This window comes from Cryptomeria japonica, chromosome 6, assembly GCF_030272615.1.
Source record: "Cryptomeria japonica chromosome 6, Sugi_1.0, whole genome shotgun sequence".
Classification (NCBI taxonomy): Eukaryota; Viridiplantae; Streptophyta; class Pinopsida; order Cupressales; family Cupressaceae; genus Cryptomeria; species Cryptomeria japonica.
This window is the reverse complement of record NC_081410.1, coordinates 321,027,020-321,171,198: the sequence shown is the minus strand read 5'-3', so window position 1 is coordinate 321,171,198 and position 144,179 is coordinate 321,027,020.

Below are 144,179 nucleotides of genomic sequence, written 5' to 3'. Positions count from 1 at the left end.
TTGAACCAAACTGGTTAGGTCCTTTTGTAATAGTAGTAGCATATAGCTCAGGAGCATACAAGTTATCTACACCTAAAGGTGATTGGTTTGATGAGTCCATCAATTCTATCCATCTCAAGAAGTTCTATGCTTGATGTATAAAGTCCTAAAAAAAGAAAAAAAAAATCAGAAAAAAAAAGAGCATATGAAGTTGTAAAGAAATCAATAAAAATAAAAAAAGAATAAAATCCCTAAAAATCACAAAACAACGAAAACAGGAATAAAAAAATCAAATATGGAAAAATGCAATAAATTTAGATTGTGAAAACCTGGTAAACATGCGATATCTAAAAGTGAGTTCTTCCATCTATGAGATCCCTTTGCGCACCTATCCTTTTCATCCTATTTGCATATATCGCTTCCATCTATCCTAGCTTATCCATTTCATCTTTCATATTCATTGCTTTGAACCATTTAGCAAGAAATATGCAGCTTACCAACAGTTATCAATCTTTGATATACTTAGTGTAGTCACTATCTTGGATTTTATCAATCATGTCTGCATTATATCCCGCCATGGTTTGGATTTTGATCATTTTTCATACATTCATAATAAAATTTGTTTCTACTAGGGGAAAAATCCTAAAATCCTTTTGCTAAAGTGATCTTTTAAAGCTTTGAAAATCCAAAACATTTGGAAAACTTAGAAACACCTAGGGTTTTGAAACAGATAACGAGCAACAAGGCAATGAAGATCAAGGCATTTGTAACAAACTAAATTGTGAAACTCAGAATACGAGGAACCAACCAGCAAGTAATGAAGGATTATCAATGATTATTCATCAAGTTGATTATATCAGTTAATGACCATGAGATCATGTGTATGACATAAAAAATTCAGTGTTTATATCTTGATTTTTTGCTAATCATGTAGCCAATGTGACTCAAGGATGTCCATGACTAGAGTAGCTATGATGGGGCATGATTATTTTCTTTATTTTCTATTTGTGGTTTATCTCATATTAAGGTATGTACTTGTCTAAGGATATGATCGAAAAAATATCAAGGAGGACGTTCTGAGTCATGCATGATTAAAAGGGGTAATCCTTGTCTGTTCTATAAGAAATACTCAGGTTAGCTTGATTCATCATATGAAGTTGCTTGTATTAACTTGCTATATTAAAATCCATGTAAGAAATACTCAGGTCAACTTGAATTATTATGTTATGTTGTTTGTATTTTCTTACATCATTTAAAAATCTCATAGATGAAATCAAACACTGTTATAAGACAACATATGAAGAATGTAAGTATCATTTTAGTTAGATCATTTTAGATTAGCTCATTATTCATCTCCATTATAAGCATTCATTGTTAGTTGAATTATAAGAATTTCATTCCATTTAGAGATCAACGGTCATAAATTAAGATTGAGTATTCTTGGACAAACAAAAACAATTTGCATTTGATCATTGTAGGCTCATTTATCTTTAGAATCGTTTAAATTATTATCATTCATTTCATTTAGTTGCATTCAATTATTTGCATTAGTTTTCATTTTATTAAGTGCATTTCATTGATCATGTGTAGTATATCATTTTTATTTGCATTAGGTTCATTATCATTTTAGTTCATTTTTATCCATTAAGGTCATTTAATTGCATCTTTGTAGTTAGATTCATTTATCATATCACTTTAAGCATTTCACAATATCATCTCATTTATATAAGCATATGCATCATCATATAGGCATTCATCACATGAGTTTAATCAAGAACATAATATAAGTAAAGCATTATAGAATCATTTTCATTATGCATCCATGATCATTAAAATCAAAAATTAAATTCATCATCATTGCATCATATAGAACATCATCATCATGAAAATAAAGAAATAGTAGATCATCATAACATAATCCATCTAATCAAGCATATATATTTTATGTAATCTATGCATATATATCATCATCATCAAAGTAGCATGCATAATAAATCATATAGCCTATATCATATAGAGTCCACATTTGAATATAGATCACCATAAAACAATAAAAAGTCCAAGTATACAATGATATCAAATCAAATAATAAAATACACTGCCCCATCAATATAAATCAAGTATACAAATAAAGGTTGTCTTGTACCACTACTAGATGACTCTATCCATCTTTGTGGTTGTGGGTGAGATGATCCACCAGATGGCCCTGCTCCTCGATCTCTATCTCTATGAGGAGGTCCCATGACCCCATCACTGTTGGTAGCCATCCTTATTGTAGTCGCATAACTACATGTTCTCTGGTTCTCTGAGACTAAATCATCATATCATCGTCACTAGTGTGTTGTCTCCTTCCCATCCCAAACTAATGCTCTGACAGTATTGGCTGAGAGAGTGCCAAATCCAACCTATTGAACATGATCAAGTAGGGCCTGAGTATCCTGATGTCTCCTAACAGCCCTATCTCACTCAGTCATGAGTGTTTGTATATGTAGCCTAAGTTGATCTATCTATGCTTTGAGATCATCTAAGATCTCCTCCTGTGGAAAATCCTACTAAGGAACATTTTGTATGCCCTCAACCCCACCTGTCTCTCTATCTATTGGAGTCTTAAATCAAGTAGCTCTCCTAATCTATTGTCTAATGAGAGGTATATGATCCTTTGGGTCCCCCTCTCCCTCATCCTGACCACCCTAAGCTATGGTAACCCCTGGATCTAGATGAATCTGACCAAAATCAATGCCTCTACCTTGGCCCTTATCCAATCCTGTGCTCCTACCTAGTCCTAGAGAGGGTAATCCTCTTGCTGCCCTCATCCCTCCTCTGCCAATATCTCGACCAATATTCCCTACATCCCTTCCTGCTGGAGGTAGTACTGCTCCTACCCTCCCAACCCTTCCTACATCTCTCCCTGCCATGGGAAGTGGTCTCCCAATCCTGCCAACTAGTCCAAAAGGTCCTCCTCAGACTCTCAATTGACCTCCCCTCCGCCCAAGTCTCCTACCACCTCCATCTCCTCCCTCATCCCCCTCATCCCCTCCAACCTCTTTAGAAGCTCTAAGATCTTGCCTCTATCTCTATCTCCTAACAACAGGATCATCCTCCTTATCTCTTGTGCTAGGAGGAGGGTCTGTTGGATCAGTGATGCAAGGAAAAGGATGTTCGAGCATGTACTGAGCATAATCTTTCGTAATCCCAACATCCAAAATATGTGGTCTCAAATAATAAACAACTCTCGGGACAACCAAAAACTCTGCACGTGCTATCTCAAAAGATAAGGTAGGGCCCCAATCTCACCTATCCTTGTATCATCGTGCATACATGGAAATACCAAAATGCATGTGTTATATGATCTCGAACTATCTCAAAATGCAGCGAAATAATTGTCACTCAATAATATATTGGGTGCGACCAATCAAGTAAAGACTCTGCAAAATCAGTGGTAAAATATGTGTGTCCTCCATCCAAAGCTCACACTCAATGTATGGTCTCCAAATGATGATATCCATCAAATCTAGAACCCATCACCAATACTCCATCTTACCTAGCTTTGGCTGAGTAAGGATACCTAAGTATATATATACAAAAGGTTGTCCATCACCGTGAACTCTATGACGAATAGGCTGGGTAGCAACAATGTGCTCACAACACCAGACCTATAATAATATGCATCTAGTGGACAGACTAACGATGCCATCATAAACAACCTGATGAAGATCATGATATAAATGGGAGAGAATACAAACACCCCAAACATAAAGAGTCTGATGTTGCATCATGCTCTATAGGATCCCACCCCAACCAACAGTAAAACCACGCAATCTCTTATCTAGACAGATAAATCTACAAATCAACCCTACAAGAATCACTGGGAGAGTCTCGTAATACCTAATCATATCCTCCCATAGAATTTATCCTCTAGCAATTCTCTCATCACCAAACATGACTCTGCAAGCCTCTGTCCCTCCAAGATCTTGATAGTCATAATGGACTAGCTTATTAGTAACAGGGATGTGCAAGATCCTGTAGACATTCTTGAGCATCACAATTATCTCACTAGTGGGAAGGTGAAAAGTGTTGTGCTCGCTATTCCATCTCTTAGCTAATGAAATCAAGAGAGCCTTGTTATGCGTGATATCAAGCACATACAGGAGATGGTGTAATCCACATGCATCTATGTTTCTAATCTCACCCTGTGCCAACTCTAGAACTAGATGGCGCATGGTCGGCAATTTCTCCCGACATAGGAGAGCATCAAGTTTCTCCTATTTAACAAGATAATTTGATCTCTATAAATCATCTATCTATCAAACCTAAGAGATAATCTATCAATCAATCAATCAAGCGATCAATCTTTTCTACCAAGCAAATCAGGCTATCAAAACAAACCTAAAACCATCAATCATGGTTTACTATCAATCAATGAGTTCAATCAACTCTATCATGCTCTTCATCAGAGACTGAATAAACCTCCTAGAGCTCTCAAATCAATCCATCAATATATCAATCAATCAATTATCCTATCGATCAAATTTATCAAATTCTCTATCAATCAAATATCAAATGAATACCTATCTATCAAATTTACACATCAAAATGTCTAAACTAAATCATCTGACTGAATTTTAACATAGTCAAAATCAAACAAGTTCATCTTAACCAAATGCGCTATTCACCAAAGCAGAAGCGCTATTCTATTAAGCACAGGCACTAAAATACACAAATGCGTGAGCCCACATAATGAAAGTACTAACAAATGAAGCAAAAGCATGAAAATAGTCATTTGCGCTAACATACATCACAAATGTGAGAACTTAAGGAGCATATGCATGAAAACAGTAATATGCACAAACATACTAAATAAAGGTGAGAACCAAAAAAACACATGCGCTAAACTTTTAAAAGTGAGAACATTCCTAACATAAGCGCTAACCTACAATGCATATGCACTAAACCAAAGAGCCAAAAATCAAAAATTATGCAAACTAGCCCTAACACGTGTCGAAAATCATGAAAATTCATACGAAAAGTTACATACAAGATCGAGATAAGTTACTCATTGGTGGGCCATACTCACAAGGCCTCTAAAAATGTCAAACGCGCTCCAAATGATGATTCTCGAATGGGATAACCATTTTTCCATCTCAGCACATCAATTTCTTTTCACTCCAAAAGCTAACAAGAATGCAAATGAGGATACAATTAACTTAGGTTAATTTTATATTTACCTTTTGAAGTTGGTAATTAATGTTTTTAAGTGGGGAAATTTTTTTTTTTTTTTTTCAAAAAATGAATTTAATTGAGGGATCTTTTCAATCACTTATCATGAGATTAATCGCTCATCCAAAATTTTCAATAATTTCACGATCAATCTCTCAAGGAGGCACATAATCAGGATTTTTATCTTCATCGAGCGCATTATCGACACTTGATTTAATCTTTGAAACAATGTTGTCTCAACATCATTTCAAAGAGGGGAAAAATGTATACATATAAAAATGGCTATGAGCAATTAAATAAATATTTTATATTTATTTAATAATTATTCTTCTATTAAATAGTTAATTTGAAAAGATAATTTATTTAATTCATTTCATGTCCTTCTATTAATAAATTCATTGAATCCTTTTCTTCTAATAAATTAATTAAATATCTAAATATTTAATTATTCCTCTATCTACTATCCTATAGTCTTATTAATTAAATAGTTTCTTAATTATTTAATCCCTTTTCCAACTCATCTATCATGTGGCTAAATTAATTCAACAAAATAAAATAATTTATTAGCCACTTATCTCCAACTTCCAAAATAAATGAAATATTGTGTACATACACATATTTCCTAACCTTCTTCTATATTCTCTCCAACATCACTATATCTTAGGAGGACTTGAGTCCACTTTTCCTCTCATTCCTACATCTTCTACAACTATTCTATATCCTCTCAAGTCTTCAACTCAGTCAAGGTGAGATGAGTGACACTTGTCTTCTCCTTACCCCTTTCTCTCAACCTTCAACCTCTTGCTCATAGCCATCCAATTTGCAAGATTCAATCATGACCGTTGATTTATGCCACCTAAGCTCATGCACTAAAAATCTATTAAAAAAGGTCTCCTAAGACATTTTGAAACTAATAGCTAATCTTATAGTCATTCTAGGAGTTTTTATCTTGCATCTATGAGTTTGAGTTTGAAGAAATTGGCAATTTTAAAATAGCTTAATATCATGTTAGATTAAATCATTTGCATATTACTCTCATAGTATCAGTTAACTATGAGTCCATTCTTCATATGTCATCTTGGAAGCTACTAGTGCTTGTTTGAGAGCAAATCATCTGCAACTATGAACAATGGAGTTAGGACACAATGAGACATAAATCATGAATAGTTTTATTTCATGTCGTTTCATTGGTTGGAGCTAAATATTTCCTGTAGGTTTCTTTCATATTATATGATAGATTAACAAGTTTCAAGACATTTCTTTGGAGTTCAACTTTAGCCTCAACAAATAGAAATGTTCTTTATTCTAGAATGCAGTACAGGGTTCTTAGAAATATTTATTGCACTTGTATTATCACACGTGATCTCAATCAGTTCATAAAACATCTTGCCAATATCCTTCAATGTTTTTTTCATCCAAAGTACCTGAATGCAACATGGTGTAGCTGCAATATACTCAACTTATGTGGTTGATAAAGATACAAAATCTTGGTTCTTACTTAACCATGTAACTAACTAGAAGCCAAGGAAAAATGCTCCATCACTAGTACTCTTTCTATCATCAACACTTCCAGCCCAGTCTACATTAGTATAATCTTGTAGAGTAAAGTTTGATCCTTTGAGATACCACAATCTGAAATCTTCTATTCCTTTCAAATATATGAATATCCTCTTTACTACAACAACATGAGATTATTTTATTTCTTACTAAAGTTTGGCTACAAGACAAACTACATACATGATATTTGGTCTAGTAGTAGCCTGGTATAACAATCATCCAATCATAGATTTGTACTTGCTTGCATCAACTTTAGGAGATTTATCATCATTAGTCAATTTTCATCTAGTAGTCATAGGATTACATACTAATTTGGAATTCTCCAATCCAAACTTCTTCAATAGCTCTCTAACATACTTTGACTGAGAAATGAAAATACCTTTACTATTTTGATTCACTTGAAATCCAAGAAAGAAATTTAACTCATCAATCATAGACATTTCAAATTCCTTTTGCATTTCACTAGAAAACTTCTTGCACATGTCATCATCACCTCCAAAGATTATATCATCCACATACACAACAACAATTAGGATCTTAATGGATTCAAATCTAAAGTTCAACTTGTTGTCAACAAACCCTTTTTGAAAACATTGAATCAGTAAATACTTGTCCAACTTTCCATACCAAGCTCTAGGAGCTTGCTTCAACCCATATAACACCTTCTTCAATCTACAAAGAACATCCAGATCATCTGACAACTTGAATCCTTATGGTTGTTCAATGTAAACTTCTTCTTTTAACTCTCCATTCAGAAATATTGACTTTGAAGAACACAAGTGAACACTGAGAGGGGGGTGAATCAATGTATTTTAAAAAAATTCTAGATTAAGTGTGAAAGTATTAAAAATGCACTACAAATGAGAATACACACACAAGAATCAATCCACAACACAAAAATTATGAGGAAAACCCCCAGTGGAAAAAACCTCTGTGATAAATGTTGTTGGAGTCTACTGCTCCAATCCAACCTCACAATAAAATCATTGATTATAATATATTTAGGGCACCAACCCAAGGAGAACCAACTCAAGGAACACCAACCCCTTAAAAATTTAGAGCACCTACTCAAGGAGCACCTACCCCTTCTTTGAGCACCCACTCAGAGATTTACAAGAAATAAAGGTTTACAAAATTAGTAATAGCCTTGTTACAAATGAGTTTTGTAACACTTACTAATTCTCACACCTTGAGAATGAATTACATTGTCTGGTGATGTTCTTCTTCTTATGTTTTATCTTCTTCTCTGTGCCTCTGCTTCACCTTGCTGAAGTTTGTTTTTTCTTTATGTGTTTACCAACCTTCCGCTTATGTAGCTTCCCCTTCTTACTCTTGGCGAAAGCTCACTATTTCTTAGCACTACAACATAGTGGTCTTGTTGAGACATTTCTATTTCCACCTCTATCTCTCTCTCAATAACCACACCTACCATTTTTAAATCTCATCAAATATACTTCTTGATTCAATCATCTTTATACACCTAAGATTTTTCCCTCCAAAATAAAATTTCACATATTTTATTCAATTTTGTTGTCTTGTAGATTTCTACTATAGGAGATTTTGTTCTCTATCCTTAATACATTTCTAGATTGGATGCATGTATTAAATGCATCCTTTCTATCTTTAGATCATTTTCTATACTTATATTACTAAGTTTAGTAATCTTCCTTTGCCTGAAGAGATCTGGTATTCTTCCTCGAGCAACACAAACAACTTGCAATGCAGACGCCATTAATGCATTCTCTATCCTCCTATTTTGGTTGATTCGATCACAACTACCTCCATTAATGAAATCTTTAGTTGGTAGTCGACAACAAACTCTGGCAATAGATGGATCAAATTCTCATTCTCGTGTGTGCACTCAACGAGCACCATGTCATCAAAATGATGTTCAAAACAATCTATCAAACCCTTGTAAACTACCACATTTATTATCTTCTTTAACAACATGCAAATTGGCACCAACTCATTTGGGGTCATTTTCCGATGAACTATCATCGTAATTCTAACATATTATTGTCGTAGATCCAACAAAACGATGAAAAGTTTTTCATCACTAAAATTTTGTTGGGTTATTTGACGGACAAATGTTTGACGGAATTATGATGCCTTCTTTGTTGGAAGTTGATACATAATGTGGTTTTCTAATTCATTGGAATTCTGACGAAGTAGACAATCTTCTGACGAACCATGCACTAGGTTTTTCATTGGAATTTCAACAAAAGGGGCATTATGCTCCAACGATGATGGTGCTCCTGCAACGAAATTTTTTGTCATAGGTACAACATTCCCGTCGAAGCATAGTGCCCTTTTTTGTCAGAATTTTGACAACAAATTCAAGGAAACTCTGATGGGAATGCTGCACCTGCAACAAATATTTTCATCATAGGTACAACAATCCTGTTGAAACATAGTGTCCTTTTTTGTCGAAATTCCAACAACAAATGCAAGGAATCTCCAACATCTACAATGAAATATTTCATCATAGATACAACACTCTCATTGAAGCCTATGTTGGGCATGTCCGTTGGAATTTGACGAACAAGCTATATTTAAAAAAATACAATGGCCATCAGGGAATATAAAGCATTGCAAATATGGAATATGATTTGATAAGCTTTCTCAAAAATTGAACTACCCCTATATAACTCCTTACCTAAATTACTAACTAACTATGGAAAACTATATATTTTAACAATATACAAAATCAACAATCCCATATATTCTAACAATATACAAACACAACCAAGAGGAACTATCTAGGTAATGAAGACCTTGATAAAGCATGGATATGAGAGTGAGGAAAATGATAGAAGTAACATGCAAATCTCTGATGAATATAGGTAGTCATTATGTATTCTACTACAGTACAATGACTATTTATAGCTCAGAGACAATGTACAAGGTCATGTAGGGTTAAAGGATGCAGAGATTACAATCATAGCAACACACTAAGATTATAAAGATCTCAAACCACAAAGTGACCTCCCAAAGTCCATAAGCAAAGATGTTTATATACAAGGATGGGATCAAAAAAATTGTAGCAAGTTAATGACTGAGAGTAGAAGCAGTTAACAACTTTACCCAAGTAAGGATTTGATCCAAAGGGCCAAAAGGGCCAAAGGTAGTTACAATGATTTAGGGTTAAAGGGGTATAAGGTTTAGATGAATGAGAACATGATAGTATCATAGCGGCAATATGAATACATCTTTGATAGTTCCAAACTTTGATAGATATATAATACACAGTCAAAATAGTAACATCATTTAAACAAAAGGACAATTCATAGTTATATAGACTATCAAGAGTATCGGTCACAACAAGATGCAGCCATTATCACAAAATGTCAAAGATCAAGCTACATTGATAGTTCAAAGCCTCAACATAGAACCAAGACAATTATGATAAATCTGAAGTCTTGATTAAGGTGCATGATGGTTTCACTTATCCCACCATTGGTTCCTTCACCCTCAAGTTAAAGTTGAATTTAAAATCTTAGATATTCCTTTTACCATTATTTCTACCTTAGACCAATTTCATGTGAAGTCAACTCATTTTTTAAGGGGGTGCCCTATGTAGTCCATTAAAATGTTGAATTTCTCAGTTCAAGGACAAGTGTAAACTATATTTCATAGTGGGTTCTAGCCGTTGTTTAGACAACTATTTGGTGTATTTGGTGACTCCTAATTGCTAATATTTGATCTCAGACTTAGACAACTATTTGGTGTATTTAGTGATTGCCCTTTTAAAAACTTAAATGAATATTTGCCTATGTAATCAGCAATATAAATATAAATAGAAAAATCTATTTTTTGTAATCAGAAATATGAATATAAACAGAAAAATCTTAATCAAGGACCTTACCTTTGATGGTCTCCACTAAGTAACTTCTTGTGTTGTTGTTTGTGTTAGCTCTGTTGGACCCTACAATTAAGATTCAATAAGATTAACAGTGGAGCATAATGAAACATTGAAAAGTGTGTTACCTTATTGAGCTTCTCTTTGTTTCAAGAATTGTTTAATATTCTCTACTTAATAGGGCCAACCACGTGAATGTGGAAGCTCATTTGGCCCTACAACCCCCCCCCCCCTGCCTCCCCTAACATCACTCTAAATTCCCCATTAACATATAACATTCATTCATTCTTTCATTGATTAATAAAATATAACATTCATTCATTATCACATAACATTCATTAACACTCATTAACACATAACATTCATCAACATTCATTAACACATAAAATTCATTCATTAACAAATAATACGATTACAATCATCTATTTTTTTTAAAAAATTTGAAGCTAAGTAAACACTAAGTGGAGCATTGTTTTCTTCATCATTTTTCCCCTCTTCAGTTGTTGTGCTTTCTGCTCATGATCTTAATGTATGCCTAGGCCTATACTCATGATGAGGATGCCTAGGAAAAGGGGGCTCCACTGCAATAACAAAGAAATGGGTTAAATTCATAAGATTTTTTATTATTGTTACAAGGATTTCATTAATTAAAAGAACATTATAGGGGTTCTCTTTACCTAATGGGGCCACATCATCTTCCTGATCATTTTGTCTAGCCTCATCCTCAACATGTTGAACACCCTCTAAATCCTATGGAGCTTAAACACACACGGAAGGTTACATTAATCAATACACCAATTGCAATTAAATTTGTTTAAAGGAATAAAAGTGGTTCTCTTTACCTGATGGGGGCACATCACATTCCTAATGTTGTCTACCCTGATCATGCTCCACTTGTTCACCACACTCTACATTCTCTAAAATAAAAACAAAAAAGGTTACATTAATTAATACACCAATTTTAATTAAAGATTTTTAATTGTATTAATATACATAAAAAAATTGTATAGCACATGAATACCTCCAGTACCAGGATGCACACCACAACCTTCATCATGTGTAGGTTGTGTTCCACCCTTAGCAGGTTGCATTCCAATGCCATGTGCATTGTTATCATTGCTTTCTTATTTAAAACAAATATAGTCACTTTATGTTGGAAATTAACATCAAATAGATTATTGCTAAAGTATTAAATTTAAATAATTTTAATTTATCTTATTTACCTATGTGATGGATGCATCAAAATCTTGTGTTTTCCCACTCAATTCTCTTAGGCGTTCAACCACGGCTCCATAGCCTTGCTGGAAGGAAATTTTTATGTCATCTTCTGTGGGTGCTCTATTGAATTCAAAGCCTTGCAGTTTTGCTAAATATCATGAATTTTGCTTCTATTGTTTGATTAAAAAAATTTATTTGCAATTTATAATTTCAAGGCGATATTTCATTTATTGATACTTGCAATTCATGTGACAACTTTCATATAACTATTAGAGACAAGTTTGTGTTGCTCGTGCTTTTTAGTCTTGCCTTAGTTGTCTTTGATGTGCTGGGTAGCCTATGAAAAGTTTGAAATATGTTAGATTATGTAAATATAAAGAGTAATTAGTACATAATTACATTGTTAATAGTATCACATACCTTCCTTCACCCAGTGGTGTATGTCCTTTTCTCTTTTTAACTTTCTCCTTTCCATCTAAAACCAAGTCCTTCCACTCCCTCTCTGGAATCATGGGGGACGCTCATACTTTTTGTTCTTCTCTAAATGTGTCCTATATTGGTCCCTCACATACTTTAGATATGTGTCAGCTTTCTAAAGGACCTTGGTTTTGTTGAATGTGTCATTTCTGAACAACACAGCCAAACAGTTTATGAGTTCATCTTTTAATACTTGATTTTGGACATTCCACCATGTACGTATGGTGGGCCCGAAGATCTCCAATATAATATCATTTATATGTTTATAAAAAACATCATTGCTTGCAAAAAAACCATGGGTTCATCAGTCCAAAATGAGTGATCAATAAGTAAATTACAATTTGACTATATATAATAATTATTTTAAAGTACTTCAAACCTTCTCTATCTTTATGGGAACAAGATCATTCATCACCACAAATGTGACCGGTAACATTCTCATACTAGTAATACGGGAAGGTCTAGGAAATGCTACTAAATATCACCACTAGTAGCCTCTACATCCCCAAGTGCATGTCTTATTGCATAGGTTGGTGCAGTACTCGATGACTACATGTTGAATGTTGTCGACATTGCAGTTGGCAATATAGGTGTCGATGATGAGGTTGGATGAGGTTGTGAATGCACAGGAACATGGACAACACCTAAATATTAATACATTAAATATACAATACAATAAATATAAGAGAAATAACACATTAATACAAGGACAGGAACATGTAAAAATATGAGATGTTGTATGCACAGAACATGGTCATCAACTGAACTACCTAGAGTACCCTGATCATGGCCACCAGCTTCATGAGGACACAAAATTTCTTGTAAAAGCAACACATACATATTTTAGTTCATGACATAAAAAATTATATAATATAAACCATGAATGAACTTATGTTATAATTAAAGATTTCATAACTACTTACTCGCAAGTTTTATGCTCTCTCTATCAATTGTTTCACCCTCTCTTGTATCTCATAAGTTTGAGGGACTATGAATAACAATTTAAGAATTTCTTTATTAATTTTTTTTTGTGTCTTTTTTATCATTTCAGCAGGATTTGTGGAATATGTGATGTCATCATCACATAATAGTGAGTCCACCTCTATATCGATGGTCTCAGCTACTATAGGTGTCTTTCCCCGAGCATCCATCTATGAGAAGAATATTAGTAACAATATCAAAATTAATCCAAAACCCTAAAGAAAAGAACATAATAATATAACATTTTGCTTGTATATAATTTGTACAATTATAATGAGGTTTACCTACTTGCTAGAAGTGCCCAGAGCTACATCATGGTCTGTGCTATGTGTTGGATCAATGTCACACTGTGACAAAAATTAAATATAAAAAAACATTACCGAAATGAAACCAATAGACTTACCAAAAAAACTTAATAATAATATGGTATATTGGAGTCATTAATTGGAGGTTGGTTTAAATGGTATATATAAGTATGCACCACCCCCATGATAGTAACTTTGTTTGTATATATGTGATTCAAATTGTAATCGATTAGAAGCTCTTCCCATGCACTTATTGATTTTATCACGCATACAAATACACGGTTTCCCTCACGCACCTCGAATATGCAATTGGGTTGCCTATAAGTTGACACAGGTCGTGCACTGTATATAAAACCTGAAATATTCCCTATTTCTTTTGGCCTTCCATCAATGTACATAGCCACTCTTTTACTTTGATCATTATCTTTTAGCTGTATATAATTTGTTGATAGTGCATACCTACGCATACTTCATGTATATCGAACCAACTGTATCCAATTTTTGTAATTGTAATAGGGTCCAACATACTCCATCAATTCAACAACTTTGTTATAATAGACCTTTATGGCGTCCATGGAAAATAGGCCCAAACCATGTAATGACGATGGTGCTATGGGATATATCCTCCTGTTAACACAAACATCAGCGTTTATTAGAGGAAGTTCCTTGGGTACCCATTGTTTCTATAGATGTTTGTACCTCAAGGGCACCTCAAAGTCACCTATGCTTGAGTCATCATAAGAACATGACCCCTCTTGAGAAAGAAACAATTCCATGCATTTATGGAATTTTATTATAATTTTTTGACCTCTAGTTGATCTCCCTCTTTTAGCCCTACTACATGTCTTGCTTTCCTCTTCTCTTCCTCAATTTCCCTCACTCCAGGAAGACACATCTGACAAATACCTATTTGGTGGTACCTGCACTCCATAAAATGAGAGAGATAGTTCGCAGAGGGTCGATTGTTATTGTGAGAGGAAAAGTCGATGATGGGGTTGTTGATCAAGGTGAAGTAAGCGATGAGTTGGCTATGCCAATTCATACTTTGGATTGGACCCGTTTGCCACATGGAAGGTCAATTTCAGATTGACCAATGATGACCATGTGATTCGCCAAGATGGATAGGATCTACGATGGAGTTTTAAATAATTTTTATAAGGGTGATGTAAAGGCATGGTTCTTATCTATGCGGGAAAGTTAGAATGGACAGAGTGAAAGCTTCTCAACTTGGAGAAAATAGCGACAAGGTAGGATGATTGGATGTCGAATCATTTTAGAAGGCCAATTTTTTGAAGGTTTATATTGAGTCGAAATTGATTTGACAAGCAAGGACAACAATTTCAGAAGCATAAGAGAATTTAGATAACCTCTGAGTTGGAAATGAAAGATCACAGATTTTTTGGTAAAATTAGAGGTTGCTTGTTGTCAGGGATTCTCACAGAGGGATAAAGTCAAAAAAGCCTTCATGTCCCCTCTAACAATCCTTCAAAATTTCACAACCCTTCAAACTTTGAGAAGATCTAAAAGAGGATAATCTAATGTTTTAAAATAATTCTAAAGAAAAGTTGCGTAGTCCCAGGATGAGAAGATAAAAAAAAAATCATCCATATAAGGTGACTCTTGATAGAAAAGTAGTGGATTGATTTTCCTTGTGAAAAAGATAGAATTTGACAGTGTCCTGGGTCTGACATGCATGATCCCTCTAGTTCACATCTAGCATCATGACTAGATAAAAGCAAACATTTAGGAAGATTTTTTTTACATGAACAGACACCACCAAGTGAAGTGATTTTGATTATAAATACAATAAGGTGGTAGTTCAGTTGGTAGAAGAGAAAATAAACCTCTTTTCTTTCTGAAGGGTGGTTTTTCATCACTGAAGAAGATGATGTTTGAGTAGTATCGTGCATGGAGTTTTTGTGTGGTTGTTTATACCAGATGGATGTTCTTTCTCTTGTGTGAGTTTTCTTATTGTCAGAGGGGTTGTGAAAGTTCAAACGATTGTCAGAGTGGGCATGAAAGCCATTTCTTATCAAAAAAATCCATTCATGATACATCCTCTGCTTGCACTTTGCCACTATCTGGCAAGGGGTTTGAGGAAGGAGCCCATAGGGGAATGAAAGAAGGATTTGTTTGAGTGGGGAGTGGCATCTAGATGTCTCTATGGTGGAATGGAAGCTGCAACCCCTCCCCAACATATTATATTTCCCTATAAGCTTCTCCTTCCACTTTCTTTGATCTTGGGCATAAAGGTTGGAAATCTTCCTCTAGTTTGGGGGCGATTTTACTTCTTGCCAGGATCTAGTTTCCCATCTCGGAAGGTAAATTTTGTGTAGGATAGAATGAAGCATCTCATAGTCCGATTGAAGACATCAAGATGATAATGGCATGGCTCAATTACTTTTGTTTCTACCAATGTTCAATTACAAATTGTGATTTTGTTTTATCACGGGTGCCAGCGTATGGGTAGTTTTAAAGAATATTTTGTAACAAAAATGTGTATATTGTGTATGGCTTTCTTGTCTTGTTCATTCTAGATGACATGGGTCTCTTGGCCTCAAGATATTTTCTCCCTTATTATATGTAAAAGGGAAATCAAGGTCATTAGAAAGGGTTCCAAAATATCTGAATAGGGTCACTTGTGTAGGTCCAGTCTGCAGGATTAGGTTCCAGTTTTGAGAAGTCATGAGTAAATAGTAGAGAATTGTAATGTCATTTTGCAAAGAAAAATAGAAGATAGTCATCAGTTTCAAATTTCAAATGGGTTCTTCTATAAATGAAATGTATTTGGTTATTTAATATAAGATAGCTTTTGAAGTTAATACAGATATAATTTCAAAATCCTTACTCTCCTGTGTATAATTTTATCTTCTTTTGAGTTAATTGAATCAAGAGTTTCATTTGCTTGTTACATTGTTATGGTATATGTAATTTTTTATTTCATGCTTTAATCCAAGGGGTTAATTAAAATGATTGAATGAGATTACAAAGGGATAAAGCTTGTATTAGGATTTGATAAGTAGTTCTGGTAAGAAATTGTAAATAAAATGCTACTATAAGGTGGCATTGTTTAAGATTTAATCAGCTATTAGATACATTTCTGTCAAAATTTAGTGATATTTCAGAAACTCAGAGCCCAATGGAGTAAGCCAATGGTATATGCTAGCAGATGTCATTAGGTTATCTATTTCTTGTATGTTTCACTTATGGTTTGCCATAAATCATTAAAATCAAAACATATTTCCATTTTTTTATGTATGTTTGAGGTGTCCTACTATCTCATGCTCTAGATAAGGTCAAGGATCACTAAAGAATTCACCATTCTTGAGCATTCTCCCTGTTGTTGAGCCTATATATGAGATTATTTGGAATGAGCTATACCATGTGGATGTCAAGGTGGTTTAGGTGAGAAAAAAAATCAAAGTTTTGACAAAATATAGTTGCTAAAACTTGGCATATTATTAAACCACTCCAAGATGGGTGTAAAGAGAAAGCAAACAAATAATAAATGGTTTCTATAGGGTGTATTGACTTATACCTACTGATCCATGAGAAGACTCATCTCCTTGCCTTTATGTAGATTGTGTAGGATCCTAGTCAAAGGGGTTCAGGTTCCTGCATATGTAATTCATTTATCTTATACTAGCTTACATCTTATATGAAGGTCAATCAAATGGTTCACTACCTTGCATAGACAAGGCATCAAACTGTTTGAAAAAATGTCTCAAAGAAATGTGTTCTCATGGTGATGGAATGCCATGACAATCCATAGTAATTTGATACTCATGGCATTCCATCTCCATCATTGCATTCCATCACCATCATAGCAACTAATGGAGTCTATATTGGCTTTGTTTGTTTCAACACCTAACCCTTTCTTTGTAGTAATCTTATAGGCCTGTATACACTTTTTCCTAGCATCATCTATAGCTACTATATTGCTAGAGGACTCAGACAATGTGTAGAGAAGGGTTTGAACTCTATACTAATAGAAGGTGATGCATAGATACTTATCAACACTATTAATAATGGTGCCATACCAAACTGTAAAATATAGAGGATTCTGAGGCACATTATGGATACTCTAATAAAGTTCCTGACTATGAGGTCAGACATGTTTTCAAGGAGGCAAACATGGGAATATATTTAAGGACAAAGGATGACCAATTTTTTGAGGCAATCTCGAGTGAGGATTTGGAACAGATTCTAGTGGATGACTATGAAGCCTCGTGGAGGCATAAAAAAGAAGGCATTGCATAGGTATGACTAAGGGAGGGTACTAATCTGGATTCCAAACCATAAATTTGGATCCGGAGTGATAGAGGTGATCATGATAGACGAAGATAAGGCTCTAATTACTGTGAATTATGGGACATTGGGAGAAGGTGGCAAGAGATTAGGAGACTTCAAATCCAAAGATGGATTTGGTTTTCATGAGATATCATATTTATTTCTCTTTTAGATAGAGCCCGTTGTTTGATAAGGACAGGAAATCATAAGGTTGTGGTTAAATAGGAAGGCAGATCGAGCAATGAATGTAGGAGGAGAATTAAGGGAAAATGGTTTGTCACTTTGGGTTGAGCTACCTATGTGTAGAGGAGACATTTTAGCAGCAATGTAGGAGACTTTTTGACTATGATGAGCTCACTTGGGATGCACTGTGGTGTCTGGCCAGGGCTATTTTGGGTGGGGATAGGCACTAGTGTGATGGTTTTGTCTATGAGGCAATTATGTGCCCAATGGTTGACATACTTGATTCCAAGGAAGCATGCATATAGATGATCCCAACATTCAAAGAACATCCTTCAAAGCCTTCATAAAGCATACAAACCCTTGAAATACCAGGAACATGTCCCTGAAAAACCCTAGAAGATCATTGAAAAGGGAAGCAAATAATTCTAATTATGTTTGAAATACATATAAGATGAAGCTAAGTGATTCCTCACCTATAAACTAATTTCCTCCGCCTACAAATCTCCTCTCATGCACGTGAATGAACTATTCATTCACCACCGTCTGCAAATCTGATCCTCTCCTACTTGGCGAGAATGAAGTTTTTTGAAGTCTTTTCTTTGCAGAGTAATTTGAAATTCAAATTGACCTATGGGATATTATAATTATATGTAAAAATTAAAATTGATCACCTAAGTGTCGACCCCAAGTCCCTCGGTCGCACGAGATAATATTTACAAAGAAAGTGCCCCTTGTCCCTTATCCATTGGGTGTTTCAATGTGATTTTCAACCTCACAGGATAAGGAAATGATAGTTTCCAAAGAGTGCATCTTATCCCGTGACACATTTGTATCAATGATCTGGCACTGCGGGATAAGAAGAATGATAGAATTACAAAGGAATCCGTATCTCGCAAAAACTACAAGGTGAGAAAAGAAGCAATGCGAGATAAGGAGTGGCTAAAAGAAACAAATAGTAAAGACCTATCTCGCAATGATCCAAGAGCACTGTGAGAGGCCCACGAGATAAAGGTTGTCTTAGGCACAAAGGGGAAATCTTATCATGCAGGGTGTCCAACTTACCATAATAGCATTATAGGGCAACGCGGGACAAGTCAACAAAGAAGGATGCTATGCTTTTCTTATCTCGCACGTTCCCGTGGGGATAAGAAAAGAGTCATGAGATAAGAAAATAACTAAGAAAAGGGTAAAAGGGCTTATCCCATGGGGAGAAGAGATCCACAACAAACATGAATGAAAGATCAACGGGTAAGCCTCAAAGGCGCACCGCTAGATAAGAGTGTTAAAGGAAAGAAGAGGAATTCTTATCCTATGATGTGTTCCTCTTGTTTAGAGATGGTCGTGGGATAAGAGTTATAAGATGGAAATAAGGGAAAGCTTATCTTGCATGTTCCTGCAGGGATAAAAGGAGTATTGTGGGATAAAACAAAGCTAGTTCAAAGGCTTTTCTCGTAGATGGTAGGAACATAAAGGAAAAGGGTTTGCAGGTGGAAGGCTAGGAGCAACACGAGATAAGGCTTTCAAGGTAAAATACATAAAATCTTATCCCACAAGTATAAAAGAAGGGGTCAATGACATCTTGGGATAAATAAAACAAGGTAAATCTACAATAGAGGATTATCCCATGGAAATAGCTAAGATGGCTGAAGGAGCTTTAGAGAATATGAATTTCTAAAGTGGCAAAGGGGACTTAAGTATTGCTAAAAAACCCCAGGGCTTAGGTTCTTTATTTCCTAGGAAGGCCCCGCGCACGACCACTTAACCCATGAAGTTTTCCATGTGTTCTAAATGATCACTTAAGTGTTGACCCCAAGTAACTCGGTCGCATGGGATAAGACTTCAAAAGTAAGTGCCCCCTATTCCTTATCCTGCAAGTGGTTTCAATGTGAATTTAAACCCCCCAGGATAAGAAGAAAGAAATAATTACAAAGGAGTCCTTATCTGGCGACAACTACAAAGCGAGAAAGGAGCAACGTGGGATAAGGAGCAGTTGAAGAAAATAAGCAATAAAAGCTTATCCCATAATGAACCAAGAACACTATGAAATGGCCACGGGATAAGGGCTAACTTAAATATAAAGGGAGTCTTATCCCGCAGGATTTCCATGCCACTAAAATAGCATTACAAGGCAACGCGGGTGATAGGGAGTTTGCTAGAAAGTGCTTAACAAGGATGTTTATGTCTAATGGTTCAATTTGTTTCCAAAAGAATTGTTTGTGACAGTTGTATATGTTTGCAAAATCATTCTTGAATTTTTAATGCTAAGAAACTCATGCATCACTTCCCTAACAAACTCCCCTTTTGAGCGAGCTCATACCCTTACTCATCCATTATTCACTATATTCAACCACTACATTATTTCTCACACATACCTCTAATCTTTGAGCTTCTCACTGACTATACTTTGACATTTTTAATTCCTCCAAGAGGTTTAGGAAGCTAGGTAAAGATTTGTTTTAGAACTTGCTTCTTATGGTCTTCTTGGCTACCTTGTTTAATTTGCTCAAACCCCACCTACTAGGTCTCAAACCCAAAATGGCTCCAAAAAGTTGTCACAGATGTTTTTAAAGAGGTTTCTTCACCATCTGAATTGCCTTCAAAGATTCCACAAGCCCCAACTTGCTCAACAAAATCAGGTTCATGTTTTGTGTGTAGAAGCCTAGAAAAAGCTACTAGGTCGAGTAGGCCTAAATTGGGGTATTTTGCTTGTGTTGATCAATGATGGCCAATTCCACCTTGGGAGTTGATTTACATGGTTATCACAATGATAGAACTCAATTATTTTTTAAGTCTTAGGTTTTGTGAGGTGGGTTTTGAGACTCCTCAATTTTAGGCTTAAATGTAGGGTTTGGTGAGGGTTTTAGTTCTTACATCATAGTATCTCACTCCTAAGATTAGTTCAAGCCTCCACACTACTAATAATCCTCTACCACAACATACCAATGCCTTCCCTACCACTAACAACCAAGCATTTTGCCAAACACTTGGCAAACAAACTGAAAAAGAACAAAAACACTATCAAAATCATTGTTTTTCTGAGTTTTCACTATCTGGGCTGCATTACATTGGGTTAGAACTTCAAAAATTCCTACACCATAGTGTCAAAAATCCTCCAAACAACACATTAACTCTGCATTTAATAATTTTGGCTAAGTTACCATGCATGGAAAGCTTCAAAACAACTTAGACACCAAAATCACTTAATTCACCAAAAACAGGGAACCCGCTGTCTTAGCAAATTGCTCCAAATTTCAAAGGGTAGAAAGTCTCTCTTAGAGCTCCACCTTGCTTCAAAACCTTCATAGGAAAGGTGCAGACCATTCTTCAATGTTGGGAACTCAAATGGACTTTGAGAACAACATTTTGCTCATGATTTCCATCTACTAGACAAATTGTTCACTTAACTTGTCTAGTATGATCTCATACAAACTTTTTGTGCATAACCCTAGCCAAAGAAGAACATATTTACATTGTACAATCCCTCATCAACTTGACCAAGTCCCTCCATGGGAGCCCAATGAGGTTTTTCAGTCAAGTTGAATCCATTATGGAGTACAAACCCTTGACAGGGCAGTGAGCACACAAAATGAAAGAATTTATATTTCACCAACTTGCAAAAAGGAAAAATAGTGCAATGATCACTTGAATAGAATTTGGAAACCAATTTGAACACTTCCCAAAAGGTACAGTATGGACCAGATGGGCTGCAGTACGGACTGCTGCTCTAAAAGAGAGAAAAACACATTTAAAAGCGAGAATTTTGCACTTCTTTTATTGAGAATGACTTTGTTTCTACATTTTCCAACCCTATACAAGGAAGAGGGTGGTCTATTTAAAGGTTTTGTGAGTTAGTTAAGATGTCCTGTATAGACATATTGGTGTAACATTGTTTTTTCACATTTTTTACTTCAAAAATGATAACTTTTCAACAAGGTGAGCAACTTTTGTTCCACAAAATGACATTTTTGACAACCAAACCTCATCAACTCATCTAAAAACCTAAGACATTCTTAAAAACACTTATTAAACATGTTTCAATTCTTTGGAAATCATTTGGAGACCTTTTAGGCAATTTTACACATTTTTGCCAAAATTGTCAACTCAAGTCCTGAAAGCCAAAACTTGACCTCTTGAGCACAAAATGAGATCAAAACCACTAGAAAAGACACACAACAACCTAAAACAACATCACACACCTAACACAAGACATTACAAACATGAAAGCATGAAATACTCAAAAAGGAGAGTTTTTAGTCAACTAGGTGCTCCTGCACTAGGGCTAAAAGTCAACAATGAAGGATGCAATGCTTTTCTTATCCCGCGCGTCCCTGCGGGGATAAGAAAAGAGTCCCGAGATAAAAAAAAATACTTAAGCAAAAGGTAAAGGGGCTTATCTCGCGGGACAAAAAAGATCCAAAACAATGGTGAAACTCAAAGGTGCATTGTGGGATAAGAATTATAAAGGGAAAATAAGAGAAAGCTTTATCCCACGCATCCCCGCGGGGATAAGAAAGATGCTTTGGGATAAGAAAACACTAGTTCAAAAGCTTATCCCACAGATGATAAAAACATAAAGAAAGGGGCGTGCAAGTGAAAGGAAAAAGGAAGGGTTAAGATCTACGTGGGATAAGATCTCCAAAGAAAGCAAATAGAAGCTTATCCCGCAAAGGTAGAAGGAATGGCTAGTGACATCACAGGATAAGTAAAACAAAGGAAAATTACAACAAAAGCTTATCCTGTAGGATTTCCATGCCACTAGAATAGCATTACAAGGCAACGCAGGATAAGTCAACAATGAAGGATGCAATGCTTTTCTTATCCCACGCGTCCCCTTGGGGATAAGAAAAGAGTCCCGAGATAACAAATACTTAAGAAAAAGTTAAAAGGGCTTATCCCGCAGGGCAGCAAAGATCTAGAACAATGATGAAACTCAAAGGTGTGTCACAGGATAAGAATTATGAAGGGGAAATAAGAGAAAGCCTTATCTCGTGTGTCCCTGTGGGGATAAAAAAGATGCTCCGGGATAAGAAAATGCTAGTTCAAAAGATTATCCCGTGGATGATAAAAACACAAAGAAAGGGGCTCGCAGCCAAAAGGCGAAGGGAAGGGTTAAGATCAATGCAGGATAAGATCTCCAAAGAAAGAAAATAGAATATTATCCCATGAAGATAGAAGGAATGGCTAGTGACTCCATGGGATAAGTAAAACAAAAGAAATTTACAACAGAAGCTTATCCCATAGAGAAAGTTAAGATGGTCGTGGAGGCTCCATAGAGTATGAAATTCCAATTTGACATGAGTAACTTTAAGAGAATGCCATGTCATTATTCAGGGAAGGCCAACTAGCAATCTTGATCAACTCCTAGATCGACATATGAAATTCAAAATTGGTGCCAACGATTACCTCTGTCCAACACGAATGAATTGGCGTCGCAATAAATTGAAAATTCACTGGCATTCTTTCTTACCTTGCATCCTGACAGATTTCAGAGTAGCATAGAGCAATAAAAAAGGTGAATTTCAGCATTCCAGCATGCTTCCTAGCATTTTCAGTTGAAGAGAAAACCAGTAAGTGTTATTTTCCCACTTGTGTGCATTATCAGACTATTACAGTAATATCTTGAGTTGCCTGCACATGTGCCCTAGAAGTCAGTATATTTTACTCTTGCATTTTCTTTCCCAGTTTTTAATCAGTTCAAATTGTTAAGATGACATCCCCTGCTAAGCAATCTACTACCCCTGTTGTCAAGAAAGCCAGCGTAACTGAGGCAAGCTCCTCAATTTCCATCACTATGGCTACACCTCTAGATATGGTTCACGTTGTGCAAGAAATTATAGGTGCCCCTTATGTGCAACTAAGCCTTAGAACCACCTCGCAAGTATCAAAGGAGGCCAAAGCTAGCTCCCCTCCGAAAGACAAGGCCACAAAGAGAAAAAGAAAAATCAATTAAAAGACCATCACTATCATTTCTGATAGTGAATCTTCAAATGATCCCTCTCTCACTCCTAGAACAAGGAAGCCCACTCCAAAGAAGAGGAAGAGCACTAAGAAGGCTTCAGACAAAGCCACCTCTACTGAAACCCCATCCCCTGGACATGATGCTTCTGCTCTAGTTAATCCATCTGCTAAGGAAGCCCCAGTTCATCAAAAGCCAATCCCACAAGGAGAAAACCCTCAGGAGCCAACCAAAGAGGCTGCTCAAACAAAATAAAAGACCCCCAATCCTGCAAAGCGCTCTAGGAAGTTGTCCAAAGGGGAGTCATTAGCTCAGGTGGAGTAGCCACTAGCGCAACCTACTGCTCCTCTTGCTCCTTCCATGACCCTTGAAGAGTTGCAACATGAGGTTGAACAAAGATTGGAAGAAATTGCACGGAGGGAAACCAAACAAACTAGGAGTCTATCCCAAGACCTGTTGGAATTATTTGAGGGATCCACAATGCAGGATCATCTGAGGTCTATCTTCAATGACAAAGAGCCAGGGTGTAGGGATATCTTCACCAAGGAAAGGGGTTAGGACATTTTTCATTCATTCTATTGCAGCAAAGACAAGGCCATCCCAGTGTGAAACCCCTGGATACTGAACCTTGGCAAATTGGTCGTGCCCAATGTTTTTTGTAGAGCCTATTCTCATAAGGGAGCTAGAAAAGGCATATGATGTTCCAAGCTGGATGGTTAGGACTACTGAAGGATATGTCCTACTAGACATCTCTCCCGAGGCTATCATTCAATGTTTGGATTTAGATAAGTCTTCCCTCACAATTATAAACAGTGATAATTTGAAGAGGGACTATGAGACCAAAAAGGATCTTGTTCCTCATTTCATGAAGAAACTTTACAAAGATTCATGGAATTACATCCTGCCATCTAAAAGGGAGCCTTTCAAGCTTGATTTTTTTGAGCCCTATTTTGTTAAAACCTATTATGCACTAAGGCAGGTCCTTGGAGTTGATTGCAGGTTCACCAAATTTCCCATTGATTTTATGATGATGGCCATCAACATTCAACACCCCTTAATAAGTGAATTGTATATATGATTTTGCAAGTGCTATTCATGAGAAGATTCATGATGGATTGGTGAGAGCTTAAAATTAGGATGAAAAAATGGTATTTTTGCACTATTCATTGGTGTGCCACTTAATTCTTTATCAAAACGGAGCATATTGGGGCCCAAAGTTGAGAATAAATATAAATGATCCCTACACAGGTCTCCATTGGCCAGTGGAAAGATGGACCCAAGTTTGGGACAAGAGTTATAAGTTTGGTGATTTTTGTGTATTCTTTGACCATTTTGTGATGAACATTTTCACAAGACTTGGGGTAGTACTGTCGAGGATGCCTAAAGAGATATCAAAATATTGAGAATAAAGAGTTGCGGGGCTGATGGACATGTCTATGCTAAGGGTGCATTCACCCACAATTTTGGGGATTTCTTCTTTTATGGCAATTGTACAATAATAAGAATTTATGGATGTGAGAAAGGACCCCATGTATTGCCTATTATTGTCTCTCCAAGGTTAGTATTCCTCGAATTCATCTAGCAAATAATGTGGGTGGAGAGGGAGCAAATCAAATCTGATAGAAAGGAAAAATTTCTCCCCAAGAAAATAGTTTTTAATGAATTAAGTGTAGGTTGTGTTATTCCTTGCATATCCATTCCCCATTATTTTCCTTGTGTTACAATATGGGTCCCCTGTTGTTGCTCACTTTTTCTTTTTTCTTTTCCTTTTTGTTCTTACCTCAGAACTCCAGAGTCCCGAGGTCTCTCTTTTGTTATTTTTCTTTCACTAACCTTGGAACTCCAGACCCTCGGAGTCCCGAGGTTGGCCTCCTTTTTTGTTCTTTACCTCAAAACTCCAGGATTTTGGAGTCCCGAGGTGTGTCTTTTGTGTGTGATTTATTTACTCTGGAACTCCGGACCCCCAGAGTCTTGAGGTATGTGTGTGAGTTCTTTACCTCAAAACTCCGGAGTCCCAGAGTCATGAGGTATGTGTGTCTAATCCACCCCAGACCTCCGAAGCCCCAGGGTAGGATGTTTTCTTTGATGTTTTGTTTGCTGGGTTTGGAACCTCGGGACCCCGAAGTCCCGAGGTCTTATTTAAACTGCTTGTACAGACAGGTTTTGGGAGGGGGTATAAATAGGAATGATGAACTTTTAAAATTCATTTGTGCATTTAGAGCTCCTTCTTCCTTGCCTCCTAAGCACGAGCCTTCAAACTGTCGAGCTTCCTTTTGTGCTCTAAGGCATTTTGATCCAAAATGTAGGTGATTTTTCTTGCCCTTTTGTTATTTATAGGTTAGATTTTCTTTCTTTGCCATTTTTTTTTTTTTTTCATTTTTGTTGTGTGTCTTTGCTATTTCCCGCATGCCCTAATTTACCTACCCCGGAACCCCGAAGTTCCGAGGTGGTTTTCTCTTCACTACCCCAAAACCCTGGAACTTCAAAGTTACGGGATCTTGTTGAAACTTGCCTATCATTAACCTCGGAACCCCAGAGTTCTGGATTATTTCTTTGCCAGGAGGCCCTATCACTGACCCCAGTACCCTAGAGTTTCAAGGTCTATCTTTTATGAATCTTTTTACTAAGCTCCTATTGGTTATTTGGCTTGGCACCATGGGATCCTGAGATTACCTTAATTTCCTTGGCCCTGAACCCTAGAGTTTCAGAACCAAGTGTTATCTACCCAACCCAGAACCCCGGAATCCCAGAGTTTCGGACTACATCCATGAGTACCTACCCCGGAGTTTTGGACCCTGTTTTTAAAGGGAAAAAAAAATCCCTGCTCGGGAAGCCCAAAGTCTCGAAGTGAAGGAACTTTTTATGTTTTTTTGTAAAGAATTGATCCTTGTTTTCTTCTCACAGGTTTAGGTACTTAGATGGACTCATCTTCTAGCAAAAGAAGAAAAGATATTTACAAACTTCCTTCTACCATGAAGTATCACTATCAAGGACAAGTCTACTCTTCAAAGTTGGATGATCAAGTCAAATGGGTTACCGACATGAAGATTGGCTATATTGAAATTGAGGATATCAAAACCCAGTTAAATAAGCCCAAACTAGAGGCCCTACATAGGAGAATCAAAAGATCAGGCTTAGTGGAGACAACTATTTTTCCACAATCAATGCAAGCACCATAATTTATAATAATTTCTCAGTTCCACAACCCAGACACTAGAAAGTGTACTGACACATAGGGAAGGACAGTTATAGACTTATCTCCTGACATGTTGGGATTCATGTTTGATAACCCAACTAGAGAAGAGATATTCCTCTCAACTGAAGAGGAGGCCTTGAAGGCATGGAATGACAAAGTTGTAGCAAATAAAAGGCACATGAATGAAAACTGGCTAGAAGAAGAGAGGAAAACATGTCTCAAGGCAACAGAGATCCTGAGGGCGGACTTCAAGGAGCCCCAAAGAGACTTGATTATTATGCTGAGCAAGGCCTTTGCCAAGCCTGATTGTAAGCATTCCCATCCATGGATGTTCCAATTTATGACCACTATCCTAATTGGAAAACAATATTTTGATTGGCCGTAGATCCTCTCTAACAACATTTGCAAACAAATGAAGGAAGTCTGCCAGACTCAAAAGTTCTTTTTCACATCTTATGTCATATGGGTGGCTACCAAAGCTAGAAAGTTTCTAGGACTACAAGTAGAGGGTCAGCTAGGGGATGAGGAAGGACAGAAGAAGGTATGGGAATATTATTCCCAACTCCCCCTAGCCAATGCAAAGGCTCATTTCAAAAGAATTAATGATGCCTTCATTTTTCCAATAATAATTAAACTGACATGAGACATAGGATACTAGATTAGCCCAGAGGCCATGGCTATTATCCAAGAGTGGGCATGTTGGTTTATCTATAACCCATGCTCTACTTACATTAGGGTCAGAAGATTCACGGGGAACCCAATGTTGCTTCCTAGATACTACAATGATAGAGTAATCTTATTGAAATATGTAAGGCAACTATTGGGCATCCAATCTCTCTTATCTTCAAAACATAAAATAGGCATTTATTTTTTAGTATCTATTGGATACTTCTCATGTTCTAAGATATAGGTTGCAAAGCTAGCAGAGCCAATGCTTCAAGATTTGAACTTGAAAGAGTATGATTATGCTAGGGAGTTTTATGATCCCTATGAGAAGCTCAAACAAGCTATGCCTAAGGCATATGAGGGTCACATGCCGAGAATGGGGGATTTTTGGGCCAACCTCCAGGACAGTTTTGAGTTGAAAGAGAAGAACTATAACAGGTTATTTGTGCCATAGATAAGAGATTTTGAAATTGAGACCAATCTCCCGAAAGACCACAGGGATGATGGAGACTTGCTCGATGCGGCTTATAAAGGATTAGAAATTGATAAGAAGCCCCTCTCCCCAATAAGGTGGTTCACAAATGAGGATGTGAATATTGAAAAGGTTTCTCAAGTGGTCATCAATAGGACCAAGTAATGGCTAAGACAGAGGGTAAGGTTGAGTGCCTCAAAGGCAAAACAGAAGGAATCGACTTTAGGGGTACTCCAATCAAGGGGTTATAGGGAGTATGCTCGAAAGACAAGGTCAAGCTCAAGACAAAATACATCCACTGACCCTGATGAGGGGGAGAAACCTCAAGAAAGCACTGAGGACTTGTTGAAGAAACTCTAAGAGAAGATGAAGGAGTCTGAGTTGTTGAAGAAGGCAGCAGACCTTGGAGTGACCGACGGATTAGGAGCAGTACCACTGGCTAAAGTCCTCCCACCAAGGATAGCTATAGGGAAGACTACAGGGGAGGGTACCCAAGAGCAAGAAGAAGAAATAAAAATTACTAAAGATATACCTACTTTTCTGCCTTCAACAAATGCCACACAGGATCCAGGTACCAATGCCCTTGCACCACCACCAATTAATATACCTGCAAGGCAGCCTCAAGTGCAAGGCTTCAGGTCTACCACCAAAGGAATAAAAGTTAGGAGCATTGAATCTGATTCAAATCAAGCAGAAGAGGATCTTGCACAACATTAGCCGCTAGAAGGCAAGAAAGAAGGGGATGAGGTAGAGGACCTATTGAATGAAAGACTAGTTCTAACCCCTCAAGATCAAGAGGACCTCCTCAAGGATATAGCAGTCGAGCAAGGTGAAACAAAGGTAGGTGAGGAAGAGATGACATTCAATGAAGAGGTCAGTGGAAAATTGGGAGAGTTGCTTAATCAATAGGCTCTCCAAATCAATCTAGCCCACCAAGTTACCTCACCTCAAGATCCCGGGCAAATAGAGGCAGAGGAAAGAGATGAAGTAGAGGAGCAAGGGAAAGTCCATGTTATAATTTCACATATAGTGTCACATCAAGGTGAAAAGGATGAAGATATACCACAATGGCTTGAGTTCACTTTTGAGAAGAAAAAGAGAAAAGCAGAGCTTCTCAAGGTCACTTTGCAGCAAGTAATCACCGAGGAGCCACCAAAGGCTAAGAAGCTAAAAATTGTTCATCATTTATCAAAAATAGGCTCCGGTGAAGTGATTGTAGATGTGACAGTTCCACTCCAAGATGAGGGACAAGCTTCCCCCAAGTATCAAATATCCCAGATAAATTTGGGTAAACAAACCAAGTGCAGAGAGCTAGATACTTTGGAGCTAGCCACACGTGTTGTTAGGGGGCATGCTGAAAAAGAGCATAATTCAAACATGGAGCTCAAAGCACAACTAGGGCAACACAAGTAGCTCCTAATAAAAATGAGAAAACCTCTAGACTCTTATGGCGCCAATGACCTACCTTCGACCTCATCACTGCTAGAAGGAGAAGTGAAGGCACTAGTGGAGGTGAGATGGGTGGCCACTACAATCAAATCATGGACCCAAGTAAATGCAGCTAAGTTTAGATTATTTCTGTAGGATACTATGAGAATATGCCAGAGGGCAGTACATGTAGGTGAAGCTTTAGCTTCTTGTTCAATGGGAATGAAAGCTAAGAATTTTCAATAAGCAATTTCAAATTTTGAATAAAGTATTGCGGTTAGGGGAAGAGACAATAATGGAGGAAGACCTTTTAGGAGGGGACAGTTGTGAAAACTTGCATTCCTATGTGTACATTTTGGAGCTGAAGATTGAAATGTTTAGAAATATATGAAGGATATGGTAGAGATTCGGGTCCCTCTCCTCAGAGAAATTTTCTCATATGAGAATTTGGTAAAACATATGCTTGGAGCCTTCGGTCTAGGATTAACTAGTACGAGAATAATGGAGCAACAACAAGTTTTGAATTAGTGGGATGCATATGAGGCTCAACACTTAGGACCTTTGGCCCATTTTTATGTCACCCTCATGGACAGGTACACATACTTGATCACTCAGTGTCAAGAGGTGGCAGAGACAATAGGGGAGCTAGAGAAAGGAAAGAAGCATGCAGATGAAGTTTAGAAGAAGTATAAATTTAGAATTAAACATGTAGATGATCCTCTTGTCTAAGAAGTTGCATGCATAATGGATAATTATAGAGATTTTATTAAAAATTGAAGGATGAACATACAATTACTAAATATAGCAGGGTTTTTGCATAACCCCAATTTTGTATTTTCGAGCTGCAACTCCAACTTAGCTTCCAATTTTGAGCAAAATTTTGCATGACTACGAAAACGTGGCTCATCCAGCATGGTTTTCATAGTGCTCATGCAGCCCCCATGTCATAGTAGTTAATTGGAGTGTCAAGGCAGAAACTTACAAGTTAACTACAACTCCTAATTTTAGTTCTTAATTTAGGTTAGATTTATTTCCTAGATAATAGGGTAGAAAACTTCTATAAATTGAGAAGTTGGATTCATTTGTAAGGGTCCCCAAATTGATGATTTGTGGCCCACTTAGAGATTTTAGAATATTTTGTAGATTGTTAAGAAATTGAGTTATTTTGTTATACATTCATTGAGATTAATATAAGAAGCAGCTTCTGGATTGTCTGATCTACATCTATATTCTACCAAATTGTTCTGTGTAATTTGGTAATGTCTATTATTTGGAGTTAGCAACATGGTTTGATCTTTTTTGTTTATCACTTTATGAATAATATTGTGCACATCAGTGGTGTATGAGAATTACTATGATAGGCCATATTGTTAATAATTTTATATCCATAAGTTTGTGAAATTGATGATTTTGCAGGTTTTCTGGAGGTCTGTTGTCGAATGCTAACTTGGATAATATTTGATAATTTCTTGAATTGTAGGGAATTAACTGAGTAGTTCATTAAGTTGTTATTGTATTGGTTTTATTATTATTTTCTTGTCCCCTTTACTCTTTGCAATTTATTTTCCAGAGAATCTTAAATCATAAAATATAAAAAAAAGGAAGTTCAACCATTCATGACCAGCGAGATTTAGTTTCACCCAGCAGGCCCCTTTACAGGTAAAACAACATCAACCATTGGCCTACCCATCACCATCATGACCCGACTATAGAGACCTTAGGGTAGTGAGTTTTCCCAAATTCATTGCTTTTTAGGAGAGGTGGTGAGTGTTCACATTGGCTACCTGACTGTTGGTGGGTGTGTCAAAATGGTCATCAACAGGTTGTGAGACCTTGTATAAGGTACAATATTTTTTGGGGAAGAATTACAAGCTAAGGGTTTCCCAAGCTAGACATTTTGACCCCGGAGGTTGTATAAATGACATTAGAGTAAATAATTCAAGAAAAATGGGTATTTTCATTCTTCTGTAGAGAGAGAAGATCTGATTAGGAATGCTCATCCACATGAGGCAGAGCAAAGGAGGAAGAAGTGGGACCTCATGACTAAATTTGAAAGAGAAAGGAAATAAGAGGATCCCAATTTTGTAAGTTCCTTCTGGTAGTTTAGGGATGATTTTGCTAGAATGTCTTTCATGTTAAGAAAGGAAAATGATATAATAAAGAAGGAGTTGTAGAGAAGAGAGGCCAAGGAAAAGGGAGTGGAATACAAAGGAAAACCAATTGATCCAACTCCCAAGACTCAGATAGAGGAAGCACTTGCAGCGTCCTCCAAATAGGGTGTACAGAAGGATGAGGGGGTAACAGTAGAACAGGTTAGGAAGATTGAAAGAGGAAAGGCTAAAATATCTGACTTTACAAATATCTAGGAGGATTTTGATACTTCAGTGCTGCTACCTTCTCCTCCAAGGGAAACATTCCAAGATGATGCAAATGCCAAATTTTTCAATGATCTAGATAGGGCTCTCATCCCAAGAAAAAACCCTATAAAAAAAGTAGATGATGAGAGGATTATTGCTTAAAAGAACTTTATGGTGGATTACAATTTTGTTAACACCCCTGAGTTTAGATCATTTTGGCTAAGGGAGAAATTGAACATGTTTGATGAAGAAATCATCAATTTTGACAGGAACAATTTAGATTGCGCTACTCAAGAGGCAAGAGAAATGGTAGTGAAAAGAGGAGTGCTCCTTGTCCCAGGGTGGAATTTTGAGAGAATTTTCTTGTTAAATCAGATCATGTAGTAGAAGGACCCCAATTTCACAAGAGAGTTTGGAGATCATGTCTCCGATGTAAATATATGTTCAAAAGATTTTTCTTTATGGTCAAAGGCCCTTGGCACCAAAAAGCCCATGGTTTTGCAAGGGGTGAAACACAAAATAGGGGATGTTATTGTAAGGACCTTACAAGACACTACTACTTCAGAGGTTGTATCAATTTCTAAGCATGCAGTCCAATTTGCTCAACTGGCACTACAGGATTTAGAGAAAAAGCATATAAAGCTAAAGGATATGCATGTTGTTTTGAATACCAAGTACAATAAATTATTTGTTGAGAGTATTGCATTGAAAGAGAAAATAAAGAAGATGTCAGCTAACTCTTCTAGAGGAATGAGACCCAAGGAGCTTGAGAAGATAAACAAAGAAATGCAAAGGGTCAAAGATGAAGTTGTAAGCAATTATTTGAAAATTAAGAAAGATTCAATTTTGAGAATTTCAAATAAAATCATTGATAAATTGGATGAAGTCCACACTTCATATTCTTTCACATCCAAGCTCCTGAGTCATCTTGATGAGTTCATTACATTTTTTCAACCAATCAGAACTACATGGCTGCCAAAGGGGCAAACATTGAAGGAGGTTATGTTAGCAATAAAAAATGTGGCTCAACTACCTCAGATTGTAGGGGTAACTTGGAAAATTATAATTTATTGAATGAAGAGTTACCCAACATAGAGGAGGAAAGGAAATCTTTGATGGGAATGATTGATTCTTTCTAGGGAATCAAAAAGTGGCATGTCCCTACAATTTTGATAGATGATAGGAAAATTAAGAGGTTAGAAGAATGGAAATAAAGGTTTCCAGGAAGAAATAAATGCCATCTTGACATCCTTGGAAGGTGATCCAAACCAAGGAGATACATTTCTTAATATTATTAATAAAATTATGGAAGTAGAGGAAATGTATCATAGCTTTATCCTAGGAGTAGCAGTTGCACCTGCCCACGAAACAAATGAAGATATGAATAAAATGCATAGCCTAAAGGGGTTTTCTTGGCCATCTAATGGGATTGATGCACTACATAAAAATTATTGCTCCTTGGAAGAAAAGCGGTCTGAAGAGGAGGACTAGTCAGAGTCTTTCCATTTTTTCTATTCCTAAAAGTTTTGTGCGGGATGTTCAGTTTGGGAAAATGATAGAATGTTGGCATTCTACACTCACATGAGAATGGTTGATGTTTTCATTGATGGCAACCAACTGGTAATAGGATTCTATAGGTTTACTGGCAACATAGACATCATTCACCAACATTGGAAGGCACAACAAGTTCATTCACCAACATCTAGTTTACACTGGCAACGAAGCATACTGACATTCAGGCCAACATAAGACAAGTTTTGTTTATTGTATTGTAATGTAATTATATGTAAGCCAACATGATGTATTGTAAAGACTTGTATATGTATGAGTTCTTATAGGTCATTTTTGATATAGCATAGAGAGGCAATTATATGGTATTATGTAGAAGATAGCGAAAAGATTTTTGTAATAAGGCAGATAGGTTATATGAGTGAATATAATTCACTGGCAGGTTTTTGGTTATGGTTTCTGATAGAGCTTAAACTGGTACTGAATCAAGCATTGCAGATGTTATTTTGAGCAGTAAATTGTCTTGGATTTAGTTATCCATTTTGTAGTCAGTGAGACTCTTTCATTGAGCAGTGAGCTCTAGGCTATTAGCCTTCCTGCATGTGTAGGCCCCTATTGTAAGTAATATTTATTCATATTGGCCAGTGAGTAAATATTGTGGGTCACAAATCCCTTACCGGGTTTTCCTCACCAAAATATATTGTGTTATGGTGTGCATTTATCCTGTCTCTATTATTTCTCTTTGTTGCGTTATTACTTGTTTATCGGTATATTAATTTTAGTTGCAAAGTTATAAATAAGTTCAATTATTTCAGTAACTGGTAAGACACTGATTCACACCCCCTCTTAGTGTCTTTGGGACTGTCATTGCATCTAACATAGACCACTCAGCCAGCAAGGAGCAGTCTCCGAGACACCTATCACCGCATTGCCAAATTGCATTTTTTGATCCTGACAAAAGCATATATGAAGTATAGATGTGAGAACATCTTTTGTAGACCCACATCTTGAGCTTCCAGGATGATGCCTTTTCAGCCGCCATCATTCAATGCAGGTTACACACAGAGGTCAAGCTCTTAGGCTTTAGGTCTTTTTTGTAATGCAATTAGATTTTGACATGTATCTTCTTCGGCCTGAGGCTTGTTTTGCTCCCTTGTGTTATAAAAGAGAATTTAGGACTAAGAAGGATTGCAGACTCTTGATTTGTATGCATTAGAGAAACCTTAATATAACAACAAAGAGTCTTCTAGCAGTTTTGGTGACTCACTATAATATTTTCATGAATGTATCAATTTAATATTGAAAATCAATAAAGAGAACATTTATTTTTGGCTCATATCTTTTGTGTTGTGTTGTATGAGTTGTGTTAATGACATATGCAATTTGTCTTCTCCAAGGGGGAAGTTAATTGGTCTTCTTCTTCATAATATCAAGAAATCAATATCAAATAGATAATATACTAATCGCATACATCATACATTTAAATTGTGTCATTGATCTTCTTCTTCATCCAACTCTTTGTTTGTATCTTCTGATCCATAATCGACATTGTAAGGATTATTGGTCGTCGTCATCATCATCATCATCATCATCATCATCATCATCATCATCATCATCATCATCATCATCATCATCACCATCATCATCATCATCATCATCATCATCATCATCATCATCACTGATATCATCACCATCATCTTCATGAATATTAACTCCTACATCATCGTGATCTTGTTCCTCTTCTTCGATATCTTTGTCGAGCACATCATTAACTAACTGTCGATCCTGATCATCATGTACATCATATTCTAGTTCTTTTGTATCTTCTTCTTCCATGACATTATACTTTACTGTCATTCCTCTAGGATCATGTCTAACAACAAATGACCAACCCTATTTATGTGGAACCTCTGAGGAAAATACCTGCTCACATTGGCTTGGAAGAACATAGGGCTCATTTCCAGCTTGCTCAAACAACCTTGTATTGACCAGTATAAATCCATTATCATGCTCAATAACAGTTTTCTCAGGATCATTTTCATTCAATCATAGCCTATACCATTGGACAATGAAAATAACTAATTTGAAGGACCCAAAGTCACACTCAATTATATCATCTAAAATCCCATATTATCGATTTTCTAGGACTTGAGCATGTATGTCACTTATAGATGAAACATTAGTCACCTGAAATACTGCAGTTATCCTAGAATTACAATTTTTCTTCATGTCATCCAACTTTTTGATGCGAAATTTATGACCATTGCACCACATAGCCTTGTGGTGTTTCACCTGCAATATGTCAAACATGTAAAAATTATTGCATTGCCAGTTGATAAACATATTTATTATTGGTCGAATGTATGCAAAAAACAACATATATGTATACATCATTACAATTGAAATATATATATGTGTGTGTGTGTGTGTGTGTGTGTGTGTGTGTGTGTGTGTGTGTGTGTGTGTGCCTGTTTATCTCTTCAACCATATGCCAAATCAATTTTCCTTGGTGTAACATTGGAATCTCCATTACGATGAGCTTCTTTAACCAATAAATCCACACCTTCCCATGTTAATGCCTGACCAGATTCTTGACATCATTCAATCCATACCATCGTCCAATCAAGATTGTTTGCGATATACAAATGTAGTGCATCCCACTCTCGAGCAACTCTAGAAAAAATAACTAGAAATTTATAACTGATGTACATTGAAGATTAAGAATTAATTAACTACAATATATAAAACCAAATGTAAAATATATTTAGATTAATTTCCATGAACATCCAATAACTACCTCTCACTTTCCTTAATCTACCTTTCCCCACTAGGTACTCCCCTTTGAATTTGTTAATGGAGTTGGGATCCCAAATGCGATCTACATGGATCTTTCCCGCAAACTTAGGAAGATATCCGATAATGTACACCATAGTCTACTATACCATACATCCCTCCACCATAGAATCCTCAGGATGTTCTCTTTGTTGAACCAAAGCCTTCAAAAATTTCAAGTGCCTCTCAACCATCCACATTGACCTTGTGTACAGGTCCATGCAATTCAATCTCCTCAAATTGGTGTATGAGATAGTGTTCTTGTGCATTGAAAAATGTTGAAGGTAGACACTTTTGCATTTCACACATTAGACAAGGAATTTTTTTCTTCCAATATTTTATATCTTCTTTATGGATTTCTTTAGATGAAAACAATCTACAAGTGATTCAAGACACAAATATATTAACTATAATTAACAAAATAATATACAATATATTACATAAAAAGTAAAACAAATGGAAAATATAATACCTATACAACAAATTGAACAAATAACACTACTTACCTCATGTATTTTCCAAAATCATATATAACTTGCTTGACATTATTGTCGAAGTGGTCTGGGAGAGATAGAGGTAGAACGTACTGTAATAATTATAAAATTATCCTTTCATTGTTTTTCCAAAATTGGTACTAAAATACAATGAAAAGTACATGTGGTATACAAATATATAGAAAATATAATATTGGATTGTTGGCACTGACAAAACTAGTCAATCTAGAGAATCGGTATATGTGCTAAGATTTGTCATTGACAGTGAAGTGGTATAGGTCGAGTGGTGTTGTTTTTCAGTAAGAAAAAGTGATGACTTACAATACATGGAAACAACTTTGGTATTGAATGGTCAAAGGTTCAATCAGCTAAAGGAAAGATAGACTAAGCCAACTGGTCTATCATTCAGGAAGATTGGTCACTTTGATGATGATGATCAATCACTTTGATGATGTTGAAGTCACAAAAAGTGACTCAGGCAAGAAAACTTGTTTGTTTATACAAACCGGTAACTCATTGTTAAACAGGGGAAGAGACTTGGTGCTAGCACAATAAACTAGGAATCAAAGGATGAACCGATAATATAGAAGTGTAGTGGCATACTGGTATATCGATATGACAGAAGGAAGATAGCTGATCACCATAAATATCAGAGCGATGATCGGCTATTCAATTGCGGTGGCAAAGGATGAGTTGGTGAGCTTGTGTCTACACCAAATCATATGTTGGTAAGGTCAACTTTTAGCTATCACGCAGTCAAGCATGATTACATGTGGATTTTCTGGTTCGCACTTATTTGGCCAAACACAACTCAGAAGTTTCTATCTTTGAAAGATGTGGTGGTAGAATTGGTTGATCACTTGGCAAAATTATTGTAAGGCGTGCAAAGAAAGAGTGGGAGATTTTGAATTTGAAATCTTTTGAAATCCATGATCAATTTGATTGAGGGAATGCCTAAAGGTGTCAATAGAAAATGTATAAAGTGTTCTTGAAGTTCATTTAGAAAGGTTTGATTGTGAAATTTGCAACAAGGAGATTTTGTTGAAGGTGATCCAAAGTGAAGAGCAGAGAGAGAGGAAGTGCTAAAAGGTGTTAGCATAGTATAGTGTGTTTGAGGTAGATCGACTAAGTGTAGAGTCCAGAGATAGTGAACTGAAAGAGTGTAGAGCCAAAGGTATGAGAATCAGTAGAGTGAAGTGTCGAGAGATAAGTGACCAACTAAGTGAAGAGCCGAAGGTGTAAGAAGGAAACTAGTGTTGTGCAGAGAAGACACAACTGATGTGTATTGAGTGTGATGCATATTGACATCTGATCAAGCTATCAGTAGCTAATTTAGTAGATCATCCATCTGTCGCTTTCTAACAACTGCAACATAAATCCCTTAACTGAGTGGACTTTAACAGGTCCCTATTGTAAAATCCCTTAACCAAGTGACATCTTAACTAATGTTCTAAGTCCTCTAACTAGGCTACCTTTAACAGGGTAAAGGCACTAATCAGTCTTGATTAAAATCCCTTAACCGGGTGGCACCTAATAGTGTCTTTGTAATCTCCTAACAAGGATGGCTCCTCATAGGGTGTACTTCATATGAGTACAAATTTTGTGAGTTCCTACTCACATCATGGTTTTCTCCCTTGTGGGTTTCCATGAGACAACTTCTTGGTGTCACTGTCAACTTTTCATGCTTGCATATTTTACTTCAGTGATTAAGTATATTATTGGATTTTAGCTGAATGCAGATTTAAGTTAAAAGTTAAATTGTGAAAATTTGATTAAGTATCGATTCACCCCTCCACTCTTAGCACCGGTTGGGACTAACAATTGGTATCAGAGCATCAGGTCCCTAGAATCAGAAGAAGCTTAACCATCTTAGGAAGAGATCCAAGATGATGTGTAAAGAGGGTCCTAAGTTCTATAAGGAGAATTACACCTTATTGTCTAGAAGAATGAAACTATATCTAAGATCCTTAGGTGAACACTATTGGAATCATGTGATCACTGAGTACAATGAACCTTCAGGGACTTACTCCAGACCAGATCAAGGAAAGGCAAGATAATACTGCTGCTATGGATTTGATTGTTATCACTATTTCAGATAATGAATTTGTTGAGGTACAAGATTTGAAATCAGCTTTTTAGATATGCAATAAGTTGAAGATAGTCTATGGGGGAGATCCCCATGTTCAAAAGGCCAAAGTAGACAACTTGAGAGGAAAATATGATGAGATGAGAATGCAGGAAAGTGAAAACATAGAGCAGTATAGCAAGAGGATAAAAGATGTAGTAAACTTCATTAAAAGTTCTAGAGGAAAGCTTGAGGAGGATGATATGGTTAGAAAAATCCTGAGAACTCTACTACCACAATATGCCATAAGGGTCTCTGCTATCCAGGAACTTAGATCCTTGGGAACAGTCAATGTAACTCTTGACTCACTGATCGGTAAGTTGACTGCTTTTTAATTGAGCAATTATGACAACAGCATACCAAATATTGATTCTTCTCTCAAAGGATCAATGATGCATGCACCAACAAGGAGAAGGAAAGAAATTGGTAGTATCTCTACTACAAGAAATAGTCATTCCCATGAGAGTGACATTCTTCTCTCTAAAGAACAGGAGCAAGATGAAATTGAAGCTCTATTGGCAAGAAGATTTCCAAGAGGTAAAGGAAAATACAAAGGTAAACTACCCTTAAAGTGCTTCTCCTATAATAAGATAGGTCATATTGCTTCAAGATGCCCTGACAATGATAGAGATAAGAAGGATAATTTTAGAAGTTATAGGGATAAGAGCAAGAAGGAATGTTATCTTGCAAAAGGAGACACTGATGGAGAATCAGAGGGATTTGATGGAGATGGCATTATATTTGTGGTAGTCAAGGAGGATAGCATAGAGGAAGGAGATATGGCATTGAATTCAACACAATTTAATGTGGAGAATGGGTGATTGACAGTGGCTGCACTCACCACATGACCGATGATAGAAACAAATTCCTCAATATGGAGGATTGCAATGGAGGAACAATGAGGTTCAGAAATGATGCCCCATGTGCAGTAAAAGATAAGGGGTATGTATCCTTGAATGATAAGACAAACTTTGATGATATCTATTGGGTAGAAGGATTAAAATATAGTTTGTTAAGTGTTCCACAACTTAACAATAAGGGCTACCGGTTAGAGTTCAATAAAGGGATATGTAAAATAAATGACAAATCTGGAAGTCTGATTGCAACCGGTAAATAGTCAAGAGGCAATTTGTTTCATCTAGACACCACCATAGGTAATTGTCTAGTGGCTAAGGTTGAAGATAGCTGTTTGTGGCATAAAATATTGTGTCATGTTAATTTTGATAGCATAGCTAAAGTCAATAAGGCAAAATCTGTCAGAGGTATGCCTAACATAGTAAAACCTGAAAATGCTATGTGCAAAGAGTGTCAACTAGGAAAGTTGACTGGGTCCAGTTTCAGTAGTAAAACTTTCTCATCTGAAAATGTGTTGGACTTAGTTCACACAAACCTGTGCAGTCCCATGAGAACCAAGAGTTTCTATGGAGACCGGTATTTTATGCTATTTGTGGATTACTTCTCAAGAATGATGTGGGTTGTATTCTTGAAGGAAAAATCTGAAGCCTTTCACATGTTTAAGGTGTTTAAGGCTCGAGTAGAAAGAGGAACTGGTAAGAATCGGAAGTGTTTGAGATCAAACAAAGGAGGAGATTTCACCTATCAAGAGTTTATGAACTACTACGAGGAATAGGGTATCATGAGACAAATGTCTGCACCCAGAGCATCTCAGCAGAATGGAGTTGCTGAAAGAAGAAACATAACTCTTATTGATTGTGCAAGGACTCTAATGATACATAAGGACATCCCATATATCTTTTGGAGAGAAGCAATAAGCACTGTTGTATACACTTTGAACTGGATATAGGTAAAGAAGGGGACAAATAAAACTCCCTATGAATTATGGAGTGGATACTCACCTAATAGAGTGGATACTCACCTAATGGAGAGGATACTCACCTAATGTTTGTTGTTTTCTTAATGTTTAATTTCCTATTACTTTAGGGTTACCTTCTTTAAAGTTGGCAAGAGAAATTGAAGATGAGACCTATGGTAATGTTATGAATAAAAGAATCATGTTTCTCACACAATTAGAAGAGCAATGAGCACAAGTTTTTGATCACCTTGTACAACATCAGAAGAAAGTGAAGACTCTCTTTGATAATAAATCTAGATCAAGTGATTACAAGGTTGATGATCTTGACCTACTCTAAAATAAGAGACGTGAACCAAAAGGAATGTATGGAAAGTTTGATTCCTTGTGGACTGGTCCTTTTACAATCTATCAAGTATGTGGAGAATCTAGTTATCTTTAGACATGTTAGGATGGTTCCCCATTTGCAATATCTCATAGTGGACAACGTCTAAAATTAATCACTTAGTGAAGTTTTGATACTTTGTAAATACTTGTACAGTGGTCCTTTTTGGTCTTTTATTTTTCTATTTTTTCTTTACCTTTTGATTTTTGGTCATTTCATTGTTTGGCCCAATGGATCAAATGAAGGCACTTAGAGATATGAGGTTCTACCTCTTCAAAATAATTCTTGTGAATGATTAGAAGAAGTTCCCCAATCAAAGCTAGTTGTTATCCTTGTTCTCATTTTATGTGAAAATAAGATAACCCATACAATTTTTTTCTCAAAATTCATACTCTTTTCTCTAAAGTCAAGTTTTGAGGCATTATTGTCATCTCATTTGTCCTCAAATAGTTCGTATTTGAACTTGGAATTTCATCTTATTAGTTAAAATTTCAAATTTTAACTTAAAAAGTTATCTTCCCTATTTTGGTGTCAAGTCAGGTTTTAAACCCGATCTTGCACCACTATAGGTATAATCTACACCATTTTGGGTGTTATAGTACAAATCAAACCTATAAGTCCAATTTACACAATAATGATGCACAATTTACCATTTAATACTTTAAGAGTTCAATTTCATTTATGTTTCTTATCTTTTTATTATCGAATCTTGCCCTTATTTCTTTTTCATTTGCCTGCTTGGAGATCGATAAGGCTTTGGAGCTCTTCTTGTTTGAAATCAGACTCATTTTTTACAGGTATGTTTTTGTTTCCCCCCCTCCCCTCACTTTTTTCTTATCGTATTTTTTCTTGATGCAGTGGATTCAAATGTTAATAACATACATCAAAGTTTTTACTTCAATATGTTATTAATATTTGAGCCCATTGTTTGTTATTCCTTTTATCTTAACCCTAGTTGTGGTGTGAATTGGATTTTGAATTTAGCACACACTAAAGCTTCGGCTCTGATGTGTGTTGGATTCAAATCTCCCTCACATCATATTTTGTGTATTCCCTAACAGTGTGTTACGTGGATATGGCCCTGCCATACATTAGAGCTTTGCTCCACGATGTGTTGTGGGGATACAGTCCTACCACCCATTATTCTTTGACCTTTCTTAAGTGTTGGTGGTAATGATTTTTGTAACCCTGATATCCACCATATTCTTTGAGTATTGGTGGTGATCGGGGTTACAACCCAGATCATCACCATTGTTTGATCTACATTTTCTGTTAAGTCCTTCCCAAAGTGTAGGTTGAGGGTATACCACCAACTTACACCAAATTAATTTTCCAAAAGTCAAGGTTGGGGGTGTATGCCCAATCGAAACCTTATGCACCTTCATCCTTTGTTCCTCTAAAGTCCATATTGGGGTTATAAACCTAATATGCACCTTTGGTTTTTCTCTTTCTTTCTTAGGTGTAGACGAGGGATATAAACCCGATGTACACCTATTGTGATTTTTTCTATTCCTTAAGTGAAAATCAGACTTGTAATTCTGATATGCACTTGTTTTGATTTTCCACTTAAATATGTGTAAATTAGACTTATAAGTCTGATTTACACCTAATTCACACACTTGCAAATTGATATTTTTTGGCCATTTTATGATTGATCAAAGGTTTTTGTTCTATCAAATGAGATTCCTATGGAGACTAATAATCTCAAATGATGAAATTTTCATGATGCAATGCATTTATTGCAAATGAGAGAGCCCTCACCTAGTGAAAGATCAATGAAGTTCAAGAAGAAAGAGATTCATCCAGTTTTTCTTCCATCTGTATCATCTAATATTGATAATATAAGAGATACAGAGATTGGTCATGTGGATCTCGATGAATTTTTGAAAAGAGTCAAGCAGTCATTGGTGTCATATAAAATGGAGCCCACCATCAATAGTGGAATTCATCTAGGAGAAGTCTTTCCTATGTCTACACAAAATCAAGAATTTGTGTTAGCCCTAGTTAACACATATGACTCCACCACCAGATCAATAAAGGATGTAGATGGAAAGAAGACACTCATAAAGCTTGATGAGGACTTATTTGACACAATTTTATAATGCCCACCCATAGGTAAATATGAAGATATTGATATGCAATCAGTTGTTACTTACTTTGACAACAATTCAGAAAAGTTCAAGATGAACATTAATGATAATTGGTTAAAAATACCTAGGCCTACAATTTCAAGATGGTCTGAGACTCTTCCCCATAGTGATTTCAATGAGGAGGTCAACAATCTCATTACTCTTCTCTATAAAGTAAAAAAATATTCTGATTACAAGTGGATGTATCAGTAAATTCACATTATCAGGCATAATAAGAAGCAGATCTACTAGGGCAAGAAGATTGCAGATGAATTATGTGAGAAGTTGACCAAGGTGCCCACCACCTTGAAGTTTTAAATGACTTCTTATCTTGTCTATTTAGCTTCCTCAATGACACATTTTCTAGGTTTATCTACCACGGGTGATAGGAGTCAGGTTCCTGTTTATAACTATTTCACTCAACTCACTCTCAAGGAGAGTTTACACCATTTTAGGAGGGTCAATGATGCCTTCTTTTCTCATTATATATGCTTATTTGATAAACATCTTAAGAATAAGAGAGTTTCAGATGAGGATTGGAAGGTGGTGAGTGAATATGGTTGTATTTTGTTACAGTTTCCCATATTTACATAAATCATGATTGGATGCTTTGATGGAGAACCCTTCATGCTTCCAATATATCCATCAGATACGATTATCCTTATGGATATTTCTCGCTAAATGATATCAATCCATGAGCATCAATTTGGGGCTCATAAGATAGGTCTTCAGTTCTCCATTACCATAGTGAGATACTCCATCAACACCATCTACAAGGCACATGCCATGGAGGAGGAAATGAGGAGAGCGACTATGATGTTTTTCAAAGCCAAGAAGTATTTTAACTACAGGAGCATTAAGAACAAGATTAAGAGAACTACACTCCTGTTCATCAGATTTAGATGTATGGATTGATTGTAGAACTACAGAAGACATTCAAAGATTGGACTACTATCATTTGACAGTACAACAAATTGAGAATCTTGATCTTGTTGACATTCTTAAGGATCTTGAAGAGGATGGAGACTTTCTTGATCCTATGTATGAGAAAAATAATGTTGTTGGATTACCTCTGCCTCTTATCCAATTGTCTCAAAAGGAGTATACTTCAATAAGGGCCAGGGTCTAGAAAATTCTTGATAATACTAGTGTTTGGTTAAATCTGCATGGTGTTCAGTTGAAGCCTTTCCAGATTGAATCATTTGAAGAAGATGTTGTAGGGCCTAGAGGAAAGATTTCTGAGTTAAGGACTAAGAATGTAGAGGATCTTATGATTCCTAAAGGTCCAAAATTCAAATTCACTATGGGAAAGGGTAAGAGCCAAGTTGATTCTTCAACTCAAGAGACTCAACCTTATAATGAAGGCAAATAGGAAGAAGAAGAAGAACCTAAAAAATAAGCATGAACAAGAGGAAGGAGAATTTGATATGGAGGGATTACTTGAAATCCCAAGTACTTCTCAATCTCAAGAGACACAAGAAGGTATTCCTACTACATCATGTGATATCACATGTACTACTTCAGTCTCAATTCAAGATATTAATCCTTTAGGTTCCACTATGTCATTTTCATCACAAGCTCCTTAAATTCTTGTCATTCCCTCCACTTCCACAAGTGACTCTTCCCTTGATATGCCTCATGATAACCTAGATACTGTCTTCCTTCCTAATCTGTCTAGGGTTAATTATTCCTTGTTGGAATATTTTGATAAATTTATGCCAGAAAACCAAGTTCCCCCTAAGCTTTCTATTCATCTACATAGACCCACCATTTTTACCTCAACTCTACCCATTGTTACTACAAGTATTTAGTCGCATGAATTAGCAACATAAGTGTTGACTATTGTAGTAGATGATGATACACCTTCTCTACACTAGGTAGTGTCTAACACTACTAAGATAAAGAAGCAATCCATCTCTCAAGATGAATTTGATTTTAGTCAATTGGTGTGTTAAGCCCAAGGTTACAAAGAAGGCCAAGAATTTTTCTAGATTGAGAATAGATAAATCAAAAAATATGTATGTTGAAATGGAAATTCCTCCTTCGGACACCGATTTGGATAAAGTGTAGCCTACTGATTATGTCATCAATAGAATCAACCTTGTTAAGAAAATGCATGAAGGTACAGTGGAAGATGCTCAAACTTCTTTCCAGTACCTTGTAACAATTATTAATGAAGAAAAGATCAAGAAAGATAAGTTAAAGAAACAGGTTGATTAGCTCATAGAGGTCTTGATCAAAATCACTAAATCATTTGAGGTAGTTAAGAATGTCACTTCTTCAATGGATGATCAAATCATTAAACAAATTGACCAACTTAATTCTCATGGAGAAAAGTTGGTGAATGGATGGATAGGTTATTGAGCCAAGGGACACATCTCCTTTGTTCTACGGTTACCTTGGTTAATAATCTTGAGGAAGTCAAGATTGAAATTGATAAAACTTTGAATTTGTTTCAATATGAATTGGAAACACATGAGAAGGACTTCAATTCTTGGTTGAAGTTAGAAGATTTTCCATTGGATTTCATGGTTGATAATGGTTCGAGAGATATGTACATTGAACAAAGGGAAATATTGGAAAACCAGATGAATGTCCTGGAAGCACTTATCAAAGATTGGAGGAAAGTACATAAAGAATGTAATGGTAAAGGGAAGGACATCATCGAGAAGATATCATATCTCCCTTTTACTTTCCTTGATGAGAACTAGAAACTCCTTCACGAGGATATCATCATCAAAGAATTTAGTTTGTTAATTGGTGAAGAGGCCGATAAAAAAGTGTTATCATTACCTTCAGTAGATAAGTTGATAGAGATACAAGTAAATTTGGATGATCTATCCTCTCTTCTGATAAAGCATAAGAAATGTTACATGATCCTCGAAGACTCCATAACCTAGGTTAAGGCCATCACAAGTCACACTAAAGGACCTAATCAAGGATAGTTGAAGGTAACTCTACAAAAGTTCAATGAATTCATGAAGCAGGATCAAAATGAAATATTTGGTGACACTTATTAGTTTTCATAGTAGATGAATTTTTTAATAAAAACTTTGACACCTCAAGTGTCATTTTGTATTTAGTTTTTGCACTTAAGAAATGCATGAGTTCAAAGTCAATTAGGACTCTTCTTTGAATTAGTCATAGTATTTCCTAGTTTTTCTCAATGCATCTCTCCTATATATATTAGGTTTATTATTGTAATTTGGATCAAGAATATTTAATATATATGTTGAAACTCTGCTAAATTGAAGAGAAAAAGTGAAACTTTGTATTCCTATTGTGATTTCACAAACTTTATTGAATAAGAAAAAATCTTTGGTATCCAAACTTTGCATTGGATTTATATGAAGTTTATGGTGAGAGTGTTCTTACATCATTTTTATTATAAATTTTTATTTTGCTCAAGTAAAGGTGTGTTGAGAGAATATTGTTAAAGTGTAGAGGCAATCGTTAATTTGTGAACTTTGTGTCATATTTTGACTCTAGTTAGTAGAATTAGGAATTAGTGATTGTGATATCATTTTGAAGACTTTGTGCTTCATATTGGTATTTTTAAGTTAAATTTAGTTGAGATATGTATATTAAGGTTAAACTTTTAAGACTCTATGCTTTATTGTGTTGCCTTGGAAAATGAGATCATAACTTGAAGACTTTGAGCTTCATATTATCATTTCAGAAAAAACATTATCAAAAGTGAAATTAGGAATCTGTTTAAAGACTTTTTGCTTTACTTTGATTTTATTAAATAACACATTGGGTTATAGAAGTAATTATTAAAAGGTTGATAAGATAGCAATGAGTTTTAATAATTTGAGGTTAAGCACTCTTTCTCTTCTGGAGAAGCAACAGAGGACCTTGTGCCTTTATAGAAACTTTCCTTCTTTCTTATCCATATTGTTTGATTCTTGCATTCTAAGTTAATTTGTAACAGGGAAATTGTAAGAATTATTGCTGCTCTATATTGTAAATTATTTCTTGAAAAGAGAGGAAAATAATAACATCTATCTTCAAAAATGAGGATAGGATGTTGTACCGCCCATGTTAGATTAGGAATTAAAATTTGTAACTTATGCTATAAAGGTAGAGTAATTAATCATAGGGGGAGCCTTCCCTTATAAATTAGGAGAGATTTAATCTCGTTTTGTTGTGGTTGAAACCACAATTTTGTAAACTCTTCAAGTTTGCATAATTTTCAACCAACGATCTCATAGCCTTTGGACTCCTCTATTTCATGATTGACTTCACTATGAATAACCTCATTATCTTTTCCTTGCAAAAACATTGATATCTTTGTTTTACCTTAGCAAATCACTATTCTTTCATGCTTTAAACTGTGTTGTGTTCTTAAAGCTTTCTCTTCTTTGCAGATCTCGAGCTTTTCACACTATTATTGCCCTTTGTCAATGCTCTTTTCTTTAAAAATAGTACTCACTATCCTTTTACCTTTGTCAAGCCTTCTCTTGGTAGAATCTTATCCTTCTTGGATGCTATGATTTTTTTATACTATCGAACACACCTATCATTTTGATGGCAGTGATTTCAAACATGATACCTTTTCATGCTTCTTTGACCTGGTAGTGTGACATGTCTTTTAACTACTATTATCCCTTGAATGGGCTTGCCATTGGTTCACTGTGTATTATGTGAGGATACTTTCAATGAATACCCTTTGTATTGTTTAGGACCTACAACATGATCTTTCCTTTCACTTTAAAACTCAAATTCTTTCTCTGTGCCTTGACTGTCAAAAAGTCTCCTAGGACTGCTAAAAATATCTCTATTTTTATGAGGCATAACATTCATTGATCCTTTGTGGATTTTCTTCCTCCCATTAATATATTGGGTCCATTACTATTCTATATTCTACTTCAATGTAGGATTGTCCTTTGTTACCCTTTGACATATGATGATCATGTGTTGTACTATCATTGTTGAAAAATTTTGGCTTTACTAATTTATTTGAGACCTTTTAATATATTTTGGAGAGAAATGAGCTCTTTTCATGCTTTGTTTGGTTTTTCAATTGGTTTTCTACTCTATCCCCTTAAATCCTTCTTTTTGTAACTTGAACTTTCTTGTAGATTATCACTGTTACTGACTTTAAACACTTCCTTTAGATGCACTTCTGGCCATAAGTTTGTAAACCATCTCTATCATGATAGTGAATGGGTACATTTCATTAGTACTTATTCTCTATCTCTTTATGCCCTCTCTCTTTGGCTCAGATATGGCTCAAATGTAGATGTGATAGGATTATTGTTGTTGTTTTAAACTAGGGACTTGGATCAAGCCCCTTCTTAATCATTATCTTTTAACAATGGTTTCAATATTTAAGGTTTCTAAAGGGTTTGTTCTATGTATATTCTTTGATTGCAAAAATTTACTTTTCTATATGACTATGGTTTCTCTATTATTCATTGTTTATAAGGTTGTTTATGTCCTTATGATTCCACAATTTGACAATTATATCCTAGATGCTCTCAAGAAATCAAAAACTATTCTATCTTGGATTCCCTCTAGGGTTTTGATAAAGAATTTTTATCATGATTGGCTTAGTATCAAAATCATAACTCTTGTGGATACACAAAACTATGTTTGTCTTTTGAAATATAATAAGAGGCTAAGGTAGACGTATCTCTTAGAATGATGATGTGCTCAAGCTATGTTTGGGTCCAATAAATCCCTCTCCATGTTTTTTTATTGTCAATCTCTCCTTCTATCATGTCTAAACTCTGAGATAACACATTAAACGAGCTCCTTCTTAATCATTAACTAATGGTATACATGTGATATATGCACATATGTTCTCTAGAAGCTCCTCTTTTTGCTAAAATATGGTAGTTGCAGCTGCTCTTTTGATATTAAAACTCCTCATAATCATATAACATAAATGTGAGTAGGCTTGCATGTGGCTTTCTAGCTGAAAGAACTATTTGTTACATGATGTACATATTAGACCAGAGGAAAACTCATTATGGAAACTGAGAGAAAAAACCCTAGATGTAACGTAATATTGCAATTTCTCCCTCTTATTTTCCCTCCAAACATAAAGCATAAATTTATTTTGACTTTATGAAACGTGGGAGAAATTAAATTTTAAGAGCTTTTACCAAAACTTGAGGAAGGAACTTAAAGTTCCAAAATTTTATCCCTATAGAAGAAAGGTAATTGAAATCCCTTTTTCCCCCTTTTGACTCTTTCAAATTCCCTTACAAAAAACTTATAACATATCAGGGATTCCCTTTAGAGATATTTTGGGCCCGAATACGAAAATAGGTAACAATAACTTTGCCATCCTTTTTAAAAATCTCGACTATGATATGTTGACGTCATCCTCCACTTGCCTTTTTTGTTTCCCCTCTCACCATTGTATCACAATCCTTCCCTAAACACTTATCTTAACCATTGTGAGGTTACGGTAACCATTACCAGGTTACCACAATGTCCCTTTATACTACTTTTGTATTCCCTACAGAACTACAATATCATCCTCTCCATTCATTTCTCTATTGCAACTTTTTTCCTTCAGCCACTAACACCATGCAGTTGAGCGGTAACTTAATTTGGTTTATCACTACACCACAAAGATTATTAGCACTCAACATATCACTCCTATGGGAAAGCGGTAAAAATTGTTATATCACATCTCTTTACCACTACCTCATGATCATCCAAAAGGAATATGACTCGGAACCTACGGTAGCGCAATGATCTCATTAAGTCATATCCTTCTTACCGCCACACCGCCAAATTTTTAGTATGTTGAGGCCAATGACTTGCAGGATTGCAATGTAGTATGTGTTAGCAGTAGCCATGAAGGAAGACTGAGAGGGGGGGTGAATCAATCTTCATCGGAATACCAAACTTAACACAAAATACATATCTGATAAACTATAGTAAAAAGACAGATAAGAAAATTGAAAGCACAACACACAACATCGAGATTTTTTACGTGGAAAACTCAGTTAAGGGAAAAACCATGGTGGGAACCTACCCATAGTAGTATGTGAACATATTACAATGGGGAATGCACATGCATTTAGGCACACTTCCTAGAGCTCACTGCTCAAATGATAATGGCCCAGAAGGCTACAACCCTTAGGGAAGTCTGACTGACTTATAATAAGATTCAAACTACAATCTAGAAGATGAATTGAAAGAATAGCATCTCCAAATGCCTAATTACAGTTTTGGTTAACAACAAATGTCTGCTCTGCAACACCAATCTTTCCTCAAATTCAACATCGAAGGATAAATCACTTGTTCTCACTTAAACCTCTTTTTGATAATCCAGACTTAACATCGACACCAAAATTACATGAATATATCACCTATATATACAAATCATCAACCTTGATAATGATGAATACTAAGAGGGGGGGGTGAATTAGTATGCCAAAAATCTCTGCACTAAAACACTTACACAGTCTAAAGATAAACTAGTAAAGCAGTCTAACAGTCAAACCGGTTACCACACATGCAAACCAAAATGCGAATAAAGCATTCACCCAAAAAACCAATACAACCATAACACAAGATATTTGATGAGGAAACCCAACTGGGAAAAACCACGGTGAGATGGAGCTCACAAGTCACTATCTGCAGAATAGAAACCAGACCAATTAAGGTCAGACCGGTTAAGGTCTTACAATGTTCTTCACCAGAATAGATCCTGTTAGGAATCTCAATCTCTGTTAGGAGATAAGTCTGATTAAAGACTACCTTCTTAGAGGATTTTAGATTCACATGTGTGAACCACCTTGTTAGAGGATTTTACAAAGGCTTTGAGGCCTACCCGGTTAAGGGCTATAGACTTGTCAAAGATGTGAGTAATCAACAAGTGTTTGATCTATCGGCTAGCACAAACTACTTGGTTAGATCTAGTATTTCTCACAGTTAATGCATTCCAGCATTACTTCAATCTTCTCTATCTCTCTCACAGTTACAACTTGATCTTCTTAGATAAGATCATTCTCACAACAACTCAACTTCCACCTTAAACCCTAGCATGACATTAACCCTTTCAGCAACAGAACTTAATACCCTAGACATGATGTCCTTTTAAAGGAATCTGATTTCATGTCGGTCCAATAGGATTACATTACAATTTCCTAGGTTCAATGCATCTAGACATACTCAGTAACACGACACAAAAAACATCGTCAAACAATTGGTGGATAGGTAACTCATCACAAAATGTTGGTTGGTAGCTCATCACAGAGTATTACCGGTTCATACAAAATACCAATTGCCGGTTTGACAAAAATGAAGACTGGTAAGAATGTGTTGTGCCGCTTTTCTCCCTCGTACCACTTGGGATCTACGAACCACTTGGGGTCGACATGCTGCTTCAGACCGGGAAACACATTCTACAAAATCACCACTAGTCTAAAGACTATAATACAACATACCGGTTGGAACAAATACCGATTTAGCACAAGCTCATACACATAAAGGGGATTTTAATACAAGTGTGTGTCCATCAATGACAATCACAACATAAACAACAAAAATGCCAACAATCTCGCCCTTTGGCATTGATGGTAACACTTAGGAAAATAAAAATTTTGACATCTAAGTGTTTTACAACAAAAACTTGCCATTAACAAAATTGCTCCCCCTAAGCATATACACTATCCCTTAATCAACATAGTGTATAGAAATTTTGCATATAGAGCATAATCATCAGAGCATATAGCATATATCAAAATTTCGAAACCAGATACTTCTCCCCCTGTGTCAGAAGATCAAAATTTTAAAACCAAAAACCAGATATACTTCTCCCCCTTTGCCAACAATGACAAAGTACCACTGAAAAACCCTAATACTTGTCAAAAACTAATTTATAGTCCTGCAAAAATTGTTTCATGGATAGAGACCAGGACTCAAGTAGGGAGGTTGCCACTTCCTTCTCTGTTTGCATCTGGGATACCTGTTCCTCCATGGCATCTATTGTGCTCAGTTCCTATGTGACTGTCAGGGAATCCAGGTTCAGATAACACTTTTGAAGAATTTACAGTAGTGGAAGTAATACCAGTTGAAGCTCCTGCAAATCCCTAGACCGTGTGCTGATCTCTTGCTCCATCTTGGCTGACTGGATCTGGAACCAGTGAATGGTTTGCCCATATGCTGCAAAGGAATCATAAGGTGTCTTAAATGTGCCCAATTAGGATTGTAAGTCCATTTGAAGCTTTTGCTTCTTGGCTAGCACATCATCACAGAACAGATGAGGTTGACAGATTTTGCTAAGTAGCAAGTTTCCCTCATCCAAGGCATTCCTTATGTCCTTTTGATCTTTTAGCAGTTCAGTCCTAAGCTCATTCATCTTTTTCACTAGAGCAACATTAAGAGCCTTTTGGTGCTCTTTCTTTACATTGGCCTTTGCTGCTTCCTCTGCTGCTTCTTCTAGACTCTGCACCTGATCATCCACTACAGTACATAGAAGTTTGAGTTGTGCTAGTGATGATTCAGTGTCAGGAAGATTAGTACTAGGGATTAAATCGGTAAGTGTGTCTACAGTCGCCTAAATAATATCTTATTCCCTTTTCCTGTGAATGACTTCAAGGCACTCTTGGGCAACCTTGATGCTTTGCATAAGCTTAGACTCACTTGCAAATTGGAGATCAATAGGACTCAAGATAGCAGCTGGTTTGGCTTGGCTTCCGGTTGCCTTAGGAGTCTCCATCTATGTGCTCTTCATTGCTTCAGTTGTCTTGTCTGCTTCTTCCTTCTTTTTCCTCTTCTTCTCTTCTTTCTCTTTCTCTTCTCTCTTTTTCTTCTCTTCCTCTTCCATCTTCTTTTTTTCTTCCTCTTCCTTCTTCTTCTTCTCTTCCACTTCCTTCTTCTTCTTCTCTTCTTCTTCCTTGTTTTTCTTCTCTTCTTCTTCCTTCTTTCTCTTTTCTTCCTTATCCTCTTCTTCTTTCTTTTTCTTATCATCTTCTTGCTTCTTCTTTTCTTCATCTTTTCATTTCTCCTCTTCCTCTTTTCTCTTCTCTTCCTCTTTCTTCTTTTTCTCATCTTCATCCCTCTTCTTTTTCTCTTCCTATTCCTTTGCCACTTGCTCTGTGTCCTCAGCTTGTTCACCACCCTGATCGGCTTGTTCCCCTATTTAGTTCCCTCATAAGGTATGTCCTGAGTGACATCTTCTACATCCAGGGCATTGACATTGATAGTGTCAATTGGTTCTTCCACCAGGTTTCCTTCCTCATCAAAGACCTCATCCGGTTTGGAAATAACTGGTTCCTTTTCCATTTGGAGGTTGGCCATTCATGCTTTGTGAGAGTTGATAGCATGAGCCATATGCTGATGAGTATCTTTTTCAACATCATCAATTCTCCCCTCCAACAACCAGAGTCTTCTTCTCCTTGTGAAGAAGAGACCTTTATTTTGATCTAGGGCATCAAATAATTCTGAATTTGAGAGTTTAGGGAAGTACTGTGCAAAGAATTTCTCCCTAATCTCTTGTTCCTTTTCAATGGCAATGCACCATTTATTATCTAATGCTTTAAATAACGAATCCGGTGTCTGAGATTTAATCTCTAATGGTGACCGGTCATTTTTACACAAATAAAGAATGATTTCCTGTAGTACTTCATCTTTCTCCTCACTATTAAAATCATCATAATAATCTACTAAATCATGAATTAATTTTCTCCTAATATTCTTTACTGTTCTTTGACAATGTGTCAAAGGTTTGTATGAGGAGATATCAATATTTACCGGTGCGGATGCTGCCGGTTCATTCTTCTTCACCTTCTTTGTTTGTCTTGCCTTCTTCGGCTTTTCATCAAACTCGGTTTCTTCAAAGTCCAATTCATTTGTCTTAGTCTTCCTTTTTCTTTCAAAGACTTTTTCCAGTGTTACCTCTAGTTTCTTCTTTGCCGGTGACCACTTGGTCACTCTTGGAGTTGTAGTGGTAGCTGGTGCCGATGTTGCAGGCACTGCCTTAGCTTTCTTAGCAGCCGGTTCTTTTCCTTTCATCACCAATGGTTCTTCAACTAGTACAATCCTCTCCAAGTAGGTTCTGGTCCTCTTGGCCTTTGGATCAAGAGGTGAGGCAATAAGGGTTGAGGCATACCCTTCCAGCATGTCAAATATAACTTCATAGCCCATTGGCTCTACTTCCTCCATTCTAGGCTCAACAGCCTCCATTAAACATTTGTCCACCTGAATAGTGAAATAGATGTCATCTTCGTATTTCTTCACTATGTCACCTGAGATTCTTACCCTCTAACTCATCTTTCTTCTGAACTCATCAAAATATTTGTTCAGTACTTCAGGGTAGCCGGTTCCAATGGCTTGTACGCTTTCCTTTATCTGCTTGGTTATCGGTTGGTCAAGGGACCACTGGACATCTCCTACACCAGGAAAGTAGCCTTGGAAATAAAAGAACAACCCTACCATTAGTTGTCAAAACTTAAACCTCAGTGAATTATCATGTTTGATTGCCTTAAGATTCAACAAGAGTTGCCTCTACATGCCAGTGCATAAGTCGAAAGATGCATCCTCTTTTATCATCCGGTAAGCGGCATTTACCACTGCAGCAGATACAGAATTAATCCTATTGGCTGAAAATGTTATGTATCCTATCACCATGCGGGCCTATTTCACTAGATCATCCTTGATAGCATTGACTATCATACCCCGTGAATCACTGGTTGAACCGGTGAGCTTGGCTATTTCGGTTTTGCTCACTTTTCTCAAGGCTGGCACTTCCCCTATGTTATAAAAGCTAGTGACTGCATGAATTGCTTGAGCCGTAATGTCATGCGTCCTCTCTAGGTACATCTTGTCACTGTGGACTCTGCTCAAAATAATTCTGATGTGATCCTCCATGAAATCTTCCAGAAAATATACTGCGTTATGGAATTTCTTCTTCTCTAAGATACTAAATTCCGGTTTGATCTTTTTGTCGTTGCCGCAAAATAGACCTAACTGAGTGTGAATGGCTAAAGACCTTAGGTCTTCTATTTTGCAATCAATATAATCAAAAATTCCTTCTTCAACTATGACTCCAGCCAGAACTTGTGACAAAGCATAATATTTAGACTTCCTCTGAATAAAACTTTCCAACTCAATTGATGTACTCGAACTAGTATGAGATGCGGAAGCCATTGTAGAGTATTTCAAGAACACAAAAAATACCTTTCAAACGTGAATTTAGGGCTTCCTAATTCTGCTTCACTCCACTCTCCATCGGATGCCAAATCACTGCTTTGTGTTCTCCACTACCGCTTACAAATTGGATTTGAATCTCTTTCAAGGTTATTCAATTTATTGAAATCTAAGCTCAAAACGCCTTTTCTTTGCTCTACACTTGAAAAATTTTCTTCGCTCGAAAACAGATAGTGAGAAATGATTTGAAAAATGCATTTATATATGTCTCTCACCTACCATCATCAATGCTCCTCTATTAAGGCGTAAACCCTAATTTGCCTTTTTACCATTTTTGGTCTTCTGCCAAGCGATAGGTATCACATACCAGTTAAGGTCTTTTACCAGTGTCAACTGGGGGTTCGAAAGCATTTCGCCATTTGCTCCCCCTAAGCCTTTAAGGCTTAGTTTGTCAGTTCTGATATTTCCACACTAGGTGCAGAAACTGGTTCCTCTTCCGACATTGTTGGTTTCTTCCTCCATGTCCCCTCGAACTTTTTCAACATCGATTTCTCCTTCCTGAGTGACCGGTATATCATCAGATATACTTTTTCTGCTTCTGCAGAATCTTGCAATGTGACCCAGTTTGTTGCAGTGATAGCAAACAAGTCCAGGTGCTCTCCAACGTCCATTGTACATGTTTCCATTCTTCCTTCTGCATGTTGCAGTAGTGTGACCATGACCATGACAGATCATACAACTTTCTCTCCATCTGGTTGCCGCTCGATGACCACTGCTTCTTGACTGATGATTGAAGACATTAAACCAGTTGTGATTTCGGTTCACAAAAGGTTCAGGACCAGTTCCTTGGGTCCTCTGAGGATATCTTCTAGTGTTATCCATCACAGACCTGCATTCAAATGCTCTATGCCCAGACTTGTTGCATGCATAACAATGACCATTGAACTTATTGGATCTAGGTACATTGTTGATAAAATAAAGAAAATTATTGTAGGCTTTGCTCCTACATACATTGGCAGTGTGTCCTTCTTTAAGATAGTTAAAGCAAACAGGTTTGAATTTTTGCTTACCTTTTCCTTTGAGTGTTGGTTGTTTCTTTGATGCTTTAGCATTTGTTCCTGAGGATTCTCCTTTCTCATGTCTAGAGAAACCAAGACCATTGGTATTCTTTGCCAGTCTAGATGACTCAAGCTTTTTCTCTAGCTTGACAGTACTTTTGCCAAACTTAGCAAGTATTTCCTTTGACTCAAAGAGTTCTTTGGAAATAGCAGTGTTTGTCTCCATTAGACTTGCATTTTTTGAGATGGCTATGTTCAGTTCTCCTTGCATGTCTTCTTTTTCCATTTTTCTCTCATGAAGGTGAGCAGTCAGTGCACCAATCTCTTGTTTCAACTTGGATATCTCATGATCTCTATCCTTTATCCAATCTTCATCTTTTCTCTGGTTCTCAAGCTCTTGACTAAACCTAATAGTCAGTCCTTCCAACTCCTTTCTCAGATTGGAGTTTGAATCATTCAGTTTATTTACTTCAGCAATCATGGCTTCCATGTTAGCTTCATCTTTAGAACTACTTTCAGATAGTTCCATCAGCTTTTCTGCATGTTCTCTCCTTTTTGCTTGAGATGCCTTGTATTTGACCATAAGATCATCATAGGCTTGCTTAGACTTAGTGAGCCGTTGAGTAAGTTCCCTCATGGTGTATTCCCCCATATCTCTTTCCAAGTGGTTAAACTTATAGAAAGGTAGGCTCTGATACCAATTGATGAATACTAAGAGGGGGGGGTGAATTAGTATGCCAAAAATCTCTGCACTAAAACACTTACACAGTCTAAAGATAAACCGATAAAGCAGTCTAATAGTCAAACTGGTTACCACACATGCAAACCAAAATGCGAATAAATCATTCACCCACAAAACTAATACAACCATAACACAAGATATTTGACGTGGAAACCCAACTGGGAAAAACCACGATGAGATGGAACTCACAAGTCACTATCTGCAGAATAGAAACTAGACTGGTTAAGGTCTTACAATGTTCTTCACCAGAATAGATCCTGTTAGGAATCTTGATCTCTGTTAGGAGATAAGTCCAATTAAAGACTACCTTGTTAGAGGATTTTAGATTCACATGTGTGAACCACCTTGTTAGAGGATTTTACAAAGGCTTTGAGGCCTACTCGGTTAAGGGCTATAGACTTGTCAAAGATGTGAGTAATCAACAAGTGTTTGATCTATCGAATAACACAAACTGCTTGGTTGGATCTAGTATTGCTCACAGTTAATGCATTCCAGCATTACTTTAGTCTTCTCTATCTCTCTCACAGTTACAACTTGATCTTCTTAGATAAGATCGTTCTCACAACAGCTCAGCTTCCACCTTAAACCCTAGCATGACATTAACCCTTTCAGCAACAGAACTTAAAACCCTAGACATGATGTTCTTTTAAAGGAATCTGATTTCATGTCAGTCCAATAGGATTACATTACAATTTCCTAGGTTCAATGCATCTAGACATACTCAGTAACATGACACAAAAAGCACCGTCAATGTGTCGGGACCGTCAAACAATCGGTGGATAGGTAACTCATCAAAAATTGTCAGTTGGTAACTCATCACAGAGTATTACCAGTTCATACAAAATACCAGTTGTCGGTTTGACAAAAATGAAGACTGGTAAAAATGTGTTGTGCCGCTTTTCTCCCTCGTACCACTTGGGATCTACGAACTACTTGGGGTCGACATGCCACTTCAGACCGGGAAACACATTCTGCAAAATCACCACTAGTCTAAAGACTAGAATACAACATACCGGTTGGAACAAATACCGGTTGAGCACAAGCTCATACACATAAAGGGGATTTCAATACAAGTGTGTGTCCATCAATGACAATCACAACATAAACAACAAAAATGCCAATAGATAAAAAGGTCAACTCAACCCTCAATTACAAAATTACATCACATGATACAAAGATCAACCACCAAACCAATATAATAGTTTACATAGTATAACATGGTCCTAAAACAAATTCCCACACAACAATCAATGTTGATCACTAAAACAAATAGGACACGACTAGGAAACACCATCAAATGCAGAATCATCAGGAACAGCTACACAAACACCACTTATCAAATCCTCATCAGTCAATGTCTAAAAGTTCAAGAACAAAACAAATTGGCAACTATCACGAAGAAAGATAAATTGTAGAGCATGAAATCATGATCCATCAGAAATGAAGATACACAAGACCATCCCAACCAATATCCCAAAAAAATCAGCATAAGATCTAATCACATCAAAATATACTAGAGGATATATCAAGCTCTGCAAAATAGTGATCAGCAAAACAAAACAACAAACTGGATCATAAGATCTTCCAAATCTACAATTACCAGAGCAATACGTAGGAATATGTTGACATCAATGATAAAAACATATCCTAGCAGCAGCAATGACCAACAATATCCAACAATCTCCCCCTTTGGCATTAATGGTCAACATATGAATGTAAAAAATAATCAATGCAAAGAAAGAATATATCTCCAACAAACTCCCCCTAAGATCAAGACATATAAAGAAGTTTTTCATGTGATCTCACTCCTCCTTTGACAACAATTCCAAAGAAAAGAAAACCAAAATCAGCTCATAATATGAAACATGAATCTCTCTCCCCAAAACACAGAGTACTCCAATAGAGGAGCATCACCAACTCACAAATCTTAATAAAAGGATAAGACTTGTGAAGTCCACTGGATTGATGCAACTCAATGCATCTAGTTCTCATCAGGAGGGGTGGATACCCCTAACTTGTCTCTCTAATAGAAAAATATCAGCTATTTGTTCCTTTGTAGATACATACTCTAGCTTCACCTTCTCTTCACTAACTTTCTCTCTCAAGTAGTGATATTTGATTGACACATGCTTAGTCTTTGAATGTTGCACTAGATTCTTTGGCATGTTAATAGCACTGGAATTATCACAGTATATAACAGTAGGCTCATCATAGATAACTCTTATATCTTTCAACATTTTCTTCATCTAGACTACTTGAGTGCAATTACTAGCAGCATCAATGTACTTAGGTTTAGCAGTAGATAAGAACACTGAATCTTGTTTCTTTATATCCCATGAAACTAACTTCTTTTCCAAAAAGAATGTTGCACTGGTAGTACTCTTTCAGTCATTAACATCACTAGCCCAATCAATATCAATGTAAGCACATATCATGAAATCATCATTCCTTGGATACCATAAATCATAGTCCACAGTTCCCTTCAAGTATTTGAATATCCTCTTCACAACAATGGCATAACTCTCTTTCAGATCAGCTTGATATCTAACAGCCATGCATACAACATGCATAATGTTCGGCCTAGTCTGAGTAAGATATAGCAGTCCACCAACCATAGATCTATAAAAAATCTTATTATCTTTTTGATATTCATCATTCTTAGATAATTTACAACCAACCACCATAGGAGTTCCAACCGGTTTGGAGTCATCTAACCCAAAATTCTTCATAAATCCCTTCACATACTTAGTTTAAGATATGAATATACCTTTTCTAGTCTGTGAAATTTGCAAACCTAAGAAAAATTTCATCTCACAATTCATAAACATCTCAAATTCTTTTTGCATATCACCTAAAAACTTCTTGCTCAAGCCATCATCACCTCCAAAGATAATATCATCAACAAAGACTTCAACAATCAGGATGTTATCATTTTCAATCTTGAAATACAGATTACTATCAACAACACCTTTATTAAATCCCAATTTCAATAAATATTTATCTAGTCTAGCTTACCATTCTCTAGGGGCTTGTTTCAATTCATAAAGAGATTTCTTCATTTTGCATACCATGTCTCCATCATATGATAATGAAAATCCATTAGGTTGCTCAATATAAACTTCTTCCTCAAGATCACCATTCAAAAAGGAAGATTTGACATCCATTTGATATATGTTGAAATATTTATAAGCAGCATAAACAAGCAACAGTCTAATACCTTCAAGTCTGGAAAAAAGTCTCCTCATGATCAATTCCTTCTTTCTAAGAATACCCTTTGCAAACTAGTCTATCTTTATTTCTGACAACTTCATCGGCTTCATTCAATTTGTTCCTAAATACCTATTTAGTACCAATAACATTTTTATCATTAGGTCTAGGCACAAGTTCCCAAGTATTATTCTTCTCAATCTGATCTAGTTCTTCTTCCATATCTCTCATCCAATTTTCATCTTTGCAAGCTTCAGCAACATCTTTAGGTTCAACTTTAAAAATCAGACATGCTTCTTTAGTAGCTAACCTTCTTCTAGTCATTACACCTTTATTCTTATCACTAATAATCTGATTTTCAGAAGGATTCAGTCTTACATACCTCAGAGTCTTCTAATTGTTGTGATTACCAACTTCTTGCACTCCTTCACCAACAACAGCAATATTCGGGTTAACTATCTCTATCGGATCATTCTACTTAGGTTCTTTAGTCTGAATAGGTGTTAAAACAATATGCTAACCATCACCATAACCACATGTTGTGATCTCTTTTCTAAGGTTTTCTTCCACCTTCATATTATCACTTTCCACTATCTTCCTCAGTCTCTTGTTGTAGAACTGGTAGGCTTTTCTCTTTGTAGAATATCCCAAGAAAATTCCTTCATCACTTCTAGCATCAAACTTTCCTATATCCACATCTCTCTTGATATAACATTTGCTACCAAATACTCTGAAGTATCTCACAGTAGGAACATGACCAAACCATAACTCATAAGGGGTCTTATCAGTATCACCTTTGATGTGAACTCTATTGAATGTGTAAACAACAGTGCTAATGGCTTCTTTCTAGTAGATCTTTGCAACATTTCCTTCAATGAGCATAGTCCTTGCAGTATCCAAGACAATATGTTATGTTATTCTGCTAAGGGGTTCTAGGAGCAGATAATTGTCTTCTAATCCCATGCTTCTCACAAAATGAATTCAACTCACGAAACAAAATTCTCCACCTCTATCAGATCTAAGACACTTCACCTTCAATCCAGTTTGAATATCTTGAACTTGTCTAATTCTTTTGATTTCTCCTTCAAAAAGACAACCCACATCATCCTAGAATAATCATCAATTACTAGCATAAAATATCTATCACCCTGCACACTTCTAACATTTCTAGGTCCACATAGGTTAGTATGCACAAGATCTAGTAATCCTTTTGATGTATATTGTTTTTTTTAAAAATAAATCCTTGTTTTCTTACCTAATTGACATTCCTTACATACCGAATTAGCAAGCTTGACAATCTTAGGCAGATCTCTATCAACATGTGTAGAATTGGTCTTAATCATTTAATCAAAATTTACATGACACATTCTCCTATGACACAACCAACTTTCATCAATCTAAGCAATCAAACAAATTTTCTCACTAGCATTCAAATGAAAAATGTTACCTTCAATCTTAGTTCTAGATGTAATCTATATACCAAAGGCATTTAAGATTTTGCATTTTCCATCTTTAAATTGTATATCATAGCCTTTATCAACCATCTATCCAACACTCAAAAGATTATGCTTCAAACCTTCAACATACAAGACATCATCAGTGTTTTTCTTACCGTCAAAAGAAATAGAACCTCTCCCATGGATTACATAGGCTTTGTCATCTCCAAATCTAACTATTCCACCATCATATCTTTTAATACTCATAATTTTTCTTTTATCACCGGTCATATGATGTGATCAACCACTGTCAATTACCCATTCATCTTTCTCTTCAACTTTAGTAGCTAAATTTCTCTCCTTAATAATACAGATAGTGGAATCAACAAGTACAAGTCCATCTTCCTTAATGGCAAGAAATACAACTTCATCTCTTTCTCATTCTTCATCTGTAATACCTTCATCAGCAGTATAGTAATAGGTGAAGAGGGGAAAATGGAATGAAAGGTCAAATGATCAAAATGATAATGAAATAAGCAAGAAAACCATAAAACATCAAAAGATCATTTTATACTTTTTCTACTTTACCTCTCCCTTGGATTGAGCCTTTAGTGAAGTTGAATAGAGCCTCTCTTCAACTTGATTGGATGGGCTCCTTCTCGACAGATGTGGAATGCTCTCCAAATTCTCAACAAGATAAGTGAATTATTGGATTGGATTTGAGTGATGGATAGGAGGATTTGGATTGAAAGATTAAGGATGCATGGATTTGATAGAGGATTATGAAGAGGATGAGAGAAGAAATAGGCAGCATGACAATGCATGAGAAGTGGATGATTTGTGAGAAGAATAGGCTCCAATTTATAGATTTGAGAAGGCCAATGGAGGGCCAAGATTGATTTGATCATGAATGGTTGAGATTGATTTTAGATAGAAGGAATGGATCAAGGGTGCCTTGGGAAAATAAACAGGAATATAAAATTCCTTGGGCAAAAGGGGGGGAGAAATTTGAATTTCAAATATGAGGAATTAAAAATTGAGGGATAATGATAATCATGATTATGAGAGATTATAGAAGGATTAATTAGGCTAATGGGATTAGGAAAAGTGATTTGTAGGAATCACATGAATAGGTTAATTAATTAAAATTAATTAACTGAGTGGGTTTAGAGGAAATAATTATTGGAGGGGACTTTAGAAGAATGGGGGAATAATTAATTTATTTGATAAATTAATTCTTGGACAATAATGATAGAATTAATTAAATTAGATTTAATTAACACTGAGAAGCATAAGGATAACACAACTAAGTCAATTAATTATGTTCACAGGCTTAAATTAATTAACTATTAATTTTAGGTGTCTACAATAGTTCTTATTTCTATACTCCTGGTTAGGCTTGTAAGGCTTATCATACTTCTCATGCTTTTAATATCTCTCTTTCCTATCATGCTTATCAAACTTATCATGCCTATCATACCTAGCCAATCTCTCTCGGCATCTAGAAGAAAAATGTCCTATCTTATTACAAGAGAAACATTTCAAAGGCAACTTTTCATCATACTTACCGACACCTTTAGGCAATCTTTGTTGGAAATATGTGCCTTGAATTAACTTGACTTGTGTTCAGACTGATCGGAGTAACCTCTCTCGATGGAACAGTTGTCGGTGTGACTTTTTCTGATGGTCTAATGGAATCTTCTTCCTATGATCATTTAACTTGTGATCAAGTTCAAGATGATCCAACGGCTATCACTATATTGCGATGGGAAGATGATCAAAAGGAATTCCCTAAGGCTTGGCAACAAAGCACGTAAAAAAAAAGAAGCAAGTTATAGACCATGCAGGTTGAAGGTGAATCAATGACTCTCGCTATACCGCATGATGGAGATGCGTGAATTTTATCCATCGTGGCTTGGCCACCAAGTGGTGGGGCTCGACAATTTAGTATCTCAGGCGAGTTAACGAGTGAGAAAGTTCGAGATGATCAGACGATTATCACTATACTGCTATGGCAAGATGAACAAAGGTTATCCTCCGTGACTTGGTGACCAAGGTGGGGCCCAACAAGAGAGCTTCATTGTGGGTGGTTAGTGAGGTTGTGCTAAGGTGGGAGGGCAGGGACCCCGAAGCCAATCAGGGGGTGCCACGTAGTGAAGCGTAAAGAGAGATCAAGGAAGATCGGGCGATCATAATAGCTGTTTGTTTGTCTTTCCAATGACTCGATGGAATTGCCTTTGATGATTGGGGTATTATCGAAGAGAGGGAGAATTGGTTGTTTCCTACACCGATACCCAATGAGGTCGCTTTTGGAAATCAGGTTGATATTGGTGATCGGGTTGACAAGATGGAGCTGATCTGTTTGGAGCCGCATTAGTGGAGTCGTTGGTTCATCGAGAGATTGGAGCAATGTTTTGTGGTCTTTCTGATGGTCGATGGAGTAGAGACCGACTACCCATGTGCACTCAAACTAGATTCCAAAAGATAAACACTTGGACACTGAAGATGGTATTGTCGGTGTCTATGAATATGAACTGACCTGACTTCTTGGTGCATTTGGGATATTGTGTTTCTCATGAATGCAGACTGATGCAGATGGTTAGACTTCAAACCGTTGGTGTAGTTGCTCAGATGAACTGTCGACAATTTGATATATATAGTCATTGGATAACTATGGTGTTACAACTGATAGCGTGAGTTGATTGTAGTGTTCAGTTCATGAGAATCTAAGAATGAATACCTGTAGTTATAGACTAAAACTTTATTGTAAATTCATTTATTGGAAATAAAGTGTTTCAACTGTTGGTGGTGGGTTTTTGCCTGAAAGGGTTTTCCCATGTAATTTTTGGTGTTATGTCTCAATGTTGAATCTATGTGTTTTGTCTATGTTATTCTTAACATTCTGTAAAAGTTTTAAACTGCATTCTTGCATGATCTTCCCTACTAATTGACATTAGGAGGGCATTTTTGCACTGTGCTTTCCTTACAATATCTGGGCAATCAATGCTTCAAGTTCATCTAGCCCCCTTTCTTTCTCTTCCATCTCTCTTCTCTCTCCTTCATATCTAGATATTTTTCATTCATCATGATCATATTTCTTCTTACTGAATACAAATTCAGATGCTCTAAATGTTGTTTTAGACTTTCCATGTGATTCTCCAAACTCACTCAGCTCAAATGCAACAAGCTTTCCAACTAGCATGTCTCTTGTCACTGTAGTCACACTTTGAATCTCATCAATAGCATCAACCTTATGTTTATAATAAGGAGGCAAATATCTCAACACCTTAGCAACAATTTCATCTTCCTAAATGGTTCCATTGGAACATCTGATACCTAGGAAAAGGTCATTCACCTTAGCCATGTAAGAGTGTATGTTCTCATCATCTCCCATCTTCAATGTCTCATACTTTCCTTTCAAACTCTGCAACCTTCACCTGTTTATCACCTTCATACAAAATCTCAAGCTTCACCCAAATCTCATGTGTAGTTTGTAGTCCCATTACATTTGTCATCTCAGAATTAGTCAGGGCACTAAGAAATGCTTCCTTCACTCTAATACTATGTTCAGCTTCCTTGATCTCATCAGGAGTAGAAAATCCATTCAAAGGAATAGTGTAGGCATTCTTTGTAATCTTCCAATAATCTTCACCAAGACATTTCAAGTGCACTTCCATCTGGTCCTTCTATATAGCATAGTTACTTCCATCAATTATCAGACTTTCCTTCTTAAAGATAACACCTTGAGCTTCCTTCCTAGATCTTATCAAGGGATTAAGCTTCTACTGGAGGATCTAGCTCTGATACCAATTGTTAGCAGCAGCCAAGAAGGAAGACTAAGAGGGGGGTGAATCAGTCTTCACTAAAATACCAAACTTAAACACAAAACACATATCTAATAAATTTTAGTAATAAGACAGATAAACAAATTGAAAGCACAACACACAACACTAGGAATTTAACATAGAAAACCTGATTAAGGCAAAAACCATAGTGGAAACCTACCCATAGTAAGATGATATTATACAGTAGTATGTGAAAATATTACAATGGGGAATGCACATGCATTCACACACACTACTAGTGTAGGAGCACCACCTATGATGCCATGGATCAAGTTCATGTTGGTTGTCAACTAGTCTAGGATAAATGTAATGAGACCCCATGGGTCATTGATGTAATCAATGTAATAGGAGTGTAACAAGTTTTGTCCAAGTGTGGGTCAAATTGTCACTTAGGGTCTTGTAGAGCAATTTGGGTCAATAAGGGTCACAAAGTTCTAAATTGTGAGACCAAGGGACCAAAGTGTTATTTGAGTCATTTTTTATGAAATCAAATCATATGTGATAACTTTAGTGTCCTAAGGTAGTCTGAAGTCTAAGTTGGTTACAAGTTGCAAAAGTTGTCCATTTGTTGTCATGACAACTTTGCAACTTTGGTTGGTTTTGTACTCCAATGGTTAGTTCGATTGAAAATTAGTTGGATATGGTTGTGGTTGTTGGGGAAGAACCTATAAAGGTCCCTAAGACCGAAATATGTAAGGTTGTTTCCAGTTGGAACATAATACAAGCATCAAAGTGTTGGAAATTCTAAGAATCACTTGATTTTCTGTTGATTCTGCATTGAAGGTGGATTGGCAAGCATGATTATGATATAGGTCTTGAAACTATAGTGACTTACCTTTCTTTTTCAAGTGGTTTGAATTTTGGAAGTGATCTTTGTTTTGTATGGCAAGCAATACTTTACCGGGTGGTCTAAAACCCTTAAACCCTAAATTTTGGCAAATGTAATGGACTTTGGCCTATCAATTCTCAATCAAGAATCTTGAATCTATGGAATATGATAGGCCTCTATATGATAGGTCAGAATACAATGCATAAAGGTTGGTCCAACATTTTGGTGTGTTTGATATGTCTGGCATCATCATGTGATAGACTGGTTGAATAAGGACAGTACGTGTGAATTGAGTTGTAGAGCACAAGGAAGGGGTTTGAATGTTGTAGAAGAGAATTTTGGAGGTTGATATAATATTCCATGGTCAGAGAAAGTCATTAAGCAGGAAGATCATACCAGATTTTGGAAGATGTCCAGTCAAGATGGCCTAATAGCCTTATTAAGTCAGTTGGTGTAGTATAGGTTGGGATATCTGCAAATCATCTTCGAACCTAAATGTGAGATATTTCTTATAACTCCTAAAAGGGTGTCAGGAAATAAATTTTTTTCTCTAGATCCTTTGGGAATCAAAAGTTATTACCTGATTACCCCAAAAGGAGGCCTAATTGCAATTAGGTCTGTCTATGAGCAAGTGAGTCAATATTGATGGCACAGAGAGTCTAGACTATGGAATCTTGTTTCATTTGTGTCAATAGGTTGTAAGAACACCCCTCCAAGGGTTTTTGTGTTGAATTGGTCAAGTGGGCCCTTCAAACCTACAAATCCTAGTAGTATCCCACTCATGTAAGAAAAGGTGTGTGTGGTAACTCAAGACTTGTGAGTGTTTTGCTTTTTGGAAGGGGACATATTGGAGCCTTTGAGTCTCCTAAGGTATTGCTAAGTTACATGGAACTATAGATTGACTTGGTGTTATGTAGGACCCTTTGGTAGTAGGGTTTTGGTTGAGTTGTAAACCCTAGATGGTGATTCGTTCAAGGTTATCCTTTCATTCTAACACCTCCTCATCATATTGGTATCAGAGAAGGATTTTGGAAGATCATTTGGTTGGTGTGGTCTTAGTGTATGTCAGAGGAAGAGGTTGAAGTAGAGACTGGCAAAATGCCTCCTAAGAGTATGTCACAAGATGTGGTGAAGAAGTTGATTGAAGAGATGCTTGAGTCCAAGCTTGAAGAATTGAAGAAGACAAGGGTAGGGATAAAGAAGATGGGGAATCCCCTAAGTGGGTAGAGGAGATACCTACAGATCAAAGGGCATTTGTAGATTCCTTCAAGTCAATCAATTGGGATACCATAGATGGGTTGCCTATATATAGTGTAAGAATGGAAGAAGAAGAGGTGATAGAGTGGATTGAGGCATTGACCAATCATTTTGAGTACAAGGAAACCCTTGAAGATAAGAGAGTCAATTTGGAAAAGACAAGGTTGAAGGGGTCTTCTCTTACATCATGGAAATATGTACAAGGGGAGAGAGTTAAGGAGGGGAAGAGTATGATAACCTCTTGGGAAAGGATGAAGGCTAAAGTCAAGGCACCATTCATGCACATTGACTATGAAGTGCATATGTACAAGAAGTTACAGAACCTCAGACAGAGAGACCTTGATGTGAATGCATATACAAAGGAGTTTCATAAACTCAGTCTCAGATCAAAGAGACAAGAAGAGGAACTAGAGAAAGTGGCCAGGTACTCGAATGGCCTAAGAATGAACATCCAAGATGAGATTAGCACCTTGGCATTGGAGACAGTGAACAAGTGCTTCCAATTGGCCCTAAGGGTAGAAGAGAAGCTAAGGATAAGGAATTATTAGGGTAACATAGGTAAAGGAGGGAGAAGTTTCAAAGGAAGAGGCAATTTTGGAGGAAGAAGTCCTAACCAAAGGTCTAGTGGTGATTCTAGACAAGGAGAGAAAGTTGGGGACTCAAGTACCAGAGGAGGATACCAAGAGAGATGACCTAATGGAAGATGTGGGACCAATGGATCAGGGAGAGGATCCAAGTTCTTGAATATGAGATGCTATAACTATAATCTGATGGGACACCCAACTTACAAGTGTCCAGAGAAGGGCTCAACCTCTCATGGTGGTGAGAGGAGAACCACTTTGATTCAAGAAGATGAAAGGAGTGTGACATCTCTAGAGGTGAATTTTACATTAGAAATGGGAGAGAACTTGATGATAAAGAGGACACTTCTCAAGGAATCAGTGTAGAATGAGCCACCCCAAAGAAGGGCTTTGTTTAAAGTCAACTACAAGATACAAGGTAAGCTTTGTAAATTTGTAATAGACTTGAGGTCTACTAATAACATTATATCTTTGGAAGCTATAAATAAGTTGAACTTGGAGAGGATACTCCAAAGTTGTCCATATAGAGTTAGTTGGTTTAACAAGGGGCAACACATACTCATCAATGAATAAGCATGGGTAGAATTCAGTATTGGGGGGTATAAAGACAAGATTTTTTATGATATCCTTCCTATGGATTCTTGTCATCTTTTTCTTGAAAGGCCATGGTAGTATGATAGGAAGGCTCAACTATTGGCAATATGGAGGAATTGATTATGTGATGAATTGATTTTTTGTCATTGATGTCAACACTAGTTGTTATGGTTGGTTACCGACATATGGGTTTTGGTTACCGGTAGAAGATATTGTGTTACCGGTAAGGGTTTAAGGTTTTACCAGAAGAGATTTTACTGAGAATCTTGGACAATATTGCACAAGTGGTGTTAGTGCGGCTTCTAGATGAAATTCAGGATGCAGAAGGTGATCCTTGATCATGGCTCAACTGATTGGAGACATTGCTTTGGCATGGTGGACCCAGTTTAGGTCTGGTACCTATCTAGGTTATGGACCGGTATCATGTTAACGTGTTCTCTACACATTACCAGGATGATTTATCGATTGGTTAATGTTGTTTTAGTCTAAAGTCGACATGGAATATCATTTTAATATCAATGTATTTAATAATCTTATTATAATATCTTTTAGGTGGCCAACATAATTTGTTTAGGCATTAGGGTTTGTATAAATTGATGTAAGATCTCATTGTAGATCAGGGGTATGGGAGTGAAATATCATATGCGAAGGAAACTTGGTCGATCATAGGTGATCAAATTGGGTTTAAGTAAGAGGTCAAAGGCCTCCGGTATTGAGCTTAACCAAGACTGTAATCAGGCATGGTAGATAATATCTCTAGTAGTTCATTCTTCTAGATTGCTATCCAATTATCTTAAGGTGGTTATAACCTCTCTGTAGTCAGTGAGACTCCTTTATAATGAGAAATACGCTCTAGGTAGTGTGCCTTCCTGCATGTGCAGGCCCCTTATTGTATCACATACTTTCTGTAGAACTATCATCTAACTATGGGTAGGCTTCCCACCATGGTTTTTCCCTTTACTGGGTTTATCACATACAAATCATGGTGTTATGTGGTATGGTTGCATTGTGTTATTTCTCTATTTAATTTTTAAATTTTATTGCTTACTGGTATCTGTTTCTACAATTTTGGTATTCAATGTTTATGAGCTCCGGTTAAAGGTTATAAAGTGGTTTGATTAATATAATCTATTGAAAAATGATTCACACCCCCCCTCTCAGTTTTCCACTAGTTATCCTAACAATTGGTATCAGAGCTTTGGTCCTCTTTTGTAGAAGCTTAACTGCTTGAGGTAGATCCTATGGCAACTAATACTTCGAATCCACTAACGAATATTTTTAGAAGACAAATCCCTAAGCTTCATGGAACAAACTATGGGATATCAAAAATCCCAATGGAGACTCATCTTAGCTATCTTGGCAAGGATATTTGGGAGATCACTAAGAAAGGATATACACCTTATGATCCGACATCTAGAAATCCTGCTCCTACAGACTTGGACAAGAATATTGAAAATGATTGCAGAGCTAGATAAGCCCTCTTGTGTGCACTTACTGATCAAAAAATCATGAGATTGACTGATAAATCATCTACAAAGGTTATGTGGGATGAATTGCAAACTCTGAATGAAGGTGATCCTACTGTCAAAATTGCTAAAATTGATGGTTATTGGGTAAGATATGAGAACTTGAGAATGGAAGATAATGAAAGAATTGTTACATTTATAGAAAGAGTAAATGAGATTTTCATGGGAATTCGATGTTGTGGTTGATCTCTGAGCGAAGATGAAATAGTTTCCAAAGTCTTGAGAGCCCTTCCACTGGCTTAGAAGATGAATGCAACTGCAATTAATGAATTGAGAACAATGGAAAACACTTCAGTTAGTAGAGACATTCTGATTGGGAAATTATCTTCTTTTGAGCTTGAAGAATTTAGACCCTCTGGAGATGCAAAGTCTGAAACTTCTTTTCATGCATCATCATCTACTAGAAAAAGTGATTAGAAAGCCCTATATGCAAAAGAATTGGAAGATATGAGGAAAGAGGATGAATAATTTGAGCAACTTGAAGCCTTATTTTCTAGAAGAGCACCTAAAGGACTAGCAAGAAGTAAGTATGAAGGAAAAGAGCCTTTTAAATGTTTTGGATGTAATAGGATTGGTCATTTTGCATCTAGATGTCCTGAAAGGCATGGAAGATTTGAAGAAAGAGTTAAGAAATCATTTAATCCTAATAAGAATAGATATAGATTCAAGAAAAGAAAACAATTCTACATAGTGGATGAGGAAGGAATAAGTGATGACTCTGCAGATGAACTGGCAGCAGACTCTACTAGTGGATCCGGCAATAGAAAGGAATGGGTGTTCTATGCCTTCAAGGAAGATGAACCAGAACCGGCTATCAAGAATGAAAAAAAGGCCCTGGCAGCAAAAATTGAAGACAAGGATGAATGGGTAATTGATAGTGGATGCTCACATCATATAACTGGAGATAAAAGAGAAATTTTGTCCCTGCAAGAATACAATGGTGGTCAAGTCATATTTGGAGATGACAAAGCATGTATGATCAAAGGTAGAGGTACTATTTCTTTGGATGGCAAGCATAATACTGATAATGTCTATTATGTAGAAGGTTTAAAGAATAATCTTGTAAGTGTTGGTCAATTGGTGGACAAGGGATTCCAACTTCAGTTTAAAGAGAAAATGCAAAATCATTAACAAAACTGGTTTGGAGATTGCAAACGGTACTCAGACTGGAGGTAATATCTTTCACTTGAACACTAGTATAAGACATGTTTGATTGCTCATATTTATGAGAGTTGGTTATGGCATAAGAGGTTGTGTCATGTCAATTTTGATTGTATTGTTAAGATTAGTTCAACTAAGGTAGTTAGAGATATACCTAAGATTATAAAACCTCATAATCTGATATGTAAGGAATGTCAATTGGGAAAGCAAGTTAGAACTTATTTTAAAAGAATACATGATTGTAAAGCAGAAAATCGCGATCGAACCCTAGTTGCTATCCCCTCTTCCAACTCCAAGGAGAGAGAAGGGAGATTCACTAGGGTTGATGGTTTTCACTTAGGGGAGAGACTTTACATTCAAAAGAGGGGTTGAAACCCACAAGATCCAATCCCACGCAATGCAAAATTGGATGCTCAATGTGTTTCAAGGGGTTAAGAAAGCAAGGCTACCCTCAATAAGCACTCCACGGCAAGGTGTATTCTTGACTTTTGCAACTATGTATAAAGGACCATCAGGTGCCCTAATGGTTTCACTAGAATCAAATGTGATGGAAGGTTCTTTAGGGTTTTCTTGCTGCTCTACAAAGTTAATCACATTCGGAGTCATAGACACAAGACCATCAGATGAGAGAGAGGAATCATTAGCCTCAATTGCATTAGAGGTATGAGAAGGTAATGGATCAGTAAAAATCTGAAGATTTTGGTTAGGAGGAGCTACAGATGTGTTGCTTTTATCATTCACTCCAGAAACAGAGATAGTATTATTATCAATCAAATCTTGAATTTTACCCTTTAAAGAAAAACATTTTTCAGTATCATGCCCAGGATGACGATGAAATTGACAAAAAGATTTGTTATCAAAATAGGGTGAATTAATCTTTGCAGGATCAATTTGCCTTATAGGAGGAAGTGTGAGCACATTTTGTTCCAATAACTTATTCATGATACTATGCAATGATTCATTCAAAGGAGTAAACTTTCTTTCTCTCTTGAAAAACTTAGAAATAGGAGGCGCAACTGATGTTGCATTCACATTGTTGTTGATGATGTTTTCATTGAATTTGATGGAATCTCTATTCGGTTTAAACTTCCCAAATGGTTGTTGACTGCTATCACCCTTATCACTCGGAGCCATAGGATGTGATTGTTCCATTTGACTCACAGTCAGTTGATAATTGTGAAGAGTTGCACACAACTGTTGGAAAAAAGTAAACTTAAAAAACAGAAGTTTGTCTCAAATATCTTTTTGTAAATTAGAAATGAAGATTCTTTGAATATCATTGTCAGGCACTGGAAAGGAAATTTGAGCATACAAATGCTTATATCTACCAATGAAATCAGTCACTTTTTCTTTAACACCTTGTTTACAATGCATTAAATCAATCAAAGTAACTTTAGGACTTATATTGTTTTGAAATTGTTGAATGAAAGCATTTGCAAGTTGTTCGAAAGAAGTAATAGAATAAGAAGGCAATGAGCAATACCATTGTAGGGCTTTGTCTCTTAATGTTCTAGTGAACAGTTTTGCAAGCAACCTTTGGTCATAAGCAAAATCAGTACATATTGTTTGAAAGGTCTTAACATGTGTTAGAGGATCACCCTTACCATTATAAAGCTCCAAATGCGGGATTTCAACATGTTTAGGAGGGATAGCTCGAACAATGTCAAGAGAAAGTGGGCTCGCAACATCAAATGTGGGCACACTAAACTTATATTGATTCATAGAGGCAATTTGTTGCTGTAAAGAAGAGACAGTTTGTGCAAAATTGTTAATGGTCGCTTCAGTCGAAGAGTTCATATTAGATGTGTTAGATTGAGATGGAGGTGTTATGTTATTGAAAGAAGGTAAAGAGTAAGGTGGTGGGACTCTATGATAATTAGTCATAGGAGATGATTGGATAGGAGGAACACTACAAGGAGGAATGGAATGGTTGAACGAATTGCCCCCTTGCATCATGTTCATTTGTGGAGATATAATAGGGACACTCATTGAAGGAATGAATGAAGAAGTCATATTGAATGAAGGAAGAGGGTTGATTGAAGAGGAAGGATTGCCCCCATGACTGGTGATCACAGGAGGAATGTCTTGTGTAGAAGTAGCCATTATGTTTGATGTAAAGGTAGGTACGCTAGCAATAGAAGTCATCAAAGGAATAGAATGATTGACTTGAGTAGGAGGTTGTGTATAACCCAAATTTTCAGCACAACTCTTCATAGGCATCACATTCGAATCCACAATGTGTGCAATACCATGCAAAATATCAATTCCATTCTTATCACTTTGAAGCATACGTTTTAGACCCTCAATTAAAGGAAGAGCTTGACTATCAGGGTATTCTTGAGACATCCACTATCAAAAATCGTCAAATTGGTTATCCAATTTCGAAAGTTGTTCTTCAGAAACCTCATGGAGAGCTTCTTCATCATTAGGAGGATTAGAGGAATTACCCATGTCCTCGTTAAAAAGGCTATTCAAATTAGGTTCCATCTCCTCAGTAGTTAAACCTCGGAAAGACTTAATTCTACAGCTTCGTCTAACGGGAATAGTGTAAGTAGGGCTTATTGTTGTAAAACTCATGCACTAGAGAGAGAGAGAGTTTTGAATTTAGAGGTAGCAATTTTCAGTAAAATCAGCCAATCTTCTGGATTTAAGCTGTTAAATACAATCAGGACAATCTCCCGAAATTTCAAAAAAAATGTCAGGGACCGTGGCGCTTCGGAGTGCACACGGTCCCAGCAACTTTTTTCGAAATTCGCAGGGATGAAAGTTATGATGATTTTAGAGCTAATCTGAAAAAATTGAGTGATTTTACGATCTGTAGATAGGCCAAATTAAAGTTGCAATCTCGAAATTGAACCCTACCAAGATTGTCAAAAAATGCAAAAATTTGAATTTTGAAAAAGGGAGGGAAACTGAAATTTTGAATGTTATGATTTTAGAGGGAATGTCAAGAGCAATGCAAGTTTTGAAATTTAAAAATTGACTCAATTTCACGCAAAATTCAATTTTGAAAGCGGAAATTAAAGTTGTTGTAATTAAGCACTTAATTTCAAAAGTCACAAATTGTAAGAATTTGAATGAATTACTAAAATTTCGAATGAATGTAAACACACTTTTCAGATTTAGGACAGTAAGAACACAATTTTTGACACAAAATTTCAATTTTGATGATTTTTGAATGTTTAGAAGCCTTAATCCAAACAATCACAAGACCAACTTTGACTATAATTTTGAAAGTGTTAGATTTGATAAAATCAGCCAAAATTCTGGATTTTAGCAGGAAAATACAGTAAGATCTCGCTCCCGAAATTTCGGAAAAAATGTCGGGGACGATGGCGCTCGGAGTGCACACGGTCCTCGCAACTTTTTTCCAAATTTTTAGGGATGAAAGATATTGTGATTTTATTGCGGAATCCAAAGTTACAGCTGATTTGGAGATGTTTTGATCAGTGAAATTGTCGGACAAAGGTTGAATCAAGAGGGTTTCAAAAATTAGGGTTTTGACACTTAACCACTTAATTTTCAAAATTAAAGCACAAATATGAATTGATAATTTGTAATAGAAGGGCAGATCTGAAACAAGCATCAACAATTAAACATTTCACAAGCTTAATTACTAAAAAGAAAATTTAGAGTTTTTATGCAATTAACCTCTAAAATTTTGCAAAAGATCAAACATAGAAATGTAATCAAGGAATCCAATTTTCAGATCTAACTATGAATAATCAGAAAGGATGTTCACGTCGGGTTCACCAAAATGTAAAGAGGAAAATCGCGATCGAACCCTAGTTGCTCTCCCCTCTTCCAACTCCAAGGAGAGAGAAGGGAGATTCACTAGGGTTGATGGTTTTCACTTAGGGGAGAGACTTTACATTCAAAAGAGGGGTTGAAACCCACAAGATCCAATCCCACGCAATGCAAAATTGGATGCTCAATGTGTTTCAAGGGGTTAAGAAAGCAAGGCTACCCTCTTTTGTAAAGAATGTCGATAGAAGAATTAAGCTAGGAATGCATAGAAAGTGACAAAGATTCGCTTATAAACTGAGATAGGAATACAGTATGAAGCTGCGGACCTGGAATTAGCAGTAAAATGTCGATACGGCGCTGTCCTGCAAATTTGAGCAAAAGTTGTCGGGACGATGGCGCCCGGCGCCATGGTCCTCTGAAAAATCCGTGAAACGAAGGGGGATCTGTTCGTCTCTGCACAAGGATTCCAGATCTTCAATTTCAGCCGCGTACCTGCAACCTACACACAGAAAAGTGAAGACGATTGGGGGGTTAGGGATTAGGGGTTTGCCTTTAGGTCAAACCCCAGTTTTGGAATTAACCAAGAAATGAGCAAGTGCTGTAAATGTAAATGTCTGTAATGTAAAACAAGTACTAATACCTTGTTGTAAGGATGTTTGTATCCTTATGTGCGAAGGTATAGATGTTGTATGTTGTATGTTGTAGTAGTATGTAGTAAGTGATCTCCTCTTCAATGGTTGAATCCTTGTCTTGAATGCAACACTTAGCCTTGAATGGAGACTTAGAATGATCAATTGCTTGAAAGAATGCTTGAATGCTTGAGTATAGTTTCCACGCTTTTTCCCTCATGTATCTCTCTTACCAAATGAGAGAGGAAATATATACTTGTCATTTAGGGCTGATAGACTGATTTTCCTGACCTTAGGCCGACCAGGAAAGATAATTTTCTAATTTGCAAACATAAAGACCCGAAGTCCAAAAGAAACCAGGCCCAAAATAGGACCCAGGGACCAGGGCGCTGGGCGCCATGGTCCTGGGGGACCAGGGCACTGGGCGCTCTAGTCCCACCTCCCGGGACAGCAAGGTGCAAAGGAGGTTTAGGCCAGGGTGCAAGAAAATGCAGTTTTTGGTGTCATAATCAGGTTTCGGGGTCTCCATTCAGGTTGCGTGTTGCGTCGCCATCATGAAGACCCAAATGCAGTCAAAATTGCAAGTGTCACAATTTTAGGATGCTACAATGATAAATCTAATGATGTGTTTTACTTGATTCATACTGACTTATGTGGTCCAGCAAGGACCAGAAGCTTTCAAGGTGATAGGTATTTCATGTTGATAATTGATGACTATTATAGAATGATGTGGGTGACTTTTCTAAGGGAGAATTCTAAAGCTTTTGATTAATTCGAGATCTTTAAAGCAAAGGTGGAAACAGAAACTAGATTGAAAATAAAATGTTTGAGATCGGATCAAGGTGGTGAGTTTACTTCTCATGAATTTAACAGTTATTGTGAGACAAATGGAATTAGGAGACAATTATCTGCACCCTGGACTCCTCAGCAGAATGGAGTAGTGAAAAGGAAGAATAAAACAATTTTGGATGCACCAAGAACCATGATGATGGAAGCCAAATTGCCTCACATATACTAGAGAGAAGCAGTGAGTACAATAGTCTACACATTCAATAGAGTTTATATCAAAGGTTAAATTGGTAAGACCCCTTATGAATTATGGTTTGGGCATACACCTACTATTAAATATTTTAGAATTTTTTGGAAGTAAATGTTATATCAAAAGGGATGATTCAATATGGAAGTTTGATCCTAGATGTGATGAAGGGATATTTCTTGGATACTCAATTCAGAGCAAAGCATATAGATGTTATAACAAAAGATTGCAAAAAATTGTGGAAAACGCAAATGTGAAAGTGGATGAGAAATATAGAAATCAATCTATATCATATGACAGGGAACTGGTAGTAGAAATGATCACAACTGAACCGACAATGCCTCAACTGGTACAAGCCACTGAGATATTTACACCGGCACAATCAGAAAATTCAACTATGACTGATGATTAGAACAGTGAACCTAAAGTTCAGAAGACACCAAGGTATGTAAGATTAAATCATTCTAAATATCAAATCATTGGAGATAGGAACAAGGGACTTATGACAAGAAAAATACTAGCAAATGAAGAGGTGTGTCTTATTTCTCAAATTGAACCAGCATCTGTTATTGAAGCTTGTAAAGATAAACATTGGTTAAAGGCTATGGAAGATGAATTAGATCAGATAGAGAAGAATGAGACTTGGACTTTAGTTCTAATAACTCAATGATGAGCGAATAGTACCAAACCAGTACTGAGAGGGGGGGTGAATCAGTACAAACAAACAATACAGTCCTAAACCGGTTTGACAGCAGACACTCCAAATGACTGGCAAACAGTGACACCGGTTTGAAATAGAGTGCAACTAGTAAAGCTAAGAATGTCTGAGACAAGCATTAACTGGTTACACACTTAGCTATCCACCCAACTCAAGACTATACTACTATAGTCACACAAATCTGTCCAGCTTAATTAAATGAATATTTGGTATTTATTTGATTAAAAATACACTAGCCATGAGATAATTAATTAATATTTAATTAATTCATCTTCAAACATTCTCCTATTAATTAAATAAATTATTCAATTTATTTTAATTAATTCATTAAACCAAGTTTACAAATCAATTAAATAAATAAAATCTATTTATTTAATTAAATCTCCCTATTCCTCTTTTAAATAAATTAAATTAAACATTTATTTAAATCATTATCCCCCCCCCCACTTGCATTCTCCTAAAAATGCAACTTGCACACATTTATTGAAATAAATTTATTTATTTTAATTAAAAATCCTATTTTCCCTCACCCACCAAATCCAATTGCATTCCTAAACCCCCTTCTAGATTCTTCTAACCCCTTCCTAATTAGCCTAATCCATCCCCTAATTATTGTCACATTCCTAAGCAACATGGAGTCACTTCTCAAAGACTTCAAAGTCTTTGAAAAGCATTTAATGCTTTGTGTGTTCAACAATTTAACCTCCAAAGTCTTCCAAAACCACTAATGGCTCTTAAATGACCATTAATGGCTCTTACATAACCATTTATGGTTATTTCAACTTGTCTCCCCAAGCATTTATTGCTTTGACCATGTCTATCCCTTTTGCCTTTGCACAAGAGTTTATCCATTGGATAAAAGTTTTATTCTTTGAATAAAGAGTTTATTCATTCAACTAACCTTGACCTTAACTCCCAAGGTCATGTCAAGCATTTAATGCTTATTCCCTCTCCTCTCAACCTATCTCACATTGACACATGTCATCCTCAGATTGGGTTGAAAGCCCTCACATGGATTTGAAATCATTCAATCCTGACCCTTGTTGAGATTGCTCAATCTCAACCATCCATTGCTCCATTTTTCTTATAAATAGAGCTCATTTCTTCATAATCCAGATCCTGAAAACTTGTATGCATTTAAGCTTTAGGTATTTTGAGAAAGCATTTTAGCATAATCAACTCATATATTGTCATTTTGGTTAAAAATAAATCATTTTAGTATCAATAGCTTAATATTAACTTCTTTATTTACATTTAGAGCAATTTTTCAATCTCAAACCTCCATAAGCATCCATAGTGCAAAAAGCTACTGAGAGCTACACTATTTTGGAACTTGGAGAGGAGAGGAACAAGGGAGAAGAAATTAAGAGCATGTTAGGAGGCATTTGGAAATGCCTCATCGTATTTACCTTCTTAGTTAGATATCTTATCATGCTTTTGATATCTCTTTTGATATGCCTATTTAGATTGGTTTTTGGTTAACTAACACTAACGGTTTCTTGTGTGTTGTGTGTTATTTATCATTGACTAACCTTTTCCCCTTTTGTAGAGCATCATTTGGTGAACCCAACGCGAATCCAAACACCCAAAAAATCATTTATTTTTGACCAATAACATGTTTGAATGTTGAAATTGTCACACAGGTTGCGCTTTAGCGCTATTGATCACGTTATAGCGCTATTGAAACTTGTTGTTCTAGCGCTATTGTTCTTACAATAGCACTATTGTTCTTACAATAGCACTATTGTTCTTACAATAGCGCTATTGTTCTTACAATAGCGCTATTGTTCTTACAATAGTGCTATTGTTCTTAGAATAGCACTATTGTATCAAGTTTAGCACTATTAACATTGTTTGAGCACTTTTGACCCTGTTTTGGCGCTATTGATCCTATTTGAGCGCTTTTGCCTTCCCCGTCATTTTTTTTTTTTTAGCACGTTTGTTTTAAATAGTGCTTCTGTTCAAACACAAACTAGCGCTATTGTAACAAAACATTGTAAAAAAAGACCTTGTAACCGAAAAAGTGAAAATTTTTAGGCTTGTGGAAGCCCCCCTTAGATATGGATTTTACTAACTGGTTTTTGTTTGTGCAGGTTTAAAAACTCACCTCTTTAAAATCAAAAACTTTATTTTGGTGTTTTAAGAATTGAACAAACAAACTTTCCCTTGCTTTCCAGTTAGGATCACTTTTTTTTGGTGCATTAAAACTGAACAAAACAAAATTTGTTTTCTTGCAAGTTAAGAAACACACTTTATTTGGTGCTTGAAATCAACACTTCAATTTTCTTGCATCAAAACTAAAGAATTTACAATCCACACTTCAATTTTTGGTGCACATAAAATACACAATCAACTTGTTTAAAACTTTTGCAAAGCGATTTTCCTTCATGCATACGTGCTTCAATTTCAGTTGACCAGGATTTTCAAAATTCTAGTTTACTCAAAACTTTGCATTTGAAGTTAAAAAGAACACCATCAATGTTGGAGCAACATCTCCAAATAGTTAGATCACATTGCAATGGCAAGTTAAAAAGAACAAGTGTTTTCGTGCTTGGCACACTTGTGCAAAAAGTTGGTCAAGTGGTCCTACTTCTAACACACACTATCCTCTCCCTTGCCTTTCGTGGTCCTAGGTGCAAGAGAAAAGTGTTAGTGACACTCAAAAATTTTATCTTTTTAAGAGAGGCCTGCTAAGAGACACATCACTCTTGGGAACGACCTCACACGGTAAATCCTTCGAGCCACTATAGAAATTAGGTGAGAGCGAAAGTTGTAGCCTTGGGTATAGTTGTTCCTACAGTGTAACTGGCCGAAAGGACAAATGGACCCCACCACTAGTTACAAGGCTCTTAAGTGAGTCACTGCAGAATGAACTTATGTCCAAAAACATCGAACATGACTAAACACCTTTAAGTAGTAGCCCACCCATTCTATTGATTGAGGATATTTGCGATATAATTTAGTGCAAGAGCATAGATGGTTTTGCTCCCAAGATACTCACCATACATATTTCCTTGAGTAGAAACATAGCTTTTTGAAAAGTCACTTGTGGCTTGATAAAAGTGGTGACTCCCCCATCATAGGGATCATCTATTTGTTATGCTCATGCAAGACTTAGTATATCACATCCCTACCTGCCATGCCGGGATTCATAAGGTATGTAGTAACAAAGTCGAAGAAATATCAAGATGTGGGCTAAATTTATCACAACTGGCCATTTGACCTTAGGGATAAAAAGTGTTTGAAGTGTTTTCATTTTAGTCAAGACCAAGTGCAAATTGAGCCGACTTCAGGCTTTGGAAATACACCTTAAAATACACTTAAAGGAAAGAGTCATATAAAAGTCCAAGGATTGGGTCGATCTAGACCCATACTCATGTGTGCCTTTGAGGCAACATTCTTGTGTTTGTGTGCTTGCTTTGTTTTCTTGTCAAAGAAACATCAAAAAATCAATTCCAAAACAAAGTATTCATCCAACCAAACATCTTTCAAAGCAACCACAAAAATATCAAAAACAAAGTGCAAACAACAAAGTATCAAACTTTATGACCATTCTTCACATCTTGCAAAAGAAGAAACGTCATCAAAATATCAACTTGAAAAGAAGACCATTGAGCTCAAAGGCTTTGATCAAAAGGAGGAAATTCTTCTATCTAAATAGACAAATATTTGTCTCCCATAGAGTTTTTCTACGTCACATGCGTCTCTACCTTCAAGGCAAAACAAACGAATTTGATTCAGAGTCATTAAACTGCAAACCTTTTATGCAATATAGAGCTTTGAGTTATCACAAAAACCAAGGAGGTAAGATTAATCCCAACTTTTTCCCAAACATCTGTATCACATACAACATAGCTCGAGAAATTCCACCAACACCCAAAAGGGAAGAGGTAGAGTTTGTTCCATTTGTGACACAAAGCTTTTATTAAAGTTAAAAACATTTTCATCCATTATCTCACTTATATCATCACTTCATCATCAATCCGTTCCAACTCTCAAAACATTAAGAGGTTCTTGTCCTAAAGTTCTCTTTTTAGATATTGCTTGAATCAAACACAACCAAATCACTTTTTAGATTGTTTCTACATCTAGGATAAGCTCATCCTAAGAGACATATCTACGTAGGTTAAAACTAGTGTATGAGTGAATCCTCTCATTACTAGGTAGTTAAATCTGTAACACATCTCAAAATTCTCTAAACCTTATCACATCAAACCTTATCAAACACAACAAGCAATTCCAGAAATAATTTTGGTCACATCCACCTTTAAGTGTTAGAGATCCATATGCAAAAAAGCTTCACCAACCATCAATCTTTCATTTCATTAACAAACTCATCATCATTTTCACCCAACTTCAACAAAAGCTTGTAAACAAAATGGCCCAAACCCGATCATAGTCAAGGCAATGAGAAATTGAAATCGAAGGACATGACCCAAAAACAACAAACAATGATCATCTGATGTTCAAAAATCCACTTCCATCACAAGATCAAAGGGGTCCTTCCACTTCCAGGCAAGGCACTGATACCACGGATTATACGCGGGCTACATATAATTACACTATAAATAACCTATATGATGCCAGTGAACAAGTTGTCACCATTATCATCAAAAATCCACCCAGTTCTGAGTGCAATGTTGTTACACATCGCGGCAAGGTCACCATAAAGGCAGTTCCACAAGGCACCACCTCCATACCAAAGCAGTACAACCTTGTGGAACAATTAGACAAAACGTTTGCACTTATATCCATTTTAGAGCTATTGCACCTATCGCCATCTCATAAAACAATCTTGGATCAAGCACTAAAAGAGGCGTCAGTCCCTGCAAACCTAAATACAGACCAATTTCAAGCCATGGTTGGAAGTCTAAAGTCATCACCTTGTCTCACTTTTTCCGAAAGTGACAACTCTTCCTTCCAGCAACCTCATAACACTTTGCTACACATTGAAGGCTTTATCAACCAGCACAAGATCAAGCGAGTCTTGATCAATAATGGAGCAGGCTTAAATATTTGTACATTATAGTTGGTCACAGCATTGGGATATGCCATAGAATTAGTGGATCCCCATAATAAAATCACAATCAAAGCCTATGATGATGCAGAGCATTCATCCAAAGGAGTTGTGGTACTACCAATCTGAGTGGGCCCTGTGGTAAAGCACATCATCTGTCAGGTTCTAGACCTTCCTCTAGCATACAATCTATTGTTAGGAAGACCTTGGATACATGCCATGCAATCCATTCCATCTACCTACCATCAATGTATCAAGTTCCCACATAACGGTGTAGAGATCACAATCCTGGGCGATGCAAATCCCTTTGCATATTGCCATAATATCAGCCATCAACCAAGATTACCATTCCTAATAATAGAGAAGCCATTTCCTCCACATCATATATAAGTCCCACCTCTCTTGCCAGTTCGAACACCACTATACCAAAGCAAGAAAAGCTTAAAATGAAAATAACAAAGGAAGGTCCTTGGGAATACAACTTGAGTCAACTCTTTTGTGTGGGACAAATGCCCACTTCTCCTAGAGCACATGGTAAACCACAATAGTTACTCCAGCAACCACTAATCATGCCAGCATGTGCTTTGATGCCTTTCATCCTTGGAAAGAGTCAAGAAGAAGAAACCCAAGATGAGGACTTAGCGGAATGGATCTATAAAGATCCCATCACCACTGATATACCGTGAGTTAAGCTTCCCATAGATCAATATGGCAAAGGTCTTCTCATTATGCAAAGAATGGGGTATGATGGTCAGAGTGCTTTGGGATATTGCAAACAAGGATGACATGAACCTCTATTGCCGGAATTAAAGCCCAAAGGTAATACAGGCCTAGGCTTTGAAAAAGAGATCTTTCCTAAACTCAAATTCAAAGGAAAACCTAGCAAACCATTATGTCAACCTATTGCAAAGAGGACACCTTTCATTATCAAAGCAACATCAAACACCATCGCAACTGCCCCATTGAGGCTCAAAATCCCAACACAACCATCTACGATGCCAACCATCCCACCAATCAAACCAGTAATCCCATCCGCAGCAACCATAACATCAATAGCACCATTAACAACAGCCATTGTATCATAACCCATAGTAGTATCTACAACACCCACAATTCCAACAGAAACAGCCGAATCAATAACATCAGTACTTCCTATGTCAAAATCAGCAATCTCCATAAAACTTTCGACAGCACCGATCACTACAAAGGTACATCAACCAATCACACCTACAGTATTTAACTCAAAGGACATCCCAGTATGGTATAGTAATCGGATACTGGAAAGTGACTCAGAGACTAACTCACATGAGTGGGAATTTGATTCTGTCTAGCTTAATACTTCAGATGAGGAAGACACATCACTATCTCCACCACGCAAAGACATCCCTATTTACGAAGAAGAACAGATAAAGACCTCTTAGGTTCTTGAGCTGGAAACATCTTCCACAGACCCTACGTCTCATCCTATGCCTGATTCTGACAGGGAGAGTACCATCAATGACCTTCACCACAACATCTTAACCCTCTCTGATACATCTAACCCACTTAACCCAATCGATGAAGTAATGCCCATTATCCACCCTGAACTCATCGAATGGAACCAACCAAATCCCCCATGTCTTGCCTTCTTCCAAAATGATGAGGCCATCATTGACTTTTTGGAATTAAGGGATAACCTACCAAGCAGGGATCACAAAGCTGGATTCAAGTTAGACTGCGTACATTCGAAGTAGGTGATCTTTTTCTCTGAGAGAATCCTCGCAACCAACCAAACAAAGAACATCAGGGAAAGTTTGAATCAAACTAGCTGGGTCCATATGTTATCAATGTTGTATTTGGGTCTGGGGCATATCAGTTGGCTACTTCAGAAGGAGAACCGCTCGCAGATCCAATCAACAACATGCACCTCAAATGGTTTTATACCTAAGTTGTACAAAGCATCAAGCTCCCCTGCATACCAGAAAAACAATCCAAAAACATTCAGATAAATGTCCTGAAGAAAATATAAAAAACATCAAAATAGTAAAGAAAAATCATGCATCCAAATGGTGAACAAACACTTCGGTGGCACCTTGGGTAAGTGCGATGGTGAAAACCTAGCAAACAAGCGCCACTCATAAAGGCTATGGCTCCATTATCTTTTTAGGCTCGTTGTGATCACATTCATTACATACACACATCCATCCATCCAAACCATGGCTTGTTATTTGATCTGCAATCAAAGAAAATACTCTGTGCGTCTTGCATCCCACTTTTTCATAGTCATGTCTAACTTGGGGGCAATGCCTTTAATCTTGGTGATGGAAGTGGATTCTACATTACTTGTGATTCATTGGGTTCAAACATTCAAAACTGTCTCACAAAATCCAAAAACATTCAAAAATGGCTCACAAAAACTAAAAACATTAAAAAACACCAAAAAACCAAAAACATTGGAAAACAATCACAAAATCCTAAAAAAATGGAAAACATCAAAAATCACACAAAAACATGGCAACACATTGTACATACTCATCCAAGCAGATACTAAACAAACATTGAACAAAATACTCGCACGATGATCACTTCTCAAAGTTGACCAAAACAATCAACATCAACAATCAAACTGTCTTCAATAAGGATGCATCCTTCCTTATCCACAACAAAGACAAAATGACATTTTCTTTGACAAGAAAAATTGTGTTAAGCTATCAAATACTTGGTTGATTTGTGAGTAATTCAATTGTTTATCTGTATCAGGTTCCTTCCGCATTGTTGGGGTGTCATTTGTGCATTACTCCGATGAAGTATTGGGGCATGTACTAATGGTGTCTACGTGGGAAGTTCACTAAGCTACATGATCTTATGCAAAATGCAGTCATAGATCATTACGGCTTGTTGACTACAGCATATACCTTGACCATATGAGCATGAATCATTACCAAGGATCCATATTCTTTATTCTTTATGTATATACTATTTGTTTGTGGGTATAATGCTCTTCCTTTGGTTCCTTCTACCTCATCCAAATTAGATAAAGGTTTTATCTCTTATTACGGTATGAACTTGTCTTAGGATATGATCAGCCTAAGATCAAGGAGGACGATCCAAGTCATGCCTAAATGGAGATGATCCTTGTCTGTTCTGCAAGCAATACTCTGGTTAACTTGACCCACTATATCAAGTTACTTGTATTCACTTGCTATTTCAAAATCCATGTAAGGAATACTCAGGTCATCTTGAATCATTATGTCAAGATGCTTGTATTCTCTTCCAACATTTTAAATTTCAATGATGAAAATAGAGCACTATGGATTGTCATTTCATCTCGTCTGTTTATATATTGCATTTCGTTGCATATCACCCATTCATTCACTCATTCATATGTATGATTTATATGCAGATATGAACAAGGTTCATATGAACAGATATGTGAACATTAAGCTGGTCTTGGATACAATCATGACCGAGTACTCTGATACATCATTAATGCATCATGCAAAGTCTCAAAAACCTTGCCTTCCTCAGGCTCATATCATCATTACATTTAGTTGCATTTTGCATTAAGTACATTCATGTCATTTTAATTAAATTGTATATAGTTCATTTAGTTTATTGACATTAGTCTTCATTAATCATTTGCATCATTGCATAATCATAAATAAATTAGATTCATTCATGAGATCAAATTGTCCTTGATTGTATTAAACCATTTACTATACATTCATTTAGTGTCAGTTATCCATTATCATTTCATTATCCTTTATCATTTATCGTTGCATACATTCATTTATCTATTCATTAGATAAAAGGTGCATTCATTCATCCATTATTAAGTATCTTATTATGTTCATGTTAGGATTCATTTACATTGCATTCATTATCCTTTTTTAATTGCATTAAGGTGTAGTTATTAAACCATAAATTGTAGTACCATCACATTATCATTTTTACTTAATCATATTTAAGCATTTAAAATCATAAAAACATTTGTTTCCAAAAAAACATTGGTTCATATCATTTTATATGTCCATTATACATATGCATTCACCTAGACATTATCATATAAACATTTGAACTTTACATTTTGTTTATCCATATTACATTCATTTAAAAACATCTAGATGCATAACCATACATAACATAATTTTCAAACATTGCATTAACATCATTGCATATCATTATCTCATCATTATATCAAAATAGGAAACACCAAAATCTTGTTCATCAATCATCATTATGCATATATCCTCATCATGACATTACATACATACAAACAAAGCATCAAGCAAATCATACATATATAAACCTGCAATCATATGTCAGTATCCAACATCATAAAATCATCATAAAAACTTGCATATAAGAATTATCTCTTCAATGTATACATATACATCTAAGCAATAAAAACATACAATCACCATCCTACATAAAAATCCATACATATCGAATACATATCATCAAAATATGGGATCTCCTCATATATATCATCTCATATATCAGAGTACAATGAAGTCTACAAAATCGGCTACCAAGAGCCATCCAAGATACAGTCCAAAAATAAACAATGATACAATACATATATGCAAAAATGCTCTCTCAGATGCCACTCTGACCAGATGTTGTACCACCATCACCACCTACTCCCCCACTGGTCCCCGCACCATCCGATCTATCTCTCCGTGGAGGCCCCATCAAACCCCCACTCACTCCTGCATCCTCTAATCTATCCCTCCATAGAGGACCAATCACACCCCCACTGCTCTGCATCCTCTGTGATCGCTCTGATCTACTCTGCCGCATCTATGAATAGCTCAGTGTTCATTGACTAGCTAGCACCACCTACTCATATAACCCCTGCCAGTAATCTATCTCAGGCTGTGCTTGCCGAATCTCCCTCATCACCTCCCCCGTAGGACCCTATGCTCCTACTCCAACCCAAACTCTCTCCTCTAGCTCTATTAATCTCTCCACTGCACTATCCCTCTCCTGCAGCACTACAACCAGCTCTGACTCCCATGCAAATAGCTGCACATCTCTAGCTACCACCTCTGCCTCCAAATCCTCTACACAGGTCTACAAATGTACTATCATATGATCCCTACGATCTCTAGTGGCTCCCTCCCCTGTATCCATAGCAGCCTCACCTGTATCACCCTCTCCAGTGGCTCTCTCCCCTCTATCCATCGGTATCTCCCTCTCCATACCTCTACCACCCAATCTAACTCCTCCCTGCATCAACGGTCCCTATGATATCTATAGTGGCAGTCCACCTCTCCCTCTCCATTGAATCCGACTCCCCAACCCACCTCCTCCACCACCTCCTCCTCTATCTCCACCATCTCCTCTCCCTCCTCCACCTGCCATCGGTCCTCGATCTCCTACCCTCCTCCTTCTCCATCCCCTCTCATCCTCAAAATTGGGCATCGGCTCTGCTGGATCGGATATCCGTAGAATCAGATGCGCCACCCGGCACTACGTGTATTCATCGGATACCCCTGCATCCATGACCCTTGGTCGTATGTCTCAAGGTCTCACCTGCAGTGTCTGAAACTCTGCCAGTGCTTGGTCATATGGCAGCACTGGTCCCCATGCATATCTCTCCCGTATCACCCGAGCATACTCCCCTGATCCACTAGGCAGTCCCTGCTGCCGTCCAAACTGCCTCATCACTCTCCCTGACACCTATCTCTCTACATGGTATGAGGTCCTCCCAATGAGGAATCGGGTCATGAACACATAGGGCAGTGCCTCCGCATCATCATCCCAGGGCTCACACTCTAGGTATGGTCTCCATATAACTGCATCCAAATCATCTAATGCCCACCGCCACCACTCTAACTTCCCCAGGTGGGGCTGACTCATCACACCGCTATACATAAACATATATGGTTGATCCACTGCGCGGAACCTAAGACTCACTGGTCGAGTCACTAGTAGGTGCTCCCATGCCCAAATATGTAGCAGCGTCACTCCCACTACTAAGGAACCCCTCCCACAGTATACCACCTCATGCAACTCCTGATAAAGGTGTGTCAGCACACACGACCCCTAAGAAAATTGGGTCCCCTCGGTAATCATCATCTCGATCACCTGCCCCTAACCAATAGCCAGCCCATGTGATCGCCTATCAGGACACAGTAGTCCTCTGATAATGTCGGACACAATTGCTAATAAAGGCTCATATAAAGCAGCTATCTCCTCCCAAGCAATGGAGCCATCATCAATAAAAACATCCTCATCAAAGAACCTCTGAACCACTAGAGTCCCCCATGATCTATCATATGTGACTAGCTCCCCCTAAATCAGAATACGCAGGATGCGCCACACATCCTCCAGGGTCACTGTCATCTCCCCTTGTGCTAGATGAAAGGTGCACGTCTCACTGTGCCACCGCTCTGTTAATGCCATCATCAATCTGTGATTCATCTGAATCACGGGCATGTGCATCACATCATATAATCTAGTCGCGGCAATACAATTGATCTCCGCCTCTGTCAACCGATCCCGCAACCCCTATGTCATCGGATGTCTCTCGCGTAACTGCAACACGTGTAGATCCTCCTACACATGGGCATCCATCAATCATCATCATTTATTTTGTTTCAAACTTTCTTAAGTTTAAACCTAGACTATCAACAGATACTTTGATCAAGTATCTTCGGGTCTCGATAGGTAAGCAATCATGGCAAGCTAGACTTCAACAGTCATTTATCCTAAAAATGACCTAAGTCTCATCAGGCTACTATGGTTCAAAACAACTCCCACTTCGCCTCCCTATCCATCCATCTTTGCCATCAGGAGATTATCACACAAACTAGGGCATACCTTATCTTGCAAACAAAAGCGCTATTTTGCACACAAAAGCGCTACTTACCTACAAAAGCACTGAACTCCTCACAAAAGCGCTCAATAAGCTATCCAAAAGCGTTCAAACTACAAAAATGCTAGAACAACAACACCATAGCGTTGATTCATAGCAAAAGCGCTCAATTAGGCACTCAATAGCGCTCATCCATCAAAAGCGCCTAAACTAGCCTACAATAGCGCTATAATTTTTAAAAGCACTCTTGTGGCATAATAGCGCTAGTTTTGGACAAAAGCGTCAAAACATAGTTTCAGCGCTATTGTTCCGACTTAACTTGGACTCAGCAAAAAGCGTATCAAAAATGCATAAAAATTAAAATTTCAAATTTGCGTACCGCTGGTCCGTAGTCGTTTGGCCACTGGAACCGATGAACTCGCTCGAGACGGTGCTCTGCTACTAGTACTGGCATCCTGACTGCTACTCGCTCCTCTCAAAAGTCATTATCAGAGCTATAGTTTCACACTGGTCGCGGTCACAAACGATCCTGTTTTCACCCATTTCTCCCCATTTAAACCCTTTGCAATCACCGTAATTTTCCCCTGCTCACCGTCGTGGTCCCCGTAAACTTCCCGAGCCTCTCATTTCTCCATTTTACCCCCGATTTCTTCTATTTTTCACCCGCATTGCTAACTTCTTCTCTTCTAACACCCTATCAATTTTCATTTTTTTTCGAGAGATCGCCCGATTTTTCAAAAAATTTCAGCCCATCTCTCGAGGGGGCATACCACCCACTAAATTTACATTTTATATGGCATTTCTTCACACCAGTTTTTCTTTCTTTGAAACGACGCGATAAACCGCATCGTCTCAAAGAGGGGCAAATGTAGTCACACAAATCTATCCATCTTAATTAAATGAATATTTGCTATTTATTTGATTAAAAATACACTAGCCATGAGATAATTAATTAATATTTAATTAATTCATCTTCAAACATTCTCCTATTAGTTAAATAAATTATTCAATTTATTTTAATTAATTCATTAAACCAAGTTCACAAATCAATTAAATAAATAAAATCTATTTATTTAATTAAATCCCCCTATTCCTCTTTTAAATAAATTAAATTAAATATTTATTTAAATCATTATCCCCCCCACTTGCATTCTCCAAAAAATGCAACTTGCACACATTTATTGCAATTAATTAATTTATTTTAATTAAAAATTCTATTTTCCCTCACCCACCAAATCCAATTGCATTCTTAAACCCCCTTCTAGATTCTTCTAACCCCTTCCTAATTAGCCTAATCCATCCCCTAATTATTGTCACATTCTTAACCAACATGGAGTCACTTCTCAAAGACTTCAAAGTCTTTGAAAAGTATTTAATGCTTTGTGTGTTCAACAATTTAACCTCCAAAGTCTTCCAAAACCACTAATGGCTCTTACATGACCATTAATGGCTCTTACATAACCATTTATGGTTATTTCAACTTGTCTCCCCAAGAATTTATTGCTTTGACCATGTTTATCCCTTTTGCCTTTGCACAAGAGTTTATCCATTGGATAAAAGCTTTATTCTTTGAATAAAGAGTTTATTCATTCAACTAACCTTGACCTTAACTCCCAAGGTCATGTCAAGCATTTAATGCTTATTCCCTCTCCTCTCAACCTATCTCACATTGACACATGTCATCCTCGGATTGGGTTGAAAGCCCTCACATGGATTTGAAATCATTCAATCCTGACTCTTGTTGAGATTGCTCAATCTCAACCATCCATTGCTCCATTTTTCCTATAAATAGAGTTCATTTCTTCATAATCCAGATACTGAAAACTTGTATGCATTTAAGCTATAGGCATTTTGAGAGAGCATTTTAGCATAATCAACTCATATATTGTCATTTTGGTTAAAAATAGATCATTTTAGTATCAATAGCTTAATATTAGCTTCTTTATTTATATTTAGAGCAATTTTTCAATCTCAAACCTCCATAAGCATCCATAGTGCAAAAAGCTGCTGAGAGCTACACTATTTTGGAACTTGGAGAGGAGAGGAACAAGGGAGAAGAAACCAAGAGCATGTTAGGAGGCATTTGGAGATGTTTCATCGTATTTACCTTCTTAGTTAGATATATTATCATGTTTTTGATATCTCTTTTGATATGCCTGTTTAGATTGGTTTTTGATTGATTAACACTAACGGTTTCTTGTGTGTTGTGTGTTATTTATCATTGACTAACCTTTTCCCCTTTTGCAGAGCATCAACTACCATTTCACCCTTATGCATAAATAGGTAATCTATCATCAGATCATAATAACAGCTAGTTCAACATGTTTTTTTGGCAGGCATAAAACACAGAACCATCATATGCTTGACAGACAATAGCAAAGTGTCACAAGATAAAAGCATCACACATGACAAACATATTTTTCACGTGGAAACCCAACTTGGAAAAACCACAGTGGGGATGAATACCCACAAGCTATTTTTGAACTCTTTAGAAGTCTACTCTGTTAGAAGCCTTGTCCTGTTAGAGACATTACAATAGGTTATGGTAGGAACCGATCCTGTTAGAGATCACCTGGTTAAGGGATGGCTACAATACCCAGTTAAGGGTTAAACCCTATTAAAGGTTACCTTGTTAGAGGATTTCAAGAATTCAAAAGGTAAAGGATTCCGAACTCAGTAGCTTTGAATTACCTTGTTAAAGGATTTTTAGCAAGCCAGTTAAGGCTACCCTGTTAAGGGATTTTCCAACTGTTGAGGTGGTTAGAGATCAACAAGTATTACAATGATCTGGTAACAACACTCAATGCCAATGCAGATCCGCTTAAGCTCCTCTTCACCTTTTACACTTACACTCTGTAGGTATCACTTCTCTCCTTTTGGTCTGGCAAGAATCATGTATCCCTTCTCTTGGATACACACACACAACTTTTGCCAACAACCTCAGAAAGAGACACAACATCGACCTTATAGGAAAATAGATAGGTTGGTAGCATAAACCCTAAACCCTAAACCTGTTTGGTTAAGGAATTCAAATGGTTCAATCCTAACCATTGAGCACACTGTATTAAATGCAACAGATCTTGATCCAAACTCAAGACATTCTCCATCGTCCATTTCCATCGATTGTATGGCGGTTGATAACCCATCACACGTTATCACCATTTTACAGACTTCACACATTCCTGAGGTAGATAGGAACAATCTCCCTCATGCAAGATCCTTCACGCACACAGGCTTTCATGGCAACATGATCTGTTCTTCTTTACAATGCTAACTCATCACACAATGTCACCGGTTGAGCCATGCAGGCTTGAAGCACATCAACTGGAAACCCTAAAGTTGAGACTATGAACCTATAGTCATACAATACTTCCATATGCTGGTTCCCATAACTATATGTTGGTTCATCATGAACAAGCACACCGCTTCACTTTGGCACAAATATTGGTTCACAGTGTTATACCGATTCTCACATATACCGGTTCACACCTCTTCAACATATTGATATCATTGACAACATACAATGTCATTATGTCCACATACCGGTTCACATAATGCCAACAATCTCCCCCTTTGGCATTGATGGCAATATACAAAGATATCTCTCCGCTTCATATCTTCTCCCCCTTTGACAACAATGCCAAAGTGGAGGCAGAAGTTTCCCTATTCCATTATGTTGTTCCCCCTCAGGAGTAGCATCCTTCACACATCAATCCTGAAGAAAGATTTGACTATGCAATACATAACTGATGTGGAGCATATAACTTTATTTCACCTCTGGAAGGGGTTGTACCCCTAATTCACCTCTTAAGTATATGAATGTAGTCTTTGGAAGAGGCTTGGTGAATATGTCTGCTAACTGCTCCTTACTAGAAACATGCTTCAGTGCAATCTCTTTGTTCTAAACCTTTTCCCTCATGAAATGATACTTAAGCTCAAAGTGTTTTGTTCTAGAATGGAAAACCGGATTCTTGGAGATATTAATTGCACTAGTATTGTCACAAAATACACTTACCAGTTCAGATACAAGAACTTTAAAGCCATTCAATACATGCTTCATCCAAATTGTCTGAGTACAGTTCATGAAAGCTGCAACATACTCTGCTTTTTACTCATCCATGAGACCAGTCTACCACCAAGGAAGAATGCACCACTAGTTGTGCTCTTCCGGTCATCTACATTACCAGCCCAATCAGCATCTATGAACACTTTCAGGTTAAAATCATTATTGTATGGATACCATAACCCATAGTTAATAGTTTCTTTTAGATACCTAAGAATCCGCTTGACTGCAACCAAGTGGGATTCTCTTGGACTTTTCTAGAACCTTGCAGTAATTCCAACTGCATGTGCAATATCTGGTCTACTATGCACTACATAATGCAACTTACCAATCATTGATTGGTATTCCTTCTCATCAACCAATGCAGAGTCATCCTCTTTGGATAGTTTACAACCGGTCACCATCGGAGTACCAACCGGTTTGCTATCTTCCATGCCAAAGGTCTTCAACACCTCTTTGACATACTTGGACTGAGTGATAAAGATTCCATCCTTCATCTGGTAGATCTGCAGTCTAATGAAGAATTTAATCTCCCCTATGAGTGAAATTTCAAACTCTTTCTTGATCTCATTTGCAAACTCATGACTCATCTTGTCATCTCCACCAAAGATAATGTCATCAACAAATACCTCACAGATCAGGATCTGATCTCCTTCAGACTTCAAGTAGATATTACTATCTTCACTTGTTCTCTCAAATCCAATCTTCACAAGATGGGAATGTAGGCGCTCATACCATGCTCTAGGTGCTTGATTTAGCCCATATAAGGCTTTATGTAGCCTACATACCGTGTCACTGTCTTCAAATAGGGAAAACCCATCTGGTTTCTTAATATACAACTCTTCTTCAAGTACACCATTTAGGAATGTAGATTTTACATCCATTTGATATACTTTGAAGCCTTTAAAAGCTGCATATGCAAGAAGCATACGAACTCCTTCCAATCTGGCTACAGGAGCAAAGGTTTCTTCATAGTCTTCTCCTTATTCTTGGGCATATCCTTTGCACACCAATCTGGCTTTGTTTCTAATCAATGTGCCATCCTCATTCAACTTATTTCTGAAGACCCATTTGGTACCAATAATATTTTTGTGCTCCGGTTTGGGTACCAAGGACCATGTACCATTTTTCTCTATCTGGTAAAGTTCCTCTTCCATTGCCTTGATCCAGTCTTCATCCTTATATGTCTCTTTGAATGTTTTAGGCTCAAATTCAGAGATCATACATGAGTTTTCTCTTACTTTTCTTCTTGTAAGGATTCTTGTATCCTTATCTCCTATGATCTACTTAGGATCATGATTCATCTTGACATACCGAGGAATGGTCTTGATAGATTCCTCTTGCTTTTCTTCTTCATCCTCATCTCCATCAGTATCAATATCTACATCTGTCAGTGTAGGAATACTATTATTGGTACTCGGTTGACTGACAACCGGTTCCCAGAAGGTTGCAACCTATTCACTTACCGCTTGCTCACTACCAATTTCCTCAATTTTCTCAGAGGTTTCATCAACTCTTACATTGATGCTTTCCATAATTCTCTGAGTCCTATTGTTAAAACACTTGAGAGCTTTGCTCTTGGTGGAATATCCTAAGAATATTCCCTCATCACATTTCGCATCAAATTTTCTTTGGTTTTCACTCCTCTTGATGTAACATTTGCTACCAAACACTCTAAAGTAGCTAACCATAGGTGTCTTACTAGTCCAATACTCATAAGGAGTTTTATCCTTACTTTTCTTGATGAGTACCCGGTTCATTGTGTAGACTATAGTGCTCACTACTTCTCTCCAAAAGGTGTGAGCTACCTTTCCTTGAATCAACATGGTTCTAGCTGCTTCAACCACAATCTGGTTATTCCTCTCTACTAGGCCATTCTGCTATGGAGTCTAGGGCATAGATAATTGCCTCTTGATTCCATGTTCTTCACAGTACTTGTTGAATTCACCGGAAGTGAATTCCCCTCCTTGATCAGTTCTCAGGCACTTGATCCTTTTACCGCTTTCCTTGTCCACTAATGCTCTGAAAGCTTTGAAATTTACAAAGGCTTCAAACTTGTCCTTCAAGAATGTGACCCACATCATTCTTGAGCAATCATCAGTGAGAATCATAAAGTACCTATCACCCTGTACACTTCTAGTTTTCATAGGACCACACAAATCAGTATGTACAAGATCAGGCAAGTTGTCAGCAATGAAAGATTTACCTTTAAAGGTTGAGGAAGATATTATCACCAATTGACACTCTCTGCACAAGGTATTATCCAGTTTTCTTAGCACTGGCAACCCTCTAACTGCCTTGATCTTACTTCACAATGTTATCAAAATTTACGTGGCAGAGTCTCCTATGCCATATCCAGCTATCATCAAATTTAGCCATAAGACATGTACTTATATTTACATTCAGATGAAATAGGTTACCTTTGGTCTGCATGCTGGTGGCCACCAATTCACCATTCTTTCCTTTGATTCTGCAAACTCCATTCTTGAATTCCAGAGTGAGGCCACTGTCATTCAGCTGGGAAACACCTAGAAGGTTGTGTCTGAGACCATCAAACCAATACACATTGTCAGCACTACTCTTTCCATTCAGAGAGATGGACCCTCTGCCTTTGACCATGCATGTTGCATCATTGCCAAAGCGAACCACACCACCATCATACTCCTCCAAGGATAGAAACTTGCTCCGGTCACCAGTCATATAGTGAGAACAGCCACTGTCAATGATCCACTCATTGGAATTATCAAATCGGGAGACAAGAGCCTTCTTATCTGACACATCTTCTTTGACAGCAACAAACACAACATCTTCATTTTCTTCATCCTCTAATTCTTCATCTATAACACCTTCATCAACTACCACAAAATAGTTTCTCTGATTTCCTCCTTTGAATTTCTTGAACCTTTCTAGTTTGTCCTTGTTGTAGCCATTAGGATAGTTTACAACAATATGTCCTATCCGGTTACAAGAAAAGCATTTCAAAGGTAGCTTACCTTTGTATTTTTCGGTTCTTTTAGGAAGCTTCCTAGCAAGGAGAGCTTCAAATGCCATCAAGATCTCCTCATCATCCATTTCTCTGCTTTGACTTGGTTCACCACTAGTGCTAGTTGTATACAATGAAAATGGATAACAACAATGTTGAAAGACTAAATGAATTCAACCACAAAACCCTATCCTAACAACAATAAAGATCCACAATAACATATGAAGATTACCTAAGACAATGCAAATCAAATAAAATCACAAAGATTATACCATCACATGTCCAATAGGGTTTGGATCTCCATTCTTCCTATCTCTATTGATCTTGCTTGATATATTTGCTCTCAGATTTTATGTGTACACAAGAGCTCAACAAAGAACGAAAATGTGGTTGCAAGTAGATTTGATCGCATATGAGAGTTCGAAAGCATAGTCGGGGCTGAATGCATAGTGAGAGTTTGATAATGAAGGAAGCATCTCCTTATATAGAAGACACTATAAGAAATTGAGGGATAAGATTGAGAGGTGTAAAAGATAAATGGTCGGCTATGATTAGAGGGTAGGTAATGAAAATAATAAAATAATGAGAGGGGTAGGTAGTGTAGGAAATAAGAGATGAATGACATGTGTCATGGGTAGAAAAGGTTAATGAATTAATTAAATAAATAAAGATTCATTTAATTAATAGTAGAAGTGGAATCAATTAAATAAATAAGATATTTATTTATTTTAGGAAAAGGGTAATTTAAATAAATAAAGGTATTTATTTAAATTAGAAATAAGGCTAGAAGAGGATAAATGAATTAATTAAATAAATAAATATTTATTTAATTAATAGAAGAATTAGGCTAAAGATAATTAAATAAATAAAGATATTTATTTAATTAGACATGACAGTTTTAGGTGTCTACATTTTGCCCCTCTTTGAGACAATGTAGCTTGTCACGTTGTTTCAAAGAAGATAATATGAACTGATACAAAGTTGTCCCAAGATGGGAATGATATGCCCCCTTGAGAGATTGGATGAAAATGTCTGAAAAGATCATAGACAAACTCTCAATAAGAAAGAAAGGCTAGAAAGGACTGACCGGATAGGATAGAGTGACAAAGTCACGAGATAAAGAAGATTGACTCGAGAAATGAGGGCTAGGGCTAGGGTAGTCTATAAGATAGACCACGAGGGGAAAACATCCTCATTGTCATCCACACATCCAAGAGATCAGAGTGCAGAGAGAGAATAGAGCATCAGTAGTCAGCAGCGATGGCATTGGTTCATAGATTCGATCACGTTTGCTGATTTCAGAGGCCAGCAGAGGCAGGAGAGTCGGTAAGTACTGCAAAAACTCCTTGTACTTTGTTGTAATAAATGTTGTCATTAATGCATGCTAGGTAGTGCAATAAATGCACTTTTAGGATAATGTCAAAAAATGTCAAAAATGTGTAGGCGCGTCTATTTTGGTGCTAGGCGCATCTATGTTGGCTAGGCGCATCTATGTTTGTGTCAGATGCGAGCGCGTTTGCGTTGTGCAGGCGCATTTGTGAAATGTGGTCATGTTTGTGTAGGACAGGCGCGTCTATGCAGAGCATAGGCACATTTGTATATTTCAGGAGCGTCTATGTAGATCAGGTGCGTTTGTGCATTCTGTAAGTGTGTTTATGTCATGAAGGTGCATTTATGTCTTCAAGGTCAAATCAACAGTTCTGTGATGAACATACACTGTCGATCGGATAAGTTGCTGAGAAGATACACTCAAGTAGGTCCTCTAGGGAAGACTAGGATAGCAGATAGGGCTAGGATTGACAATTTTGTGATAGAACATACATTGCCAATTAGGAAACTACTCAAGAGGATACACTCAAGCAGAGGCCCTAAGATAGGATAGATCGAGGCACTTTGTGATGAACAGGGAATACCAAGACATAGTACTTTGTGATGAACATGGAGTATCAAGACATAGTACTTTGTGATGAACATAAAGTACCAATAGGAGCAGCACTCTGTGATGAACAGGGAGTGCAAATATGAGCAGCACTTTGTGATGAATAGTGAGTGCAAAATATGAGCAGTACTTTGTGATGAATAGGGAGTGCAAAAACACGTAGTACTTTTTGATGAATAGTGAGTACCACTAGGATAAAAGAAACACTTTGTGATGAACAGTGAGTGTCACTAGAATAGGAGCAACACTTTGTGATGAATAGTGAGTGTCACTAGGATATAGTATCATAAGCACTTAAGATAAAAAGCAGCATTTTGTGATGAATAGGGAATGCCACTTTGACTGACACAGTTGATTGATTTGCTTGACTGCAAGAAGATCTACCTATGTTGGAGTCACAGGAGAGATTCCCATTGACTCAGAGGTTACGACTAGAGTTGACATTTGAGGATAGATCTGCGATTCAGCTATGGGCCTGTGACATATTATGTATGTGCCTAAGTTTCAGGTGAACATGGGGTTGCTGACTGCGCTAGCTGAGAGATGGCACTCTGAGACATGCACATTCCATTTGTCAATGGGTGAGATGACAGTCACCTTAGAGGATGTATACAGGATATTGAGGATACCGATCAATGGGGAGCTAATACCCTATGATCGAGATGGAGACAGGGAGGCCCTGAGATAAGTGTTCCAGGATCTGGGACTGGAGATGAGGGCTGGACATGTGGCACGGGACACGATGGCAGCGACAAGACTGGCACTACCAGCAGTACTAGGAGGAGTGATCAGTGGGTTCTTGTGTCCAGACAGGGTGACACGAGGGTTGGTTGTGGGCTGGGGGAGCACCTTGGAGACACTGGTTACACAACATACTAATATGCCTAGGGACTGTGCGTGCTGGCACACTTATACTATGAGCTACATCAGTTTGTTTATCATAGATCCGTAGGATTGGGCTGCAGAGTTACATTGTTGCAAGTTTGGGCATATGAGCATCTGCCTATTACCCAATCGATACATTTCAGGGGCAGGGGTCATGGATGCAGCTTTGTTCATCTATATGATATGATTACATCACAGCCACAGATTGGCAGGTTGGAGCATTGGCATCGACTCCTGGATGAGATCGACACTGTGATATGGAGGTCGTACCGAGAGTGTGAGTAGTGGGAGGATGATGCAATAGAGCTACCATACACCTTTAGGAGTAGGTATCTAATTGGGCGGATGCCCTATGTATTGGAGAGGCATTTTGCAGGATTCAGCGGATGCCACAGGGTTCTGGGATGTATGCTTGAATAGTCAGGGATCAGGCACACTTCAGGCCATTGCTATCATATGATTAGGCAGTGATGCAGCTGGTAGAGATGGTGCCCATGCCTTGGGATATGTGGCCAAAGATAGAGGATGCAAGGATGGATGTAGAGTATACTACATATTGGCATGAGCATCCATTTCCATGACTAACAAACCCAAGGAAGTAGAAAGATGGAGATGGTGGGGGGGATGAGGATGATGATGGAGATGGTGGGGGGAGAGGCCGATGGAGGAGGTGGGGTGCAGTTGGAGAGAGGAGGGTGGCTCCGTGGAGAGAGAGTGGAGAGAAGAGACAAGATCGAGTGGTGAGGGGTCACGGTGGATTGCCACTATAGGTGCCAGCAGCACAGGGTCCTAGATAGGTGCAGGAAGATGGACAGAGGCAGGTACAGGTACAGGCAAAGGCACAGCCACTAGTATAGGGGGAGCCACAGGCACAGGCATAGGGGGCCAAGGAGGAGGAGGATGAGCTGCTTGAGCTAAGGGAGATCTGCTAGGGACAGGCAGATGAGTTCTAGGATCTAGAGAAGGAGATAGCTAGGCTCAGGAGATAGCTGAGGGATACTGAGCGGGAGTGGGATCAGGCTATCTAGCGTTATACTGAGGCTCAGACAACACTAAGGGCTAGGAGGCAGGCGGCAGAGGACACAGGGGCTGGATATGCCTATGTTCTGTGGGCAGGGGAGGAGATAGGTTATTGGCGAGACCTATACTATGGGGCAGTGCCACCAGAGCAGTGGGCGAGGAGCTTCCGCAGACCATCATGGACAGCGACGGCCACGGGAGGGAGTCAGAGGAGACAGGCATCCAGCGGTGGGGTTATGAGTCCTCCACCACCACCAGATAGAGGGGGTGGGAGAGATGATCCTGGGATGGGTCCTTCTAGGGATCAGACTCCGTCGAGGCCAAGCGGCTCCGAGGGAGGGAGTTCATCATAGCCATAGAGGGATCCCTATGTATCAGTTTTGTACCATTTTGTATTATGATGTAGACACCTTCGGGTGGTTGTAGCCATATGATTTTGACATCATTGTATCATGACGCTTTTGATTATATATATATGAGATGATTCATCTTTGCGGCAGCTATATGCATGTGTACCTATGTGATGAGATGTTTTATGATGTATGTTTCTATGTGATGCTTATGTTATAGATGCAAATATGTACATAATGAGATGCAATATTTTTGATCTTTTATGTTTTATATGTTATGCATACTTGAATGTATGAAATGCGAATGAATAGGATAATGCAAATAACTATTTACATGATGAAAATGTAAAATGTGCTAACATGTGTATTGTGCAGGATGTGATGCAATTGTGATATCTATATGTATGTATGAAATGCTTATATGTGGTAATGCAGGTACAACTACATGAAATGCAAATATTTTTGGCGTGTTATTATACTCAGTCGTGTGATAGCAGGCTACACGGACTCAGGAAGGACGATGAAAGTCAATCAAGAACGGGGGATGGAAGACAGAAGATATGAAAGTGAAAGAGCTTCTTGTGCGTTATCATCATTGAGCTTTATTATGACAAGTAGGTTATGACAATCGAGTCATATGTTTGACCCAAAAAGTCATTGTACCTATTTGCATGGAGATAAGATAGTCACAAACAAGGAATGCCCCAGTTTATACTAGACTCTTAGTATCCTCATATCCTTGGAAAAGTCATAGTATTACTAAGAGACAATCCACAGACAGCAAAGAAAAATAGGTGACAATACCCCATCCTCGCCTTTCTAGTCAAAGACATCCTGGAGATAGAACCTCTAGTCAGAGACATCCCAGAAAAGCTAAAAGACATGTCACCAAAAGATGAAATCAAAAGAAAACTAAGACTCGACACCAACATCCACTGTAGTCCTCAAGTTTTAGTGTCTCTTTTCACTTGTATAAGTCTTATTCGATTGTGGTCACAATGTTTACTTTCAAAAAAAGGATAGATAGCATTGAACCATAATGTTGTCTGAGTCTGTTGAAAGATTTGATTTGTTGAAGCCTATTGTTGTTGTTGTGTCTCATCTGAAACTGACTGAATCCATGAAACTGATACTTTATTGCAGAGAAGATGAAACTTTATTGTGGATTGGCGATGCAAATGTTGCTTTATTGCAGATTGTGCGTGTATAGACTGAAGAAAATTGGAAGAAACTGTACTCCTCGAAACATGTGATGCTCTCAGTTCCACACCCATTACTAGACATAGGATTTGCCTTAGCCATAGATAGGAGCTGGTTTATTATGGATGGAAAGGGATGAAAAGGAATGTTTATTATGAATGGTGAACCAATCTTAGTATATCAATAACAAGCCATGATGGGAATGTGATAAGTTTATTATGATTGGATAGGTTGTGAGTGTGTGCAAAGTGAAAGGATGAAATGGAATCCTGAAGGAGGGAGGAACAATGTCTCTACACATGGTGCTGGTGACCAATTTTTCACCATGGTACTTTCCCAGGGCACCACCAAAGTGGTTTTAACCATTGGACGAAATGTTTTTTGTTTACTTTTTTTTTTTTTTTTTTTTTTTTTTTTTTTTTGTATTTTTTTTTTTTCGGATTTTTTTGTATTTTTTTTGATTTTTTTGATTTTTTTGTATTTTTGAATTAGGATACTCTGAAGAGCTATGTGTAAAACCTGCGAAGATGCATGTTGTTGATAGGATCCTCCAAGGGTTCACCCTCTGTGGTTGAGAGTTGATATGCACCAAATCCATATGTTGTTGTGATGATGTAAGGACCAAGCCAGTTTGGTTCGAACTTGCCCTTCTTCTCTTTGTCTTGTTGATTTTTATGATTTTCTCTGAGGACCAAGTCACCTACCTCAAATGTGTGAGGCTTGACTTTATGATTATAGCTGTGACTCATTTGTTGTTGATAAGCCTTGAGATGATTAAAAGCAGTTTGTCTTCATTCACCCAATAGTTCTAGTTCGTGTAGGCGAGAGACCCTGTAGTCTTCATCACTGATAATGTTTTGCAAAGAGACTTGTAAAGAGGGTAACTCGACCTCAATAGGTAAGATAGCTTTAGTTTTGTAGACAATTGAATAGGGTGTAGCTCCTGTAGGTGTGCTGACGCTTGTGCGGTAAGCCCAAAGTGCGGGATTAAGTTGGATATGCCAATTACGGCCAACATCGTCGACTATCTTTTTGAAGATTTTGAGGATTGTTTTATTAGATGCCTCAGCTTGACCATTACCTAGGGGATAATAAGGTGTGGAAAAACAATGGGTAATATGGAAGTGGTCACAAAGTTCACGAACATCCTGATTTTTGAAGGGACGCCAGTTATCAGTGATGATGGAAACAGGAATAACGTATCGACAAATGATATAGTTGAGAATGAATGTAGCAATTTGTTTTCCAGTGACTTGTGTGAGAGGCACAGCTTCGATCCATTTTGTGAAATATTCTATGGCAATGATGATGAATTTATGACCATTGGAAGATGGGGGGTGAATCTTGCCTATGAGATCAAGTCCCCACTGACAAAAGGGCCAAGGAGTCACAATTGGTTGAAGTTCTTGCACTGGTGCATGGATGAGGTCTCCATGAAGTTGACACTGCTTACATTTCTTGACAAACTGATATGAATCTTTTTCCATATTGGGCCAGTAATATCCAGTCCTGATGAGTTTCTTTGCTAAGGTAGGACCACTAGAATGTGGACCACATATCCCTTCATGTACTTCACGTAACACAATCTGAGCTTCGTCACTTTCTAAACATCTAAGAAGAGTTCCATCTAGACCTCGATGGTATAGGATATTGGCTAAAATAATATATCAAGAAGATTGGCGAATGAAAGTGCGACATTGGTTATTGAATAGGTCAGGAGGTAGGATATTGTCACGAAGGTATGTGAAAATGGAACCATATAACTGGGACTCAAGACCAACAACACATATCATCTCAGTAGGAGTGATTTCATATGAGGGAACCAAAAGATTATCCACCAAGAACTCATAGCAGGTCTCATTCGATGGTAGATCAATTAGTGAAGCAATTGTAGCCATGGCATCCGCAGCTCGATTCTGCTCTCTGGGTATCTACTCAAAGTCTATCTTCGTGAATTGTTGTTTCAAGTCATCCACCATTCTTTTATAGGGCATTAATTTCTTGTCCTTTGTTTGGTAGTCATTAGTTTCTTGATGAATTACAATTTGAGAGTCCCCAAAAACACGAAGTTCTTGGATCTTCCAATGAACTACAATCCGTAATCTAGTTGTTAATGCCTCATATTCCACTATGTTATTAGTGCAGAGAAATGATAATCAATATGATTTTGGTATAGAATCCCCTTGAGGATTTATGAAAAGGATGCCAGCTCTTGCCCCATGCTGTGTGTATGAGCCGTCAAAGTATAGTTGCCAAGGCTTTGCATGTGACACTGTTAAAATGGATTCATTTGGAAATTCTGAAATTAGAAAAACATCATCTAACATGGGAGCATCTGCTAACTAATCTATGATGGCTTGTCAATTTATTGCTTTTCTATCCATATACTCGATGTCGAATTCACTCAGGTGGATCACCCATTTGGCTAGTTGCCCAATAAGTGTTGCTTTATTGAGAAGGTATTTCAATGGATCGATCCTTGCAACCAACTTAGTCTTATGAGTTAGCATGTAATGTCATCATTTTTGCGAAGCAAAGACCACAGTGAGACATGCATGCTCAATTGGTGTGTAGTTTAGCTTGTATCCCACCAATGTACGACTAATGTAATATACTGCCTTTTCTTTGCCCTTAGCCACTTGTTGTGCTAAGAGTGCCCCCAGTGCTATTGAGGTAGCTGATATGTATAGTAATAGAGGTTGGTCTGGAACTGGTGGCATCAAAAATAGTGGATTCAGAAGATAATATTTGAGTGCCTGGAAAGCTTGTTGACAATTAGCATCCCATTTGAATTTGATGTTTTTATGTAGCAAGTGCTGAAAAGGATTACACTTATCTGCAAGTAGTGCTATGAATCTTCATATGGACTGGAGTCTCCCTTGCAAAGATCAAAGTTGACTGATATTTCTTGGTGGTTGCATCTCTAGGATGGCCTTGAATTTTGCTCGATTGGCTTTGATTCCTCTTTTTTATACAATGAATCCTAGGAGCTTCCTAGAGGTTACTCCAAAGACACATTTCTTGGGGTTTAATCTTACTTATACTTTTCCAACCGATCAAAGATGACTAAAAGTATGTCCAAATGTGTATCTCTATCTACTGATTTACCCAAGAGGTCGTCAACATAATCTTCCATAGTAACATGCATGAGATCATGAAAGATAGTAGTCATGGCTCTTTGATATGTAGTGCCTGCATTTTTTAGCCCAAAGGGCATAACATTCCAACAGAAAGTTCCCCAAGGACAAGTGAATGTTGTTTTGTGCTGGTCCTTGGATGCAATTTTTATTTGATTGTAACTAGAGAAACCATCCACCAAAGATAACATTGCATGACCTACTATGAGATCAACAATCAGGTCAATATTTGGTAATGGAAAATCATCCTTGGGACAGGCTTTGTTGATGTCTCTAAAATCTGTATATATTCTGATACTGCGATCTGGTTTACAGATAGGCACTAAGTTGGAGATCCATTTAGGATAATCAATTGGGTGTATGAATCTAACATCCAATAATTTCTCAAGCTCTACTTTGACTAATAATGCGACTTGTGGATGCATCTTCCTTAATTTCTATTTCACTAGTTTTGCCCCTGGTTTAACTGTCAAATGATGCATTACCAAATCCGGATCCAATCCAGGCATATCAGCATATGACCATGCAAAGTTGATTCATCGTTCTGTGAAGAAACTTATGAATTTTGACCTTTCTGACTCTGTCAAAGATTGAGCTAGGAATATGTTGTGTGGAACTTCTTTTGTGCCAATGTTTGTTCTGATAGTCTCCTCTACCAACATGGATGACTTTTCCTCATATGATGTTGGGAGAATGTCGAGCCTTCCATCTTCGGGTGCCTCAGAGCAGTTTTTGCCCTCAGATACATCCTTTCTTTTTACTTTTTTGGGGTCAGACAGTGCCACAATGTGGTTTTCGCCATAAGACCTTTGGTTTGTTTTTATTTTTATATTTTTGCGACTAGAAGGCCCGACACCCTCACCAAAATATGCCATGCTATTGAGTTCTATAGTGTATCCTGCTTTATGGTCCCCAGGGGGAAGATCATCTCGTATGCCAAGATAGTCAATAAAAGCTTCATCATTTTGGAATGTGTCAAACTGTGCAGGTCCTTCATGGTCCTAGTCAATAAGTTGGTGGTGGACAAGGGGAAGGCCTTTGATGTCTTTGAAGTTAGCAGGGCTAAGAGTGAAGATGCGGTTGTATTCAGGTATGTCGAGGTAGTTATCAAGGTCATTGTTGGCACTCTCCTCATCAGTCTCAATCATGAACGAATCCAAATTATCATGACTAGCAGCTCATTCTGGGACAGGTGTTCTCATTCTATGTGATTTCAACCTAGGACCTAGAGGCAAGGACTGTATGAGATCCTCTGGGATTGTTTCTTGAATGACTTTGAATTTTTCATAAAATTCCTCTTCTTATGTGGGTTCATCTAGCTCTCTGAATGTCTCGGTGAGCTCATAGTCACTAGTAGATTTTTCTGAACCCCATTCCCATTCATTGGATTCTGTGGAATAGCAATTTTATTGTTGAATTTTGACAGCTTTGATTTGTAATGCTTCTTATGTCCTTTGAGTGTGGACCTTGGAAGCCATGAAACCAAGTCCCTTCGAGTGTTCCTTTTTGAATGTCAATTTAGGTTGTACAGGTTCAATGATGCCTTCCTTTCTTAAGCCAAGATGGCTTTTGCCATCATACCCAATTTTTTGTAGAATCTTGAACCCTTTGCCATACTTTTCACATGGTATGCTGATGTGATCTTGTGTATCATTTTCAAGGTCTTTGTAAAGCATTTTGTATAAGTCTTCCTCTTCCAGTTCACCCCATCTTTGAAAGATAGTAGGGGCCCATTTGAGTATAATGATAGATACCTGCTTATTAGGATGTGGTCTTCCATATTCTTTTGGTGAACTCATGACTTGTTGTAAGTACATGGTTTGATTTAAAGTGTATTCACCCATGCCCTTGTCTTGGAATTTGCCTTTAAGCTCACCTTGTTTTGATGTCGAAGGTTTTAATGACTCAGGATCAATGTATGCGGAAGAAGGAATAGCTTCATGATTACTAGGAATGATCGTCTTAGTTTTTGGTCTCAAGTTATTGCAGTATATGAATGGATTAGAATCTCCATTAACTGTTATTTCAACTCCATTGTGAGGAAACTTAATGCATTGGTGGTATGTAGATGGGACTGTCCTCATTTCATGAATCCAAGGATGTCCTAGTAATATATTGTATGTGAGATCTAGGTCTAGGACTTGACAAACCACATCCTTCGTAACTGGCCCAACTCTGAGAGGTAAGGTGATTGTTCCTTTGGATGAATTCTCTTCATCATCATATGCCTTGATGGTAATTTTGTTTGTAGAATTCACAGCTTTATCAGAATATCCCAATTGTTTAATAGTGCTCAATGTACAAATGTTTAGACCTACTCATCTATCTATCAAGACTCGTTTTATTCGATGTTTGTGTATGAAGGCTTCAATGTGTAAAGGTGCATTATGTGGCTGACTTACGGAGGCATCATTGGCTTTTGTGAATGTAAGGGAGTGTGGAATGGAAAGGTATCCCACCATGGCTTGAAACTGGTCCACATTCAAATCAGTAGGAACAACAGTGTCTCTCAAGATTTTATCAAGAATGGCTTTATGTGTGGGGGATATACGTAAGAGCTCAAGGATGGAGATGAGTGCAGGTGTCTTCCCTAACTATTGTACAAGGTCATACTCAGGCTTGGTTGATGAGGAAGCGGTATTTTTAGCTAGAGCACCTTGCAAAGTGAATTTACCTCGATGAGTTGTAACATGACATTCAGAGCTAGGTTTGGAAGAAGATCCAATTCCTTTTAGGATGATTTTGGGTCTTTGGGTAGAATTCTCAGGTGTTTTGTCCTTGATGATAATGGTAGAGACATAATTGTCCATTGAAATGTGATTGATAGTTAAATCATAGTTATAAGATGCTCTGGTATAGTTGGTTTGGTCATTTGTGGCTTTAGACTTTCCCTTGTCATGTTTTGGGAATGGTTCCTTAAACATCTCATGTTCTTGGTTGGATGAGTGTCCTTCAATCTCAATCTGACCTCTATCAATGAGATCTTGTATGATGTTCTTCAGTTGATGACAATTTCCCATCTTATGACCCTTGTTCTTATAAAATTCACAATATTCATCATCATTCCACCAATTTGGTTTAACATTTGATTCATATGGAGGAAAATCTGGAATAGTGATTACTTTGTTTGCCACTAGTTTCTTGAAAACTGACTCAAGTGGTTCTCCCAATGGAGTGTACTTCCTTCATGACTTTGAAGTTGTTTGAGTATTCACTTGATTATTTGTAGAGCTTGATCTCAAAAAAATGATTTTGGGTCACACTATATTGGCATCAACAACACCATCATTGACTGTGTTCTTGTTTTTGTTCCAAAATCTTGGCTTATCTTTTCCTTTAAAGTCATCTTTGTTTTCCTTGAATATCTTAATGGCTCCTTGCTTAATTAGGACCTTCTCTATAGCTAAGCCTGTTTCAATGACGTCCTTAAAGGTGGACAAACAAGCTTTTCTTAGGTCATAACCAATGTCTTTGTTAACATTCTGGGTGAACATTTCTACCATTTGTTTCTGTGGAATTTCACAAGAGCATCTGCTGGCTAAATTCCTCCATCTTTGTAAAAATGATGCAAAAGACTCTCCCTCCCTTTGCTTGGTGTTGCACAAAGTGGTGACTGATATGTCTGTCTCTATGTTGTATGAGAAATGTTGGATAAATGTCTCTGCTAAGTCACCCCATGACTTAATTCCAAGTGGAAGTTGGGAGAACCACTCCATAGCTTGATCACCTAAGCTTTGTGGGAATAATCTCATCAAATATGTCTCCTCTACTACTACCTCAATGCAAGCAATGAAAAACTATCTTATGTGTGCCTTAGGATCCCCTTTTCCTCTGTACTTATCAAACTTAGGTGTCACAAAGTATGTAGGAAATAGAGGCATTGGAATGCTTTTGTCAAATGGATAAGGACATATGTCTCTCATTGTGTAAGTTATCTTCTGTGTATTTATGTCCTCCATTTTCTTTTGTAAATCCTTGATTTGCTGTTCCAAATTGCTCTTAGGTGGAGATCTACTTCTTGGACCATACCCCATGCTTGAGGCACCAATTGGAGGAGGAGCATGTTGCATATATGGATGATACTGATCATACATATGTTCATATGGAGGAGGTCTATAATGATGATGCGTATATGGACCACTTGGTATAGAGTCACGATGAGGAATGGAATATCTACTTTGTCCATGTATACCATACTCTACAGGCATGTCATGAGTTTGTTCTAATGTGTTGTCCCCAAATTTGACACGGGGTTTCCTTGTGTCCAAATTTTGAGCATGCCTTTGGATATCCAATTGCTTTGGTGGTTCATCCTTAGCATTGGTATGTGATTGAGTATATTTTTCTGCATAAGACTTCCATAATGGTCTACGAAGGTGAGTATCATATGCTTGACCATGTGTATGTGGGACCTCTGGTTTTTGAAACAAAGATGATGGTGATTCAGGCACCATATGTGGTCCTCTATTGCCTTCACTATTAGGCCTCCTTTGATCCATGTTGGAGTGAGATTGTTGCAAAGGTCGATTTTCCATTATTTGAGACATGTCAAAATCATGAGGGATCTTGGTTCCACTTAGTGCCATCACTTGTAGAAAGTATTGTCTATCTCTCCTCATTATTTTCTCAACCAATCGATTGAAATGAGGATTCATAATGGTGTCTTCCACTTCTGTTGAATGTACAGAAAAGTTGTCCATATTGTCATTGTGTGTATCATTGTTGTTTGTAGTGTCCATGTTCTCAACATTTGGAATGTTTCTATAGGCATCCATGTCAGGTAATGTAGTATGATCAGAATTGAAAAAGATATCATTGTCACACTCATAGGAACTCATATTTGCGGACTCTTGAGCCTCTTTAGTTTCTCTCCTAGATTTTTGGGAACGGGTTTCAACCATGAACTAGGTATTGACCAAGATGTGTGAGACTAGATGAAAATGGAAAAGAGTATGGAAGACCAAGAGTTGGATGGAATGTAAATGAATATGAGGTGTACTTGCAATGTCCAAAGTGTAAGACTAGGTAGGTATGTAGTAGAGTAGGTGTGGCTTCCAAAGAGATGATAGTTTCTCTTGATGAGGTGAGTTGACCTTGACTCTAAGTAAGACCAAATGAGACCCAAAGGTGATAGACCTTGATGAGGGACCACTTAGCAAAATGTTGTTGTATGTAGTGTGTTGACAAAGTATGATGAGGACAAGAAAGTGACCTTTTGACTCAAGTTTAGACAAAAGTGAATGTAATGTAAGGTGTAAAGAAATGATGGACTTTGTGAGACACAAAGACAGGTTGAATGCTAGATGAAAACCCCAGAGAGATAACCTAGGAAGCTCAATAAGTCTGAAACTGATTGTTCTTGTTTGCTGAATTATGAAAGTTTTCAATCTTGAACACAGACGTGCCTGTATACTTCATAGACACGCTTACAGGACATAGACGTTATTCTGTCAAACACAAAGGCGCTTAAATGACACAGACGTTATTCTGTCAAACACAAATGCATTTTTGAGATGCTGCAATGTTGCTCAAAAGACACAGATGCGTTTCTGCCCTTCACAGATGTAGTTAGATGACACAGACGCTATTCTGTCAGACACAGACATGTTTCTGCAAAATTTGTGTAATTTTTCCAATCTGTGAAGTTGCTTGTTGTGACCAAATCTGAATGTTTGACTATTTTTCATGACAAGAGGACACAATGTTGATGAGGACTCAATGTTTGCAAGTGTTTAGACTCAAAAATGACTCAAAGAAAAGTGTGTTGTTTGATGTTAAATTTTGTTTTGCATACACTTGAAGACACAAAAGACACAATGTTTTAATGTTTGGTCTTGAATGTTTGATTGTTCAAAATCAGTCAAGCACAATTCTTATAGTTGGCCAAGACAATAGGTTTTGATCCCACATGGAGTTTCCCCCGAGGCTACGCTATTGAGAGCGGATACTTAGATACTTGACCCCACTAGCTCCACCCTCAGCACTCACTTCTCAGGGTAGCCAAGCATCAATCCCCATGAAAACTCCTCATGGTGAACTTTGTATCTCTACTAAAAACCATATGTGTGTGGGTCGCTACCAGAGGTCCAACCTCCTGCCCCAACAACTAGAAGGATTTTGGCTTCTAAAACAAAAAAGTGCTAGTAAGGGAATCCGCTCATGTGGCCATACATGTGGCACTTTCAGCTCTGTAAATATAGAAGGCTCCCAGCCGGTAGGGGTTACACCCTACAAGTGATCAAATAAATTTGATCAAACAGGTTTATGGGGAGACATAGTGTCGGTATGAACTAATCAACACATGTTATCCATAGTTTTCACCATGGATACAATTATTTATAGTGGTTTGGAAGAAGATGGCTTTTCTTTTGCTACCACTTGGGTCATTCTCTCCTCACTAGTAGTCCTAATGACCACACGGGGAGAAAGGCCCTTTAGGGATTAAACAAAAAGAGCCTATTGCTCAAGACACAAAAGACAATGGTTCAATTTTAGTGCACCAATCGAAGTGTTTGCTAATCTATGAAAACAAGGCACATAATAAATATTAAAAACCCTTGCCAAGGTCTTGCAACAAAGATCTATTAGTAGTTTGGATTGTTTGAAATAATCACCCCTTCCTGCAAGCACACAAGTTAGGTAAATTTTAAATCCAAAAGACTTTGTGAAATAGGGGCCTTCAACAAAATGATTTTTCTTTCAAGAAAAGTTGCATCAATTTTGTTAGCTAGATCTGAAAATTTTAGCTCAATAATAAACCAGATCTGAAATCCAAATGACGAAAAACTGAATCAATGAAACCAAAATGCAACAACCAAACACAAGCATAGACATTGCAAGAACACACAGGCACGCCTAGATCTGACATAGACGCGGCTCCTGAACGTAGACGCGTTTCCCTAATGCAAACGTGCCTAAAGACTTCACAAACACAACTACAGAACATAGACACGTTTACCGAAATCTGCAAAAAAAAAAAAAAATTGTCGAAGATGCAAACGCAGTTCCTGATGTCACAGATGAGACGGAAAATCAAAAATGCAATCCGAAAGTGCGCAAACGCAAAAATGTCAAAATGTTGTCGGAAATGTCAGATCTGCAACTTCAAAATAAAATCTGCAACAAAACATTTTAAATGCAAAAAGGGGACAAGAGTCCCACCGGGCATGCCAAAATGTATACGGTGAAAATAGATAATAACAATGTTGAAAGACTAAATGAATTCAACCACAAAACCCTAGCCTAACAACAACAAAGATCCAACATAACATATGAAGATTACCTAAGACAATGCAAATCAAATGAAATCACAAAGATTATACCATCACATGTCCAATAGGGTTTGGATCTCCATTCTTCCTATCTCCATTGATATTGCTTGATATATTTGCTCTCAGATTTTATGTGTGCACAAGAGCTCAACAAAGAACGGAAATGTGGTTGCAAGTAGACTTGATCGCATATAAGAGTTTGAAAGCATAGTCGGGGTTGAATGAATAGTGAGAGTTTGATAATGAAGGGAGCATCTCCTTATATAGAAGACACTATAATAAATGGAGGGATAAGATTGAGAGGTGTAAAAGATAAATGGTCGGTTATGATTAGAGGGTAGGTAAAGAAAATAATAAAATAATGAGAGGGGTAGGTAGTGTAAGAATTAAGAGATGAATGACATGTGTCATAGGTAGAAAAAGTTAATGAATTAATTAAATAAATAAAGATTCATTTAATTAATAGTAGAAGTGGGATCAATTAAATAAATAAGATATTTATTTAATTTAGGAAAAAGGTAATTTAAATAAATAATTGTATTTATTTAAATTAGAAATAAGGCTAGAAGAGGATAAATGAATTAATTAAATAAATAAATAAAAATTTAATTAATAGAAGAATTAGGCTAAAGATAATTAAATAAATAAAGATATTTATTTAATTAGACATGACAATTTTAGGTGTCTACACTAGCTTCTTTTCCTTTTCTGGATGGTACAACAGAAGCTTTAAAAGTTGATTCAGTCTTTTGAATACTGCCATCAAAACTATTTAGCTCATAGGTTGTCAACTTTGCTATGATAGAGTCCAAGGATACCTTAGTCTTGTCTATTGATCTCAGCTCCTGAATAGCAGCAACCCTTATTACATAGACCGGCAATAGGTATCTCAGGACTTTGCTTACCATAGTGGAATCTTTTATTTTACCACCTGCACTCTTGATATCTCCAACAATGGTTTTGATTGTTATTCCATACTATTGAATGGTCTCACCTTCAACCATCTGCATATCTTTAAACTTCCCTCTCAGGCTTTCTTCCTTAGCCTATTTTACATGCTCATCACTGCCATAGATATTTTCAAGAGTATCCCATACCTCTTTGGGATTTACCTTATCCTAAACATCAATAAACTCAATGTCAAATAAACTACTAATTAGGGCCTCCATGACTTGCCCATTCTCCTACATCTCTCTCTTTTGGTCATCGGTAAGGGTACCCATAGGAGCAACATAGGCAGTCTCAACATAGCTCCAGTGTTGAGCACCCATGCTTCTAATGAATATCTTCATTCTGTCTTTCCATATACTAAAATTTTCCCTGTTAAACTTTGGGCCTTCCCTCTTCATCATTTGACTGGGATCTTTACCTCAAGCGGTTAAGATTAAAACACAAAGGACCTGGAGGACGCTCTGATACCAATCGATAACTCAATGATGAGTGAATAGTACCAAACTGGTACTGAGAGGGGTGGGTGAATCAGTACAGACAAAAAATATAGTCCTAAACCGGTTTGACAGCAGACACTCCAAATGACTGGAAAACAACGACACTGGTTTGAAACAAAGTGCAACTGGTAAAGCTAAGAACGCCTGAGACAAGCATTAACAGGTTACTCACTTAGCTTTCCACTCAACTCAAGAATATACTACCATTTCACCCTTATGCATAAATAGGTAATCTATCATTAGATCATAATAACAGCTAGTTCAACATGTTTTATTGACAGGCATAAAAAACAGAACCATCATATGCTTGACAGACAATAGCAAAGCGTCACAAGATAAAATCATCACACATGACACACATATTTTTCACCTGGAAACCCAACTGGAAAAAACCACGGTGGGGATGAATACCCACAAGCTATTTTTGAACTCTTTAGAAGTCTGCTCTATTAGAAGCCTTGTCCTGTTAGAGACATTACAATAGGTTCTGCTAGGAACCGATCCTGTTAGAGATCACCCAGTTAAGGGTTAAACCCTATTAAAGGTTACCTTGTTAGAGGTTTTCAAGAATTCAATAGCTAAAGGATTCCGAACTCAGTAGCTTTGAATTACCCTGTTAGAGGATTTTCAGCAAGTCGGTTAAGGCTACCCTGTTAAGGGATTTTCCAACTGTTGAGGTGGTTAGAGATCAACAGGTATTACAATGATCTAGTAATAGCACTCAATGCCAATGCAGATCGGCTTAAGCTCCTCTTCACCTTCTGCACTTACACTCTGCAGGTATCACTTCTCTCCTTTTGGTCTGGCAAGAATCATGTATCCCTTCTCTTGGATACACACACACATAACTTTTGCCAACAACCTCAGAAAGAGACACAACATCAACCTTATAGGAAAACAAATAGGTCGGTAGCATAAACCCTAAACCCTAAACTTGTTTGGTTAAGGAATTCAAACGGTTCAATCCTGACCATTGAGCACACTGCATTAAATGCAGCAGATCTTGATCCAAAATCAAGACATTCTCCATCGTCCATTTCCACCGATTTTATGGCGGCTGATAACCCATCACATGTTATCACTGTTTTACAGACTTCGCACATTCCTAAGGTAGATAGGAACAATCTCCCTCATGCAAGATCCTTCATGCACATAGGCTTTCATGGCAACACAATCTGTTCTTCTTTACAATGCTAACTCATCACACAATGTCATCGGTTGAGCCACACAGGCTTGAAGCACATCAACCGGAAACCCTGAAGTTGAGACTACCAACCGGTAGTCATACAATACTTCCATATGCCGGTTCCCATAACTGTATGTCGATTCATCATGAACAAGCACTCCACTTTATTTTGGCACAAATGTCGGTTCACAGTGTTATACCGGTTCTCACATATGCCGGTTCACACCTCTTCAACATATTGACATCAATGACAACATACAATGTCATTATGTCCACATACCGGTTCACATAATGCCAACAAGTTCACCAACCTAAAAATAAGAATGTTATTGGAACTAAATGGGTTTTTAGAAATAAACTAAATGAGGATGCTCAAGTTGTAAGAAACAAGGCTAGATTGGTTTGTAAAGGATATTCTAAAATGGAAGGAATTGATTATGGTGAGACATTTGCACCTGTAGCTAGAATTGAAGTTTATAGACTATGTCTTGCCTATGCAGCATATAAGAACTATAAGGTCTATCAAATGGATGTTAAATGCTTATTTTTGAATGGTGAACTTGAGGAAGAGGTATGCATTGAGCATCTTGATGTATTTTCACTGGCAGTTGATAAAGATATGGTTTGCAGGTTAAGGAAAGAATTATATGGATTGAAACAAGCTCCTAGAGCTTGGTATGCAAGGTTGGATAAATATCTTTTGAAGCTTGGTTTTACTAAAGGCAGTGCTGATAGTAATTTATATTATAAGATCATTGATGATGATATTCTAATTATTGAAGTATTTTTTGATGATATCATTTTTGGTGGTGAAGATAACCTGTGCATGGAATTCTCTAATAACATGAAGAATGAATTTGAAATGTCCATGATTGGTGAGATGAGATTTTTCTTAGGTTTGCAGATTACTCAAACTGACAAAGGCATCTTTATCTATCGAACTAAGTATCTAATGGAATTGTTGAAGAAGTTTGGTATGGATAATTCCAAACCGGTAAGTACTCCTATGGTGACAAGTGATACATTGTCTATCAAAGACACATCTGCACCGGTAAATTTGATAAGGTATAAGTCTATGATTGGTGGATTGTTATATCTAACTCAGACAAGACCATATATTATGAATGCAGTAAGTATTTTTTCAAGATATCAAAGTAATCCTAAAGAAAATCATGAATGTGCAGTAAAGAGGATATTCTAGTATTTGCAAGGAACAACAGAATATGGCTTATGGTATTCTAGAGATGATAACTTCACTTTATGTGCATATACAGATTCAAATTGGGTAGGAGATACTGATGACAGGAAGAGCACTTATGGTGGAGCTTTCTTTCTTGGAAATAAATTGGTTTCATGGATCAACAAAAAAGAGTCATGCATTTCTTTATCTACTGTAGAAGTGGAATATGTTGCAGAAGCAACTAATTGCACTCGAGTCTTATGGATGAAGCAAATTTTGAAGGATATCAAGGTAAAATGTAGTGAACTGGTAGTTATCTATTGTGATAACTTTGTAGCTATTGGCATTTCTAAGAATCCAGTATTTCACTATAAGACTAAGCATATTTCAATAAAATATAACTTTCTGAAGGACAAGGTGGAAGAAAAGGAAGTCAAATTGGTTTATGTGAACACTAAAGAGTAGATTGCAGATATATTCACTAAACCACTATCTAAGGAATCATTTGAGTACTTGAGAGATAGGTTAGGGGTATATACCCCTCTAGCAAAAACTTAATTGATGTAGTAGTACATCACTCTGGTATGCATCATCAGCTTTATCCTTTGCTCTGGGTTGATGTAGTGGTGCTACTACTCAGGGGGAGTAGTCAGCTTTGAGATTCATAGAATTTTGATATCTATGTCATATATTTGGCATTGATGTCAAAGGAGGAGACAGTTATATGTGAAAAATAATGTTTATGGGAGAAAAGTTCAGATCAGTTTCAGATTAGACTGCATTCATCAAGGGGAGTTGCTAGTATTTTTCAATTTTTCATTGTTATATCTTCTATGAGAAATGTTTGGCATTTCTTGGCACGTAGATATTTCCTTTTTCACATCTAGTGTTGCCATCAATGCCAAAGGGGGAGATTGTTGGCAATATGGAGGAATTGATTATGTGTTGAATTGATATTTTGTCATTGATGTCAACACTAGCTATTATGGTTGGTTACCGGTAGATAGGTTTTGGTTACCGACAAAGCTTTTACTGAGAATGTTTCACAGGATGCACAAGTGGTGTTAGTGTGGCTTCTAGATGGAATTCAGGATGCAAAAGGTGATCCTTGATCATGGCTCAACTGATTGGAGACAACGCTTTGGCATGGTGGACCCAGTTTAGGTCTTGTACCTATCTAGGTTATGGACCAGTATCATGTTAATGTGTTTTCTACATGTTACCAGGATGATTTATGGATTGGTTAATGTTGTTTTGGTATAAATACGACATGGTATATCATTGTAATATGGATGTATGTAATGATATTATTGTAATATCTTTGAGGTGGCCGACCTAATTGGTTTAGGTCGTAGGGTTTGTATACATTGATGTAAGATCTCATTGTAGATCAGGGGTATGGGAATGAAATATATGTCATGGTCATGGAATGAAATATCATATGCGAAGGAGACTTGATCAATCATAGGTGATCAAATTGGGTTTAAGTAAGAGGTAAAAGCCCTCTGGTATTGAACTTAACTGGGATTGTAATCAGGCATGGTAGATGCTATCTCTAGTAGTTCATTCTTTTGGATTGTTGTCCAATTATCTTGAGGTGGTTATAACCTCTCTATAGTCAGAGAGACTCCTTTGTAATGAGAAGTATGCTCTAGGTAGTGTGCCTTCCTGCATGTGCAGGCCCCTTATTGTATCACATACTTTCTGCAGAAGTATCATCTAACTATTGGTAGGCTTCCCACCATGGTTTTTCCCTTTACTGGATTTATCACATACAAATTATGGTGTTATGTGGTATGGTTGCATTGTGTTATTTCTCTATTTCATTTTTAAATTTTATTGCTTACTGGTATCTATTTCTACAATTATGGTATTCAATGTTTATGAGCTCTGATTAAAGGTTATAAAGTGGTTTGATTAATATAATTTATTGACAACTGATTCACCCCCCCTCTCAGTTGTCCACTAGTTATCCTAACATCAACATGATGGGGAAAATAATTCTTACTCTTTCCAAAAGGATGGTGTGACTTATAAGATACAGTCATTGGTAGAAGGGGACCCACAACATATAGGATCTAGTGTGATGATGGTGGGAGAAATAGAATTCTTATATACACTAAAGGAGGATTTTGGAGTAGGCTTTGCTTTGATTGTGAAGCCCAAGGAAGAAAAGAAGAAGGGTGTGAGTGAGGTAGGACCTAAGGAGGTCAGAGAACTACTTGAGAGATACAAAGGAGTGGTTGTAGAAGACATACTTGATTCCTTGCCACGTATCTGAGATATTAGCCATCAGATTGGCATCATACTAGGAGCAGTATTCCCTAACAAGGCTGCATATAAAATGACCCCACAACAGTATGAATAAATAGAAAGACAAATCCAAGAACTCCTAGACAAAGGGTTAGTGAGGAAAAGCCTTATCCCATATACAGTACCTACTATTTTAGCCCCAAAGAAGGATTGGAAATGGAGGCTTTGTACTAATTCTAGGGACATCAATAGGATAACCATTAGATATAGGTTTTCTATTCCTAGAATAGAGGATCTAATAGATTATTTGGGGGAGCTACCTATTTCTCCAAGATTGACCTCAAGAGTGGGTACCATCAAATAAGGATAAGAGAGGGGAATGAGTGGAAGACTGCATTTAAAACTAATGAAGGGTTGTATGAGTGGCTTGTGATGCCTTTTGGTCTTGCAAATGCCCCTAGGACCTTTATGAGACTAATGAATGAAGTATTGCAAAAGTTTATAGGGAAGTTTGTGGTGTTCTACCTTGATGACATATTGCTATTCAGTAAGAGCAAGGAGGAGCACTTGAAACACTTGGAGATAATCTTTAAGGGGCTACAGGAGCAGAAGTTGATGATAAATTTGGAAAAGTGTAACTTTATGAAGCAGGAATTGGTTTACCAAGGCTTTGTCATCTCTAAGGGTGACTTGAAGATAGATTCTTCCAAGGTAGAGGCTATTTTGAACTGGCCTACACCTAAGACAGCAAGATAGGTAAGAATTTTTCATGGTTTGGCAATATTTTATAAAAAAATCATTAGGAATTATAGTGATATTTGTGCACCTATTTTAGAAACCATCAAGCGTGGTTGTAAGGTGAATTTTGTTTGGACCAAAGAGGCAGCTCAAAGTTTTGAGTGTTTGAAACAGAAAGTTGCCAAGTACCCAATCCTAGTATTGCCTGATTTCAATAAGATCTTCATCATTGAATGTGATGCAAGTGGGTTGGCTATAGGAGTAGTATTAATACAAGATGGAAGACCGGTGGCCATTTTCAATGAAAATAGAATGAAACAAAGACAAAGTATTCCTCATTTGATCTAGAGTTGTATGCCATGGTACAAGCTTTTAAAAAGTGGAGGCATTACTTGTTTCCTAAGGAATTTATTGTATATACTAACAATCATGCCCTTAGTTTTTTGAATGGAAAGGAGAAGCTTAGTCATAGGCATATGAAATGGGTTGAAAGTGTCCAAGCATACACCTTCATCATCAAGCATAAGAAAGGGATAGCCAATAAGGTTGCAGATGCTCTAAGTAGGAAGGTGTTGACAGTGCCAGAAGAGCAGTTATAGAGCATGGGTGTTGAGGCACTCAAAGGATTGTATGTAAAGGACCAATATTTCAAGGAAATATATAAGGTATGAAGTGAATTTTCAAATTCTTTCCATAGTGATTTTTCTAACTGAACCTTACAGGATGATCTTTTGTTCAAGGGGTGTCAACTATGTATCCCTAAGTGTTTAATGAGGGATAATATAGTGAAGGAGAAACATAGTGGTGGTTTAGGAGGTCATTTTGGACTCAATAAGACCTTGGACCTAGTTAGGAGATTATATTGTGTGTCAAAGAGCAAAGGGGGTCTCAACCAATGCAGGGTTGTACCAACCTTTGCCTATACCAAGCAGACCTTGGGAAATTTTGAGTATGGACATTGTGATGGGATTACCAAAGAAAAAGATTGGTCATGACAGTGTGTTTGTTGTGGTAGACAGGTTCGGAAAGATGGCTAGCTTTATTCCTTGTAAAACCACCAATGATGCTAGCTATATTGCAGGCTTGTTCTTCAAAGAAATTGTCAAAATCCATGGGTTGCCTTTGACTATTGTGTCTAATAGGGACAGAACATTTGTAGGACATTTTTGGAGAACCTTGTGGAAAAGACTGGGTACAAACTTGTCCTTTAGTTTAGCCTATCACCCTCCGACTGATGGCCAAACTGAGGTTGTGAATAGGTCATTAGGAAACCTTCTCAAATTTTTGACAAGAGAGAATGGACATAGTTGGGATGTGGTGATACCTCAAGAAAATATGCCTAAAATGATTCAACAAATAGGAGTGCAGGTCTAAGTCCTTTTGATATTGTGTATGGTATTCATCCAAGAGGAGTTTTTGAATTGAGAGATGTTCATGGATTGGACAAGAGGAGTGGACATGCTGATGAATTTGTAAAGGCTATGACAGAGGTTCACCAACAATTCAAGGATACCCTACACCAGTACAGTCAAAAGACTAAGGCAAGAGTGGATCAAAGAAGGAGAGATGAGCAGTACCAAGTAGGTGACATGGTCAAGGTTCATCTTAACAAGAATAGGTTGCCAAAGGGAAGCCATAGCAAGTTGATGATGAGAAAGATTGGGCCTTGTAAAAGTTTAGAGAAATATGGTCTTAATACTTATACAATTTAACTCCCTGATGATATTGTTATTTCACCCATATTCAATGTTTCTCATCTAGCATTGTATAGGAGTCCTGTTGTAGGAGAAAGTGAAGGTGAAACTATTCTGGAAGATGAAGAATGGATGAAACACCTCCCATCTAAGGAGTCGCCTAAGATGGAGTGCATTTTAGATAGCAAGGAAGCCAAAAAGACAAGACATGAGACTTATTTTGAGAACTTGGTTAAATATCAAGGACTTCCTGACTCATAAGCTACATGGATGCTAGAGGAAGACATCAAAAAGCAAGGTGGTGATTTGCAGCAGTTGGTCTCTAAGAGGACTTGAGACAAATTTCACCCAGGGAGTATGGTGAAGGAGCACCACCTATGAAGGCATGGATCAAGGTCATGTTGTTTTTCAAGTAGTCTAGGATGAATATAATGAGACCCCATGGGACATTGATGTAATCAGTGTAATAGGAGTGTGACAAGTTTTGTCCAAGTGTGGGTCAAATTGTCACTTAGGGTCTTGTAGAGACATTTGGGACAATAAGGGTCACAATGGTTGAAATTGTGAGACCAAGTGACCAAAGGGTTATTTGAGTCATTTTTGATGAAATCAAATCATATGTGGTAACTTTAGGGTCCTAAGGTAGTCCAGAGTCTAAGTTGGTTACAAGTTGCAAAAGTTGTCCATTTGTTGTCATGACAATTTTGCAACTTTGTTTGGTTTTGTACTCCAACGGTTAGTTCACTTGAAAATCAGTTGGAGATGGTTGTGGTCATTGGGGAAGAACCTATAAAGGTCCCAAAGACCAAAATATGTAATTTTGTTGTTAGTTGGAACATAATACAAGCATCAAAGTGTTGGAAATTCTGAGAATCGTCTGATTTTTTGTTGATTCCGCATTGAAGATGACCTAGAAAGCATGATTATGATATAGGTCCTGAAAATAGAGTGACTTACCTCTCTTTTGCAAGTGGTTTGAATTTTTTAAGTGATCTTTGTTCTGTTTGGCAAGCAATACTTTACCAGGTGGTCTGAAACCCTTAAAACCCTATGTTTTGACAAATATAATTGACTTTGACCTATCAATTCTCAGTCAAGAATCTTGAAATTGTGGAATATGATAGGCCTCTATATGATAGTTCTAAATCTAGTGCATAAAGTTTGGTCCAACATTTTGGTGTGTTTGATCAAGAATCCATAGGTCTAGCATCATCATGTGATAGACCAGTTGAATGAGGACAATACACGTTAATTGAATTGTAGAGAACATGGAAGGGGTTTGATTGTTGTAGAAGAGAGTTTTGGAGGTTGATATAACATTCCATGGTTAGATAAAGTCATCAAGAAGGAGGATCATACCAGATTTTGGTAAGTATCTAGTCAAGAATATTGGCATTCTACACTCACATGAGAATGGTTGATGTTGTCATTGATGGTAACCAGCCTGTAACAGGATTCTATAGGTTCACTGGCAACGCAGACATCATCTACTGACACCAGAATTCACAACAAGTTCATTCATCGACATCTAGTTTACACCGGCACTCAGGCTGACATGAGATAAAGTTTTGTTTATGTGAATTGTATTGTAATGTAATTAATTATTTGTAAGCCAACATGATGTATTGTAAAGACTCATATATGTATGAGAACTTATAGGTCATTTTGATATGGGATAGTGTGATAGAATGATAATATTAACTAGAATGTATAGGTGATTTTGTAACAAGTGAAGATGGGTTATGTGAGAGAATATCATTCACCGGCAAGGTTTTTGGTTAAGGTTTCTGACTGAGCTTAAACCGGTACTGAATCAAGCATTGCGAATTCTATTTTGAGCAGTACATTATCTTGGATTTAATTATCCATTTTGTAGTCAGTGAGACTCTTTCATTGAGGTTTGAGCTCTAGGCTGTTGGCCTTCCTACAAGTGCAGGCCCCTATTGTAAGTAATATTTATTCATATTGGCTAGTGAGTAAATATTATGGCTCACAAATCCCACTGAGGTTTTTCCCTTACTGGGTTTCCTCGCCAAAATATCTTGTGTGATGGTGTGCATTTATGTTGTCTCTATTATTTCTCTTTGCTGCATTATTACTTGTTTACTAGTACATTACTTTGGGTTGCAAAGTTATAAATAAGTTCAAATATTTCATTAATCGATTAGACATTGATTCACCCCCCCCCCTCTTAGTGTCTTTGGGACTGTCATTGCATCTAACAATTGGTATCAGAGCCTAGTCCTCTATTTGCAAAAGCCTAATAGCTTGAGGAAGATTCTGAAACTGGTATCAATGGAGAGTTTGAGAAAATAGTTGGAAGGAGCTCTTGAAGATTTTGATGCAAAAAAATTGAAGAATATCAAACTTGAAGATGATCCGAGGACTGCCTAGGAATTCATTAAAGTACTTTAGGAGAAACTGGTTATAGCACAAAACAAGAGGAAGGAACTTCATGAGCAAATGCAGAAACATGATGATGAAAAGGAAACTCTTAGGGATATTGCAGAGAAGCTAAGACAAGAGAATAGTAACATGAGGAATGAAATGCAAGATTTAACCATGAGGATATGTAAGGATATTGAAGACAAGAAGAATGAAGAAGACTTGACTAGGAGACTTAATGATGGAGCAAATGAAAATATGAGACTTTGTCATGAAAATGATATGCTAAAGATAGATCTAATTCACATGCAATGTGATAAAGAGGACCTTATGAGACAAGTTAGGATTCTGGAAAATGAGTTGATCACTGCAAACAAACACAAAGACAAATTCAAGAAAAGTTCAGAAAGACTTGATGACATGTTGAAAAGACAGAAACCTAATGGAGGTACAATTGGACTTGGATTTGAACATGGAGAAAGTTTTGGGACTGCAAAAAATCAAGATCACAACAAATCGGTAAGATAGCCTAATGCTTATAAATTTAATGGGAAATGTTTTAATTGCAACAAATTTTGTCATAGAACAAATCAATGCAGATTTTAAAATAATCAGAATACAAATTTACCCACTGGTAAATTTTCCAAACGCAATAAATTTGGTCATAACTCACAAAAATTGTAGAATAAATGTGAAATTCTATGTTTGTGGTAGATTTGGACATTTATCTAATCAATGCAGAACATAAACTGGTCAAGGATATGCAAAAGATATTTAGAAGAATAATGTAACTTTTTATGAATGTAACAAGATTGGACATATTGCAAAATTTTGTAGAAGCAAGACTATATCGGTGAACAATAAAGGATCTAATGATAATGGAAAAGAAAAAGTAAATGAAATAAAGCAAGAATTTTCAAAATAATGGATCAAGAAGAGAGATCAGAGAGTTGATGAATCTGTCTTTGCACCGGTAGAACAGAGTAACCCTTCACTTGTAGGAGATTCTTCATCTGACTAAGGAATAATCCTTAGAGGGTATGGCAGAAAATTGAAAATCATGCATTCTACCCTCGATTGATGGTAAGAAGTTGTATTTCTTCTTTACCAGTAGATATGTTAAGACTTCACTTATCTGGCAAGCATTTTGTTGGAGAAGATTTTTTATTATAAAGCACCAGAAAACCCTCATTTCAATTCACCAAGCATCCAAGCATTCAAAGAGCGTAAAGAGAGAGCAAAGGCATTCTAAAGGCAAAGTAGCAAGGTGCTTTCAGGCATTCAAGGATTTTAAGTTAAAAGGTATTTTTCGCAATGGCATCTTCATCTTCTGCACCTGAATTTATTGCAAACCCTATTATGGTAGAAAATATTAAGTTTAAAATTATTCTAGAGATTAATAAGCAATATGATTCTATCGGAGCCTTTTCTAAGATTCCGAAGGGAGTTGCTTTTGTCGAAGACCCGAGGATTTATATTCACTGCAACATAGAGAATTTAGGGTATGGTGACTTGAAAAACATGTACAAAGATGTTATAACTGATGAACAAGGTTTAGTCAAGCCAGAGCATAAGATTATTGAGGATTTAGGATATGTTGAAATTCTAAACATTCCTAAATTTTTGGATGAAATAGTTCGTCTTGTACTGAGAAGAGTTCATGGGAAGTTTATGTGGCTAGATTCTTTTTTTAAAATCACTAAGGAGGCAATCAAGGTTGTTACTGGTTTACCCTCAACCGGTATTAGGCTTGACAAAAAGAAGAAGATACCAAACAAGGGTGTTATGGACCTAACCGGAGTTACATCTAACAACAGATCTCTTAGGGTTAGTGATATCACTGATGTAAATGTGAAATATGTGAGCATGGTATTTGGATACAGAGTTACACATGCAAATAGATTAAATTATGTTTCTAGTTTATGTATTCATAGTGCATATGAGATGGTTAAGAACAATGCTAAAACTGACATCTGTGAGTGGCTTAAAGATGAACCAATAGATAAATTAAAGAAAATTAAGGGTGATAAGAAGGGAACATTCCATTTTGGAAATCTACTTGTGTGTTTAATGCTTTACTTCAAAAAGGAGATACCCGGAATTGGTCACAAGGACTTTTCATATGACATCTCGATAGGTAGACAGGTCATGGAAGCTATTACCGGCATTGGTGCTAACAGTGATAACATTGTAGCAGACTACTTCAAAAACTTTCAAATCAAAATGAAGGCTACAAAAAGGATTCTGTAGAGTATTGTGGATAAGTATGACAAGCTAATATATTTTGTAATCAAAAGAGATGAAACATGGATGGAAGTTGTTACTCATAGAACTATTTGGATAACAGAGATGGGATATGAAGTTGATCTGAATATTCTTGAGGCTTATGCTAAGACACTTCTTGATGCACCTAGGGAACCTTCTGAAGAAATTTTTGGCAATGCTAACACTATTGAGAGTGCTATTTCGATGTAGAAGCAGAGAAAAAGAAGAGAAAAAATCATCAGAGATACATCCAAAATGGCTAAAGAAGTTAAAGAAAATGTGATGAACATAAGTGATATTTCTGTTGGTGAACTAGAAGGACTAGAACCAGTAGCTCATGTTTCACCGATTGTCACTTCTTCTGATATAGACCGTGGTAAGGTAGTAGAGTTCAAAAGAGTTGAAAGGAAGAAGAGGAAACCTTCATTGGTACCTTCTCCTTCTCCTAAAAGGACAAGATCATTAAGGAAGAAACAACATGTTGTGAGAGAGCCTAAGAAGAAATTAACTCCAAAGAAGAAACAACAACCTAAGGCACCGAATACCCTTACACCAGAGGAATTGATCAATGAAATAACACAAGAAGGTAATCTTAGAAATGTGAATAAATTTCATCATTCTTTCAAGGATTCTGACAAGGAGACAATAGAGGAAAGAATTATTTTGCATTTGACATCTACAAGAAAGTTTTGATTGAGATTGTAGATGATCTGCCAAATGACTTATACATAAGATTAGAGGCTAAAAGAATGTCAGTGACGGAATTGGATAAAAAGTTAAAGGTTGAAGTATTGTTGGTTGTTCACCCTATAAATTCCTAAGAAGAGATTGATGAACTGATTACTGAAGCCAACCAGTCAGTTTTTGTGAGTGGTCATTGGGAGGTTAGTCTAATGGCAGAGAGAGTGAAAGAAATAGAAGATGAAACTGCTGAAAAATGGGACATATTTTTTGTAGAAAAAGAAAAGAAAGAAAAAAGGGATAGACAAAAAATCGATAAGTCTTTTACAAAGGTATATCAAAAGGATAAAGGTAAAGGTAAAATTGGTAGTGTACCTGTTATAAAGGTCAAAGATAACCTTTCTCCACCGGCACATGACACCCCACCAATAAATTCAGGGGCACTGGTACATATGGGCAGTCAACCGGATAAGGAGGCTAAAGAAATAACTCATGATGATACTAATTCAGAATCAGAAATTTGTTTTACTATGAATGTAGATACATAGGATTTTAATATTGTTATGGATAAAGAGACTATAGAGGTTAAGCCAAATAATGCTATGAACATTGAGATCTTTGAGTCACCGGTTAACACTGCTGACTCTCTGGAACATTGAAATATCAGCAAAAGATAAGAAGCCTAAGACTGAGAAACTGACGGAAGCAAAGGTACATACACAGAGTGAGAAACTGGCAGGAACTATAAATAAAGAGGTAATAAATGATGGAAACAAGAAATAAATTGTTAAGGTAATTGGTCTAGTATCTAATGAAAAGAAATTTATTATAGAACCTAGCACATCCACTATAGATTTTATACCTACAAATGTAATAGATGTTCTTTTGGATTCAATTAAGAGGATCACAGATTGCAACGCCTTAGCATTTAAGGCCATTGATGATACATTGCCTATTTTGAAAATGATTGCATCGGCATGTAAGATAGATCATATTGATGGTTCTTTGGGTAAATTGGATGTATTGTCCAAATTCATTGCTTCAAATGTTCTAACTATAGATAAGGTTAATGAAGAAACTATTAAGGAAAGGGTGAATAAAGAAAAAGGTGAATTATTTGACAAAACTATCAAGGACTATACTGAGCATAATGATTCCTTATTACCGGTACTTAATTCAACAATTTTGAAATATAAGGATTTGTATAAAGAAGCTTGCAAGCCTCACCACCTGACTGAAGACATTGATGAGGAGATTAAGAAAACACAAAAGGAGATAGATGATATAGCAGATAATATGATAGGTTCTTTAGAACTTACCTCAATTTCTGAACAATAAATGGAAGTTTTTGAAGAAAATATTGAGAATTTGGAAATAGAAAAAGAAAGGATAAGAATGAAGGCCCCCGGGAGCTGAAAAACAAACTTGGTCCTAGATTGGACAACCTTATAACTCAGCAAGTTGAGATATCTAAAGCAAAAATTCAAGGAGAATGATCATCGAGGCAACAGATGCATTATCTGACCGACATGATCCAGCAGACCGAAACCATTATTTCTAACAATAATAAATTCATGTAGAGCCTTAATCTAATTTTGGCGGATATCTTTCAAATTGTACACAACGGTTATAGGATATGAGGTAGAATTTTGTACTCTTTGATTCTTTTTGACATCCTTTGTCATTGATGCCAAAGGGGGAGTAGTTAGTATTGAGAAAAATGCACAAAATAAATCACTTGCTCAGGGGGAGCACACTCTTTTTTGCGGATCAGTTTTGGACTTCATTTTTGGACAATAGTTTTGGATTTTTCTCATGAGTGTTGCCATCAATGCCAAAGGGGGAGATTGTTGGCATTATACACTCACATGAGAATGGTTGATGTTGTCATTGATGGAAACCAACTAGTAACAGGATTCTATAGGTTCATTGGCAACACAGACATCATCTATCGGCACCGGCAGGCACAACAAGTTTATTCATCGGCATCTAGTTTACACCAGCAATAAAGCATACCGCCACTCAGGCCGACATGAGATAAACTTTTGTTTATGTGAATTGTATTGTAATGTAATTAATTATTTGTAAGTTGACATGATGTAGTGTAAAGACTCATATATGTATGAGATCTTATAGGTCATTTCGATATGGGAGTGTGATAGAATGAGAATAGTAAATAGAATGTATAGGTGATTTTGTAACAAGTGAAGATAGGTTATGCAAGCGAATATCATTCATTGGCAAGGTTTTTGGTTAAGGTTTCTGACTAAGCTTAAACCAGTACTGAATTAAGCATTGCAGATGCTATTTTGAGAAGTAAATTATCTTGGATTTAATTATCCATTTTGTAGTCAGTGAGACTCTTTCATTGAACAGTGAGCTCTAGGCTATTGGCCTCCCTACATGTGCAGGCCCCTATTGTAAGTAATATTTATTCATATTGGTCAGTGAGTAAATATTGTGGGTCACAAATCCCACCAAGGCTTTTCCCTTACCGAGTTTCCTCGCCAAAATATCTTGTGTTATGGTGTACATTTATGTTGTCTCTGTTATTTCTCTTTGCTACATTATTACTTGTTTACCAATACATTAATTTGGGTTGAAAAGTTAAAAATAAGTTCAAATATTCCATTAACCTATTAGACACTGATTCACCCACCCCCCCCTCTAAGTGTCTTTGGGAATATCATCACATCTAACAAAGATGGCCTAATAGCCCTATTAGGCCAGTTGGTGCAATATAGGTTGGGATATCTGCAAATCAGTTTGGAACCTAAATGGGAGATATTGCTTAGAACTCCCAAAATGGTGTCCGGAAATATAATGTGTTTGTCTAGATCCTTTGGGAATCAGAATTTATTACTCAATAACCCCAAAGGAGGCCTAATTGAAATTAGGTTTTTCTATGAGAAAGTGAGTCAATATTGATGGTACGGAGAGTCTAGACTATGGAATCTTGTTTTATTTGTGTCAAGAGGTTGTAATAAAACCCCTCCAAGGGTTTTGTATTGAATTGATCAAGTGGGCCCTTCAAACCCCTAAATCCTAGTAGTGGCCCACTCATGTAAGCAAAGGTGTGTGTGGTCACTCAAGACTTATGAGTGTTTTGTTGTTTGGAAGGGGACATATTGGATCCTTTGATTCTCCTAAGGTATTGTTAAGTTACATGGAACTATAGATTGACTTGGTGTTGTATAGGACCCTTTGGCAGTATGTTTTTGGTTGAGTTGTGAACCTTAGAGGGTGATTGGTTCAAGGTTATACTTTCAGTCTAACACCTCCTTATCAACTACCTAGAGCTCACTACTCAAATGATAATGACCCAAAAGGCTACAACCCTTAGGAAGTCTCGCTAACTTACAATAAGATTTGGATTACAATCTGAAAGAAATTAACTGAAAGAATAGCATCTTCAAATGCTTGATTATAGTTTCAGTTAAGCATAGATGTCTGCTCTTCAACACCAATATCTCCTCAAATTTAACACTGAAGGATAATTCACTTGTTCGTACATAAACCTATTTCTAATAATGTAGTCTTAACATCAACACCAAAATTACATGAATATATCACCTATATCTAGAAATAGTCAACCTTGTTAATAAGGTCGGCTAAACCCTCAATTACAAAATTACATCACATGATACAAAGATTAACCACCGGACCAATATAATGGTTTACATAGCATACCATGGTCCTAAAACAAATTCCCAAATGCACAACGCCACCAGAAATCATGCCAAGATCAACCACAACACGCTGCACCACCAGGAAAACTTTATAACACGAAAAATCATTACCAGTTCATAGAAACCATCAGTCTCACACAATGATCAATGCAGATTATTAAAACAAATAAGACATGACTAGGAAACACCATCAAACACATTAGAATCATCAAGAACAGCTACACCAACACCACTTATCAAATCTTCATCGGTCAACGTCTGAAAGCTCAAGAACACAACCAATCAGCAACTATGACGAAGAAAGATAACTTGTGGAGCACCAAATCATGATCCATCAGAAATGAAGATACACAAGACCATCCCAATAAATATACCAAAAACTTAGCACAAGATTTGATCATACCAAAATATATCAGAGGATATACCAAGCTTTGCAAACCAATGATCAACAAAACAAAACAACAATTGGATCATAAGATCTTCCCAATCTACAATCACCGAAGAAATGCATAAGAATATGTTGACATCAATGACAACAACATATCTTTGCAGCAGTAATGACCAACAATATCCAACACTATGTTAACATTCTTTCTTTCTACCTCTACCCCACATTCCTTTGACTGTCCCAAAATTTAATGCTTGCAAGATCACGATATATTATACTGACATCCTTTATCCTCACTTCTATCCCATAGCCTCCTAGACACTATGAAATATGATACCTCCAAGATTGTGGTAACTTGTGTTGAGGTAATATTGAGTTAATATAATTTGTTGATTGTGAGCAAAAGGGAGAAATACAAGATTTAAAGGGAAAAACAATAGGAAAATTGAGATACAAGGGATTTCACAAGTGTAATCTAAAGCTTGAAAGGTATAAAGGAAACAATATGGGCTCAAAATTTATGATTTCTCAAGAATTTTTTAGGTTTTCTAACAGTTCCTACTTTGTTGAACTCTTGAAACGTAGCTTGTTCTTCTCTAATAATAAAATCATAACTTTGTCTAGTGGCCCCAGGACACCAAAAAGGAAATCCAACTCTTTCTTCTATTAAAATATCAGATTTTCATCATGTAATAATATCACACATCTGAAAACATCACTGGCAAGTGTTTGACAACACATATTATTGCTACCACTTTTCACCATTGTCCTGATCTTATCATCTATCCACTATTTGACTGCATACCTAATTCATCTATCCCATCATTTCTGACATCCATATAAAAGTTTTTGAAAATGAAATTAAACCAATCCAAGAACATCCTATTCTTGAAGTAATCCTCTTGATCGTGACCACTATTGTTTTGAGTTTCACTATTGTCAACCATAGGATAATAATCTTCATTATTATTGTTTGTCCCATGTCCTGAACTACTACACCAATATGTTTGTCTTCCATTTCTATCATATCCATTTTCCTGAGGTAGCCTAGTAAACTTCAATTGACGGTGATGTCGCAACATTCTTACATGATGCATGTGACTCCATCTCAATATCATATAGTGGATTTTAAAACATATAAAAATCATTTCTAGGTACACTTTGGCAAGGGATTGTGTGATTTTATTTTTTGGTTGTATTATAAATAGGATTTGAAATAAAATTTGAATTATTTTCAAACATACATACTTCCTCCATCCACTACTTACAATGGGTACTGTCATTAGATGCAATCTCCTCCTAGAAAATACTCATTTCTTTTGTTTTCACTGTGTTGCTATTTATCCTGTCTTCATTGTTGAAATAAATGTGTGCAAGGCATATGAATTTTGAATTTTAGCAATAAGAATACTTCTGATGTTCTATGGCTAGTAAATATAAAATCAGTTCACTACTGAGTGAATATACTTCCATTTTTCTAACTACTTCATTTCAATCTCCATAGGAGCTGCAGGAACCACCATCCTCATCATTATTACTATCATTATTTAAACTTGAGGGTTTGATAGATTCATAGCATACACTGGTCATATTATGCAGACCTGAATCTCCAACAACCTTTGTTATCTGTTCTTTTGAAGAACTTTGAATTATATGTTTAGGTGCTATTTGTCCTTCATTTTTATGTACTTCATTTGTAGGCATGTCACCATTTGGACCTTATTGATCAATGATGCTATCATTAAGAAACTTCACATTGAATGTATTTCCTACTTATTCACTTCCATAAAATCAACCAACTTAACTAATCCACCTAGGCTAGTTGGCTTCCAATTCTAAAACAAGTAATTTGGACTTGATCTTTAAGCATTCATGAGCACATCAATCAAAATAGACTCATGTAGTCTGAAGCCATCTGGGATGTCTCTATAAGAAGTTATAATTCTTTTCAACAATGTATATCTTGATTCACCTTCATATTTCCTTATGTCAAACAAGGCTTGAGTAATAATTGTGGGATCCACATTGATTGCAACTATTGATAATGAACTAACAGTTGATCATACTATGAAAGGTATTCATATGCATAAACTGGGAAAATGGAGATATATGTACTTTTGAGACCATTCCCAACCTCTAAGGCATATTGCTCATTTGTATATATTGCATTATATGCTGGAGTATATAGAGGCTTAGCCTCTTGTCCATAATCTTCATCCATGGCATCAAACTAACTCGAGCATAATCCATTTGGAATCGCATAAGGATATGTATATGAATACATTTTTGTTGCCTTAGATTGTTGCAGCTAAGTTTCTTATCTTGTTCATTAAGTTCTTTTTACAAAGTCACATACTCATTTAAAGAGGAAAGAAAATTTTATTTTTTGGGTCTCATCCAACAACAGAGTCACTTTTACAACTTTCAAACAAGCTGCAATATTCAAACTGCAAAACTCTTTTACTCATTCCAATGGTGGTCTTCTATTTTTCTCCTCGGTAGAGTCGTCAATCTATTGGTTCCCAAAAACCCCAGTTTTTCTCAAACTCTAAGAGTATGCCAAGTTTTATGATCAATCTTAACCATTTATTTTGGCCAACAAACTGAATGAACCAATATGGTTGCAATTCCCTACTCTTTGGGCTCTACTTTTCCTAGGTGGGTGTACCTTTTGATAACAAAGCAAATTATAATTATTTATGAAGTTTTCAATTAAACCATTCTCCACTTCAAACTGGCATGAATGTTTGAAACGGATTAATCTGACCACTACTCATATTCCCACTCCTAAAACATAAAACTAAAATATATGAAATTTCAAATGTTTATCTTCAAAATTTGAATGATCGGTGTCTTGATCTAGGGTAACAGAGTCATAATGAGTATTTTCTTATCTAATGTCTTGAAATTTGAATTGCTCGGCAATACTTTTTTTTATGAGTTGCATAAACATGCAAGAATACCAATCATATAACCCTACTTACTGATCTAGTTTATTCCTCCAAATCACTGTATCTGTTTAATAGAACTTAACCCATCCTTGAAAAGACCCACCAAACAAGATACACAAATACATTAAGGTGCATTGATAAATCAGATGCATCCTTGATGTGTTCATTTATATGATTGGAAAGACATAAATGTGGAGACGGTTAAATAATATTTTTACATTAAAAACAATGAACAACTAAAGACAATATTTGATGTATGTTCTTTTGAATAAGCTAAAAATGTATAATACAATATTAGAAAAAATATGGTTTTTTTTTTTTTTTTCTAATTCACCCCCCTTGTTTTTTACTTGGCCTTGGTTTCCTCCTTATATGTGAAGGAAGCGACAAGCTTTAGGACATTATGTTACAAAAAGACACAACTATTTATTAATCATTATAATTTTAATTTTTAATTTACACCCCCATGAATAAGCACTTTATGGTGAAAATGTACTTTGTTTGTAGTACCTTAATGATTAAAATTATATCCCCCCTTTTACCTTTATGTAAAAATATTTCACTTTACTTTATCCACATATTCACCTAGTTGATATCCTAAGTGAAATATTTTCCTCGGAGTGAACCGATAACCCTACTAGTGAAAATAATGACCACAACGTATACCTTTCCAATATTTACTTGATGCCTCAAATTAAGTTACAAAAGATCCCAATGCACCATAGTGATATTCCTCTTATGTTTAAAATAAAATTCACCTCTAGGTGAAAAATATTTGACTGCATCTACATAATCCTTCATTGAGTAATATTTTTCACTGAGCATGTCCACCTATAATTGTAGACATATAAAATTTGTCATCCTAATTTCGGTTGGATCCATTTCATTTTCATGCATTATTCCATCTATTATCATTTATCATCAATATTAGCCAATATTAATATTATTATTATCATTTATCCATTATTATATTATTATCATTTCATGCATCCATCTATCTATTTAATAATATTATTATACTATCATTTATTATCATTTACCATTTATCATTTGTATATTAATAATAATATTATTTATTTATTTTCACAAACACATACGTAAGCATTACACTACTCATTTATGCTTTCTTCTCTACCCATTTACATTCATCACACGCATGTGGGATCAAATTCTCAAACCCTATTTTTTATCCCACGTTTGCACCACAATCTAGATTCACTCGGAGAATGCTTATAAAAGCATATCCCCTCTCCTATTTTGTGATCCATGACTTTTTGCATTTAAAATTTGTTGCTTGCATCCATTTCTTGCATTTTGATAAAAAAAATCAATCTCCATCTTTCATAGCTTCTTGTTCATGTGCTTTCTAAGAGCACTTATCATTTGAACACAATATCTTGATAAGTAGGAGAAAAATGGAGTTAGATCTATAATTGCATGCATATGTTTTAAGAGTAGATAATTATGTTTTTCATTTTTCATCTTGCATGTGTGTGTGATTTAAAAATACTTCATTATGGGACATTGGAATGCTTTTGAATCTGAGATTCATATAGCACATTTTCTCTATCTACAATAATATTTGAGAAAAAATCCCCCATCATTATGATTAGATGGATGTTTATAACCTATTGAAACCATCCATTTTGCATGCATGGGGAAGATGGTAACATTGTTGTAAAGTTTGAGCCTCATAAATTGCAATTTATTTTGTAAAGTGATTTCAATGCATTTCATGTATATCTAGCAAACAAGGCAAGCTTTTATTTGAGAAGTAATGAATTTTCCCTTTCTTCCATGATAGTAAATAAATGTCTTAAATTTGTAACTACTCTACCACGATTATTTACCAAGATGAATTCTCTAACACTACATAGATATCAGGCTCTTGTGGATGTGATATGTCTCCTACAAAAAAAGTGTATACTTATTTATGGAATTCAATCCAATTACATCCATGTATATTTCATTCCTCCCTTTCATCAATATCCTTGCTATTTTAACCTTGCCCACCTACTCACTTCTGCATGTATGTTTTTAGAGAAGAGCATAAGCTACACCATTTTAGGATCCAAAAAGTAGTTTTGGAAATAGTCAATCCATATTTATATATGATCTATAGTCACCAAGACAAACACATCCACACAACCACTACAAGACTAATTGGCATCTTTGTAATGAATTTTTAGTGCAATAAGGGTTACTCATGTGATTGAATATATATAGATGTCATCCACCAACTAGAACATGAACAAATATTACAATGTTAAGATGTGTTTGAGAGTGCTTTAATGATTTTCAGAGCTTTCTTGCAAAATCCTTTGTGTGCATACTCTACAATCACTACCTTGATGAGATGAAATATGTCATTGTTTTCTCATTCTATGCTTATGTCAAATAGATTCATCTATCATTAATGCCTTGATGGATATCCATAATATTTTCCAATGCTCCCATCTTGGTGCAGGTACAGAGGATGCTAGACAAAGTTGTGAAATCTTTCACCTAACAATTGCATTTTCTTGAAAGTTTCAAAAGCCTCCTCAACAAATCCATTTCAAACATATCTTGCAATAACTACAATCTATGCAACCGCATTTCTTTAGGTAACATATCAAACAATTCATGTGTCTTGTCCAAGCTTCCACACTTTACATATATGTCTACTAGGGTAGTTGCAATGACAATATTGATAATACGATGAAACTATAAAGATCCGGTCAACTACTAAGAGGGGGGGGTGAATCAGTAGATAGAAAATTAACTAAACTTTCACCAAACTTATTTCCAACTCAAAAACAACTCACAAAGTTTACTAGTTTAGACACTTTAACAAATCTATAGAAGCACTACTAAACCTTACTAGTTGACCAAATACTCTAGTGATACAATGCAACATAACTAAACTTCAATATCCTTTGACAAAAACCTTAAACCACTTAACTAATACCAATAATAACATTTTTTCTGATCATTTTCAATTATGTAAATATATCTATGCAGATTTACCAATCATTCATATTAACCATACCAAAAACACATCCACAAAATCATTCACCACTTGACACAATGATTTTTCACATGGAAACCCAAATGGTAAAAACCATAGTGGGGATGAATACCTACAAGTATTTTGAACTCTTCTGAAGTTTTCCCTATTAGGAGCCAAGCCCGGTTAGAAGCTTATACAATAATGTCATGTTACGAACAAATCTGATTAAGGACCACTCGGTTAAGGGATTGACTACAAATACCCTGTTAAAGGTAATACCATGCTAAAGGTAACCTCAGTGAAGGATTTCAAATCCAAGCTAATGGATCACCTAGTTAGAGGATTTCAACAACAAGCATGTTAAAGCTTACCCGATTAAGGGATTTTACTGTTGTAATGGTTAGAGAAAAATAGGTTCTTTGAATGATCTAGAAATAGCACTTCCTTGCTAAATCAGATCCTTTATTGCTCCTATCTGCCTTCACATCATTCTGCAGACACACCTCCTGGTTTGGTAACAATCACTTTCACACTTGACCAAATTTTCCAACACATTTTCAAACAATCCATCAACCTTAAAAACAAATACATTAGGTCGGTAACACAACACAAACCCTACAAATCTCATAGAGATTACAAACACATCGGTTCAATCTTAACTGTTAGATTACATGCAATCAACTTTACATTCTTCTAGGCATCTACAACCACTCCTGGATCACCGCACTTTGAATCTTGTCACACATCACGCGTTTTTAACTTCATACTATGTATTTTATGATTCCCAAGATAAACGGTTATCTTTACATGCCAAAACCTTTTCAAAACTCATCAGGTGCAATATGTTTACATGGCATCTTCATCACCAATCATCATTTAGTCATAGATCATCACAACCGATCTCCAAGTTTCATCAGTTAGGGTTCTACTTCTCAACTAGTTAGGGTTACCGATTGATCATCACTGCATCATTATCAGTTGCTTTACTGCTTCACTACCAGTTGCATTATTGCTTCATTACCAGTTGCAATTGACATCAATGACAACACTATACTTCTTCAATGCAATCTTCATGTAATGCTAATATTCTCCCCCTTTGGCATTGATGGCAATACAAATATCAATACCAATTGATTGTCATGATTGAGATTAAAGCATACACACAAGTATACGAATCTTAGTTTACATTTTCTAACATAAACTATCCTTCAACTGTATCTTCATGTCTTCAGCTAGTAACTCGTCTACAATCTATCTTTTCTCCTTAACATATAAGACTATAAATCATATACATTTCTTCTCCCCCTTTGACAGCAATACCAAAGTGAAGGTAAACCATTATGTTTCTTATCCATGCTTCATCAATCTACAATTAGTTGCTCCCCCTATGGAGTAGCTCTATTCTTCACCAATCCTTCTTCAAGATTTTCAATAGGCTCCAAGATTGATAACTTCTATATCTATTTAATTGAATTCATGTACGGGTACAACCCCTAACTCACCTCTAAGATATTCAAATGTAGCCTTAGGAAGAGGCTTAGTAAAAAATATCTACTAGTTGTTCTTTAGTGGAAACATGCTCCAGTGATACATCTTCTCTTTGAACTTTCTCTCTCAAGAAATGATACTTCAGCTCTATATGCTTTTTCCTAGCATGCAGCATCGGGTTCTTAGAAATAGTTATAGCACTAGTGTTATCACAAAAAAATTCTTACCAATTCTGATATCTTCAACTTGAAACCCTCCAATATGTGTTTCATCCAAATTGCCTAGGTACAATTCATGTAAGCTGCAACATACTCAGCTTATGTTATTGATTGAGAGATACAACTATGTTTGTTTCTACTCCAAGACACTAATCTACCTCCAAGAAAATATTCTCCTATGGTTGTACTTTTCCTATCATCAACATTGCCCACCCAATCTCCATCAGCATAGATTTTTAAGTCAAAGTTTCATGCATATGGATACCATAATCCATAATCTACTGTGTCTTTCAAGTATCTGAAAAGATCTCTTGGTTGCAATCATGTGTGACTCCTTCGGATCTTTCTGAAATCTAGCAACCAATCCTACTACATGAGTTATGTCTGGTTTTCTATGGACAATATAATGTATCTTACCTATCATGGATTTGTATTCTTTTTCATCAACTGGTGCAGAATCATATTCCTTTGACAATTTACAGCCTGTAACCATTGGTGTTCCAACTAGTTTACAATCTCCCATTCCAAAAAAAATCAACACTTCCTTCACATACTTGGATTGTGTGATAAAAATTCCTTCCTTCATCTATTGGATTTGCAAACCTATGAAACTTTTTATCTAACCTACCAGTGACATCTCAAATTCATTCTTCATTTCATTAGCAAAATTATGACACATATCATCATCACCTCCAAAAATGATATCATCAACAAATACCTCACTTACCAGTATTTTATGTCCTTCTATCTTGAGATATATGTTACTATCTTTGTTGGTTCTTTGAAAACTTATCTTTACTAAGCTAGAGTACAATCTTTCATACCATGCTCTTGGTTCTTGTTTCAAACCATATAGTGCCTTATGTAGCTTGTACACCATATCCTTTTCTTTTGTTAATGCATAACCATATGGCTGCTCAATGTAGACTTCTTCTTCCAATATTCCATTTAAGAATATTGATTTAACATCCATCTGATTTACTTGAAATCCTCTGTATGTTGCAAATGCAAGTAGAGTCCCTACTCCTTCTAATATTTCTATTGGTGCAAATGTCTCACCATAATCTTCACCTTCCTCTTGTGCATGTCCTTTGCATACCAGTCTAACTTTATTCCTGACTCCATCTTCATTCAATTTGTTTCTGAATACCCACTTTGTGCCTATTACATTCTTGTTTTTTGGTCTGGGTACCAATGACCATGTATTATTCTTCTCTATCTAATCAAGTTCTTCTTCCATTGCCTTGATCCAATCTTCATCTGCAAATGCTTCTTTTGTTGTTCTAGTCTCAATGGTGGAGATCATACAAGAGTTTTCTCATAGCCTTCTTCTATTTAACACACCTGCATTCTTGTCTCCAATAATCTGATTGGGGCTGTGATTGAGTTTAACATACCTTGGAATAACTTGATCTTGGTTTTCAAATTCTTCTTCTTCTTCACTTTCTTCATCTTCTATCGAACCTTCCTATTTCAGTTGAACTGGGGCTTCTGTGTTCAGTTCTCCAACTTATGGCTTTACCAGTTCCGATTCCAAAAATAGTGTGTTTGGTTCTTCTTCTTCTTCCTTCTTCTTATTGGTTTCTTTAGATTTTTCAAGAAATTCATTTACTTGGATATTGACACTTTCAATGATCTTCTTAGTCCTGTTATTCTCGCACTTGTAAGCTCTTCTCTTGGTCGAGTAACCAATAAATATGCCTTCATCACTTTTGGCATCAAACTTTCCAATATAATCACTTCTTTTAATAAAGCATCTGCTGCCTAAAATTTTAAAGTAACTGACATTCAGTGATCTACCATACTAGTATTCATAGGGTGTTTTGACATTACCTCTTTTGACCAGTATCTAGTTAATTGTATAAACAGTTGTGCTGAAAACTTATCTCCAAAATGTCTTAGCTACACCTCCTTGAATTAACATATTCCTAGTAGCTTCAACCATTGACCGGTTGTTCCTTTTTGCAATGTCATTCTGTTGTGGTATCCTTAGCGCAGATAGCTACCTCTTGATCCCATTGTTTTCACAGTATCTAGTTAATTCCTCTAAAGTAAATTCACCACCTTAATTAGTTCTCAAACACTTTAGCTTCCTTCCACTTTCATTTTCAACCAAGGCTCTGAATGCCTTAAATTTTTTGAATTCTTATGTCTTGTCTTTCAAGAATGTGACCCACATCATCCTTGAGCAGTCATCGGTAAATATCATGAAGTACCGATCTCCTTGAATACTCCTAGTCCTTATTGGTCCACATAGGTCAGTATGAACCAGATCTTGCAAATTTTTAGTTGAGAAATATTTTCTCTTGAAGGTTGAGGATGTCATTTTTCCTAACCGACATTCCTTGCACAAATCATTCACCGGTTTGTCCAACTGTGGCAAACCTCTTACTAATTTTGATTTGCTGACTCTTACAATGTTATCAAAATTCACATGGCAAAATCTTTGATGCCAAAACCAACTATCTTCTCCTTTTGCAATCAAACAACTATTGATTTTATAATTTAAGTGGAAAATATTACCTCTGGTTTGTCTGCATGTTACAATCAGTTCACCTTTACTTCCAAAGATCTTGCAAACTCCATTCTTGAATTCTAATGGGTAACCTTTGTCATTGAGTTGAGCAACACTCAAAAGATTGTGTTTCAAACCTTCAACCTAGTAGACATCATCTGCACTAATCTTCCCATTCAGGGAAATGGATCCTTTTACTTTCACCATGCAGGGAGTGTTATTCCAAAATCTGACAATACCTCCATCAAATTCTTCTAATGTTAGAAACTTGCTTCTATCACTAGTCATATGGTGTGAACAACTACTATCTATAATCCAGTCATCTGAGTTATCCATGTGAGAGACCAATGCCTTCTAATTTGATATGTCTTCTTTGATAGCAACAAAGATAATGTCCTCATTTGTATCTTCCTTGGATTCTTCATCAGTAATACCTCCATCTACTGCAATGAAACAATTTATTTTTCCTTTTCCTTTAAACTTCCTATATTTCTCTCATTTTTCCTCATTATCTTCATTAGGACAGTTAGCAGCAATATGTCCTATCTAGCTACATGCAAAACATTTCAGTGGTAGTTTACCTCTATACTTACCGGTACCTCTAGGTAACCGCTTGGCCAACAATGCTTCAAGTTCCATCAGCCTATCTTCATCATCTACCTCTCTGCTAGATCTAGATTCATGACTATAACTTACTTCTCTACTTTTATTTACTAGTGGGGTTGAGACTAAGGCTTTAAATGCAGATTCTGACCTCTGAGCACTTCCATCAAAACCATTTAATTTAAATGCAGTTAATTTACCAATGATAGAGTCAAGAGTTACCTTTGTCTTGTCAATTGATTTGAGTTCTTGAATAGCTGCAACTCCAATAGCATTGATTGGTAGAAAGTCCCTCAATACCTTGCTAACCACAATGGCATACTCCACTGTACCTCCAGTACTTTTGATTTCTCCAACTATCTCCTTGATTCTTTGACCATATTGTTGAATGTTTTCACCTTCATCCTTTCTCATGTCATCAAATTTTCCTCTGAGACTCTCTTCCTTGGTTATCTTTACATTCTCATCATCACCATAGATCTCTTTTCATTTCTTACAAACTTCATATGCAGTCTCCAATCCATGAACATCAACATATTCTGAATCGAACAAGTTACTGATGATGGTTTACAATGCTTGTTTGTTCTCTTGTTGCTCCTTCTGATCATTTTTCAGAATTCCACTAGGAAAGTTATACTTAGTAACAACCTGATTCCAATACTAACTTCCTAAGCTCTTGATGTAAATCTTCATCCTATCACTCTAGATTCTATAGTTATATCTATTGAACTTTTGACCTTCTCTCTTCATCATTTTCTCCTAGATATTTTCCTCAAGTTGTTAGAGTTATACTGAAGAGGACTTGGAATGCCTCTATACCAATTGATAATATGATGAAACTATAAAGATCCAGTCAACTACTAACACTAATACATTTGGCCTAAAATTCCAATGGAGAAGGTATATTGTGATCAAATTTGATTTTTTTTTGAAAAAATGCCCGATTTCGTCGAAATTCTGATGATAATGCAACATTTGGTTTCAACGGAGAAGGAATTGGCAATGACATTTGGGTTTTTTTAGAAAAAGTGCCCACGTTTGTCGAAATTCTGACGACCGCGTGCATTACTTCAAAAAAAAAAAAAAGAACAAGTCATTTCAGAAATCCCGCGTCTTCGTCCCGTCGACCTCTGCCATTACTTTGTCCCACCTCTTCATCCTGCCTCTTCCATTACAAAATCTCGCCTCTGTAGGGAAGCAATCGTGGAATGAAGTGGTGTTGCAAGATCAGCTATACCAGGATACCAGGTGATGGGAAACTTTCCAGCTTCATGGTAGGAATTTTGTCATGTTTTTGTGTTTGTCATCTTTTTAGGGGCATTTTCAAGTTTGGGCATTATTTAATGTAATAAGGGCATGTTTTGGGCCCATTTGTAAGCTGTTTGGCATTTTGTTAGGGGTGTATGGGTTTAGGATTTAAACAGCAAGGCTTTCTATAGTTTTTGACCTGTAGTGGGATCAAACACTTCTTATTCCCACCCCGGCTCACCCAATCCATTGCTTTCCTGCCTGCCCGGCCCAGATCATAGCATTTTGGGATGGGATCGATCATAGCCCCATCCCCTCCCTTGTGTTTGCTACTCATTGCTAGCCGCAACCCTTCCCACCTCCCTTTCTTTCCCCCCATCTCTAATCGGTGGGCATGGAGGGGAGTTCATGTCACTGATTAAGCCATTGATCCGGCACTAGCGCCATATCCCATCTAGAACCACCTAGCAAGTAGCAGATTCATCTCCGTACCTGACCGAGAGACTAAATCCTTGTTTATAAGTATATAATGTTTAAACCTTCCCAGAGTTATTCTCGTCAATGGAGTAGGAGTGGGAAAGCTCATACCTCCATGGTTGACTGTTCGCATGCCTCCCATATAGCTACAGTTGTGCCATCAATGCTATATTCTCTCCAAATTGATTGGGAACGTGGGTTAGAGGAATTGAATAGTTGAGTAAATATACCTCTTGCTAACGTGTCTACCATGTGAAGTGGCCTAAACATGGTGGAGTGCGGGCAGGAAGAATGTACATTATCATTCTCATGGTCATTTGCGAGAATGGGGCGCGGGTAGAAGGAGCATGTATGTGGTAGGGAAGCATCTCTATGTGCTTGTTGTGAGAATGCGTATGAATGGGAGTTGTGTGGGAATGAGTTCAAGATTGGAGATTGAATTTTGATAGATTGCAGAGTTGTTGTGTCAGTCTAAATTTTCTACTCAATAACACCATGTCATCCTAGTAGGTTCCCCTGTTCATTTTCCCTCATAGCTCATTGTGTGTTTCAGTCCTCTTGAAGCCTCCCCATCAAGTGGTTCCTCCCATGCCAATTCCATCAAAAGAATCTGGATTGATTACGCGCTCAAGAAACCATTGAACAATCCTACAATCATGTATTAATTAAAAATTGCATTTTAAATAATGAACAATATAGTTAGCCTGAAACATATTAACACTACTTTCCATAATTAAAATATATCCTAATTAAGGAGAGGGTTGACCTAAACCTGTGTGATCGAGTGCCATTATGTAAAATATATCCTAATTATGGATGCTGGTATATATGGTTGTGACATAAAATCCCTGCTACAGAACCGTGAGAGCACTGTGTAGTGATCGAGTGCTATTTTTTGTCAGTGTTTTGGAAGGGAGCATAAGTGTATTGTTAGGAAGGTGGTATAAAATGGAACCTGAGAGGTATAAGGTTATGAGGTGTGGGTTAGGGTAATATAGGGAGGTAAGTGATGAAGGATGTAATGGTGAAAGAGTAAGTTAGGATATGTTAGGGGTTTGGAAGGTAGGAAAGTGAATGGGGGGAGATAAATTAAGGATGTGAAGGATGGAATGGGGTTAGGTAGGTGAATTAAAAGTAAGTGTGTATGAGGTTAAGGTTTAGGATAGGATGTAGGAAAGTGGAGGAGGTTAAGATAGGCGATATGA